The 144,179-nt window shown below is 41.1% G+C and overlaps 1 protein-coding gene across 3 annotated transcripts; it reads left to right on the top strand.

The window, feature by feature from the left end:
- The first annotated feature begins 70,006 nt into the window (after positions 1-70,006).
- LOC131234351 (nucleobase-ascorbate transporter 12-like) lies at positions 70,007-138,117 on the top strand. 3 transcript variants are annotated; one of them, XM_058231167.1, is made up of 10 exons: positions 70,007-70,661; positions 70,784-70,881; positions 71,482-71,652; positions 83,400-83,500; positions 97,201-97,336; positions 97,559-97,609; positions 97,970-98,257; positions 134,578-134,812; positions 135,861-136,147; positions 137,688-138,117. In XM_058231167.1, the coding sequence occupies exons 1-10, from the start codon at positions 70,169-70,171 to the stop codon at positions 137,907-137,909; spliced, it is 2,082 nt and encodes a 693-aa protein (XP_058087150.1). In that variant the 5' UTR covers positions 70,007-70,168; the 3' UTR covers positions 137,910-138,117. The 3 variants fall into 3 exon arrangements, with proteins under 3 accessions (XP_058087150.1, XP_058087152.1, XP_058087151.1); XM_058231169.1 differs by lacking the exon at positions 71,482-71,652; XM_058231168.1 differs by lacking the exon at positions 97,559-97,609.
- Positions 138,118-144,179: the final 6,062 nt, after the last annotated feature.

The following is a 144,179-nucleotide window of genomic DNA, read 5'->3' as shown; positions in this document are numbered from 1 at the left end:
CTTGAGATCATTTGAGTTTAGTAGAAAACATGGTTGTGAATCTACTGCACCATCCCGTTAAGGAATAAGATGAGAACACAGTACATAACGTTCCCCCCACCGAGAACATTGCGTGATTACCTACAACCAGCGAGGACGAGTATGCCTTCCCGCATGGTGTTTCCACACAATGCAGGAAATGTAGACTTTAAACCGGGAGTGATCCAACTACTTCTAAAGTTGTAACACCCTGTACTTTTCGGTACTCGGGTGTTACCATGAGGACCTAGCTTAGAGTAACACAAACTCAATTTGCCTGAACATTCACCTTCGCTCTAGCATGAATCGGTAGTTGGGGGTAATTTTCACCCATAGATCAAGCCATTCATCCGTCATTTTTCAAGATGGATCATCACACCACTTGATGGACCTACTTTTGGGGATTTAATCTCCTCGATGGATAAATTTAAACCATCCATTGTCAATGTATCATAAGATCCACCATTCATTGTGTACTTAACAACCTATGATCAAACCACACCTAAACCACACGATCCAGTTTAAGTTCGACCACTTGAAGAATGTGAACCAATATATCGAAGCATACATCACTAGTTTCGGGACCCAAATCAATAGATCCACTGATCATCGAGTCTAGGTGATTTGATTGGGTGAGTCAACTAATAAATTACACCATTGGAACATCTGCATATATATCTAACCAACAGATTTTAGTTAAACAATCCATAGGAACCTTTAGGGTCGGGTTTAGTCACATTTGATAGCAATCCGACCGTTAAATCATTCAAGATAACCACTTGGACATGTGAATGGGTAGATATGGTCCACCTAAGCCTTGAGATCTACCTCATCCTTCGGGTTGGTCCAAATTAGAGGTGATAAAATAAATGGAAGAAGTAGATTAGTTCAAATCACCAATGTTGGATCTAGGATGGGTAGATCCACCATCCATCTAATCTACAATTAATCTAACCCTCGAATAATACAGTTAAATCGCCCGATCAATAGGAGTGTAGTAGAGGATCATCTAAACTAGACTAGGAACCACTCAGAATGGAATTCAGGGTTGATCTGACCGTCAAATTAACGTAAATAAACGAAATAGCTCAAATTGATGGAGTATGGCCCACCTAAACTGTGGATCTGCTTAATCTTTGGTCAGGTGTCGTATTGTAATACCCTGAATTTTTACCAACTTGGAGATAGACGTCCTTAGGCACTGAGTCAATCATAAAACCTTATTAACTTCTTAGAACTCAATCCCAAAGTCTAAAATCGCTTTTTAACCCATTTCCTTCAAAATCTCACTTTTCACCACCTTATTCTTCAAATTTTTCTAAGTACTTTCATATTAAAAATAAATCCTAAAATTTAGGTGATGAAGAATAATACTTAAACTAAAATTTACTATAAATAGTAAATAAATAAATAAAATGAGTTTTTGACCATTAACCTTTTGGAATCTCACGAAATAAATAGGTTATTTGGATAGATCAGCTTCTCCTACCCGCATGTCAAATAAATCATTCCAGTTTGTAAAATACACACGTTTAAAATTCGGGTCGCAAAAGCACCATGAAATAGGACAGCGAATCGGCGATGACCTCGCCGTCCAGCGGGCTGGGCAGGCCACAGCGGGCCGGGTGGCCCGTTTCCTACCGTTTTCTACATTTTTTCCGTCCGACTTCAAAAAGTCATATCTCCCTCGTTATAGCTTCAATTTAGGTGATTAAAAATCCAGATTGAAGCTTGATAAGTCTAATTTCATATAAAAATAAGTGAAAATATATAATAAAATTGTGAATATAGTTAAATATAGGTTGTTGTGACAACTATCTAAAAATCATTAGTTTGGACAGCTGCTGCTTCTAGAATTTTTAGAATTTTTTTTACAATACGAAATCTAATGAAATTTGGTGGAGACGAAGTAAACTTGATGAAGAACTACTAAAAAAATAATTAAAATAATATACTAACTAAAAGTGCCAAAAGGGGCATAGAATTGCCTAGGACTTTATTTTGTCGTAATTAGGGCAGAATTTGGTTAAGTACCAAACTAAACAATTGATGGATTTGGCTTGAACCACTTTCTATACAAAATAAAAGAACCAAAACCATTAAAATCACTAACCCAACATTACTTAAAAACCTAGGGGCAATCTCAAAACTCAGTTGCTCATGAGAGCAATTGAAACTTCGTATCGGACCTGGACCGCAAGTCGAAAGTCCGATGACCACAAAAATATATGCTTATGACCGCATTACTGGGCTTGACAACCATCTCGAAAGTCAAATCGAGATAGTAACTAGAAACGAGCAACTTGAGCCCGGAGCGAAGTGTGTGAAAAACGAGAATATCCTTTGAACATGAACTCAGATTTAAGTAACTTGGGCCGTTCGCTTGTAGGCCAAATCTAAGGCTTCAGACCGTCAGAATCTGACCCAATTACACCCTCGAATCAAGGAAAATTTCCTACACAGGTCAGTGTACTTGTGGCCCTGATCGAGTGCCGACGACCATTGAACTAAAACTGGTCCGCCACGGTCGATCCACAGATCCGATCGAACAAAAAAAAACTTAACTGGACCTAGATCTAATGTCAAGGGACTTACTCCGGACTGTATGTAGAAAAGGGGCTTCCAGATGTGCTCCGTTGGACCGAAACAACCAACTTTTGGCTATAACCTAAGTATACCATGGCCCTGGGGCCATTCACATCAGTTCTGGGCCTATACAAAGGCCTTAAACCCTTTGTCTCCCTTCACATACGAATTTGCAAACCCCAGGAGAGAGAAGAGAGCAAAGAGAGAAGGAAAGAGAGAGAAAGTAGGAGACTGTTCCTAGGATCCTTCCCTACCACTCCACGTGCTTAACTGTAAGATCCGTGTCCTAGTCCATACCGTTTCGTTAGCTTCCGCGGTCCTTCCGGTCGAATTTCGGCAACCTTCGCACCGTATCTGACGTTTGCACGCGATCCTAAACCAGGTCCCGCATACCAAAGTCGGTTCAAGCCAAAACTTGTATCTTAGCGACCACGTCGTCGCCGCGATTCCAACGTCGCGACTCGCGCACCGAACCGATACTCAGGCCAGGAGATGTGGGCCAGCATTTGATTCAAAGAAATGCCACGCGTTGTGAATATCAAGAGAATCTCTATGATATATCCCATCAATCAATGTCAAGTACACACTATGCCCTAGGTACAAGCAACCCATCCCTACTTTTTTTAAAAGTCTATTATCTCTCTACCTCATCATTCCTCTTTTTCCAAATTTCAACCACAACCACACATCTTTTACAAAATTTTCAACCCAACCCATCACCCATCACACCTCACCCATCCATATTACTCCCATCATCTCACTCTCTCTCTCATTTCTCAAATCTCCCAAGCAACTCAAACCCTCACACGTCCAAGCATTCCCAAGTTTTTCCAAAAACATCAAGTGTGGCTCTCATCCACACCATCAAAATCTCATCAACCACCATAAAAAGAGAAGGCAAGGAGCATAAAAGGCTAAGGGAGCAAGGAAAGAGGCTAGTAAGGTGGGTGATTTACCGTTATTTTCGATTTTAGGGCCCACTTATTGGTGGGACCCATTTTGATGTATGTGATTTAATCAAGAGGGGCCCATAGTGGCGGGGTCCCTCTATTTCACTGTATATTTCTCTCTGTCTCTCTCTCTCTTTGTGATGGTGTGGATCCCACCAATATGTGTTATATTTACCCCGTCCATCTACATCAGACGATGTGGCCCACCCTATTGCGGGTGATGATTCACACCATCCACTGTTTGGATGGACCCAATACATCATTCTTTCTATATATTATATTTTATAATATATATATAATATAATATAATATGTATTGTATATATATAATATAAGATATATATTATATTTATATATATATGTAGGTGGGCCATGTGCATGTGGGACCCACCATGATGCATATTTATCCATGCCGTCCAGCATCCCTGGACGCTGGAGGGGCGAGGCTAGCATGAAGTATGTGCACTGGTAGGGTGTGTACTTCAAGCTACCAAAAAAAAGAAAAGTTGCTTTTAGGGTGGGCCGCTCATGTAGGCCCCACCTTGATGTAAGTATACAATCCAAGCCGTCCATCCTTCTCCTTAGATCATTTTAGGCGTTGAGCCAAATTTTGGGACCAATCTGATTCTCGAGCGGGCCATACCATAAGAAATAGTGGTGTTTACCATTGAAAACCACCTAGATCCTTTTTCTCACCAAAAACAGGCAGCATATTAGACTCTTTTAGTCGGTCTTGAGTCGTATGATCCAATGGTTGGAGCAGATTCGTCTGATGCGGGCCCCACCTATGAAAAACCACAGGAAAACAAAATTAAAAAAAACAAGGTGCAGCAGCTTACACTGCTGCTGCCTGCTATCAGAACGTCGCAGGCAACGTCTGTGCGCTGGCGGATGGGCAGTTTGGGCTCGCCCTCACGGCCCAGCCGTGGGCCCCACCATGATGTATGTCTATGATCCACACCGTCCATTTTGTGGGTCCCTTAGGGCCGAGGGCCATTCTAAAAAATCAACTGTATACGGCACTCAGGTGGGCCACACCATTTAAAATCATGTGAAGACATGCCAAAACATATAAAATCATTTGGTGGGGCCTACCTGAAATTTGGATGCGGCTGAAACTTGGTCTGAACCCTCAGCCAAGTGGGACACACATATTGGGTGGGCTGGATTTGTGAACCACATCAGGGTGGACTCCCTGTCCACGTGGCCCTATCAACAGGTTGGCTGGTAAAAAAAAATCAGCGTGGACCCCAGGTCCACGTGACCTCATGAATTGTTGGATGGTAGATAAACATCACCGTGGGCCCCCTTGTCCACATGACTGTATGAATAGTTTGGATGGCATGAACATCACAGTGGGCCCTACCTTGGTTCACGTGACCTTATGAATAGATTGGATTGCAAATAAATATTACAATGGGCCCAAGATCCAAGTGACCTTATGACAGTTTGGATGGTGCATAAACATTATGTTGGGCCCTAGGGTGGGTGGAAAATAAACATTATGTTGGGTCCTAGGCTGGGTGAAAAATAAACATTATATTGGGCCCTAGGTTGGGTGGAAAATATACATTATGGTGAGTCCTACTTAGAACCCACTCGTGTATGTATTGTAATCCACACCCTCCATTAGTGTGGGCTCCATCATGATGCATGTGTTTCATCCAAACCGTCCAACCATTTTGGAGATAATTTAAGGCCCATTATTGAGGCCCATCTTGATGTATTGGTGGTCCTTGTTGAGGCCCACCTTGATTTGTATAAGGCCCATATTATAAGGCCCATTGTGATGTATGCAAGGCCCATGTGACTAGGCCCATGTTGATGCATTTGTGGCCCGTCATTAAGGCCTACCTTGACATGTATATACAAGACCCATGTATGAGGCCCGTTTGATGTACTGGAGGCCCATGGGTCAAGGCCCTATAGGACATACATAAGGCCCATTGTAGTATGATTCCACCATGGTATATGTGTTGATTTTATAGCGGGCTACACCTTAGGAGCAATGATAGTTTGATGTCCACATTGTAAGGATGATGTTGGTTAAATGTCCGCATTGTCACTCTCTCCCTAAGGTCCATTAATAGGCCCATACCTGTAATGTGTAGGCCGTCTAGGCCCATCTTCATTTTGATCAGAACCCATCACCACATAACATGCTTAGTATAGATTCATGATTCATGATCATACGCATCATGTGTATGCCTGATGTGAGGATTGACAGATCATTGCACATGCCTTCGGGTAGATGGTTTATGGACTCCCTGATAGGCGGAGTTGCCCTACATGAGCGCGCGGTATGCGCAGGATTATTGCATGTCTAATGGTATGATTCATGCACTTGCATTCGTGTGATTGTGCTCATTGTATGCCCTAGTGACATCAGGGCCATAGCCTTTACAGACACATCGTGGGTGGCTGGATTGGATACCGAAAATGTTTGGTTCTAGCATACGGGCGCCATAGATGTCCCTGGGTGAAAATCTCTAAACCCGATGGTACCAGAGGATGACTCCAATGTCGAGACCGAGTGGATATATGAGCGCACGAGGGCCGAAGACCAGGAGGCCGCGTCTCCCACTGTGTCATGGTCGGTTGGAAAGGGGTGTGGCCTTACTCGCCTGAGGGTAGGGGGCAATACTAGGCTAAGTTTGACCAGCTCGCAAATGGGTCCGCTATCGACGTGCCGGATAGGTATTGGCAGACTATTGGCCAAGCGGATAGTGAGGTTTCTTACGCTCACTTGGACTGAAAATGCCCCGATCGGCTCCTTAGTTTGATTCGATGCCTATCGGGCTACTCGGGTTAAAATCTGATACAAACACCAGATTATAGACATTTTAAGGGCTAAGATAGGAAGATAAATCATCTAAACTCGTTAATGGACGGTCTAGAAGAGATTTTGGGTCGCTGTGTGTGATCAGGAGAGAGCACAGACTCGATCTCGGCGATCGTTTTCAGTAAACTTTCGCCGATAGAAGTAACAGAAACACATACACAAATTCTACACTAAACTCGCACCCTCCTACACTAAGGTGGCGACAGCGTGTGGTGTGTGACCATAACCCAGGTCCCGTTTAATCCAATTTATGCTCTGATACCAACTTGTAACGCCCTGAAATTGGGGGGTCGAGCATAACTCAGCTCCCGAGTTTCAAAACATCACTTATGTAACATATTTAATGATCGATGTATGTTGTCTGTATGAGTACATAAAACATGGAATAGATTAAGCCAAACTGTAAACATAATTCAGGGATAAGTGATAGACGCAAGCGGAAGACTTAAAGAAACATAAGTGTACATGTGCAAGTCCCTGAAATACGCATACATGCCAGGTCAAACTTACAAGTGTTGCTATCAAAATACAAGCATCAAATGACATTATCTATTCCAAAAGAAAACCTAGAATTCCCACACATCAGGACATGGCTCACAAGAACCCGCCTGAGAACTGCATAAAAGAAAAGGCGGCCTCATCATCCTGGAATTCCTGCTCTGCCTCAGGGGTCGCATCAACATCTGCATCTAAGACAGTCTGGTGGGTGTTTAAACACCATCCCAGAACGTGGGAGTGAGTGATCAACTCAATGGAACAATAAAGCAAAAGTTAACATGTTATCAATTCAATCAAGCAATAATGATAAAGCAGAACAAACAAATATGTCCTAATTACTCTTGTTAGTGCAAGGATGTATGTAGAATGATGCATGCCCTCGCCTTACTCCCTCGACGTCTTCATCTCACGTTACGCATGACATCCTCCCGCAGTGCCAACGACTTCCACGCACATGCAAATGCGGTGCATGAACATGATTACAAGTTGTTATTAGTCCTTTTCATACAGCAGGATTGGGAAGCCAAGGTACCTTCCTCATATCAATTTCCACATAGTGATCCATTCTAGGGTCGTCAATCGTAGGCCATCTCATACAATCATATGGTTTTAGGTCGTTGCAAAGGGCTCGTCACCAATCAATGCACGCCTATTATACCTTCATTACTACTCTAAGGCTCGTCGCCTTACTGTAGTGTTAAGGTATGCTCGAGGTCACTACAAAGGGCTCGTCACCAATCAATGTAGGCCGACAGCATGAATATAGTGTCTCATACCACCATAATCGGCTCACGAGTTTAGTTGCTCACTGGTCACTATAGGGAGGCTCGTCACCCCAGCGTAGGCCGACAGCTCAACCACGGTGTCCCATACCACCATGTCCGGCTCATGAGTCTTAGCGGATCAAGGTACAACGGTTAATAGGATTTCATCGGTAAGTTTAGTACCCTAGATTCAAATAATAGCGTCCATACATGGTGAACATACATCGGACAATCGGGTTACTTGACGAACTCGACTAGTACAAGCGCACGTTGGGTTGAACGACATGGAGTGCGCAAACACTCCGTGTGGCCAAACCACTGCCGACAACTCTAATACGACTCGGGTTCATCAAATCACGTCCTCCGTGGCGAAAGCAACCTCAGCCACGAACTCAAGGCCGATTACCGATTACCTGGACTATTTCATTGTCCCAAACACATTCCATTACAACAGATATTTATATCAATACTTAAAACAGTAATGGAACAACAATTCAATTCATACAGTATGTGGGCATTTGAAGCATATCAATTTAACATGGATTTCAATATAAGTAATACTTGAAGTTAAACAACAAAGAATGTAACTTGCATGTAGGAAATCATACAAACTATTAGGAGTGTTGAGAATCGCATCTCAACGCCCGCAATTAGGATAATATATTACACTTTAGACCATTCAGACATTTCTACAAACACTTAAACTACATAGGTCAACATACATGACGTATGTTGGAATACACACATTTGAACAATTCCTTTTACCAAGGAGTTGTCACACATACAATTAGCACAAGTACACGACAGATAATCATGGCAAGTACATGTTCATATTTTATACGTATACGGTACTTCCTACATACACATAGAATACACAAATCTCAAAGTAACACATACGTATCAGGAACGCAAGATAAACATAGCATTTGGCATGTGAAATTTCATCCATAACAAGAATAAACCATTAGCTGGCATTGAAAGCCTTGAAAACCATAACCTATATGAATATAGTCCGCACCTTAAACCAGAAATAGTGCACCGAACTGATTAAGACGATATGTCTTCGTCAATGGCGACAAGATAACCTAAGGCAAGAATAGAAATGAGCTACAACAACACATAGACTATTCTAAACTCTAAAACAGAATAGGGTTAGGTTAACTTACCCAAGGATGAACTTAAAATCGCCGGACTAACGATTCAAAAGTGATGGTTTAAGGATGTAGAGTAACAGGAAAGAATCTCAAATGATTCACCAACTTCTCTCTCACTTTCTCTCTCTCTTTCTTAGCTAGGGTTAGAAAATTCGTATGGAAAAGAGAGTGAGGGTTTTAAGGTCTTTATATAGGCCTAACATTGATGAAAATAGCCCCAGGGCCAAGGTATACTTAGGTTATAACCAAATCAGGCCTCTCTCGATCCAACGAAGCACTTCCGGTGGTCCTTTCTCCACGTGCTGTCGGACTTAAGCTCATTGACCATGGATCTAGGTCAGGCTGAGTTTTCGTACCGATCGGATTTACAGATCAGCCGTGGCGGACCACACTCAATTCAATGGTCACCGAAACTCAATTAGATCCATAAGCACTATGACATGCCTGGGCTATCTTCCCTGATCCGAGGGTGAAATTGGGTCAGAATCCAACGGTCAGATTGCTTAAAAATCGTCGCGCAAGCGACACGACTCAGATTTCATAAAGTCATATTTAATTCCTCACCGTTCTCACACTCTTCACTCCGGACTCAATTAAATCGATCAGGACATCATCTGGACTTAATTTTTGTGGTGATGGTCAAGTCTAACATGGTGACCATAACTGTCTAAGATTATCGCTATCGGACGTTCGACGCGCGATCCAGGTCTGATCTAAAGCTTCTAAAAATTCTCAAGAGTAACTGAATTTAGCGTTGAATCCCAGATTTCAGAGTAACATAGCGCTAACAATTCTACAGGTTTTGAGTCCTGCAGATCAAATTTAAAGTGATTGATGCTAATTTCACAAGCAATTGAGTTTAGCACTAATTAACCCACAAATAGCTTCTAAGGAAAATAGAGATAGCACTCGGGTCTTAGCACGATATTTTTCGGGTCATTACACTGCCCGTTAACCTATTTTGTCCAACTTCATTATGTACTAATAATATATAGATTATCTTATGGTATTAAACTGGACATGATTAAAGAGGGTAAGTTAAGACCGTAGCAAAAGTTCCTTCTTGGGTAGAATTAGGCATCCTGCCACAAACTCACACCCGTCCCTAGAATCAACCATAATACCCATCATTTTAGCTCATTTCTGTAACCATAGGTACCAATGCCATAGCACACATCATCGATGGGAGGAAGACCAATGTATTGGGAGATCGTATCCCATTTCATGTCAAGGATAGGTCCTAAATTACACCTTGTTCCGACATACGGATCGGGACATAGATCCTTGAGCCTTGAGGGTGAAAATAATTTTTAAGGGGGGTAAAACATTATGAGCCCAATCTAGTTAAGTCAGTTTATACATCCATTGGATCAAAGTGGGGCAACGGAAGCGTGGTGGGCCCCTGCGCCACTGGCCAAGGATCGAAGGAAATTGATCCAGGTTGTGCGTAGGGATAGGTCACTAAATAGGATCTGAATCTTCCTTGGAATGTTAATAATGAAATCATTGAAGGAAAGTAATTAGGGTTCAAGTGTTAAACTATTCATATTAAAGAATAGGCCTAACAATGGGTACGAGCTGAATTACAATAGTCGAGGTCAGCGTATCCACATATGTGCTCATTGAATATTAACTTAATAGGAGCCTTAGCCAATTTTAGGGTGAAAAAGTTTTAAGGGAGGTAGATTAAAATGAGCCAAACTAGTATAGATAGTGTACACTCTACCACGCATATAAACTTGAAATTAATAAAATTTAAGCAAATGAAATAATAAAATATTTACTTATTAACCTTAGCCAATTTCGAGGACGAAATTATTTTTTAAGGGGGGTAAATTGTAACACCTCGAATTTTTGCCAACTTAGAGATAGACGTCCTTAGGCACTGGGTCGATCATAACACCTTATTAACTTCTCAGAACTCAATCCCAAAGTCTAAAATCACTTTTTAACCCATTTCCTTCAAAATCTCACCTTTCACCAACTTATTCTTCAAAATTTTTTAAGTACTTTCATATTAGGCACAAACCCTAAAGTTTAGGTGACGAAGAACAATACTTAAACTAAAATTTACTATAAATAGTAAATAAATAAATAAAATAGTTTTTTGACCATTAATCTTTTGGAATCTCACGAAATAAATAGGCTATTTGGATAGATTAACATCTCCTACCCTGAAAACATATATTGCATGTCAAATAACTCATTCCGGTTTACAAAATACACACGTTTTAAATATCGAGTGACAAAACCACCACCAAATAGGACAGCGAGTCGGCAATGACCTCGCCGTCCAGCGGGCCGGGAGGGCCACAACAGGCCGAGCGGCCCTTTTCCTACCATTTTTTGTAGTTTTTTCATCCGACTTTGAAAAGTCATATCTCCCTTGTTATAGCTCTGATTTAAATGATTCAAAAGCCAGATTGAATCTTGATAAGTCTAGTTTCATATAAAAATAAGTAAAAAATATAATATTTTTTTTAATATAGTTAAATATAGGTTGTTGTGACAACTGTCTGAAAATCATTAGTTTGGACAACTGCTACTTCTAGAATTTTCAGAATTTTTTCTACAATATGAAATCTAATGAAATTTGGTGAAGACGAAGTAAACTTGATGAAGAACTACTAGAAAAAATAATTAAAATAATATACTAACTAAAAGTGCTAAAAGGGGCAGAGAACTGCCCTAGGACCTTATTCTGTCGTAATTAGGGCAAAATTTGGTTAAGTACTAAACTAAACAATCGATAGATTTGGCTTGAACCACTTTCTATACAAACTAAAAGACTTAAAACCATTAAAATCATTAACCCAACATTATTTAAAAACCTAGGGGCAATCTCAAAACCCAGTTGCTCACGGGAGCACATTGAAACTTCGTATCGGACCTGGACTGCGCGTCGAAAGTCCGATGACCACGAAAATATACGCTTATGACCACATTACTGGGCTTGAAAACTACCTTGAAAGTCAAATCCAGATAGTATCCAGAAACGAGCAACTTCAGCCCGGAGCAAAGTGTGTGAGAAATGCAAATATGCTTTGAACATGAACTCAGATTTACGTAATTTGGGCCGTTCGCTTGCGGGCTAAATTTAAGGCTTCAGACTGTCAGAATCTGACTCAATTACACCCTCAGATCAGGAAAAATTTCTTACACATGTCAGTGTACTTGTGGCCCTGATCGAGTGCCGACAACCGTTGAACTGAAACTGGTTCACCACGGTCGATCCACAGATCCGATAGGACCAAAAAAAACTTAACTAAATCTAGATCCAATATCAAGGGACTTACTCCAGACCGTACGTAGAAAATGGGCCTCCAGATGTGCTTCGTTGGACTAAAACAACTAACTTTTGGCTATAACTTAAGTATACCATGGCCTTGGGGCCATTCCCATCAGTTCTGGGCCTATATAAGGGCCTTAAACCCTCTCGCTCCCTTCACATATGAATTTGCAAACCCTAGGAGAGAGAAGAGAGCAAAGAGAGAAGGAAAGAGAGAGAAAGTGGGAGACTGTTCCTGGGATCCTTCCCTACCACTCCATGTGCTTAACCACCGCTTCTGTATCGCTATACCGGCCATTCCGATTCCATTTTTGAGTAAAAAATCCTAACCTTAATATGTTTTAGGGATTCAAATAGAATAAATGGTGAAATAACTAACCTATTTCATGCTATAGGTTGCCGTTGTGCCCTAGGCGAGGACTTAATGCTTAAACTGAGTTCGTTACGAGTTTACCGGCGAAAGGTGCGGACTATAAATGTTTAGGTTATGGTTTTCAAGGCCTTCAATATCAGTTAATGATTTATGACTGACTTGATTGCTTTCACATATGCTTAGATTCAATGTTTCCCGCATATTACATATGTATGTAACCTATGTTGATTTTAATGCATTCCAAGTGTTCGATATAATGTTTGAATGAATATGTAATTATGATTTGTGCTTGCCATGAATATTAGTTGCTAATGCATGATCGTGGGACACATGGCAACTCCTTTGTGAAAGGATTCGCTATTATATGTATTTTTTAACTAACTTATTACATGTATGTAATATGTGTAGTCTAAGTGTTTGATAAAATGCTTGAGTGAGAAAATGCTTGATGTAATGTATTTGATGAGGGCGTTGAGATAGGATTCTAAATCCCCTTATCTATAGTTACGGTTTCCTTTATGTAATCTATCTTGCTACTACGTGATTTATGTATGGAATGCCTATGTATGTTAACATGTGTACTACGTGTTTGTTGAAATGCTTAAATGAGATGGATACTGAAATTGGTTGTCACATGCTGTCTTTGACTATCACATGTGAATGCCATTGCTTGAAGTGTGATTAGGGCTACGATGTAGTCCAGGCAATCGGTAATGGTTCACGGTCAGTAGCTGAACTGTTTTAGCCATGACGGATGTGTTCGATGAATCCGAGTCGTACGTCGTTTGACCACAGTGGTTAGGCCATGCGGAATGCTTATGCACTCCATGTCGGTTAAGTCTACGTACGCTCGTACTAGTCGAGCTTGTCAAGTAATCCGATTGGCCCAATCTATGTTCACCATGTATGGACGCTACTGTTTAAATCTAAGGTACTAAACTCACCAGTGAAAAGCCCGTTTAACCTTGGTACCTTGATCCGCTAAGACTCGTGAGCCGGGCATGGTAGTATGGGACATCGTAGTCGAGTTGTCGGCTTACGCTGGGGAGACGAGCCTCCCCGTAGTGTCCAGTGAGCAACCCAAACTCGTGAGCCGAATACAGTGGTATGGGACACTATTTGAGCTGTCGGCCTATGATCAGGTGACGAGCCCGTAGTGACATCGAGTATATACTAGAAGTACGTTAAGGCGACGAGCCTTTCCATAGTAACCTAAAGTATAAGCTAGGCTCGCGCTGATGGTGACGAGCCTCTCCGTAGTGACCTAGAACTGCTATCATATGTGATTAATTAGGATTGACGACCCTAGATGAATCATTGTTTGGGTAAATGATATAAAGGGAGGTGCCTTAGCTTCCCAATCATGATGTATAAATATGCCTAATTAAAAACTTGGCTAATCACGCACATGCACCGCATTGCATGTGCCTTTGGTGTTGGAGTTGAGTACAGCGGGAGTATTGCACACCGTGATCGTGAGATGTTGTCGTAAGAGGGAGTGCAGGTGAGGGCATGCATCATTAACACATATCATCCTTGCATTAACTAGAGTACTTAGAAATACTTATTGTATTGCTTTATCATTACTGCTTGACTGAATTGATAACATGTTAACCTTTGCTTTATAGCTCCACTGAGTTGATCACTCACTCCCACGTTCTAGGACGGTGTTTAAACACTAACTAGACTCTGTTGTAGTTGCAGATGATGGCGATGCTTACGAAGCAGAGCCGGACTTCTACGCCGATGAGGAGTTCTCCTATATGCAGCTATCAGGTGGGTCCATGTAGACCGTGTTCTGATCGACGGGGTTACAGGGATGTTGTCTAGATGCCATTACACTTATCATTTTACATTTTTGGAGCACCCATGTATATTCATTTTGTCCATTTTGGGAGTATACATGTATATATTTAACCTGGTAACATGTTCACACTTTGGAGACTTACAACAGTTTATACATTTTATATAATTATCACAGTCTTCCGCTTGCGAAATTTAACTGTCTCTGAAGTATGATATGCTGTTTGGTATAATCCCACTCATGTTTAAGGCACTAATACAGACAACATTTAATCATCATTTTCTATGTTGCATAAGTGATGTGTTGGAACTCGGGAGTTGGGCTCCTGCTTGACCCCCGATTTTTAGAGCGTTACATACCTGGACCTATGAAATCTAATGATCGGGCTAGATTTTAAGTAAACATCTTGGTGGACCATTAATGATCGATGTTGAAGCGATCCAGCCATTCAAGCTCATTATCGTGTGCCCAATTGAGATATAAGATTGACAAACAATAGAAGTCTTTGACAAATTCCCTCTAAATTGAACTATAAACCTTTGTAACCGTTGATGACGACATTCATACATAATCTAACCGTCGGATTAATAAAACCTATAACTAAGGACCCCGAATCACAAAGTATGGTCCACTTGAGTTTTAGATCAACCCAAATTTTAGACTAATGACCTATTAGGCCCAATAGAGGCTAGTCAATGGAATGGATCCATCAAAAGGATCTTACTGGGCCCCACATCCATCGCATGTGCACAACATGTGCGTACGCTCGCGGTGCACCTAACCTCTAGCGCGGTCAAGCGAGCGCTGACCCGCACTCATCCGAAAAAGGGAAGTTTTCCCTGCTGTTCACTCCCCAAGTATAGGGTTGTGATGTAGTAATAAACTCGGTAAGACCGAGGTCGAATCCACAGGGACTGAAACTTGTACGTTGTCTGAAACCAAGTAGAACTAGAACTAGACTAAGATGTGATCTAAACCAAATAGAATTTAAGGAATAATTTGTGGAATGATTATCTAATAACTTAAGAAATTCAGAAGAAGAAACTAGGGATTCAGAGGATCCACTTGTAGAGATCAGGGAGAAATTATGCCTGCTTCAGAAATCATGGATTTTAACTAGACTTCCTTTGATATAGTTTTCAAGATGTGAAAGGTATATGAATTAGAATGGATTCCATCACCAAGCCATGCCCAGGAGACAAAGTAAACAACAGAATTAAATTAATAGCCAACCAACCAACAATGTATGAGGATCAGGAAGGGTACTGTCATCCTACCATGCCCATGGGACAATGATGAAAACATAAAAAGGAGAGGAACATGCTTAAAGGCATTGCAGACCCATTGCAATTTCACTCACAATAGACCATTAAAGACTAAAAACATTCCCTTAATAATCAAACTAAAATCAAATTCAGTTCATAAATTTAAATTAAATTAAAAGCATAGAATAGAATCTCCCATCTCGCTACAGGCTTCACCTCTTAGCCCTAGCTAAGAGGTTTAGCCCAACATGATTGGGCTTGATCTCTCAAATAAATAAATAAAAAATAAATAAAACATTCAAACTTTCAATGGCTAACCCTCTTCTTGCAATCATCCAAGCCCACAACCCTGCTCGTCCCCAGCCTCCAGCCACGTCTTCCTCCCCTTCTTTTCTCTTTCTCTCTCCCTGACATGCAGTAGCAACCAACCTCCCACGTGCCAGCAGAAAGCTAAGCTCTGCCTCTGTTCACGGCTGCCTCTTGAAGCTGTTTCCCTCCCTTTTTTCCAAAACTCCCTCGTCTCTTTAATAGTAGGACGGTCGGCGGGAGGAAGTCCTGGCTGGAGTCGGTTCCTTCCGTACGAGAGGCTGTGGAGCTTACGCAGAAGTTGGTGTTTTCGTGCGTGAGGTTACGCAGCACGGATTCAGAATTTTCTTGCGTGCAACGAGTAGGGGCGTAACATGGAGCTGATTGCATGATCTCCTCCAGTCGGCCTCCTTGAAGGTGATCAGTGGCCTTATACGGAAGGTTTGGTCGGCTAGGATCGTTGGACCGATCCTGGCCATGAGTGCAGAATGGCCCCGAATCGTCGAGTCTTGGACGCGCGCAACAGAGCTCTCCTCCTTACCGCTGTGTTGACGGTGGAGCTCATGATCGGGCTTTTCTGAGAAATCCAATCCGTCCATTGGACGCTTCACGAAAATTCATTCAGATATGGTCGGGTTTGGATCGTCTTTGCTACGGTCCACCTTGATTGATCCTGCGGCGATCAACAGACGTTCAGTCATGGCGAGCGCGATCTCCGATTTCCTCCCTGGCATAGGCTTCATGGTCTAAGGCAGTACGCTCGTCTGATTCCAGTGGACGGTCCAGATCGATCATGAACATCACGATCGTGGTCCACAGACTCCAACCGCGAGGCTCTGTTTGAGCGTTTCGCAGGGCGCGAAAATAGGAAAACGGAGATTTCCGTTTTTTACTTGGAATCGGTCTGTCAAAGGTCCCATGACCTCTTGAATTGGTTCGGTGCGCTGCTAGTGCACATGTGCACTTGCACATGTCGTTCAAGGCGGGACTCAGCGTGATGCTTGTGGAAGATCCGATTTGTCCATTCCTTTTCTCATCTCATTTAAGCTGTCTAGGTCCAGTTTGAAGAAAATCCAGATCTCAGGTGTGACCAAAATCAATGGTTTATGGGATGATCTAACCGTTGAGCCACTTCCACAAGGATCCCATGGATGAAAATCGACGTGTATGGTTAATTCATGATCATCAGGCCTCATATAAAGTTTGGAGCCAATCAGATGGTGGGAACCCCGTGATCTTGCATTATGGATGTCTTTCAGGCCTGTTTGAAGTGAGTGACTGGAATTTCTCTGATCTCTGGTGTGTAAATCCTCAATCTTGGTCCCATGGAGTCCCGTCCAATGCCTTGGTGATGCCAGAGCGTTAAATCCCTGCTTTTAGTATCATTTTCCATTCAAGCTCGTAAACACACCCTGCATTAAAAACATAATTAATTCAGGCCGTTAAGCAATATCATAATCGTAAATCCATGCAATCAATGGGGTCTAATATGCAATATTTAACCCTCAACACTTGCCTTTCCCGCCCGAGCCACTTTAAATATACATTGTCCGTTTGGAAATGCTATGGCCCACCATGATCAGCGACTTGGGTGATCTGATCCGTCCATCTTGTAGGGGACTTAAAGCCTACCAGAACCATGGTCAACCCACTCATTGGACCACACACATGCGCCCACAAACGCAGGTGCAAGAGGGCTGTGCGCAACCATATTTTCAAAAATGAAAAGATTCTGTTTTTCTTGTCTTTACACGCTGGCAATCCGCGTGAAGCTTGCTCCTGAGATCTCAGCCATCTAGTTGAGTGAATCTCAGCCCTCCCTTTTAGGGCTCTCTCAACTATAGCATGAGTTTTCAACTCTCGCCGCTGCCTCAACCGAAACCCAAACCTATTAAGAAAAACACTAATGGTTGTTTATTTAGTGAGTCCCACAAGTCCTTAGGGACTAATCCAGTCCTTCCAAACACTTGAGATCGGACAATGAACCGTCTGATGAAAAACTGTCATGGCGCGGCCCATCATCTTCCCCGTCCATTTGAAAAACCCACCACCTGTACGTTGGTCCCACTTGCTGATTTAGACCATCCTTTAGGTAGGCCAGGGCCCCAGAGATCTACCCATGGTGTCTGATAAGGGCCATGCAAACAGGATGGCGTGCATCATTCGAGATCTCTAACAGCTTAAAGCCGATAAACCGCAACTAATCTGGGGGATCAGTTGCATCTGAAAATTATTAAAGAGGGCTACAAATAGCCTCTTGTTAGGGTAACCCATTTTAAAAAAATAAAAGAAAAGAAAGAGAACTAAAGAGAGAGGGAGAGTTGCCGCAACCTGTTACTGTTGCACTCTCTGTGCCGCACCAGCTCGAGCTGCCGTTCCAGTCGGGGCTCCTCCCCTGTCCAGAGAGAAACAAGAAGAAGGTGGAGAGAATGTGAGCAGGGGGCAGGGAGAAAAATGAGAGAGAGAGGAGCCATTTTTCTTGTTGTCCAATTGTTGTGTCGTGCCGGGTTGCGGACTCAATCGAGCCGTAGTTCGAGTTAGGATTCTTCCCACCTAGAGAAAGTGAAAGAAGAACCAGAGAGAGAGTGTGAGGGAGTAGGTAGGGAGAGAGAAGAAGAAAGAAAATTGAGAGAGAGAGAGCTGTTGCAGGCCGCTGCCTCATTAGCTCAACTCACCAAGTCCGGGAGGATTTGTCTTAGCCCACTGCTAAGCGGTGTGAAGACTTAGAAGTCTACATAGTGTTAGGTTTATCATTTAGTTTGTGTCTATTGTGTGTGTGTGTGTGTGTAATGGAAGTTTACATGTGAGTCAAGGTTATTGTAATAACGCTTAAGATTTACATTGTATTCATTGAATTGTGAAAAACACTGTAACGCCCTGAAATTCGGGGGTCGAGCATAACTCGGCTCCCGAGTTCCAAAACATCACTTATGCAACATAATTAATGAATGATGTATGTTTACTGTATTAGCACATAAACATGGGATAGAAGCCAAAACGCAGATATGATTCAAGGATAAGTGAATAAAGCAAGCGGAAGACTTATAGTAAAATATGTGTACAAGTGTAAGTCCCCGAATTACATATACAACCGGATCGTGTAAAAGTGTTATTTATCAAAATTTATAAGTACAAGTTACATCATTTCGCCCAAAATAGTAATCCCATAGATCCGCGCAATGACCGAGGCTCGCTAGAACCCATCGGAAAACTACATATAAGAGAAAGCGGCCTCATCATCTCTGCCTCAGGAGCCGCATCCACATCTGCAACATCGGGGCCTAAGACAGTCTGGTGGGTGTGAAACACCGCCCAAACGTGGGAGTGAGTGATCAACCTAGTGGAACAATTGCAGCTGATGCTATCATCAATCAAAAAGCACATAAAGCAAGACAATTAAATAAATCCTAAGTACTCTTGTTAATGCGTATGAATGCAATATGATGCGTGCCCTCACGCGTACACCCTCGCCGTCTTCATCTTACGTTACGCATGACATCGCCTCAAAGTGCGCCACATCTACAAAGCACATGCAAATGCGGTGCATGGATATGATTACCAAGTTGTTATTAGTCCAATTCATACATCGATTGGGAAGCTAAGATACCTTCCTCATATCACATCCAAACAGTGATCCATACTAGGGTCGTCAATCCTGACATCTCATACGATCATATAGTTGAGGTCGTAGCAAAGGGCTGCCACCAATCAATGCACGCCTTTCATGCCCTTACTACCACATCGGCTCGTCACCTCCTTGCGGTATCCGGATGCTCGAGGTCACTACAAAGGGCTCGCACCAATCAATGTAAGCCGCAGGACGAATATAGTGTCCCATACCACCATAATCGGCTCACGAGTTTAGTTGCTCACGGTCACTACGGGAGGCTCGTCACCCCGCGTAGGCCGCCCGACCACGGTGTCCCATACCACCATGTCCGGCTCATGCGTCTTAGCGGATCAGGTACCATGGTTATTAGGATTTCACTGGTAAGTTCGGTACCCTAGATTCAAGCAGTAGCGTCCATACATGGTTAACATACATCAGACAATCGGGTTACTTGACGAACTCGACTAGCACGAGTGCACGTTGAATTGAACGACATAGAGTGCGTAAACACTCCGCATGGCCAAACCACTGCCGACAACTCTAATACGGCTCGGGTTCGTCTTATATGTCCTAAGTGGTGAAAGCAATCTCAACCACGAATATAGGGTCAATTACCGATTTCCTGGACTAAGGCATAGTCCCAAACATCCTATTACTAAAGATATTCATATGGAATGTAAAACGAATGGAACAATAACTCAAATCATGTTACATACACATCAGAATATCAACTAACATAAATGTAAGCATAGGAGATGCTTGAATTTAAATAACTTGGAATGTAAATGCATAAGGAAATCATGCGCATCCATAGGAGTATTGAGAATCACTTCTCAACGCCCACATTTAGTGTAATCAGTTACACTTAGGTCATTCATGCATTTCTACAAACACTTAGCAAACATGGAACAACATACATGACGCATGTTGAAATACATGCACTTAGACAATTCCTTTTATCAAGGAGTTGTCATACATGCATCTAGCATACATACATGACCAATAATCATGGCAAACAAAGTGCGTATTTTATACGTATACGGTACTTTATAAATACACTTAGAATACACAAATCTCAATATAGCACATGCATATCGAAAGCAATGTAAACATAACATTTGACATGTGAAATCTCATCCATAACAAGAATAAATCACTAACGGGATTGAAAGCCTTGAAAACCATAACCTATACACTTAAAGTCCGCACCTTAAGCGAGGAAAGAATAGCCGAACTGATTTAGGTTGTCTTCGTCAACGGCGCAAGAATACCCTAAAATAAGGATAGAAATGAGATACAACAACACCAAGTCTAATCTAAGCTCTAACACAAATTAGGGTTAGTTTAACTTACCCAAAAGAACTCAGAATCGTCAGAGGAACGATTCAAAGGAAAGGTTCAAAGGTGAAGAAGAACAAGGAAGAATCAAGATGATTCACCAACCAATCTCTCTCACTAACTCTCTCTTTTCCACTCTCTTCCAAGCTAGGGTTAGAGAAAATTCGTATGGAAATGAGAGCTAGGGTTTAAGGACTATATATAGGCCTTAAAATGATGGAAATAACCCGGGTCAAGGTATACTTAGGTAATAACCAAAGTACGCCTTTCTCGATCCAACGAAGCACTTGGTGGGCCTATAACCACGAAAGGCGGACTTAAGCTCAGACCATGGATCTAGGTCGGTGAGTATTTACAGATCAGTAGTGGCGGACCACACTCAATTCAACGGTCACAAAATCTCATCAAGTCCACAAGCACTAGGATATGCCGGGGCCAACTATCCTGATCAGAGGGTGTTGGGTCAGAATCCAACGGTCGATAGCTTAAAATCGTCGCGGAAGCGACTCAATTTCATAAAAGCTTATTAAATTCCAACCGTTCTCACACTCTTCACTCCGAACTCAATCAAATCGACCAAGATCCGATCGACTTGATTTTTGAGGTGAAGACCCCCCTAAGATCATCGCCATCGGACTTTCGACGCGGTCCAGTCCGATCCCGATCTTCCAAAAATTCCCCGAACAACCGGATTTAGCGATGGATCCCGATTTCGGAGTAACGTAGCGCTCACTAATCTACAAGTTTTGAGCTATGCGATACAATTTAAAGTGATTGATGCGAATTTCACAAGCAATCAAGTAAAGCGCTAATTACCCCAAAAACAACTACTTAAGGAAAGATTAGCAAAAATTTCCAAGGTCGTTACAATCTACCCCCTTAAAGAAAATTTCGTCCTCGAAATTCATACCTTCATATAAGCCTCGAGGATCAGAGGGTAGGTCCTCAGCTTCTGATTCCCAAGTAGCCTCTTCAACACCATGATGCGACCATAACACCTTCACGAGAGGGATAACCTTGCCGCAATACCGCTCCTTTCTATTCAGAATACGCGTCGGTCGCAGAACATAAGTGGCATCCTCACTTAACTGCACCTGCTCCCAACGATAATATGCGAAGGATCGGGAACGATTTCTTAAAATAGAAATGAAATACGTTATGCACCCCGCAAGAGGTGTGGGCAAAGCAAGGCGGTAGCTACCGCTCCCACTCGATCCGAACTTGAAATGGACCAATAAAGCTCGCCTTCCCTTCTTACCGAACCGCAAAACTCCCTTCATAGGAGAGACCTTGAGAAAAACATGTCTCCCACTACAAACTCAAGCGGTCGACGCCCCGTATCAGCATCTGTTAGAAGTCGACGCGAATGATGTCAACCTTCTCTAAAGTCACCGAACTCCGCGCCAAGCAAACTACGCTCACCAACGCCCAACAATGTGGTGCTCGCACGGCGACCATACAACGCCTCGAAGGGAGCCATGGATACTCGCCCGGAAACTATTATTATACGCGAACTCTGCATCCTGAAGACAATCCCAACAGTCTTTGAAATCCAAAACACAAGCTCGCAACATATCTTCCAGACTTGATTCACGCGCCCTCCGCCCATCCTTTTGGGATGAAAGCGGTCGAACTTGCCACACCCATCGCTTCTGGATACGAGTCCGAAGATAGATGTAAAACGCGTGTCTCTATAAGACACAATCTAACTCCATGCACACGCACTATCTCCTTGATATACAACCTAGCCAACTGGGAGTAAGTGACTCGATCGGTAAGAAATGCGCCGACTTCGTTAATCGATCGACGATCACCCAAATAGAGTCAAATCCCTTTCTCGTCCCCAACCCGAAATAAAATCCATAGAGATGAAATCCCACTTCCATTCCGCTATGGGCTGCAACAACCAGGAGGTCGGCGATGCTCGCCCTTGACCGGCACGTGAGACAACGAGAAACAAATTCAACTGGACCTTCATATTGTCCCACCAATAAGACCTCTTCATATCCCGATACATCTTCGTGCTACCTGGATGCATCGCAAGCTTAGAACTATGGGCTAACTCGAGAACCTCACGCCTCAAGTCGGATGTCGAACACATAACCGCCCGAAACGTAGGCCCCCATCGAACTAACACTCCTGGAGTTCCCATCCGTCCAACCCCCGGCCTCATCTTCACCAAAAGCTCATCATTTGCCTGAGCTGCGATGACGTCGATAAGGGGCCGTATACGAATGTGTGCGATAACCTCATACGGCTCAACCACCGTAAGCTTCGCTCAAAATCGCGCACGAACTCCAACATCTCCCACTCGGCTATTAGGGGAGCCGCAAACTCCAAAGCCTTCGCGACTCAACGCATCCGCCACAAGGTTCGCCTTACCGGATGGTAAGAAACATCGAACTTGAAGTCCTTCAATGTTTCCATCCATCCCGCCTCATATTCAAATCACGCCGGTGAAAATATACTTAAGGCTCTTGTGGTCGCAAAAGAGCTCGAACTCCTCACCATAAAGGTAATGTCTCCAAAGCTTTAATGCGAAGATGAAAGCTGCCATTCCAGTTCGTGCGTAGGGTAATTCTCTTCGTGTTTCCTTAACGCGAAGCATAAGCAATCACCCCTCCTTCCGCATAAGGACACAACCCAGACCACGCGAGAGGCGTCAGGATATATAATATACTTAACCCTTGCTCGCAATACTAGCACGGGCGGACGTCAACTTGTCCTTCCGCTCCGCCCTCTCATCCCAAGCAAACTTCAAATCCTTCCGTGTCACCTACGACAACGATCTGACAATCTTCGAGAAGTCCCGAATAAAGCTCGATAATATCCTGCAAGGCCAAGAAAACTCCTCACCTCGAAAATCGAACCAGGCGTCCTGCACTGCACCTACCTTGGCAAGGTCGACGGCTATACCTTCCTTGGACACCACATGTCCCGGGAACTTGACTTCCTCTTTCCGAAATCACACTTCTTGTGCGAAAAGGATGCTCCTAAGAGTACCCAAAACCGCTCTTAAGTGCTCCTCGTGCTCCGCAAAATAAATCAAGATGTCATCATAAATACAATGACGAATCAAAACAGGAATGCCGAAACACCCTGTTCATCGATCCATGAACATGGCTGTGAGTCGAAACGACATCACAAGGAACTCAAAAGGGTCCTAAAGCGGTCTTCCCGCCCCATCCTGGCGCGGATGATACCCATGCGATCAACCCGAAAAGTACCGTCCCCCTTCAACTGATCAAACAGATCATCAATCCCGGGCAAGGGTACTTATTCTTCACGATTACCAGTTCAACTGCGATAATCAATACACAATCGCAAGGAACCATCCTTCTTCTTCACAAAAAAAAGGGCTCCCCAAGGAGACACCTGGGCCGAATAAAACCCAATTCAAGCAAACCATCTATCTCTTCCTCAACTCCTCCATTTCACTTGAGGCATCCGATAGGTGGGTAAAGAAATGGGCGCCCCACGGCATAAGATCGATAGCAAAATCAATCTCACGCCGAGGAGGTAATCCAGAATCGACTCAAACACATCTTAAACTCCCAAACGGCGGACTAACCAACGCCGACTCGGCCGAACTCTCCAAAGAGAAGAATAAAAATCAATACGAATAGGGTAACTGCAGGGAAAGTAACAATCTCGCCCTCGGGTCCATGGATCATCACCGATCTCGCTTCACAATCAATCTCCCGCATCCTCGTGAGCCAATCCATACCCATAATAACATCGTAGTGATAAAGCGGTGCGACTAGCAAATCAACACGGATCGATCCACTTCCCGGATCGACCAAACAATCCATACAACGCTTGCCCAAAGGCAGAGGACATCCCCGTAGCGGTAGTAAGCGTCACTCGTATTGGAACAGATCTCAAACCCAAACGCCTAACCCGCATAAGAAATAAGAGAAGTATTGGACCCTAGACATGGGAATACCTTCAATATGCCCTGTCACCTCAAAGGACCTCGGCACCAAGTCAGCTTCTGCCGAAAGCGCATGAACACGAGCTCCCACGATTTTGGGAGGAACCATGGGCCGAGGTGGCTGGCCGGCGCAGGTCAAGGATGGATGAGGGCGATCGAAGAGGAGGAGGAGAAATAACCGAGGCATCGGACGGCTAACCCTCTGCGGTGGAGTAAAACCACCGGCTCGCATAGAAAAGCAGAAACGGTCCAAGTGCCCAACCTTCCCACAATAAGAACATCTAGATCAGCTCTCAAGCGGGCGGCGCTGAACGCCAAGGAGGAGAATCAACACGCGGCCTCTTGCCGGAAAGGTGCACCCTGGAAATCCGGTCGGGCCTAGGAGGCATCGGTGCTCGCGGGCGACCTGTCCTCGTCCTGCTTCGCTCGCAAGGACATGCTCACTAGCTCCGCATATGAAGAAATGCGCACGAAATCTTGATCGGATCTGTCCCCCCTCGAAAAACGCCGCATCCTCATCGGATCGCCCAGATCAAAGGAACATACCGCCCCAACTCAGTAACCGGTTCTCATACTGTCATCGACATCCCTCCCGGAGGCGAAGGAACTCACTCTCCTTCTCATGCCCTGATCAGGAAATACTTCTCGTGGAAGCGCGCCTCAAACGCCTGCCACGACCCCTCAAACGTCTGCCACGACCACACTGTCCCACCACAAACCGGCCTCCTTCTCAAACATGAAGGTGGCAAGCTCAACTGCTCGACCTCAGAAGCGGCCTCAAGATCTTAGAGATGCGGTCAATCCAATACTCGTCCTATGAGAACCCGCAAAGTAGGAGGTCTCAAGCGCGGGAATCGCTCGAATGTGCGCACTAACACTGGCACTGGCACTCCCGGATGGAGGCATAGGTGAAACAGTTGGAGTCTCCCCTACTGACTGAGCAAAGATGCCAGCCATGGAAGAGAGGAACTCCTGCTGGTGCTACTACTGAATCTGCTGCTGTTGCATCAACAACATCATTTGCTCAAACCTATTAGCAGGTGGAGCAGACGAAGGCGCACGACTCGTGACTGGAGGAGCCATAGGTGTCGACCCAACACCTGCCCGAGATGGACCCGCCTGCGGATCTGACTGGCAATCGCTTAAGGGAGGAACCCCAGCAAGCGACTCAATCAGAGAGAGACGGGCCGAAGGCTTCGAACCCTTAGGAGGCATCCCTACATTAAATCAAAGGATGCAACTTATCAGATTCTAAGTCACATAATCCATCCACACAACAACACAGCACAGCACAACTATCAAAATCGTCGCACAAGTAGTGCAGCAATACATGAATCACGACTAGGAAAGCATGAAAACAACAACATCTAACACTACAAACAACCACAACTACTACAACCACAACAACTACCACACTACAACAACTCCAACTACAAGCCAACAACGGCTACACCAAAAGAAACACCAAACAAAGCAAAGACGGCCGCGATACTCGTCGGAATCCGGAGATGGAGGCGGAGCACCCTTATCGCAAGCAACACAGATAGACTTAAAGTCCGGACATCTTCTTAACTTGTGCTTAACAAGCCTCGAAGATCCACCATCTCTGGCGTAAAGCGGCTTGCCCTTCTTCAAGCCGTGTAAGACGGGCATCTCTGCAACCGCTCGCGCTGCTCTGGCGCCACGGGAGGAGAGCTATCACTCGAATCCCGTGCCTCAATCTCTTCCTCGTCTTGCTCGCTTCTTCCTCGACTCGCACCACCTTGATAACTCTCATCATCACTCCCCCCTCACCCTCGAGGCAAGCCGACAACCAACCTCCATCGCCTTAAGGGTCCTCAAGTTGAGATAGCGAACAGACCGGCTTCTCGGCTCCAAGCCTATAGCCAAACTCATGTGCATCTTGCAAATGAGGCGGCCAAAGGGAAGAGACTCTGTCTAGTCGAACAGCGATGAGAATAATCTGGGGCGTACGTCGGCACACACAACTTCGCATCTGCCCCACCCGATATAGAAAATCACCATCGGCGCGACACTCCGCGGTTGCTCCACCGGGAATACATTGAACGTAAAGATGTGGTGAAGCAAACGGAAGTCGTCCGTCATGTGAGAAGCCAAAAGACTCCTATTCGGCTGCCATTCGACCAGACGACCACACAAGGATCGGGTGCGACGATCCCTCTCGCGCACACTATCCACATTCTTCTCGCTGGTATGCACTTCCCCAAGTGGCACCTTCAAAAGTCGGGATATCAAAGCAACATTGACAATTCCAACTCGACCGCTACCACAGGGAATCTTAAACTGCAGAGGATCCAGCGAAGGCTCATGTTGGCATAGAAGGCCCGAACAGTGCTAGCATTCGCGCGATACTCGCCTTCGAACAAGGGACCCCAACCAGCCCCTTCTAGGCGCTCCAACAAAAAGAACTCACCAAAGAGCCGCGGATCAACATGAGCCTCAAAAAGGACTCTACGCCCCTCATAGACTCCATGCGACAATTCGTCCTACTGACAGGAGCTCGAGGATCGAGGTCCCGCTTCGTCTGGAACTCGCGCGTGGCGGACGTGCTAGCGGCGACACCTCTCGGCCTCCGTGCACGGGTTGGGCGGCTCGGCCCGGCTTCATCCACGGGCGCTCTCTTCTTCCCCATCAAGGAAAGAAGGGAAGAAAAGGAAAAGATGGCCGTCACAATCTCAAAGAGGGCCATGAGAAATGAGAGAAAGAGAGAAATAGGAAGATGGTGAAGCTTCCACACACTATGAGCCAAAAAGGGAATGAAAGGGCTCAAATGAGAGGGAAAGATGGAGAAATTAGCAATGGAATGGAAGATTTGAGAATGGGGTGATGGGTTTGCACGAAAATGGAAGGAAGATGAAGATTTGGGAGATTGAGAGAGTTTGGAGAGGGTTTTAGAAAAGGAGAGCTTGGAAGAGGGTTTTGTGAAGGAAATAGATGAAAGGAAGGGTTTTAAAATGAAAACCGTGGAGGGGTGGGCCACACAAGCCTCATGGACGATCGGCCCGCGTCGGCCCGGCCCGCTGCCGAACCGGCGATGGCATCGCCGGCTCTGGACATATCGGCGATGCCTCGCCGATTTGGCGAGGTCCTCCGGGTCCTCCTTGGTCCAAATGATGTGGTCCCCCCCTGGGTCCCACAGAAAATGCCCCGATTGGCCCCTTGTTGAAGCCTATCGGGTCATTCTGACAGAAATCTGATGCAAACAGCGATTTCTGGGAGGTTTTAAAATGAATAATGGGAAGGTAGACCATCTACACTCATTAATAGAGGGTCTAGAACAGGTTTCGGGTCGCTGTGTGTGATCAGGTAAGGGTACAGACTCGATCCCAGCAAAGGTTTTCAGGAAACTTTCGCCGATAGAAACTACGGAGCACAAACACAAAGCGATGATAGACCCGCACCCAAGTACACTATAGTGGCGACAACGTGCGGTGTGTGACCATAACCCAGGTCCGGTTTAATCCAGATCATGCTCTGAACGTAACGCCCCGAAATTCGGGGTCGAGCATAACTCACTCCCGAGTTCCAAAACATCACTTATGCAACATAATTAATGAATGATGTATGTTTAGTATTAGCACATAAACATGGGATAGATTAAGCCAAAACGAGATATGATTCGGGGATAAGTGAATAAAGCAAGCGGAAGACTTATAGTAAAATATTTACAAGTTGAATTCCTGAATTACATATACAACCAGATCGTGTAAAAGTGTTATTTATCAAAATTTATAAGTACAAGTTACATCATTTGTTCCCAAAATAGTAATCCCATAGATCCCGCGCAGAGAGGCTCGCTGAACCCATCAAAACCGCATATAGGAGAAGCGGCCTCGCGCATCCGGCTCCTCGCCTCGGTCGCATCCACATCTGCAACATCGGGGCCTAAGAAAGAGTTGGGTGTTTAACACTGCCCCAAACGTGGGAGTGAGTGATCAACTGAGTGGAACAAAAGTATAGGTTAACATGTTATCGTTCAATCAAGCGTAATGATAAAGGACAATTAAATAAATCCTAAGTACTCTTGTTAATGCGTATGAATGCAATATGATGCGTGCCCTCACGCGTACACCCTCGGCGTCTTCATCTTACGTTACGCATGACATCGCCTCAAAGTGCGCCACATCTACAAAGCACATGCAAATGCGGTGCATGGATATGATTACCAAGTTGTTATTAGTCCAATTCATACACCAGGATTGGGAAGCTAAGATACCTTCCTCATATCACCATCCAAAAAGTGATCCATACTAGGGTCGTCAATCCTAGACATCTCATACGATCATATAGTTGAGGTCGTAGAAAGGGCTCGTCACCAATCAATGCACGCCTTTCATGCCCTTACTACCACAGATCGGCTCGTCACCTCCTTGCGGTATCCGGTATGCTCGAGGTCACTACAAAGGGCTCGTCACCAATCAATGTAGGCCGACAAAGACGAATATAGTGTCCCATACCACCATAATCGGCTCACGAGTTTAGTTGCTCACTTGGTCACTACGGGAGGCTCGTCACCCCAGCGTAGGCCGAGCTCGACCACGGTGTCCCATACCACCATGTCGGCTCATGAGTCTTAGCGGATCGGTACCATGGTTATTAGGATTTCATGGTAAGTTCGGTACCCTAGATTCAAGCATGGCGTCCATACATGGTTAACATACATGGACAATCGGGTTAGTTGACGAACTCGACTAGCACGAGCGCACGTTGAATTGAGCGACATAGAGTGCGCAAACACTCGCGTGGCCAAACCACTGCCGCCAACTCTAATACGGCTCGGGTTCGTCTAATACGTCCTACGTGGCGAAAGCAATCTCAACCACGAATATAGGGTCAATTACCGATTTCTTGGACTAAGGCATAGTCCCAAACATCTTACACTACTACAGATACTCATATGGAATGTAAAACAATAATGGAACAATAACTCCAAATCATGTTACATACACATCGAATAATATCAACTTAACATAAATGTAAGCATAGGAGATGCTTGAATTTAAATAACTTGGAATGTAAATGCATAAGGAAATCATGCGCATCCATAGGAGTATTGAGAATCACTTCTCAACGCCCACAATTAGTGTAATCCGTTACACTTAGATCATTCATGCATTTCTACAAACACTTAGCATACATGGAACAACATACATGACGCATGTTGAAATACATGCACTTAGACAATTCCTTTTATCAAGGAGTTGTCATACATGCATCTAGCATACATACATGACCAATAATCATGGCAAACATAAGTGCGTATTTTATACGTATACGGTACTTTATAAATACACTTAGAATACACAAATCTCAATATAGCACATGCATATCGGAAAGCAATGTAAACATAACATTTGACATGTGAAATCTCATCCATAACAAGAATAAATCACTAACGGGATTGAAAGCCTTGAAAACCATAACCTATACACTTAAAGTCCGCACCTTAAGCGAAGAATGAACCGAACTGATTTAGACGAGTTGTCTTCGTCAACGGCGCAAGAATACCCTAAAATAAGGATAGAAATGAGATACAACAACACCAAGTCTAATCTAAGCTCTAACACGGGTTAGGGTTAGGTTAACTTACCCCAAAAGAACTCAGAACCGTCAGGAGAACGATTCAAAGTGAAGGTTCAAAGGTGAAGAAGAACAAGGAAGAATCAAGATGATTCACCAACCAATCTCTCTCACTAACTCTCTCTTTTCCACTCTCTCCAAGCTAGGGTTAGAGAAAATTCGTATGGAAATGAGAGCTAGGGTTTAAGGACTATATATAGGCCTTAAAATGATGGAAATAACCCTATGGTCAAGGTATACTTAGGTAATAACCAAAGACGCCTTTCTCGATCCAACGAAGCACTTGGTGGGCCTATAACCACGAAAGGTCGGACTTAAGCTCAGACCATGGATCTAGGTCGTGAGTTATCGGATCTTCAGATCAGCAGTGGCGGACCACACTCAATTCAACGGTCCCGGAAACTCGATCAAGTCCACAAGCACTAGGATATGCCGGGGCCAAATCCTGATCGGAGGGTGAAATTGGGTCAGAATCCAACGGTGAGATAGCTTAAAATCGTCGCGCAAGCGACACGACTCAATTTCATAAAAGCTTATTAAATTCCAACCGTTCTCACACTCTTCACTCCGAACTCAATCAAATCGACCCGGAACATCAGATCGACTTGATTTTGAGGTGAAGACCAAGCCCAACTCGGTGACCGCAACCTAAGATCATCGCCATCGGACTTTCGAGCGCGGTCCAGGTCGATCCCGATCTTCCAAAAATTCCCCGAACAACCGGATTTAGCGATGGATCCCATTTCCGAGTAACGTAGCGCTCACTAATCTGCACGTTTAGAGCCATGCAGATACAATTTAAAGTGATTGATGCGAATTTCACAAGCAATCCAGTAAAGCGCTAATTACCCCAAAAACAACTACTTAAGGAAAGATTAGCACAAAAATTTCCAAGGTCGTTACAAGGACAAAGGAGAGGGAGAAGTGGCACAACTCTCTCGCTTCAGGACAAAACCGAGTCGACTTGGTTTAAACCGAGTTTGATTGGGTTGACTCAGGTGTGGGCTTAGTCCAGACCTAGCTAGAAGTGAAAGGAAGAAAAAGAGTAGAAGAGGGAGAAAGGAAGGAAGGGGAAGAAGAAGAGATGTAGGGAGAGGTGGTTGTCCACCACCAACGGCACCCAACCGAGTTGGCTCGGTTGATCTTAACTGAGTCGGGCGGATTTGTTGCCCCAGTGGGTCCACTCCAGCTCTATTTGAGTTTAGAAGTTACGGCACCTATCTGAGAATAGAAGGAAGAAGAGAATAGAGGAAGAGAGGAGCTTCATCCGAGTCTCAATCGAGTCGACTTGGTCGATTTTGACTGAGTTCGTGTCAGGTTACCGAGATAAACTATCAAGTTAAGGTAAATCAAAAACTCATTTACATTCGTTTGTTACTGAGTTGATTTGATGAGTTTCTACTTATTATATTGACCGTAAGAGCCAAGTACTAACCATTTTCCTTGATGTTTTGATTGGGTCATGGTCGCATGTTTATTTACTAGATTTAACTCTATCGGATTTCAGTCGTACTATCTAGCGGGCCATGCAACTAGATTGCTTGATCAAGGTGAGGACTCATCCTTTGAGCTTCCCACTTAATTTCATCAATTTGGACATAGATGATGATATGATTTCTCTCATTAAGTTATTTACCTCATTATGTGAATATGATAATTCCTTGCGCACCCAATTCCTTTTTTAGATATGAACATATCTCTTTAACTATGACAAGTATAAATGATCGATGATAACATGCTATCTTTAGTTATACATTGTTAATTAACTATATGTTTGTCGTATGCGATTAAGTAATGTATTGAATGAAACTTGTCATGAACCCACCATCTTGCGGTCCCTATTTACCTTACACGGCTTGGATCGCATACATGCCTTACACGGCTTAGATCGCATATTTGCCTTACACGGCTTGGATCACATATTTACCTTACACGGCTTGAATCGCATATTTACCTTACATGGCTTGGACCGTATATTTCCCCTCGTGGCTTTGATGGACTAATGGTGCCCTTTTGTGGCTTGTTGGTTGTATTCGCATATCTCGCGGTGTTCTGTCATATTGTGATTTTCGGGTGGAGCGGGAGTTCATTTATCGATTTCCTAGCCATCTTACGGTGTTCACATACGATCTAAGTTTCGGGTGGTATAGAGTTTACATGTTGGTTTTCTAGCCATCTTGCGGTGTTTAGTCGTATTGTGATTTTTGAGTGGAGCGGGTGTTTGCTTAGCGATTTCCTAACCATCTTGTGGTGTTCACGTACGATATAATTTTCGAGTTGTCTAGGGTTTGTATGTTGCTTGTCTCTTCATCTTATGGTGTTTAGTCGTACCGTGATTTCCGGGTGGAGCGGGTGTTTGCTTAGCGATTTTCTAGCCATCTTGTGGTGTTCACGTACAATATGATTTTCGAGTGAAGTAGACATTTGTATGTTGTTCTCTCTTCATCTTGCGGTGTTCAGTCGTATTGTGATTTCCGGGTAGAGCGGGTGTTCGCTTAGCGATTTCCTAGCCATCTTGTGGTGTATGATTTTCGGGTGAAGTAGAGGTTTAAAGCTTGGTATTCTAGTCATTTTATGGAGTTCGTAAGATTGATTATTTGACTATTTGGACACATCCCCTTTCATTGCGATTTCTATTACATTTTCTTAATGCTGAGATTATGTTGACTAACTTATTTCTGAATATATGATTATGATTTTGAATTGCATTGTTTAATATGTCTCATCTCATACATTACAATTTATGTTGGATTATGAATGATGAGTGCGTAATCTTAGAGGGTGCTCCTCACTGCGATAGCCATTGACGATATCAAACCATATCAGTTGATGCAGGTGTAGAGCAGATCGGGTAGCTGAGGAGCTAGACGGGGTCCCTGCGGCCCATATTGAGCTCCACTGTTAGATGATAGATTTTTGTTTTTAATTAATGAACTTTGCTATTTAAGGGTTGTATAAGTCCTGTATGGGCGCTACATTTAGATTTTTATTATGATTGGAATATTTTTATACAATGCATGGTTTACTCTAGCTACGTTTGCTGCTAACTCTGATTAATGATAAGCGATTCATATTTATACTAAATTTTATAGGCTAACACTCGGGTTTTTGGAGAATGAGTCATATACTCAGGTTCCAAAAACTGGGGCATTACAAAAGTTTCATGGATTTGATTATAGAAGTCCATATTTACATCTTAAAGAATTTGACGAGATCATAGAAACTCTACACTTCCAAAATGTGTCTGATGAGACCTTAAGATTAAAATTGTTTCCTTTTTCTCTAAAGGAGAAAGCCAATTCATAACTTCACTCCTTGAGACTAAGATCAATAGGGACATGGGTTGAGATGACCTGGGATTTCCTTAAAAAGTTCTTCCAAATTCATAAGACCAATACCCTGAGAAGGGCAATCATGAATTTATCTCAAAAAGAGGAAGAGACATTATTCCAATGCTGGGAGAGATTGAAGGATATTTTGAACTCTTACTCACATCATGGATACGAAATTTGGCGGGTCATAAGCTTTTTCTACGATTGACTAACTTTGCTCATACGCCAATTTGTAGAGATGATGTGCAATGGGGAATTCATGAATAAGGAAGCTGATGACGTGTGGGATTATTTTGATATGCTTCCTGAAAACACGCAGTTATAGGACACTTCGGCTAAGCCCACCAATTCCAGACTGACACAGTCGAGAGAGAAATGAGGAATCTACATCCTAAGGGAAAAGGATGATATGAATGTTAGGGTGGCTAATTGTAACGCTCCGTATTTTCAGGACCCGAGTATATGACTAGTTTCCCAAGAACCCGAGTGTTAACCTATAGAGAGCCAAATCCCATATATATATATATATATATATATATATATTTCTTTCCTTTTCAGATTGAGTAATTTAGCATAGGATGGACAAATCAACATAAAGGGACATTTACATTTACATTTAGGATATATAAGATGCTGCCCATAATGACTTATACAACCAATGTCTCCATATTAACAACTGCAAGAATTACATAATTTAATACAAGAGAAATATTAAAATGCATATAAACGAAAGTCGCAAGATCGCGCAGCTTCTTGAGATAGATATAGCCACGTATCCTTGTCAATCATAACGGCTCCTCATCAATCTGAACTTGAATATCATCTAAGCCACCTACACAACCTGTACAGTTATATATTTGATAGATGAGTAGCCAACTCAATGTGAATTCCCCTCGAGATTACACACCGCCACATTAGGTAAGCATAGTTATAAAAATACACAAAGCATACAAAACAATACATGATGCAGTCTTATTAAATGTATGGATGTATGAGTGCACATCGACTTGGGGATGCTCATCCAGTTGGCTTTTAGGCAAAGCCCGTGCAATATGGCCGGTCACCAGTGAGAGTTCGTAGTATATGCGTAGTGTCAAACTCACTAAGAGTAGGTCGATAGTCGATGGTCTAGTAGCTAGCGAAACGATACCCAACTAAATCCTATTAGGCACGTGCTACATTATCTAAAAATAATCCACCCGTCATCACCCGAATGTTATGTATGCATGATTAACCCAATCATCATTGATCTGTTTACAACCAGCAGGTTTAATAAGCTCAAAGGTCATTACGAGAAGTTCAGAACCCAGCGTATGCCGACAGATCAGGCATATTGTCCCATTCCACCATCCCTGGCTCATGAGGCTATCACCTTAGGATGTTTAATGGAACCCATCGACTAGTGGCCAATTATATTTAGTATATGGAGCTTGCCATCACATGGTTGCACAAAATAAAACTTCGAACCCATATAGGGAAAATACCAAAACAAACCACATAGAGCAAATATAAAAAACATGCGATAAAAGTCCATCTTCAAAAGCTCTTTAGACACGACAACCCCTAGATGGCAGGCCCCCATTAATATTCAATTTAAACCACCATCTAATAACCACTAAGCCGAAGGTCCATTACAGTCACAATCAACCAAGTTACATCCCAAGTATGGGTATACATTTATAAGTGGGGGTTTCCCACTGATATACCAGTTTAAGTTCTATAAGCAATCTACAAGTAATCCACAAGCATGAAATAAATACACAGGATAAATATTACGCATGTAATTTAACAATTCAATTCCAACAATTAAAACATGTGATTATAAAATGAAGATAGCAATTATTAATCGAAATCAAAATAAAAACTATTACTTAAGCTAATGAAAAAATGGAAAGCTCAAGGGGAAGAAATCATCACCTTATATTTTGAACCGCCCACATTGTTGCTAGGATGCCCTATGATTCAAGTCCTACCACGAACCGTAAGGTTGTATGGTTAGATCAAGGTTCTATAAACTATCTATGGTCAAGCTTATAACCTAAGGTTTGGGTCACTTAGGTTTAGGGTTTCACCCTAGAGCGTAGGTCTAGGCTTAAACTTTAGGGTTTGGACTCTAATTGGTGTGTTAGTTACCATTTAAACTTAATAGTTATAAGATAATTATTAGCGTTAGTGTTATACTTTATATTGGCTAACATATTAATAAAAATCATTATGATGATAACTAATATTATGATCAACTATTTATGATAATATTTAAGAGTGACAAAACAATACACTAGTATTTAGTAATGATATTATTTTATATGTAATAACTAATATCGGTATAGATAAGTTACTAATGGATATTCATTTCTAGTATTAAAATCCTAATGATGATAGGAATGGTAACCATGTTGATAGTATTAATAATTGTAAAATCGCCATTAATACTAGTGATGTAATTGTTATTAGCTAACATGACAACCTTAACCCTTGTGATGATAATAAATATTATGATATACTATCAATGACAATGTTTAGGAGTGGTAAGTAAAATAAAACTATTTACTAATTGTAATTTCATTTATAATAACTAGTTCTAGTATAAATTATCTGTTAATGGCTAATCACATATAATGTTAGCAATCCTAATAATAAGAGTGTAACTATGATATTAATACAATGAGGCATATCTAATCTAGAAGGAAAACATTGACTCATTGAGTCGACTTAGTTGATTTGGATTCGGTTGGAAAGGTTACCTGACGATGATGCATAGCACTAGGATCGGGACTGGGAGCCCCAATATCATCGATTTGCTGACTGAGTACAGTCACTGAATAGTATGAGATTCGAGTCAGCCTGACTTAGTAAGTGGACTCGGTTTGAACCTGAGTTGACTCGATCTCCTCCCTCCACCTCCTTCTCTCTTTTCTCTCTTCTCCTTGCCCCTTCCTATGGACCAGACGGGGACTGGACTTGACCCAAACCTAGCTGGTTTGGCTCGAACTCGAAGGGTTGACTTGATATTGAACCGAGCAACAAGCAACCTGATTCTCTTCCTTTCTGTTTCTTCTTTCCTTTCTTCCTTCTCCTCTCTTTCTTTCTTTCTTTCCTCTGCTTCTCTTTTATCTTTCTCCACTACGCTGTCCAATAACTCGCGACCCACCGAGTCGCTTAGAAACCCAGTGCGACAGCATGCTGCCCGCAAGGTGAAACGACGCTTCTCTCTCTCTATTTCTTTCCTCTCCTCATTCTCCTCCTCTTTCTTCACGAAGCCGGAGCTACTAGTCGGTCCCTCCGCAACTCACCCCGAGTTCGAGCTAACTCAAACAGTCCTGACGTATGAGGGCATCAAGTCCGCCCGACGCTCCCTCTAACTTCTCCTCCCGTAGTTTCTCTCTCTCTCTCTGTATCCTTATCTCTTCAGGCTCTTAGTGAGAATCCCGAGAGAATATGGTCCAATTTATAGCCCTAGGTAGAGCAGTACACAAGCAAAGTTAGCTCGGTAACTTGCTCGACTCGACTCAAAAAAGCTCGACTCGACTTGGCTCAAAATGAGTTCGAGCCGAGTACGAGCTGATTTTTGGTGCTCAAATTGAGTTCGAGCAGAGCACGAGCTTGACCCTGCTCAACTCGGCTCGACTCGAATAGTACTCAAAATCGACTCGACTCGGTACAGGTTCCAGGGTATATATACCCTTCTAATTTCCAAAGCAAAAAGCCCTAAGCCCTAACCCCATCGCCCATCCCTCCCAGCGCCCATTAAAAAAAAAACCCAACCTTTCAAAAATAAAAACTCTCACCCTCTCTCAGCCATCCCATCGGCCATCCGGCCCATCCCAGCGCTAGTTCGGCATTCCCCTATCTTCGGCCATCCCAGCGCTCATTCCCCTCTCTCTCATCGGCCGTCCCAGCCGCTCGATCGCCCTGTTGAGTTATCCCTCTTCTTCCCTCACCTGTCTGGCGACCTTTCTAGTGGCCACAAAGACCGTCTGATGCTCCCTCTTCTTCTTCTCTCTCTCTCTCTCTCTCTCTCTATCTCGCGCGCGCGCTCAAATTGCCCTGTCTAGTGCTGGTCATCCTTGCAACTCGTCCCCGCCCTGCCCGGTAAGTACCTTTGATTCCTAGTTGTTCTAAAAATCATTTTGACTCGACTCGAAAACTCTGCTCGAACTTGGCTCGAACTTGTATGAGCCGAGCACGAGCTGCTGTTCTGAGCTCAAAGGCCAAGACGAGCTGAGCATGAGTTAGGTAATACTCGGCTCAACTTGACTCGTGTACAGCTTTAGCCTTAGGGTTCGCTTGCACCGTTACAATGAACGGTCACGATTAGTGCGGCATCACTCATGTCCTCTTCTCTGTTTCTTTCGTGAGTGGGTCCTATTTGCTACGAGGGATGGATTTCTACCACTGAGGGACACCGAAAGGACTCCTTTGATCAAGAAATGGGCCCCATTTCATTGGGGTGGGTCCTTTGGCTAGACAGGGAAGATGCAGTGGTCGTCAATGGCGGATTGCCATCAATGGTCTCATCTGGTGATCGAAGCCATCTGGACGGGTCGGATGGGACCACTGATCCTTGCAAGGCCCACTTATCCCATTGGTAAACATGGTCCGATAACATCTCACGAGAAACTCGGTCGCTATCCACTTCTCGTGGGAGAGGAGTCTCGCTCATATATAGTCGTGACCGCCCTAACAGGGACCACTGAGATGAGTTCACGATGGTTGAAGAGGGGTCTGGATTTGCGCCAGTGAGGATTTCCCAAAAGGGGAATGTCACCCGTGTCGTTCTCTCCTCTTAGACAATGTCCGCCCTTTTTTTGGCATTGAAGGAGATGCTGAGATGTGCTCCTTGTGAACGGTTGGGATGGGAGAATGAGGCGGACACGGATTACTGACATGGCAACACAAGAAGTTTCCATTTTTGGAAACTGCCGCACCTACCTGTACTCAAGCCCGCATTTGTGTGCATGCACCGATGCATGAATGTGTATGGATAACATAGATCTGGTCGGACGGGGATGCCCTACCATATGAACAGTTTGGATTGCCTTAAGGTGGCCCACCTTGATCACAATAGGTGAATCTTGTAGAGTTTGGAAACACGCACGCTAAGCCACTTACACCTGTTAATGAGCAATCACATGTGTACATGGATTTGCAAGAGTGATATAGTTCTGATTGGTTTTGGCGCCCCAACCCGATGGACGGCTCGGATCATGAAGGTGGGCCATGGATTTAGACGATTTTGCGTTGTCCATTCGAATTTTGCCGAAGGCCGGAATCTCGGATGAGAATTCTTCAGTTACTAACGCTCGGGTCAAATAACATTTGACCGAGCTGACGGTCCGATGTACGTCTGGTGCAACAATACTAGTGTGCACACCACTCCTATGTGGGGTCCACTGAGATGTTTAGATGAAATCCACCCCGTTCATTCGATCCCACTACTCCTAACAGGTCATCATACAAACTTCTAGCCGATCCAGCGGCTAGACGGGCCATAAACTTGGACTTTCGTCTTTAAATTGTAAGTTTTCATCGATCTGCTGGCCAAATTGCGTTCAATCTGATCATCCATGGTTGTAAGGGTCATAGGGCCTACCTAGATAAGTTTCCACGGTTGAAGTGGTGACCTGATAGCCTAGGTCTGATGATTAGGTGGCAGGACCTTAAATGTTGCGTTACGTTAATCTAGCGGCCAGATTCATCAATTTTGACTATTAGTGGTTCCAGAATTTCTGGGTTAGGTGGTCACTTAGTGAATATCGTCTAATGATATGCTATAAGCCTAATGGACAGATTAGATTAATTTCAAAATGATCGTTGATGATTTCCAAGATTCTCACCCTAGCTTAGGTGAAATCATCAATAGGTTTAGTGATCAAGTGGCCTAAAATAGTTTTCTCTAACGATGTGGTGGTCCATCTCGAATAATAATGGATGGACTGCTTAGTATATAAGTGGGGATTTCATTCAGCGGTTGGATGTTTTCAAGTTTAATCATTGCTGAAAAAGGTTCCTTGGGCATGCTTTAAGTGAAGTCCTGATAGTCGAGTAGTGTGTCCTAAGTGTTTTAGGCCCTGGTGAATGGTGAATCTTACAACCTAAGGTTGACGATAACCTAATGGCTAACTTATTCAATTAAATGACTATTCGTCCCATCAAAGTCGTGGGTCTAATGTGCGATGATTAATCCAATGTTTCTCTGATGTTGTAGCAGTTCATCTTGAAAATTATTGGGTGAAGATTATATTAAATGGTTGGACTGATGAATAATTTAAGTAGACGAGCTGACCTTGATGTTGATTGCATGGTTGGCCTTGTTGTATGGTTATGATGGAGATTTATTTGTATTAATTTAGGGCCAAACTTGATTTAAGGTATTTCAGGTGCGATATCACGCACCTCGATTGCGAGTCGGACGATCATTAATGGTAAAATCTCCCACTGAGAAGTCAAGGGCTGTTCAAGGGCAGGTTGAGCTCGGATGAGATGGTTACGATGGGCGAATTGTGGGTAAGTAAGCGATGTATGGATTATGGTTTTTGTGTTGTTACATGTGTTTTGTGCTAAATTTAATTTAAGGGGTAACACCCGAGTACTGAAAAGTATGAGGTGTTACACTAATCTTGTAAGAAAAGTTGAGGCCATGTAACTGAAGAAAGTAGAGACAGTCAAAATCGAGGAGACCGTTGATGTTGTTTATGGAATTTATGCTAGTAACATACACTTGACGCATGAATGTCTTACACTTCCTGCGTTTCAAGAGTTGTTAGATGAGCAATCTAATGCCATGAACAATTGTCAATGACCATTCAGTGGTCCCATCTCAAACATGTATAATTCTAGTTGGCGGAACCACCCAAATCTTAGTTGGAGGAACGACCAAACCGCTAATCATAAAGGGGTTCTTCCACCAATTGTCATTCAGAGAAGAGCCCAAGAGGATCTGTTTCAAAAGCATGTGGAAAGTCAAGAGCTAATCAATCAGACTACTTTACAAGCATTCCAAGACCTTAACAAGTCCATTCAAAGATTTGAGTCACATATAGTTAGGGAGAAAGGGGTTTTTCCAACCTAACCTCTACCTAACCCTAATCCACAATGCGAGATAAGTGACCCAAGCTCTTTGAATCAGCATGTGGATCAAGCTAAACCATTACCACTCTTAGAAGTGGAAAGACAATTGATAAAAACATTCTAACGAGGGCTGAATCTAAGAGGAATGATGGGCTTAATGATGCTTCACGTGAGAAAGAAACGGAAACACAATACAAATCGGTTGCTTTGTTCCCTCAATGGTTGATTTCACCAAAACCTTTCGCTAACACACATGATATTTTGGAGGTGCTTAAACAGGTGAAAATCGATATTCCTCTTTTGGATTTCATTAAACAAATGCTGTCATATGCCAGGTTCTTGAAAGATATCTATGAACGGCTAAGAGACGGTAAAACATTTAAAAGAAAATTTTTCTGACTGAAAAAGTTAGTGCCATCATCAAGCAAGATGTGCCACAAAAATACAAAGATCCTGATAGCCTAACCATCTCTTGTATGATTGGTGACCACAGGATTGAGCACGCACTACTTAACTTGAGAGTAAGTGTAAATTTGATTCCTTATTCGGCTTACGAATAACTTAGATTTGGTGAATTAAAACCCACCAGGACTACTCTTTAACTTGCTGATGGTTTGATTCGTATACCGAGAGGAATGATTGAGGACGTGTTAGTCCAAGTCGATAAATTGTACTATCTAATAGATTTTATTGTGTTGGACACTCAGCCCGTCATCGATGTAAGCACTCAAATTCCCATCATCCTAGGCCGACCATTCCTACCCACATCAAATGCAATCATCAATTGTAGGAATGAGATTATGAAACTAAATTTTGAGAACATGACGGTAGAGATTAACATCTTTAACATGTTCAGACAACCCGAGGATTTTGATTATACCCACAAAGTAAACATGATTGACTCATTCGTAAAAGATAGAGCACTTATGACTCCATACTATGACACATTAGAGACTTGCATGGCCCACTCCCTTGATTTAAATGATGACATGATTAGGGAGATGGATGCCTTACTCAATACGACGCTGGTACTTGGAATTAACCGGTGGAGACTGGAATTCGAAAAACTGCCACACACTAACATTATCCCTCTATCGTCTAGTCTTAAGGCATCGAGGCTTGACCTAAAATCATTACCTGCTGATCTTAAATATGCTTACTTAGGTCAAGATGAGACATATCTGATGGCGATTTCTTCCCAATTGGATAGGAAACAAGAGAGTATGCTCATTTATACTATACTGGAATACAAAGGAGCCCTTGGATGGACGATTGCAGACCTCAAAGGAATAGATCATTTAATTTGTACTCATCGCATTCAACTTAAAGACAATGCAAAAACTTCTAGACAACCACAACGCTGGTTAAATCTAAACATAAAAGAAGTGGTTAAAACTGAGGTGCTTAAGCTATTAGATGTGGGTATTATATACCCTATATCTGATAGCCAATGGGTGAGTCCAATTCAGGTGATTCCCAAGAAGTCTAGAATCACCATCGTAGCCAATGTGGATAGTGAACTTTTGCCAACCAAAGTTACTACTGGGTGGAGAATGTGCATTGACTACAAAAAGTTGAATAATGTTAATAGGAAAGATCACTTCCCTTTGCCCTTTGTTGATCAAATTTTAAAAAGGTTTGCTTGTCATTCATATTGCTATTTTTTGGACGGATATTCGGGCTACAATCAGATAGAGATAGACCGTAAAGATCAAGAGAAGACAACATTTACATGTCCCTTTAACACTTTCGCATATCAAAGGATGCCATTCGGATTATGTAATGCCCCCGCTATATTCTAGCAATGTATGTTGAGTATTTTCTTGGACATGGTGACACTAATTTTAGAGGTCTTCATGGGCGACTTCTCTGTCTTTGGTTCTTCCTTCATTGAATGCCTTGAACATCATAAATTGGTGTAGAAGAGTGCGAACAAAAGAACCTTGTGTTAAAGTGGGAGAAGTGTCATTTTATAGTTCGAAAGAGAATAATCCTTGGACACATTATATCATCTAATGGAATCAAGGTAGACAAGGTGAAAATTGATTTGATCTCTAACCTACCTCCACCTAAAAGCATACGTGACGGGGGATCCTTTCTAGGACACGCCAGCTTTTATCGAAGATTCATAAAGGACTTTATTCACCTCCTCGTCCTTTATGTATTATTATTCAAAAGGAAACTACATTCAAGAGGAGTGAAGAATGCTAAAAATCTTTCACCAAGCTTAAAGGCATGTTAAATAGCACTCCTATCATGTAATTACCCGATTGGAGCATTCTTTTTGAAATTATGTGAGACACGAGCGATTATGCTATTGGGGAGGTATTAGACCAAAGAAAGGAGAAGAAGCCCTATGTCATCTACTATGTAAGTAGAACTTTAAATTATGCCCAAGTAAACTACTCTACTATGGAGAACAAACTCATAGCATAATGTTTGCTTTAAATGAGTTTATATCCTACTTGATAGATCCAAGATCATCATTTATACCCACAATGTGGTGCTAAAATACCTTCTTTCTAAGAATGATATTAAGCCTCGCTTGTTACGATGGATCCTTATACTTCAGGAATTCGATATTGACATACGAGACAAGAAGAGAGTAGAAAACATAGTGGTTGGCCATCTCTCGAGGCTTATCTTATCAAATTCCGTTGAGACGTGTAACAGCTGAAAATTTTCAATACCCGAGTATTGAAAGTTCTTGAGTGTTACCATAAAATTTAATTTAGTATATATATATATATATATATATATATATGTATGTATGTCAACAATTTCGCCTATCCTAACCTTACATCTATTCTCCAACATGAATCTGACTATTAAGAATGATCTTCATCCATAGATCAAGTCATTTGACCGTTAATTTTAAGATAAGATCATCATATGTCCAAGTATTTCCACATGTCCATCATAACTAACCGTTTAGCTAGCTATCCACCGATAGGTAAAGATATCTGACTATCCACTTTGAGTTTGGACCACCTGATTATAGTAAACTAACTGCTTGATATATGCATTCGCTCGTGCACATATCAAATCAAGATTCTGATCCGTTCACCTTATTCACTACCTATGAATATGTTTAGCCCACAATTAAAACTACAATATGAGAAAGTTACACATGTGAATAAGTCACTTGAACATAACAGTATACATGTTTTGCTTCTTAATCACTCCAAAAACCCACTTGTGATCATCCAGTTACAAAACTGACCGTATACCCACTTACATACATAATCAGAGTACTAACCATCAAGTTTTTCTATTTTTAATATGTCATCTGGCCATCCATTATGTTGGTTGATATATGTACATTCCCTTAATTAATTTGGTGAATAATTCTTTATTCATAATGATTTAGATATAAGTTCTTTTGTAAGAATTACTTAGAAACATGCTTATAACCAAGAAAATCATATACCCCATCCCCATTTGACGACCTTGACACACTGGACGAATTAGATTTAAAGAAAGATCGCTAGAAAAGGTTAAATTCGAGAAACCCAATACAAGTGGGATGTGAAACACACCCCCTCTCACACGCCCACTCCTTTACAAAAGGAGGAGTGTGTCCCCTTCTCCTCTCACACGCCCATGATCCTATGTTCAAGAAAGAGAAAGAGAAAGAGAAAGAGAAAGGAAAGGAAAATCAAAAGGGAAAGAGAGACAGAGAGAGGTAAAGGGAAAGAGAGAAAGAGAAATAGAAAGCCTAGTCACCCATTATCCTCTTTCTCAACACATGTGGTGTTTCCCTCTTGTTCAAGCGATGTTATGATTCATATATAAACTTTCCTACATCGAGATCTACCTAGGGTTTAGATTTAAAATAAGGTGAGAGATTACTGTAAAGCTTACGCTAATTTGAGTTGACATGATTTATCTTATTTTTGCATACATTCATATTACTGTGTTTTTCCATGAATTAATTGGTTTGCCATTATCAATTATTTATCATTTTGGGAATATGGTTAAGGTATGATTTTAATTATGCGTGATTTTTATGAATTTATGTGGGGTGATGGATATAAGCCTTGCCCTTTACCAATTTTGAGAGCGACGCGTGCTTCCACTCTATATTGAGTTGGCCTTTTGCTTCTTTCCCCTTATTCTTGTTGAATTAGTCTATTTGTTATTCTTCTCTTTTATTGAGATAACTTAATGCTACTTTTCTCATTTATTAGGTTAGCCTTATGTTACCTCCCTTTATGGCCTGGGCATGTGTCTTGAAATTCCAAAACCCTCATGGTTCGACTTATTTCTATATTGATGCAAGTAATATGTTATAAGCCTCATATATATTATCGTGAACGTAATACATTTCGGATGGCGGCCCTCTTGGTTGGCACGTAATCCCGTGGGTTGGTGAGTGGTGCACAATTGATGTAAGTAAATCGCCATGCATGTTACATTACTTCTCGGGATTGGATATCGCAAATAGTTGTTCCATGAAAACATCGTGTCATGTAAATTCTCAAATCTGATTGTTGTGTCGCCTTGAGATGTTTGCATAAATCTACATTAACGTTGGACACGCCGACAAATCTCCGTAGTATAGGATGTGGGGCGAGTTGGGTTTTCTATAAATTATATTACACATTATGATGATCACTAATATGATGGACCATACATACTTTGTTAGGCATGCATTCATATATGCATTGGTTGAACATACTAATACTACTCATAATGGTGGAGTACGAGGCATATTAGAACCCTCACATTATTCCTATTAAGCTCTTGAATTATTGTTAATCTTAAAGGATAACCATCACTATAAGTAGGGCATTGACCATTTCCAACTATACAGATATTGCAGGTGAATTACAGATTGATGATACGACCGATAATTATTCTATAGAAGATTATTTTTTGAAAAAAAGAAGAACGATAACACCACAAATTATTTTATTTATTTTCCACTGTAAACTTTGACAATGTAATTAGCTCCTATTGAGAGGGCATTAAAGAATTATTTATATACTTTTTATTCTAATGGAATAATAAATATGGTCGATTTTATTCTCATGAATGGTTACCTTCGTGAATGTAATTGGATGCGATTTATCTAATAAAAAAAAAGAAAAAAAATAAGGTGCGATTTTAAAGCATCCAATTGTTATATTATTAACACCCGGAATTCTCGGGTACGAGTATGTACTCGGGCTGCCAAAATTCGGGATGTTATAAGACGACACTGATCAATGACATGTTTCCTAATGAACAACTCTTTAAGGTCACCCAATTACCTTGGTTTGTTAACATTGTGAATTATCTTACCACAGGTATCACGCCTATTCATTAGACTACGCAAGATAAAAGGAAATTCTACACCGATGTGCGCAAATTCTTTTGTGATGATTTGTATTTATTTAAATATTACCCAGATTAAATCATTAGAAGATGTTTCCCTGACAATGAACAACATACTGTCATCTCCTTTTGTCATTCTCAAGCTTGTGTTGGTCACTTCTCGGCTAAGAAGACTATGGCTAAAATTCTGCAATATGGCTTTTATTGGCCCGCTACGTTCAAAGATTCATATGAATTTTGTAAAGCGTGTGAGCATTGTAAAAAATTAGAGGATTGTCCTATAGGAATATAATGCCACTGAACTCCATTCTCATTATCAAAGCATTTGATTGTTGGGGCATCAATTTCATGGAACCATTCCCCCAATCTTTCAGAAATCTCTATATTTTGCTTGTGGTAGACCATGTCACCAAATGGGTTGAGGCGATTCCATGCCGGAATAATGACCATCACAAGGTCATTAAGTTCTTTAAAGAAAACATCATATCCCAGTTCAGAACTCCTCGAGTCATCATAAGTGATGGGAGGTCTCACTTTTGCAACAAGTCATTCGAAACCTTAATGAAGAAGTACAACATTTAGCATAAAGTGAGTACCCCATATCACTCTCAGATAAGTGGCCAAGCCGAAATTTCAAATAGGGTGATCAAATAAATTTTGGAGAAAACGGTTAGCCCCAATCGTAAGGATTGGTCAATTTTATTGACTAATGCCTTATGGGCTTACCATATGCCTTACAAATCCCCTATTGGAATGTCTCCATTTAGACTTGTTTATGGGAAGGCTTGCCACTTGCCTGTGGAGCTATAGCATAAGGCCTACTGGGCCATAACGAGTTTCAATTTTAATCTGGACAGACATGGCTCGCTACGCAAGTTACAAATGAACGAACTTGAAGAAATACGGAACGATGATTATGAGAATTCGAGAATACACAAGGACAGGATGAAGGTGTTCCATTACCAGAACATTCTTTGCAAATCATTCATGCCAAATCAAAAAGTCCTCTTATATAATTTTCTCTTTCACCTTTTTTTCGGTAAGTTGAGATCTCGATGGACCAGCCCATTCACAATTAAAACGGCCTATCGTCACGGGGCTACCAAGATTGAAAATTCGATTAATGGTAACATCTTCAAAGTGAACGGTCATCACCTTAAACCATTCATTTAGAATTTTGATTAAGAGGATATATCCATCCCTCTGATTGATCCTGTCTATCAGGATTGATGTTCTAGTCTGATGGAGGTCCATTAGATTTATTGCTTTCTTAGGATTAGGTTAGTTTGTTTTAGTTTGTTTTTATTTTGTACAAATCCCTTTAGATGATGAAAACTTCAAACCATTTCATTCTTCTTCCACAAGTATTATCTTTCTAACTCATTCCTCTTTTATTTTTGTTGTCTCATGTTGATCTGATTGCATATATCTTTTACATTAAGGATAATGTAGATTTAAAGTTAGGGGTGAGATTAAGTAGATTTAATCAGTATTTTCTTAATCTTGAGCATGAGCTTAAAATTTTTAAAAATTTTCAAAATTTTCAGTTTCAAAACTCTTTTTAAAGATAGTTAGTAGTAAATATGAATAATTTTTTAGTATTAGGAGAAGGTATAAAAGACTTTTGAAAATTTGGAGTTTAATTAAGTAATAGACTTTTGAATGAGTGCCTTCAATGAATTAATTAATAGAAAGTTTAAACATCAATTGAGTCTAGTCCACAATTCACACTTGATTTATATTCTGTAAAGATAACCTGAAATTCTTATTTTAGCTCGATAATTACTTAAAAGTGAGTAGGAACCAAGTCTGAAGATCCTTATCAACCTTAAAATTGCGAAAAGAAAAAGAAAATCAACTAGAAAACAATTGAACATGGCTATGTACGTAATTGAATGAGAAATCAAAGAAAAAATAAGAAAAAGAATGTTAAAGCCATTAATGAAATATTTGAAAGCTGGAATAATAAGTGAAAATGAGATAGGTTCGGAATCAGGTACTTGTGTTGATCTGTCCACTTTGAAGGTAATAAGCATGGCTAACGTTATGAAAAGAAACTTAACTTATATAGAATATAAGTAAGAGTCACGAAGCACACCGGAAACTTGATGTTTAGATGATTTTTACTAAGAAATTGATGAAGAAGAACTTGGTTTAAAAAGACCACTACTAACATTGGATTTTAGGTTGATGAAATTTTATCATATGCCTTTGAATTCTACTTACATTTATAGGATTGACCGGGATACTATTTTCTCAAAAAATTTTGAATTTTAAATGCTTGCAACTTTAATTCTTCGCATGCTTTGCTCGAGACTAGCAAAATGCTAGTTGGGGGTGTGTTGAGCGTGAAATATTACATATTTCCCCCCTTATCATACCTTGATTTTGTTAACATGAATGTGTTTAATTAATCTAACTACACATGTTTTCTCTTACGAGGTAATTTTGAGAGCCGAGAATAAAAGGATGCCCGAAGCATGGATTTGATGCTCAAAGAAATACTCAAGTGAAGATTGGATCTATGGAGGTTAAGATTGAAGAATTCAAGAGTCTAAGATCCAAGGAAACTAAGTGAAGAAGGAAGAAAACTGAAAAAATCAAAGTGTAAAAATCGGAAGTGCTAAAATCGGCAATTTGATGCCATTGACAGCACCTTCGATGCCATCGAAGTAAGCATTTGATGCCATCAAAGGTGTCTTGATCCCATCGCAAAAATCAGAAAAATTTGATTTGCTTACTGGACATATTTGGGACCTCTTTGATGTCATCGAATGAGGGTTCGATCCCATCGAAGAAGTGCTCAATGTCATCAAAGCTAGTTCGATTACATCTTAAAAATCACGAATTTCTAGATTTAGTTGTTAGACAATTTGGAGCATTATTTGATCCCATCGAAGCAAAGTTCGATGCTATCGAAGGACTGCAATCACATCGAAGAATTACACAGATTCAAAAGATCGTTGTTGACTGTTTCCCAATTCAACTCAGATCCTTCGATGGGACTTTGATGCCATTGAAGTTGTGATACTACATAAATTGAGGCAATTTTAAAGTCAGTTCGATCAAAGCATATATAAAGGGATGTTTAGAGTTCTTCTAGGCACGAATTAGGGTGGGAGTAAAGCAAGGAGTTGTAGTGCTTTAAGGAGTCATTCATCTTCTTTAATCCTCCAGTTCTAGTTATTTTTTATATTTTTCTTTAAAAGTTATAGTTCAATAATGCCTTTGCTTGGCTAATTTCTTAGCTAGGGCTAAGAGGTGAAGTTTGTAGTTTGTTTTGAAGTTTATTATACCTTGATTCAAGTTATTTGGTTTATATGATTGAACAATTCATGGTTTTTGTTTGAATAAAGAAGTATTTTCAGTTTACTTTGATCCATTATCGACTCCGAGCATATTAGATGCTTAGGAAGGTTATGAATATATTCTTACATGTTTTTAATTGTGTGATTTATAAAATCCATTGATCTATCATTGACTCAGTGCATGATAGATGCTTTAAATTCCCTGCGATCATTACGTTGATGCTTTATGAGGGAACCAAATCAATGAAAGTTCGAAATCTATTTTGATGTATAAATTATGTTTCAACCGCTCTATTATCCAACTGGATAGATTAGGACTTCGATTTTAGTTAAAGTATATTGATTGGATCAAGTAGAATGACATTAAGATGGCTAGAAGTGGATCTTTAACGCTCTAATACTATACTCTTGATAGTTTCAATTCACAATTACTCTTCACAACAATTTTTGTGTTTAGATTAGTCTCCAGTTCTAATTCTAAAGTAGTTCAGAAATCGTACAAATAGCAAATCCATGTGGGTACGATGTTGGTTTAACCGAGTTATTACTACATCGCAACTTGGGGTTAACAAATGATGCATGATCCGATGGACTGGATCATTCTCAAAAAGTCCAAAAATATTTCCTAATAACCATGATTAAATTGCAGGGAATCAATGATCAGACTAAAAAATGATCTGACCACTAGATTGCAGGGAATCAATGATTAAGACAATTTTCACTTGTTGTGACCCACTTGAGTTTTGGATATGCCTGATCTCTTACCAAAAGTCCTAATCGGATGCATAAAATTTGGTGAGTGGAGTGGATTTCACTAGACATCACGTGGACCCCACCTTTTATGATGTGTACACACAGCGCAAACACACCCGCAGAGCATTGACAAAAAAATAGGGTCAAATTTGGTTTGACCCAAGCCTGCTCGGAAAAGAGAGGAGATTTTGACCATACTAGCCTTGTTGTAAGGTCCAATTCCCTAAAGGGATTCAACATTCAAATATTCCAAGGGTGGCCTTCTAACAAGCTTTGGAAAAATTTTCGCACCAAAATGCCCTTGTCCTTAGATCGGTAGTTGTACGATTTAGAATGAGGAAGAAGTTATGTGTTATTTCAATCCCGAGAAAGTGACATGGAGGGAAGCTTTTTTTAGCGTAGGCAAGCCTAACTCGTGGGACCCACATTGATGTATGTTTATAATCCATGCTGCCCATCCTTTTTGTCGTGTCATTTTGGGGTCAGGGCCCAAATATCAGCATAATCCAGAGCTCATGTGGGCCATATAATAGAAAATAATGGTGGCAATGGCACCCACTATTGAAACTTTTCAGGCTCACTGTGATATTTGTTATAAGTGGACACCGCCCAAGTCAGGACTTTTTGGGCCCGCGACGATCTGACCGACAAGGTGGATGGAACAAATCACCCCATTGTGGGCCTTAGGGTATAGTACCAATGGATATCCTTTCATTTGGTAGTAAAGGAAGTGAACATGTGACAACCACAACCCTTATAACATGACAAGCACGACCCATATAACATAACAACTACGACCCAAGACAACCACGACCCATATAACATGACAACTACAACCCATGAGAACCATGACCCATATAACATGACAACTACAACCCATGACAACCACGACCCATATAACATGACAACCACAACCCATATAACATGACAACCATGACCTCGACCCTTACTACATTATAACCACAACCTTAATATATAGCCTTTGATCCATTTTTGGTAGTGTAGATAATGAACAAGTAACAATCCGTCTATTGGATTTATAATTTAATTTAACTTCATGGGCCAAAAAATAGTTATATCCAAAAATTTTATGGCCCCCAAAAGGTTTTCAATTTATATGGGTCGAGGTTGTCGTGGTTGTCATGTGTTAAGGGTAGGGGTTGTGATGTGTCAAGGGTCGAGATTGTTACTTGTTTACTGCCTACATTACCAAATATGGATAAAAAGCTACGGATTAAGGTTGTGGTTATAATGTAATAAGGGTCGAGGTCGTAGTTGTCATGTTATATGGGTCGTGACTATAATGTGGCAAGGGTCGAGGTTGTCATGATATAGGGGTCATTGTTGCCATGTTATATGGGTCGTGGTTGTCACATGTTCACTTCCTTTACTACCAATTGAAAGGCTAGCCATTGGTACCATAGCTTAAGGCCCACAACAGGGTGATCCGTTCCATCCACCTTATCGTCTAGCTCGTCGGGGGCCCAAAAAGTCCTGACTTGGGCAATGTCCACTTCTAACAAACATAACAATGAGCCTAAAAAGTTTCAACAATGGGTGCCACTATCACCATTATTTTCTATTATGTGGCCCATACGAGCTTTAAATCAGGTTGATATTTAGGCCCTAGCCCTAAAATGACAAGGCAAAAGGATGGGCGGCGTGGATTATATACATCATCAATGTGGGCCCCACGAGTTGGGTCTTGCTCATGTGGGGTCCACATTGATGCATGTGTATAATCCACCATGCTGCCCATCCTTTTCGATGTGTTATTTTAGGGCTAGACCCTAAATATTATCCTGATCTAGATCTCTTGTGGGCCACATTTTAGAAAATAATTGGGACAGTGGCACCCACTGTTGAAACTTTCCAGGCTCACTGTAATGTTTGTTAGAAGTGGACACTGCCCAAGTCAGGACTTTTTAGCCCACGGCGAGCTGCGAGCTAACCGACAAGGTGGATGGAACATATTACCTTATTGTGGGCCTTAGGCTATGGTATTAATGGCTAGCCTTTCATTTGGTAGTAAAGGAAGTGAACATGTGACAACTATGACCCAATTAATATGACAACCATGACCCATATAACATGACAACTATGACCCATGACAACCATGACCTATATAACATAACAACCACGACCCATATAACATGACAACCTCGACCCTTGCCACATTACAACCACAACCCATATAACATGACAACCACAACCCATATAACATGACAACTATGACCTCGACCCTTACTATATTACAACCACGACCTTAATCCGTAGCTTTTGATCCATTTTTGGTAGTGTAGGCAGTGAACAAGTAACAATCTCGACCCTTAACACATCACAACCTCGACCCTTAACAAATCACAACCCCTACCCTTAACACACGATAACCATGACAACCCCGAACCATATAAATTGAAAACCTACCATTGAAAACCTTTTGGGGGCCATAAAGTTTTTAGATATAACTCTTTTTTGGCCCATGAAGTTAAATTAAATTCTAAATCCAATGGACAGATTGTTACTTGTTCATTGCCTACACTACCAAAAATGGATCAAAGGCTACAGATTAAGGTTGTGGTTGTCATGTTATATGGGTCGTGGTTGTCATGGGTAATTATCATGTTATATGGGTCGAGGTTGTCATATTATATGGGTTGTGGTTGTCATGGGTCGTAGTTGTCATATTATATAGGTCGTGGTTGTTATGTTATATGGGTCGTGGTTGTAATGTGGTAAGGGTCAAGGTTGTCATAATATATTGGTCGTGGTTGTCACATGTTCACTTCCTTTACTACCAAATGAAAGGCTAGCCATTGGTATCATAGCCTAAGGCCCACAATGGGGTGATCCGTTCCATCCACCTTGTTGGTCAGCTTGCCGCAGGCTCAAAAAGTCCTGACTTAGGTAGTGTCCACTTATAACAAACATCACGGTGAGCTTGAGAAGTTTCAACAATGTGTGCCACTGTCACCATTATTTTCTATTATGTGGCCCACACGAGCTCTGGATCAAGCTTATATTTGTGCCCTAGCCCTGAAATGACACGGTAAAAAGGATAGGCAGCATGGATCATACATATACATCAATGTGAGCCCCATGAGTTGGGCCTTGCCCATGCTCAAAAAGACTTCCGTCCACGTCACTTTCTCGGGATTGAAATAACACGTAACTTTTTCCGCACTTTAAACCGTACAACTATTGATCCAAGGACAATAACATTTTGGTTCAATTTTTTTTTTCAAAGCTTATTAGAAGGCCACCCTCAGAATATTTGAAATGTTGAATCCCTTTAGGAAATTTGACCATATAACAAGGCTAGTACAGTCAAAATCCCAAAAGAGAGATACTCTCTCTTTCCATCTGAACCGGTTTAAATCGGGCAGTTATTGCATGTTCATCATGTGGCCCACCATAGCATCCAACCGGATGATCTGAACTATCCATCATACTTCGAGTGACGATCCAACCAAATCCTAGCCCCTCCCGTATGTTGCATGTACACGATCCCAGTCCAAGCAGGGAGTGTGTGCGGTGCATTTCCGAAAAAGAAAACCATCTAGCGGCCAGCTTGAAGATTTGTGTGTGAGGACTCCTTTAAATCCTAGCCACCCATCTTTAACAAATCTTAGCCCTACATTTTAGGGTTTTGCAATAAGGAAAGAGAGCAACACGAAAATCATCTTTCCGTTTCAGTTTTGTGATGAAATCTCCACCATTCGTTAGCTTTAAGAGCTTCTCCATAGCAAATATTGATCATCCAAACTAGGGCGGCAAGAAGGTTATCTGCACCTGGTTCAGAATCTCGCGAGAAACTAGATGGTGCTCGAGTTGTTGTGCGTAATTGAAAGACTCGAAACCCACTGAGTTTCTCTCATCACACTCCATTAGGTGGGTCCCACAATGATTCATGGACCAATCTAGACCATCCATGTGTCTTAGATTGGGGGATGACCCACTCAATTAAAATCCATTATGGCCGATTGGGTCATTTTCCTTAACTGGCTGGAAAACCCATTGTCCTTAGGTAGGTCCCATCTTCTAATCAAAGTCATCCATCCAGTGGCCCATATCACTAGATGACCATCTACAATGATAGATTTCAACCATGCAAGCTAGTTTAATCACATCTGAACCGAGATGTGTGTATCGTTGTGTTTCGTCCGATGATTATTTTAGCCTGATCATAACTAATCAAAAGATTAGTTAGTTGTGAATCCTCTAAAAGATATTAGGGAAACCTATAAAAGCCATCTCTTAGGGCATCTCTTTCTGGAAATGGTAAGTTAGAACGAGAGGGGAGAGAGCATCGTCTTATGCCGCACTACATTGAGTTGGGTTGAGTCATGATTTGAGTTAGTGTAACCGAACCGAGTACATACTCTGTAGGAGCCAGAGAGAAAGAATAGAGAAGCAGGAAGATTGAGAACTGAGGGAGGACTCGCTGCTAGAGTGTTTCTGACGCCTTCAGATTTGCCGCCGAGTCGGGACTGAGTTCGGTCTGGGTCATCGGGTTGGGTTGCTGGTTGAGCTAAGAAGAAAGAACAGGTAGAAGGAAGGAGAGAGAGAGAGAGAGAGAGAGAGAGAGAGAGTTCAGGTCGAGTCATTTGAGTTGAGCTAGGCTTAGGTATGGTCTGGGTTTTTCCAGGGAGAGTGAGAGAAAGTAAGAAGAGGAAGCAAAAAGTTAGGAGAAAAGGATGAAGGAGATCAGAGGGTGTTGGGGATTGCTGTCGAGTTCGAGTCAACTCACTGGGCGATTTGGTTGTTATAATTCTAGCGAGTTGTTGTCATTTTATTGTCGGTTTATTGAGTTAGGAAAGAGGAGGAAGGGAAAAAATGAAGGAAAGAAATAAGTAGAAGAATATAGAGAGAGGGGAGGTGTGTCCGAGTCATGATCGAGTTGACTTGGTTGTTTTCAGCTGAGTTCTGCCAAGTTCAGTTGAGTTCAAACAAGTCAACTAAGTCGTGATTCTAGCTGAGTTTGTATCTAGTAGAAGGATTAAGAGAGAGAAGAGAGAAGAAAAGAGAGAGAAGGAGAGAATAAGAAAGAAGGAGCTTGATTGCTACCAAGTCGAGTTGACTCGACAAGGTCAACTCAGTTAAGAGAAGTCGAGTCCGAGTTTGGTTGATTCCGCTCCCTGTTGGATGTCCCAATGATGAATGTGAAGGAAGAGAGAGAGGAAGAAGAAAGGAAAGAGGAAGTAGGAGAGTTGAGGTTTGAGTCGACCTAATGGGTCAACCCACTGAGTCCTATCTTAAGTTAGGCCATTCCTAGGAGATTTTCGATTTGGTGTGTCACACCCCAAACTCGGAAACCGGGCTCACAAAATTTTCGATCGCCGAATCCGGCGCCAACAGCCTCCGTAGAACCCCATTCTCGGCTCCCGGTACTTATTTACCAGGTTCCGATACAAGGGGGATTTCTAATATCAATTTGATTCGTAATGAGTATAACCATAAGCATAACCCATGAACATAACTACAAGAACACCATCACAAAATCCACTATGATCAAAACTTTGAGTACAATGCGTATGAAAGGGAAATACAAGATAATGATAATAATAGAAACTCCAAAAGCTCGACTGCACGCTCCAACTCTAACGAGGCTACGGCTGCGTCCTGGCGTCACCTGCACGCACTGATCGTGTATAAGCTTATAGAAAGCTTAGATGGTGGTGTACGTGTGTGCGCAATATAAGCGTACTCAGAATGCAAGGTCAGAGTAATGCAGAATCATGATGATGAGTACATGAATGCAATCAGCCGTACCAAGGCTATGCGGTGCAAGATATGAATGCTATTGGCCATAACACGGCTATGCGATGCGAGATACAACTCAAGCATGCCAATCCTCATCATATATCAATACAGTTCTCATTCTAGATAATCACCAGGGTTTAGTATACTCCAAATGGCACTGCCGCTCTCCTAGCCACACAGTTCAAGTGAGCGTAAGAAACCTCACTATCCACCTGGCCAATAGTCTGTCAATACCTATCTGGCACGTCGATAGCGGACCCATTCACGAGCTGGTCAAACTCAGCCTAGTATTATTCCTTACTCTTGGGCAAATAAGGCCACACCCCTTTCCAACCAACTACGACACAGTGAGAGATGCGGCCTCCTGGTATTCGGCCCTCGTGCACTCATATATCCACTCGATCTTGATGTTGGAGTTATTGTCTAGTACCATCGGATTTAGAGATTTTTACCCAGGGACATCTATGGCGCCCCGATGCTTAGTAACAATATTTTCGGTATCCGATCCTGCCATGTACGATGTGTCTGTGGAGGTCATAACCCTGATGTAGCTAGGGCATATAGTAATCATGTCATACAAATGTGAAGTGCATGAATCACACTACTAGTCATGCAAGAATCCTGTGCATACCGCGCGCTCATGAAAGGCAACTCCACCTATCTGGGAGCCCATAAACAATCTGCCCGAAGGCATATGCTATGACCGGTCACTCCTCATATCAAGCATACATATGATGCGTATGAGCATGAATCATGGATCTAAACTAAACAATTTATGTGGTGTTGAGTTATGTTCATAACGAAGATGGGCTTAGACGGCCTACACACTACAAGTATGTGCCTATTAATGGGCCTTAGGGAGAGTGACAATGCGGACATTTAACCAACATTATCCTTACAATATGGACGTCAAACCATCATTGCTCCCAAGGCATAACCCGCTATAAAGGTCAACACATAAACCATAGTGGAATCACGTTATAATAGGCCTCATGTACATCCCATTGAGCCTCGACCCATGGGCCTCCAATACATCAAATGGGCCTCTTGTACATGAGTCTTGTATATATCAAGATGGGCCCCAACGGATGAGCCACAACTACATCAAAATGGGCCTAATCACATGTGCCTCATATATATTAAGGTGGGCCCACAACAACAAGCCTTATACAAATCAAGGTGGGCCTCAACAATGGGCCATATCTATGGTAAGTGGGCCACATCACTTAGGCCACATGTATATCAAATGGGCCGCACCCAAATGTAAGTGGTGGTAAGGATTTCCACCATTTAAAATTCCCAAGGGTTTAATGGTGGACGTTTAAACCCACTGATTCCTATAATGTGGTCCACCTGATCCTAGATCTGTCTCATTTTTAGTCTCGAGCCTTAAAATTTTAATTCAAAAAAATGGTTGGATGGTTTAGATGCAATACGTGCATCATAGTGGATCCCATAGGGATGGGAATGATGGATGGCATATATGAGGTACATACCTCATGGTGGGGCCCACACTAATGGAAGGTGTGGATCACAATACATACTGTTTATATGACATCCAAACTGTGGGGCCCACCATAATGTTTACTTTCCATCTGACCCATGGATAAGGTCACTCAGACCTGGGGGCCCACCGTACTGTTTATATGACATCCAAACTGTTGATAAGGTCAGTCAGACCTGGGGCCCACCGTGCTGTTTATATGACATCCAAACTGTTCATAAGGTCGGTGGAACTGGGGCCCACCGTGCCTGGTTCTTTGCTAGCCAGACACCTGTCAACCAACCATCCAGTAACTAGAAGTTCTTTCGCAAGCCAAGCTAATATGCCTTGATCCGCCCTGAGGAGAATCCGAGTGAAAGCAGCAACCAGAGTGATAAATGAGATGGTTCCTCATGGTATAATAGAAGCTGGTGGGAAACTAACTCAACAATCCTTTCTGAAGGACTTCTGTGACCCACCCATACCATAAGGTAAGGGTCAGTCATCCATTCGTACTATGATCAGTTATGGAAGGAAACAAGGGAGTTGGCTGATAAAGATGGACAGTCACGATCGCGTAATATCAATTTCGAGGCCTCGTCATCGAAAGCGGCTTCCAATTGCTCGGAAATTCTCAGCTATATGGGGGGCTTGGATGGTGAGCAAAAACAATTGATCAAGAAGTTGGTCTCGAAAGGTGTCAGCAGGTGCACGGAGCCGGAGCCCGGCATGTTCGCCCGCTGGGCCGAGTGTTCGCCCACTTTAGAGTCTTCACCTTTAGATAACAAAAAGTGTCCGCCCCATCAGTTATTAGGTCGCCAAACTACGACGAGAGTTTCGCCTTTATTTGCCATCCAAATTGTTCATAAGGTCACGTGGACCAGGGGCCCACCGTAATGTTTATTTTCCACCCAACCGGTTGATGAGGTCACGTGGACCTGGGTTGAGGAGGAAAAATAAATTTCATATTGATCTAAAACTCCTGGCCCCAAAAAGGGTTTCAATGGTAGACGTTCAATCTTCACTGTTCTATGTGATGTGGGCCACCTGAGCATCACATGCGGCTGATTTTTGGGAGGGGACCACTGTTAGAAGGGACCCAACAAATGTATGGTGTTGATCATCAACACACATCAGGGTGGGGCCCATGGTTGGGGCCGTGGGTCCCTGCCTCCACCGTTATATGCAGCGTTAGCTGCTCTTTTTTTTGTTTTAACATATTTTTTGGGTTTTTCCTAGTTGGGGCCCACATCAGGGAAATTCGCCCCATCCATTGGTCTTTTTGGGTTCACTACAAACCCGTCAAGTCCAATATTGGATGGGTTTTGATGTATGGAAATATCGGGGTATATTTTAACGGTAGAAACATTGTTTTCTATACTATGGTCCCCCCTGATGATCAGATTACCCTCATTTTTCGGCTCAACGCCTAAAATGGGCTGAGAAATGGAATGGACGGCGTGGATTATGTGTATACATCAAGGTGGGGCCCTCATGAGCGGACCACCCCAAATTTATTTATTTATTTTTATTTTAGCCTATCAGTACACGCCCATGCCAGTACACGCACTCCATGTTAGCCTACCTTCACGTCCAGAATCCAGGGACGCTAGACGGCATGAATATAACATAAGCATCATGGTGGGTCCCACATGTACGTGGCCCACCTGTTTGGATCACCTAATACTTATGTTTTTCCTTCCGTCCGGGCCCACTAATAGGCTAGATGGTGTAGATCCAACACATCCAAATGACGGGTCCCACATGAAGGTAAATGGATTAAAAATATATACTCCATGGTGGGACACACACACCCCTTTATCACCATCACCATTCAAAGAGAGAGAGAGAGAGAGAGAGAGAGAGACGGTGATAGAGAGACCCGGCCACTATGGGCCCCTCATGGATACATCACATACATCAAAATGGGTCCCATCAATAAATGGGCCCTCAAATCATGAAATCAACGGTAGAAACTCAAAGATCACCCACCTCTAGGCCTTTTCCTTGCTCCCTTAGGCTCCTAAGCTCCTTGCCTTCATCTTTGATGGAGGTTGATGGGGTTTCGATGGTGGGAATGATGGATGAGAGGGTGGGCCACACTTGGCTTTGGAGAGAATGTTTGGACGTATGAAGTTTTGGGGTTGCTTGGGAGATTTGAGAAATGAGAGAGAGAGAGAGAAGGAAGTAATAGATTAAAGGGATGGGATGATGTAAGGAAGGGTATGGGTTTATTTGAAAATTTGTAAAAGAGGTATGGTTGTAGTTGAAATTTTGTAAAGGGGAATGGTGAGGGGAGAGAGAGAGAGAGTTGACTTATGGGAAAGGAGGGATGGGTTGTTGTACTTAGGGGTATGGAGTGACTTGACTTGTACTTGACATGAGTGATTGATTGATTGATGGGACATGTTATAGAGATTCTTTCGGAATTCGTACGCGTGGCGTTTTCCTCGAAATGAACATGGGCCCACATCTTCTAGCCTGGGTATCAGTTCGTGCGTGAGTCACGGCGTTGGAACCACGGCGACGACGCGGTCACTAAGATACAAGTTTCGGTTCAAACTAACTTCGGTATGCGGGACCTGGTTTAGGATCTCGCGTAAACATCGGATACAGGTCGAGGATTGCTGGAATTCGACCGAAAGGACCATGGAAGCCAACGGAATGGTACGAACTACGACACGGGTCTTACATGGTGGCTGTGTTTTGGGGTCGAGTTTGGTTCAACCATGAAACATTGTAGCCAAGCTTACACCGTGCTTAATCCAGGTCGACACCGGGTTTGACCAAGTCACGAACCAAGTCAGATTCAAGTCTAATTAGGGTTGAATCAAGGACTCGATCCTAAAGTGCATACACGCATACTTACAACGATAAGCAGCAATCTGATACGAAAGGCGAGGTTCCCCTTTAAGCCTTCCACTTAAGTTCATTAATTTTGTTGTAGATGATGTTATAATTCCTTGTATGTAGTACCTCTTAAGTTACTTGATTAATCTACTTGTCTCCCTACACAAATATGCTAATTTGTTGCACTATTAACTCTCGAATTGAATATTGACATGTCTCTTTAATTCTAGTAAGCATGAATGATTTGATTGCTACATGTTATCTCAAGTTTAAAATTAATTAATCAATTAAATGTTTACCACTTGTAATTACTTGATGATATTTTGGAGGTCATCGAACTATTGGACAATTTTGTCTAATGGATTAAATGGAATTTGTTGTGAACTTACCATCTTGTGGATTAGTTGCGCCTATATAGCTTTTGGGGATATTACATTTTACCACATCCTTTAATGAACTATTTGCCCTATGTGGATTTGATTGAATATTACCCTATGTGGCATTGATGAAATATTTACCATTTTGCGGCTTTGATTGTTTATATATAAACTTGCTGATTTTTGGGTCATTATGCAGAGTTCTTTATGATTTTCGAGTGAAGCTAGAGTTCACGTGTTGATTTTCTATTTATCTTGTATAGTTTTATATGATTTTCTGCTGAAGTTGGAGTTCATTTATTGATTTTCTAATCACCTTGCGGAGTTCCATATGATTCCTGGGTGAAGCTGACGTTCACTTGTTGATTTTCTAGTCATATTACGAAGTTCAAATACAACATGATTTCCAGGTGAGATAGAATGTCACATGTTGATTATTTATTTATCTTGATATGTTCACTTGTATTGTGACTTCTGCCATTTTTTCTCAGTGGTGGAATTATGTTGGTTGGCTATATTATTATGTATATGATCATGAGTTAAATTTTTATTGTTGACTGTATCTCTTTTTGTGTCTTGCAAACTAGATTATGAATGTTAGGTGTGTAATCTTAGAAGGTATTTCCCACTGCGATAGCCATTGACGTTGTTAAAATATATCAATTAGTGCAAGTGTAGAGTGAGCCGATGTCGTTCACCTGGTTGCTGGAAAGAAGTGGGTAGTTGGGGAGCTAGACTAGGTCCTAGTGGAGCATACCGAGCTTCATCATTACTTGATAGATTTCCATTTTAGATCAGTGCACTTTTAATATTTGGGTTGTATGATTCTTGTATGAGCACTAAATCTGGATTTTTGTTATGAATGGAAAACTTTTACTCAATACACGGTTTAATCCACTAGTAATTGCTACTAAATCTGAATGTTGACAAGATTATTTAAATTTAGACTTTAAATTTTAAAGTTAACACTCGGGATTTCGGAAAACAAGTAGTATACTTGAGTTTCAAAAATCAGGGTGTTACAAGTTCTCTCATTTTCCCTTAAAAAAACTCAAAAAAAAAAACTATGGAAATAACATTGTTTCGTGACATGGGGTCTAATTAACTTCATTGGTTAATGTCTGTGGGGCCTACTGTGAGCTTTGCGACTCATCTATCTATTTTGTGATATAATGCTAGGGCATGGTGTAAGACCCTAACCCAAGTGTGCACGCCATTCCTTTAGGTCTCGCGGTCATACCGTTCGAATCCTGGTGACCCACGACCTACGGATAGTATTTGCAGTCATCCTTAAGTCCGGTCACGTTGACCCGACTCGGATCGACTCGAAACCTATGCCATTGCATCCGCATCGGCGACGCAGTTCCAACGCCACGTCCCGTGCGTGAAACCGACGTGTACATCGCAAGTTATGGGCTATACTCAATATGAACCATTGATGTGGATAGTGGACCCCACCTTAGCTCCACACATTTTCCCATGTGGTGTGGTGATGTCATGCCTATGCCTAGGGTTTCTAGAAAGCCTACAACCCTATAGCTAGAGCCTACCATACCCTATGAGCTTTAGTTGTATCTCCCTAGCTAATGATTCATTTCTCTATCCTAGGTGAGAGAGACAATCATTACATTGCTTTTCTAGCTATAGCTCCCTAAACCCTCTCTTTCCCTCTCATTTCTCTCTTACTCTCTCTTTTCTCCTCTTGCTAGCAAGCCCTCCAATGTCCCCACCCCTTCATATTTTCCAACCATTTCTCTCCCAAGTACCCTCCAATCCAACCTTCCTTAACCCATCTCACCCTTAGAATCATCTTCCTTGGAGCTTGTAGATGTTGGTGGTGTAGCTTTGGAGTTTGATCTCTAAGGTGGGTTGCATGTAGTTTCAAATTTTAGATTTTCTTGTATCTTAGTTGTTCTTAATCCTTCCTTTCATGTTGGAGCTTGTGGGGCCCATCAAGTGATGGTGGCGGCCCCAAGACTCCATGGATGTGGCTCATAACTCACCCTACATTTGCATGCATGTTTCATGCAAGGAGCCATTCTCTATAGACCCCTTCATAGCTTCTTCTTTATTTAATAAGGGATCTTTGGGTCATCTAGACCCTTGATCCTTGGTGGAGATTGCATCTCCACCATAAATCTCCAGTAGAAATCCTATGATCATGTAGATCTTATATATCTTGTGATAGTGGAATGTGTATGCATGTGTGATGAGGGGAAGGGCCTCAATATGACAGAGACCCTTCCCTTGTGGCCGAACCTTTATTTTTTTCTTTGTTGATAACCTTCGGATCATGGGTGTCTGGCCCACCTTGTGGACCAAAAATATCTAGACCGTCCATGGAGGGTGAATGTCCATGGCAGTCCACCCTTGGACGTGTGGCCCCAAAAATGTACCTATAAGGGGCACATGCAAAGGGGTTTAGATGATGGTAAGGGTTTGGATGTTTATGGGGCCCTCTTGGGTGGTTCATACTATAATTTTCTTGGATTAAATCTCCTTTTAAATAGTGTTTATATTTATTTATTTTTAGTTATATGATGATGTCCAGAACTGTCTGAATAGATTTTTGGGTCATCTTGAGGCTAGATTTTTAGACTTTTTGTGGGGTGTTTATTTCATGTAATACATGTTTCTTGAAGGTATGGACCCCACCTATAAGCATGTCAAATTTCAGCCTTAACTGATCTCATTTGGGCCTCCAAAAGAGTGGGCCAATATAGGTGCACTGCCAGATTTTTTGCTGTACAGTCCAACAACACAAAATATTTCCACCTTATGGACTCCCTCTTATTGTATACACAATGAGGGACCTTAGCCCTCAATTTTCAGAATTAGAGGCCCTGGACCCACTCCAATGGAGTGCCCAAATTTAGGACAACAACATGCATTGCAAAAATTTCTTCCATACCTTGCTGTCCTCTTTGTGTTTGCAGCATATGTTGGGCCCTAGCCTACTGGACTTGTGCATGATTTTTGGGGCCCAACTCTGATGTATCTGGAGGCCCATTGGGCTATGTTTGTAAGGCCAACTAGCTGGACGAGCAAGCCTTATTGGACGTCCAACTGGTGGACGTCCAGCATGGCTGGCCGTCTAACGTTCTGGCCCACCATGATGTATGTTTCGTCCACGCCGTCCCCCATTTTTTGAGTGGCCCACGTGGAGGTTGGGTCCACCCTTGGTGGACATCCCTTGTGGGGCCCACCATAGGGACGTGTGGAGCCCACCTTGTTGAATGTATGTGACCCGGGCCATCTAGGCCTTAGACCGCCCAGGCCTTGGGACGCCCAGGCCTTTGGGCCATTGCTGGGCCTGCAGTTCAGCAGTAGACCCACCTGTTTTGTGTGCCACCCCTTTTTCTTCATTTGGTGGGCCCCCTGTAAATATTGCTGGCCCTTATAATAATGATTTCCACATATTATAACAAGTTTCTGGGCTTCAGTAGGCCCAAGTGGTTGGGTGGACTGAAAATCCTGCAAGGGCCCCAAATGAACATTGTTTTGACTGAAATTGCATTAGATGTAGGGCCCATCATATTGAGAAATCTGGGGTACATGATGCACACTTATATCTAGAATTTTCTTGGGCTTAATTAATGCATAGTTGGGCTACCTTTTGATGGTTTTTTGTGGACCCAACTATAAACCAGATTTTGGGACTTCCTAGTGGGCCCCAGAGTGGGCTGGAACGTCCCAGCTTGGCCCAACCATATGTCGGGTTAACTTCCGCCATTTTGATGGACTTATGAGCTGAGATAAGGGTGGTATTGGGCCCTTGGTTGCCCACTTAAATTGCTAGTTATTGGGCTGATGTAGTGGGGCCCATTTCACCGAACTTAGACTTATTTTCGGGCCATGTTTTATGCTCATGGGCTGCCCATTAAGTTCAACTAAATGCATGAGTCCTATGGCCATTAGGACTTGGGCCTTGGGCCTTAAATCCCCTCTTTGGGCCCATGTTGTTGAAGATAGTATTGGACCATTTTTCTTATGCCTTTATGTGGGGCTTATGTATGTGGTTTGGATGTGGGCCTTAGGCCTTGTAGCTATATGGATTATGGTTGGTTATGCCTTTTGGGAAATTGTGGTTAAATGTCCCCATTATGGACCCCACTAGGCCCGTTTATATCTAAGTGTGGTTGAATGCCCACCTTAGACTCTTGTTAGGCCTATCTTTATATTTTTAGGCCCATAGCTTTTATACTTAGTCTCGTGGGCTACCCTAGATAAATGGGCCCCCACTAGAGGTTATATATTCCTTATGAGAGATTCTATAAGTGCCTAGACCCTGCTTGGTTAGGTAGGGAGTACATCTTCCCATTCACCTCATTGGCACCCTTATTCATCTTCATTGCCCACTCCCATACGCATCACATGCATGCTTGGTTGAGGTATGATTGACCATGATTGTGCCATTGTGTAGGACGTGTTGGTATCTCCCCGAGAGATGGAGTTTCCCCTCTTGAGCACAATCGATGCTTAGGATTGATACATGGGTGATTGTGTGATTCACGTAACTGTCATTGTATAACATGTGGATATTCGCCCTTGCTCCATCAGGGTCGTAGCCTCCATAGATATATTGTGGATGGTCATGTGTGGACACCAAAAATATTACTTGAGCATTTGGGGCGTATAGGATGTCTCTAGGTGAAAGCCCTTAAGCCTTCATGGTACCGAGGAGACGCCTTAACGCCAAGACCGAGTGGAAATCATGAGCGCCCGAGTGCCTTATACCGTTAGGCCGCGACTCCCACTGTTGTGAGGTCGGTTGAGATGGAGTTTGGCCTTACCCACCTGAGTGAGGGGGCATAGCTATGCTGAGTCTGACCAGCTCGTAAATGAGTCTGCTACCGTCGAACCTCGCTGGTGATTAATTGTCCACAGGTGGGTAGTGAGGTCTCCTACGTTCGTTTGACTGTGCGGGTCTTGGAGAGCGATAGTCATCCTGCAGTGTACTTGACCCTGGTGGATTCCTTATGATGGAATTGTACTTGATGTGTGGATTGGATATGAGGATTGACATTACTTCGCATTGCATTGCCATCGGCTGTATAAGCCTTATATTGCATCGCCTTGGTATGGCGCCCAATACTCATGAATTGCATTGCATAGCCCTGGGTATGGCTTACTGCATTCATAGCTTAGCCCCGGTACGGCTAGTATCATTCATGTTTTCTTCTGGATTCTCCCCTATCTTCTTCTGAGCACCATTGTCACATACCTTCATCGCCCTCTGAGCTTTCTATAAGCTTATGCACGATTGATGCGTGCAGGAGATCCTAGGTTGGCGTAGTAGCGGTGGGGCATTGGATTGGCGTGAGCTGAGGACTGGTTGTAGACCTTTCTTTCCTCATTTTGATATTATGTATTTCCCTTTGAACCTCATGTAACTATAAAGTTTTAATTCTTAGTGGATTTTGTAATGTGTTTCTTGTGGTTATGTTTCTGAGATTTACTTGCTATGATCTTGAGTATGCTCGATTGAATCAGATTTACGATATAGAAATCCTCCTTATAGGATCCCAGGATCGGAACCTATCTCAGGAGCCGAGAATGGGGTACTATGGAGGCTGTTGCGGCCGGAATTGCCTATCAGGTTCCTTGTGAGTCCGATCACCAAGTCCGGGGCGTGACTCATAGGCCAAAAATCAACAAAATTTAATCCTAAGGTGGACCACAACTTGAGAAACCCTATGGGAATGGACTTTTTTGGATAAGGCTGAAATTTATATCATATTCCTCTGGCGACACGTGCGACTTTATGAACAGTCCGGATACGAGTGTAATGGATTAAAGGGAGGTTTCAATGATGGACATTTTATCAGCTGGGGGCCATATGAAATGACGGGTGCCTACAACTGCCTTTAAGATGTTGGGAAATGTGAATGGGCATTTTTGTCCAAAAAACCTTCGAAAATTGTCTAACGTCTTAAATAAAAAATTCAGAAGGCAGCTCAATCATCCAAGTAAACCTTGGTAATCAATTTAAAAAAAACATTAAAATGAACTACATTCATCAACAACATTGGTGATGTAACTCACTCCATTCCTATATAAAAAGAACTTCATGTAAACGCTTATGACTTGCTCAAGTTTTGTCATTTCAACGAATCATTGGGTCAACTCTAGATTCACAAAAACTCACTAGAGTCTTGTTTTGATTTTAATCCTTTGAGTCTACACCAAAATTGATTAAATTGATAGGGTTTTGTAACCAACGTGACTTGGAATTCCCAATCAACTCACCAACGTTATATGAGGCAGTGACCTAGGGGTCCTTTGGCACCCAATTTTTTTTTTTTTTTTAAATTATTATTATTATTATTTTTTGGGGGTTTGGATCAGAGCGTATTTCAAATTTAGGGGATTACAAATTCTCACATTTGGTAGGATGGATTAGAGGGTATTTCAAATTTAGGGGATTACAAATCCTCACATTTGTTAAGTTTTGCATTCCCTCCTTTTTGCTTGGATTTCTAATCCTCTCATTCTTTTTCTCAATTTGAAGGTAGGATAGTCACGGGGTACCATATGTCTCACTAATCCACTAATCTATTGTACACATGGGCACTGATGATATATATCTCAAAACAATCATGTCTGCATTACTAAAATTACTTTAATAATAAAATGATTTGAGCAATCCAAACATTACCCATGTAAATCAACAGTTAAAAATTGGTTAGCTGCTTGGTTGTGATCCTATGCTTGTGACCCATTTGAGGCTTAAAATTTCATCATGTTTTGTCAAAGTATTCAACGAGCTTATTACAATAATTGTGTTAAACATTATATTAATATACTAATTAGGAATATAAAAGTTGATTTAGTAATTAAATTCAAACCTATGTAAATATGCTACATAATTTAAGTCCATAGTTACTTTTGGACTGCAGGAATTTCCAATTTAGAGTGTTAAACACAATTGAAGAATTTCCAATAAGGTATTCCGAATCCATGGTAATCCAAATCCACGGTAATCCAAATCCACAGTGGCAAACCAGGCCACCTGGTGCATCTCATGATTGTTCTACGGATGTAGCCCTTTGTTAAAAGGTAGGTATGCCGCGTGCGTTACGCGGCTATGGTTCCCATTGTCAACACCATGAGGTAAGCAGAACATATCTCGAGACGTTGAGTTGTATGATATACGGGCAGCCTGTGAGGCTTAACATGCATTACTGAAAAATTATATACTTAGCATGCATTATCACAAACTAAATTTGTTAAATTGTGTAACCCACTGCCTTTTAAGTCCCAGTCCCTTTTTGAACAATCCCACCCGCTAAATGATATTTGTTGAAATAGTATTATTGGATATTTTCATTTTTAACCGTCCAATAAATATGGATCTAACTAATTGTCGTAACGATACATCTGCACTTTCAAATATATTTTGAACTATTGAATTTGACTTTTAAGTCATGCATGCGGTGTGCAAATTATTTTTAAGTACTTGCTTACCAACTTTCCCACTCTACCCGAGCATCAACGTTTTCTTCTTTGGAGCATCAAATTCTCTGGAGCTGATTAGGTGAGTCCTCTCTTGCCAAAGAGGGTGCGACCCTTGTTGTGGGGCCTAACCTTCTGTATGTTTTTTTTTTTTTTTTATCTACACTATTTATCTGTTTTTCCAAATTATTTTAGAACACCATCTTAAAAAATAACCAGATTTAATTACAAGGCGGACAATACCATGAAAATTAGTGGTGATTGATCATTAATGGGCCATAGATCATTAATGGGCCATAAAAGTTTTGGATTAAGATGTTATATATATATTCTCTTCACCAGTGTTTGAGTGAACTTATTAAAAAGTTGGATGGCAAATAGACACTAAGGAAGCATTAAGGTGTGCTCTAAGACATTTTTAGCAGTAGATTGTTCAGTAAGGAAACTTCAATAACCACTGTTTCCTATAATATAATACACCTAGTAATGTATCTGCTTCATTTTTTAGATAACATCATAAAATGATCAAAAGAAAGACCGGCGGAATGGATATATAATACATACATAAAAGTGGCCCCATGGTAAGGATAACACCGGCTTGCGTGAGGCCGAGTCTCACCTAATCCGCTCCGGAGGAATGGATGCTTTCGATAAGAAAACTTTAACAGGCAGGTAGAGTGTGAAAGATGATAAGCAAGTACTTATAAATATCTTACTCATGGCATACACGGCATAGAAGTCAAATTGAACTGTACCAAAAAGCACAGATGTATCGTCAATCGAGAATAACGACTAGTTGGATTATGCGACGGTTAAAAATGAAAAAAATCCAACAGTACTGTTCCAACAAACATCATCAAAGAGATTATTAATGGTAGGCTGGTCAATCACCACTGTTTCTGTGGTATAGTCCTCCTGATCTGCTTTATTTTTGGGAAAATTTCCTAAAATAATCTGAAAAAACGGATGGGCGGCGTGGATATAAAATACATACATCAAGGTGGGCCCCACAGTAAGGGCCGCGCGGTCATGGGTGAGTCCCCGGTCTCACCTAATCCACTCCCCAAATCCTCAAGCCTCATAGGAAAAAGAAAAACCAAGAAGAAGACCTGAAACGTATCATCAAACGCCGAGCATAAACGTGCATGCAAATGGCAACGTCTCATATGGGTACTACATCCGTACCGTTAATGGTGGTCACGGCTATTGCTATTCTCTAGACCTAAAACAAGCTCGTCCGTTCATAAGGTGGGAACGACGTATATTAAGAAACGGATGGTTTATAAAAATAACAACCAACGGTCTAAATTCATCGTACATTTGTTGTCCATCCTACTAATTTTCCATCCTTACTTGTTAGAATGGAATACAAGCCCTAGATAAACCATATTACGAACTAACGTTACAGATCCAAGACACGCAGTCCAATTGGGCGCGTGTGGGGAGTATGCGCTATGCGCTTGAAGATTGGAGAAATCGGGACATGCATTGCTCGTCACCAGAGTCTTGTCTCCCAAACAAACGCATGTAGTAGTGCTACTGTCACTCTCGAGTTCGTTTTACCTATATCGCGACTGAGAGTTTTCATAATATGTCGCCCCTTGGGGCCTACAAGAAGAGATTTTCAGATGATCATAACCGTTCATCATCTATATAGTTTCATCAATGAGATATTGTATGATATTAAAACTTCAAAAATCGATCACGATAATGTATTTCTGGAGCTGAATTTCAACATCGAAAGTGGTCCTTTCAATGTTTTAATTTAATCTATACGAAATGATGGAAGGTATCTCAAATTCAAGTAGTTTTTATTCCTTTTGCCCTTTGATTATAGCATGTACAACATCTATGGTTCCAATCATAGGAATATTTTAGCATGTGGGCTCCAGTGGGGGCGACACATAATGGCCGTTATCAATTGCGACATACGCGAAATGAACTCGCCTTCTTCTCTCGCATTGCATCATCCGAATACTCCGCGGCGAAACGGATTTTCCTCACTCTCTCTCTCTCTCTCTCTCTCTTCCAAAAACCTCTCCAAAACCCTAACCAGAGCTGAGATCTACTCTCATTCCTCACATCTATTTAATGCTTCTTTAAAACTGGTCCCTTTCCCCTCCAAAATGTCCAGCTCTGACGCTCCAAAGCAGCGCCCCCGACCTGGCCCCTGGCCGCCGGCGCCACCCGCCGACCCTCCGCCTTCAATGCCGCCAGCGTCGTGGGCGAAGAGGACCGGCTTCAGGCCCCACCTCTCCGGCGAGACGACCGCCGGAGATTCAGGCCGGATTGTCGCCACCGTGAAGCCGAAGGAGCCGGAACTCCCCCCGGATCTGGAATCGGGTCGCCCAGCAAACGGAGTCAGCTCGGAGAAGGAAAGAATGCCGGCGCAGCAGCCGTTGGATAGAGATCAAGCAGTGACGGTGAAGAAGAAGAGGGAGTCGGATGGAGGCGCTCCTGGAATGAACGGTCCGGTCCGGTCCGATCCCACTCCATTACAACCAAAGCCTAGCCAGGATGCAGAGGTTGTTGATATGTTGCCGCATTCGCATGATGATGAAGGGTTCACGGCCCGACACTCTCATATGAAGTATGAACTCAGAGATACTCCTGGCCTTGGTAAGCTTTTGGAATCAATCAATTAAATTAACTAATTCTGGAACAGATTGATTGCTTTGTTGGAAAAAATATCACTTTTTATGGTGTTTGGTTTATGATTTTATTAATTTGTGAATTTTCAGTTTCGATCGGATTATTTGGATTCCAGCATTACATTTCGATGTTTGGATCTTTGATTCTGATTCCGCTTGTTATAGTTCCGGCAATGGGCGGCACTCCTGTGAGCATTTCTCTTATGTATATTGATATTTTCAATTGAATTTTGGGTTGGTAATAGGATTTCACTCTAACTTTTAGTGCAAAGTCCTTTGCATTGGCAGCGGATCCCACCTTTGTACATCATGGACTGTTGGATTGTTAAGCGTGCTATGGATGGCATTGCCCCATTTCCTTCTCTCCACCCTGATTGTGTTATCCCAGTTTGCGAGTTCAAGAGCCTGCAAAATGGATGATTAGATCAAACATCCATGAATTTTCAGATCCAACAATCCATGTTGCTGGCCCGTTGCCAGACAGCTGAATCATCCTATTGGGGTGATGGGGTGGGGGGTTATTGCAACCCATAATGGACCTCACCTGATTCCATCGCCCTCCTGCATGACAGGTCGGGCACACCATCCAGTTAAGGATTTCGCATCAGTCCCTGGTAATTTGTAATAGAAGTTTGGAGTTTTCAACAAAAAAGATGTGTACCTCAAAGGTGGGGATCGTGAGGTCTGTTATTCCATGCAAAGGATTAGTCTGGAGTTGTATCACAGGATCGTTCACTGATAGTTTGAGGTAGAAATTTTGATGTTGGAGCTAATAGGTGGAATGACAGGAGGATACTGCCAAGGTGGTGTCGACCGTGCTATTTGTATCGGGGTTGACGACGCTCTTGCACACGCTTTTTGGATCCAGGTTGCCATTGATACAGGGCCCATCATATGTGTATCTGGCTCCTGCACTGGCACTAATACATTCGCCTGAGTTCCTAACATTGAATGGGAATGTAGGTGTCTTGTCTCCCATCTTGCTGTTTCAGTTTTATGATCCGTTTATGTATATTTCTTTTCATGTGATCATGTTACTGTATATATATATATATTTTGTGTGTGTGTGTGCATGTGCGTGTGTTGTGGCATGCTTTGAGTGCATATATTCAATTTAATGCCAAAAGCATCCTATCCTATGTACCATGTTATTAGAATTCTGTAGGATTTATCTGTTTTGCTGTTATGTGCCATTTAGGGCGGATACATTACTGTTAATTTCGTTAGTTTTTTGTCCTTCTGTTGGAAGAGTAAGCAGTTATATGTCTTTGTTGAAAACAATTGACTTGTAAGATCCAGTGCTTTCAGCATCTGACATGAGGTTAGTCATTGTGATATGTTTGTCACGTCTAGATATTGGATGATGGAAATTATAAAATCCTTAGATATTTTTGAGCTGATCTTTGTGCCTTTAAATGCAAAGGGTAATTTGTGGAGGTGTTTGGGTTAGCAAAATTTATGTCATAGCATAAACCACATGTCTACACAATCGAGATTTGATGAAAAATAATAAATTAAGCATTTTGTCAAACAATCACACAAATGCTTATCTGTGTTTTGTCTTCTGGGAGGTTGCTAATTTGGCAAGGATGGTTTTCTTCTTCTTCTTCTTCTTCTTCTTCTTTTCGTTTGTTTGGATATGGAGGGGCATCAAGTCCCTTGCAATTCAAACCATTGAGTGACTCAGAAGGGGGACATGGAGGGACAACAAGTCCCGCGCAGTTCAAGCTATCGAGGACTCAGAAGAAAATAGAAGAGTGGGAAAGGCGTCTTACCTAGAGAAGGGATTCCTCTCCCTAAGCTGTTATGGTAAGTTAGAACTTAAGTCTGGAGACTATGAGGAGATGAATTAATGAGTCTGAGCATCTTGCCTGGAGAAGGGATTCCTCTTCCTAAGCTATCATTGTAAGTTGGGACTAATTTTGGAGACTAGGAGGAGATGAATCAATGAGTCTGAGCATCTTACCTGGAAAAGGAATTCCTTTGCTTAAAGCTGTCTTGGTGAGTTGGGACTTAACTCTGGAGACTAGGAGGAGATGAGTTAATTAGTTTGAAAGAAGGGTAAAAAGTCCATGAGAGATCCCTTTTAGTCCATTCTCCAATGACATCTGCAGTCTTCAAGGCTAGAATAACAGATTGTGGTACTGCCCACTCTACCCATTACAATGTAGCCTGCAGGCATATCGCCATATTTGTGATCTTCATTAAATGGTTGAATCCTAGAGCATGCCACGTCTGCCCCCCCTTTGGGTAGTAAAACATGGTTTACCATGTTGAAAGGGTGAAGAACCTATTCAGGAAATAAGATTCCACATTATGGAGTGGGAACCTTAACTGTTTGGATTCAGTGAAATGGTGGGAAAGGAAACAGGGTTTCTCGAGAAACTATCTTTTTGTTGTTTGTAAACACCAAAATCATAGGAAAGGAAAGAAAATTCAATTTCTCACGCGGCTAACATTGCCCTTTTATTTTCTCACCTAGACATCTGAGAAATTACATTTCCTTTCCTACGATTTCTCGATAGCCAATTAGGTGCTGCATGCCTCACCCAAGACGGTGTGGCCCTTACCATGGGCCCACCTTGATGCATGTATCCTAGATCCATGCTGTCCATCCATTTTTCCAAATCATTTTAGTACATGAACCCAAAAATGAAGTAGATCCAAATCTCAGGTGGACCATACTATAAGAAACAATGGTGATTGAATGCCCCATGATTGAAACTTCCTAGGGTCCACTGTAATGTTTACTTTCCATCTGAATTGTTGATAACGTCACACAATCTTGGATGAAGATAGAAAAAAATATCACCATGATCCAAAACTTTTATGGCCCGCAGGAAGTTTTTAATGATTAGTCACCACTGTTTCTTATGGTATGGTCCACTTGAGATTTTGATCTGTTTCATGTTCGGGATCATGCCCTAAAATGATCTGAAAAAACAAATGGACGACATGGATATAGAATAACATCAAGGTGGGCCCCACGGTAAAGTCCTCACCATCTCGAGTGAGGCCATTGTGGTAGCTAATCCTTCCATGTTTTCTAGGAATTCGATTCATCAGTGAGTCCTTTGTATGCACGTGGTGTAGGTGGGAGCTATAAAATGGGCCATCATGATGTATGTGTTTTATCCATGCCGTTCATCCATTTTTTCAGCTCATTTTAGGGTATGATCCGAAAAATGAGGCAGATCAAAATCTCAAGTGGACCACACATAGTAAACAATGGTGATTAAATACCCACCACTAAAAACTTCTATGGGGCCACAAAAGTTTGAATTAAGCTGATATTTGTGTTTTCCCTTTGTAAAGGTCTGTGAGTGAATCAACAAGTTGGATGGCAACTACACATTATGGTGGGCCCTAGAAAGTTTTTAATGGTGGTCGTTCAACCACCTTTGTTTCCCATAGCATGGTCCACCTCATATTTGGATATGCTTCATTTTTTTGCTAATGCCCTAAAATGAGTTGGCAAAATGGATGGACGGCTGGATAAAACACGTGCATCATGGTTGGGCCCATAGATATTTTCCACTACCAAGGTGGAATGGAAGGATCACTATCGTATCCGACTTAAATAGGGAGCGGATCACCATGTTCTCTATGTCAAATCCACTTCTTACATCAGCATCATTCCACCACGTTCTCTATGTCAAATCCACCCCGTACATTAGGATCGTCCCTCAATGTTAGGCACTAGGACAAAAAATCAGCCTGATGCACAACTTAAGTGGGCCTATCCACAAGAATCTATGTGGAGTTGTGGACAGGATGGACATATGTTTGTATGTGGATACCAAATATTCCATCTAAGCCGTTGATCAAGTGCCCTTAGGGTGAGGCTCACATTGCTTCCTAAATCTTTAAGACTTGAAATTGCAACAAGAGAATTTCTCAAGAAAAATTTATTTTTTCAAACGTATGATATGAAAATAAACCTCAATTTTCTCAAAAAAATGTTGTTGAAAAACAAACATGAGAAATAATATTTCCTTTCCCGTACTTTCTTGGAAATAAGGTTTCTCGAGAAATACAATTTCCTTTCCCACCCTTTCTATAAATCCAAACAGACCCTTAGATGTTTCCATGGGATACCACTACGTGGGCATTTTAGTTGGTGCATAACTATGCCGGGGAAAGATGGAAAGGAGTTGTAAACACATGGCATTGTGACATGGTTTGGTGCATATATATACAAAAGCCCAAAGGGGTTTTAGAGCCTCAAACATGGAAAATACCCAAGTCCACTTGAGGCACCGAGAGCTACCAAAAACCGAGACCTTGACCATGTGGAAAGAAGGCCATGACTATCGCTGTAGTGATGGGGGCTGAGCGGCAGCTGATTGAGTGGGAAAGAAATGAAGAGGGCAAGAAAAGAAGGTTTAGTGTTGGGATCGGGTTTTCTTGTGGTTTACGAGAGAGGGATCTTTCTTTTTGGATGGAAGAGACTAAGATTTTGAGTATAAACTTAAAGAAAGAGATTGGGGAAGTAGAGATAGAAAGGAAGGAAAGGGGAATAAAATGATATGCGAGAATGCAATTAGTAGGTGTCATTACTAGAGATTGACATATTGTGAATGATACAAGGGGAAGAAGAGAGATGGGTTAGAGGACCCGCTCTAATAGCATGAAAAACCTCCAAGGAATATAAGTGATTTTTTTGATTGAATAAAGATGACTGAATACACAAATTTAGTACCAGAGAAGCTTTTAGAAATCTTCTCAAACTCATCTAGAGATATTATAAAGATCTTCTCAAGCCTATCTAAAAAATTCACTACCAAAAAAACTTGTAGAATTACAGATTACAAGAATACCCTCATAGTACATATTAGAAGAATGCCCTCGTAATACACATCATCCCTTAGTGTCAACCACGTGGTTGAAATCACAACCATTGTCATTTACAAGCCATCATGGAAGCGGTGCAAGGTCAAAGACCTCTGTGATCTTCTCTCCACGTGGCAAGTGGCAACAGGCTGCAGCTTGCTATACGTAAGTATTCATTAAATATTTTGAAAGAGTTGGGTGCATCCCTAATCTCCCTTATTTGTAAAAAGAGGGTGCATCTTGTCTTTTACATTTTAAACCAATCACCTTGATCGGCGACGCTTACAAGATATTGGCAAAAGTATGACTTTCAAGACTCCAATGTGTATTGGGATCGGTTTTCTCACTCTCACAAGGGGTGTTTGTGAAGGGGCAACATGTTTTGGACCTTGTTCTAATAGCTCACGAGGTTTTGGACCTTGGAGAGAAGGGGATTTCGATGCGGAAATCGAGATCGGAGAGCGTATGGTACCAAAAACCCAATTGGTGAGTTTTTGCTATTTTAAACAGTTTTCTCTTGTTTAAATTGTTTGGAATTTGTGGAATGATATCCAAGATTTTGCGTGTTTTGTATGCTGAATCATGGATTTAAACCTTCGATTTTCAAATTTGGGGAAAAGGGGGAATTTGGAGAATTCCAATATCACCCATTTAACTTGCACTTAGTGTGGAAAAATCATGTGAGAGTTCTTGGAGGTTTACCTACGGATTGATGGAACTTTTTGGAATTTTTAAAAAGAGTATATATATATATATATTTTAAAACTTAAAAATATCAAAATTTAATTATTTAAAAAAAATTAGAGAAACTAATTTAATATTGTTTTTAAATAATTGCACTGTATGCAGATATGGTTTTCGAGTGCATTGGTTGTGTTTTCATGTCTTCTAAGATTTAAACTATATGAATTGATTTTGAATATGGTTGCGTCACCTCTGTCAGATAATTCATACTTTAAGACCCTATATAAAGGAAACCTATCATGTGTACTTGTTTTTTGTTTTGTTTTGTTTTGTTTTTTGTTTTTTTGGTGATTTTTGAGTTCTAAGTGTGTACTAATGTCTTTTTTAACATCCTTTGAAGTCTCATTGAAAAATCCAACCATTTTCCCAATGTTTCCAAAAACGGTATTACGCTACGCGATGTATGTGATATTTCCCATGTGATTGCGGATATGTTTTCGATACCAAAAACACTGGTTGAGAGACTCACATGAGCCGACAATGGATCCACTACTTTCTTAGGAATTCATTCGTTTGTGGCTTAGATCGTGGTGATCAGATGTTCATTAAGTGGTTTTTTTGTCGGGCCTAACACTAAAATACTTTTAAAATGTTTTAAAAATATTTTCTATCGTTAAACTTTTGTTTTAATTGTTAAAATGGTTTTGATTGCATGAGGGTTCACCACTTAATTTGCATGGGCATTAGGTCTATGGTGGATGGCCATGATAGTGGAGGGATCAGATTAGATATGAGTGCATGGGATAAGGCAATATCATAGATTTCCAATGCAGTGGGGTATATGGAAGACTATATGGTGGTAGAGTACCATAACTAGTGTCTTCTTGAAACTCTAATTCCTCCTTATATATGAATCTTATCCTAGAGGCTGAGAAGCCCTAAAAAGAAGCCTTGGATGTTCCCTCCCCCTGGTTGTCACCTGCACACACACACACGCACAGAGAGAGAGAGAGAGAGAGAGAGAGATTCTCATCTTGTTCCTTCCTCCATTACATTCAGTGTTTTCAGTATCACACCCTTGGGATATAGAAACATATCAGGTATCGCATGTAAAATATCGCGTAATTTATCACGTTTTTGGGAAACATTGGGAAATTGGTTGAATTTTGCAATGAAATTTCAAGGGATGTTGGAAAAGACATTATCATACACTTAGAACTCAGAAGATCTAAAACAAAAGTGCACATAGTAAGTTACCTTTGTATAGGACCTAAGCTATGCACTGTTTGATAGAAGTGATACAATTATATTCAAAATTAGCTCATATATAATTTATGGATCATAGAAGACATGTATGAAAGTCAAAAAATCGGAGGCCAAAATCTATGATTGAGCTTACAAAACATGCAAAGTCATGGATTATGAACTTCATTCCATTGATTTCAATTGGATTTAAATAAGAAAAAATATGTTCAAATTTGAAAAAAATGCATCGATTTCGTTTCTGGTATTGCACCTTCTCCGATTTTGATTTCCACACCCAATTCCCATTTTCTCTCCAAATAATTGAAAGCGAGTGGTCAAAATCACCTTAGGTAGGTAACCGAAGTAAAAAGTTTGACAAAAAAATGATTTTTTGAGAATTTTCTAAAATTTTGCGAAGAGGGTTGAGGATGGTATCAATGATACAAAAGAGTTTATAATTGCTGTATTTTCAAAATATCGCAATGTATATTGTGGGAAATATCGCATCGCGGGATACAGGGAAGAAAATGAATTTAAGCTCGGTTTCGTATTGCTCACATGTGATATCGATAATTTTGATTGATATTATCGATATTGAAATCATTGGTTACATCACATGTTCCATATGTGTGGGGTCCACTGTGTGGATGGATTTTGCATTTCCCTTGGCCCTACTCCAAAGGTTAATAGTTCATCGACAACGTTGATAAGGTAAATCCTAGCCATTGGACTTATTTTTGTTTTTAGAAACTTGATTATCTGAATGGGATTCATAGGGTTATAAAATAAAAATTTGGATTTTTCAAAACATTTATTTTTATGTTGCATTTCAAAAATCCTAGCATTGTAAAGAAAGACAATTAAGACATATGCCTTACGAATCCCTGATGGGCAAAAAGCTTACGAATCCCCGATGTGCAAAAAAGCTCAACAACAAAATTGATAAGGCATTTGGGATGAGATACTTAGGATGGATAGAGGATTACTATGCCTAGTGTTTGAGTTTTCGGTATCGCTACAAGTTTCGTTGGCTGGAGATGAGGAAACAATATTGTTATGGTCGATAATATTGTCGATAATCAAAAATATCGTTGATAATTGAAAATGCGGGGAGAACGGGGAACCATAGGGAAAGCAATGGAATTTTTCAATGAAACTTCAAGAGATGCCTAAATATACATTTTTTCATATTTGGGAATAAAAAGATTACAAAAAGAATGCATCCATAATAAGTTTCCATCCATCCAACCATCCTTCCAATCATTTCATCCATCCATCCATCCAACTGTCCAATCCATCCATCCATCCATCCATTCCATTGAACCCACCCACCCATCCATCCATCCAACCATCCATCCATCTAACCCGCCCACCTATCCATCCATCCAACCTTCTAACACATCCATCCATCCAACCTCTTAATCCATCCATCAATCCATCCCTTAATCCATCCAATCCATCCATCCTCCCATCCATGTCATCTACCCATCAATCCAACCATTCACAACATAATCCATACAAATAGATTTTTTAATTGTGGTTTTTTTTTTTTTTTTTTTGGTTATAGATATCATTAATTTATTTTTCAAAAATATTTTGAAATAAATCCAAAAGTTAAAAATAATTAATTTAATCATTTTTTTTCCTTTAAATGGCCCCAATGGATCCTAATGGGTGACTTTAGGTCAGCACATCCTCATCATATAATTAAATGGGCCTCAATGGGCCCCATCTAAAGAAAGAAATGAATAATTGATTATATCCCAAAAGCATATTTATTTTTATTTTTAAAAATATATAAAAAGAAATTTTATAAGTAGACACTAAGAAATTGTGCACATGGCACACAAGTAGTCAAATTAAACATCCAAAGTCCAAACTCCAAACTATGGTACCTAGTGTAGTTATATCATAAATCCAAACTGAAGTATCAGATTGGCGGACACCTATTGGACAATTAATATAAAAGAAATCCAATGGTCCTATTATCATAAACAAGCATCCACAAATCAGAGGCTATGGTTATTTGATCAATGTCCTTTGGATTGTGAGTTGGCTAGAGAGGGTTGCTCACGTGTACAATTGAAATTAATACATTTTACATGTGACTAGGATGCGGATTGCCTGCGAAAGCACAGGCAATTGATACATTTTGAGGCTATGATTGTTCAATCAATGTCTTCGGATTGTGAGTTGGCTAGAGAGGGTTGCTCACGTGTACAATTGAAATTAATACATTTTACATGTGATGTGTCACATGTACAATTTATGAGTGCTTGCGCATCAAGCATGATTTTCCACAATGTGATTAGCTAGGATGCGGATTGCATATGAAAGCACAGGAAGCTAGGTGGGGTCCACTATGATGTTTATGAGAAATCCACCTCTACCCTCCGTTTTTCCAGATCATATTGAACGTCCATCGTTGAAACATTCACAGGGCCACAAAAGTTTTTAATCAAGTTAATATTAGTGTTTTTAGTTCATCCCAGTAGGAGTGGCCTTGTGAATGGTTTGGATGGCATATAAGCATCGCAGTGGAGCCCAGGGAGGTTTTAACGGTAGGCCTTTCCCTACCCATGTCTTCTTGTCATGCAACCCACTTGAGTTTTGGATTTGCCTCAGTTTTTGGGCCCATTTCCTAAAGATGATGTGGCAAGACAGATGGATAGGGTGGATTTCTGACAAACATCATGGTGGGCCCCACGGCCTCAAACTAGCTTCTCGTTGCAGGAAGTTCCTGTAGCAGGCTTTATGTGGCCCCTTGAACTAGCGATGTGGGTGCAACCTAGCCGTGGGGTCCCCACCTCAATGTACGTGTTGTATATCTATGCCGTCCATTCATTTTGCTAGCTCATTTTAGGGCATGGGTTGAAAAATGAAGCATATCCAAATCTCAGGTGGACCATTGACCACACAACGAGAAACAATAGTCATTGACCATTAAAAACTTTTTGTGGGCCATAAAGGTTTTGGATCAAGCTGATGTTTGTGTTTCCCCTTCATCTAGGTCTATGTGACCTTATGAACAACTTAGATGGCAAATAAACATTACGGTGGACTCGTGGATGTTTAGTGACCATTGTTTCTTACAGTGTGATCCACATGAGATCCGAATTTGCTTCTTTTTTCAACCCATGCCCTAAAATGACATGCAAAACAAATGGACAGCCTAGATATACAATGCATGCATTGAGGTGGGCCCACAGAGTCACACACATGACGCATTACATGATTCGAAAGTCGCAACTTAAGTTGCGTCTGGAAGGCGTAAATAAAAGGGAAAGTGGAAACGAACCCTGAATTTTTTTTTTTCTTCAAACCCTAAAACGATGTTCATAAGCATCTTCTCTAGGGAAACTCAAAATTCAGAGATTCTTTCCTGCAAAGTAGCCATTGGGGGAATTTTCGACAGATAATCCCATCAAGATTACTATCCACTACTCACCGAAATCTCATAAATCCCTGAAATTAAAGATTATTTTATTTTATTTTTTATTTTTCATTTTACGTTATTTCATTCTTTTGAAGACCAGCCCTGTAGATCCTTGATCCAACCACCGAATGCTCTACCGAAACTCTTTGCAAGGTGCCCAAAATGACTTTCTATTATTATTATTTTTTAATTTTCCAGTATTTATGCTGGGTCCTCACTCGATTTTTTCACCGATAATCGACAAAAATATCGGCGAAATCTCGCAAAAGAGAAACGGTATTTGTGGTTAATGGTTTCATTGAGCCGGCAACAAAGAAATTATCAGTGATAATTCGATAATTTCGCCGACAACTTAAACACTAACTATGCCAAATGATTCATAAGTGATGTAGCTAATCAAAGAGGAGTCGACCCTCAAGAGATTACAAGATCTGGTCTTAGCACCGATAGCTTAGATGAAGATTGGAATAATAATGCCATGACTATGGCATTCTGGGTGGGCCAATGATCTGATTGTTAAGGTCACTCTGTGTCCCTTTCTTTCTTCAAATTTCCATTCTTCGTGAGTCCAGGCTGTAATCTATTGTTCTATTGAGGCTGGTGGATGGGACTTGTCAATGGTAAGGACTTCAAATTCATTGACACGTAGTCCGTGTTTTCGGACCTGAAGCATTGAGGATTGGCGATCTTAAATATCTCTTGTGTGTTTCTCTTCGTGAAACATCTCTTTGGATATGTGTCCATGTGTGCATAGGTAAGTGAATTTATGTCAGGTGACACTTGGACCACCATTTACTTCTGAATTGGACTCTAGTGAGTCCAAATAAGAGACCTAGACTTGATGTAGGGTCCTTATACCTGGGAGATGATGAAGTGGAGCTGGAAGAACTGGGATATGGTAGAGCCAGCTGCTCTTTGCAGCACACATGGGAAGGCCACTTATTATTAGGTACCATCAATCTGATCAGTGACCTTCGAATTAATCGCAGAAAAAAAGTGGTAAACATTGAAATATTCAATATAGGAAAGTGAAGAAACCAATAGACTGGGTTGTCTAAAGGTGTGATTTTAACAACACCATTCATGACAGGATCCATTCGATGGACAACCCCGACTCATACATCAGCCTGCCATGTGTTGTGGAGAAATGTCTCCACCAGGTAATGGTTCTTCCATCTCTGCCATATCATCTCACATCAAGGATACATTATATGAAGTGAAACCATCCCTATTTAACAATGTGGCTCTTTTATATTGAAAATCCAATCCCCACACCGATTGGAATTGTTGAAGGAAAGGCTTTGAAACGACCCCTATTTAACCATATGGCTCGTTTATATTGAAAATCCAATCCCTCCACCGGTTGGAGTTGTTGAAGGAAAGCCTTCTAAACAAAGTGTCACAAGTCACTATCACATGTGTGAACCTTGTGGGCCCACCCGAATAATCCACTACTTGTAAGTCTGACAACCATTTAAATACCAAAACAAACTACCGAAGCTTATGTTATGGCCCCTTAGACATGTGGTGCTCAACGGATAGACCGAACAATCTAGCAATGTGATCAACGCCAACCTTTTGGCTGCACCACCCATATAGCATAGTTATCTTTAAAATTTTCCCTTTAGTTTCATTGGTGTGTGCCATTCACACAACACTCTAGAGGCACATCTCTACTTAATCCATGCAGCTCTATTTCTATTGGAAATATACGTAATAAAATATGTCACTTTGAGGAATCCGTTGGGTGTTGATTTTAACTAAAGCCTTGCCTCTGTAACTACTACTGGAGTTTGATTCCAAATATTACTACTGAAGTTGCATCCACCTCGTATTTGTTTTCTTCAACTAGCACCACATCATTTGCGACATAGACCGAAAGACCTTGTCTTGATTACTAGCAGATAATGCATTGTTGATAATTGAAAAATAGAGGAACTAATAGTTCCATCAGCTGAATGCTGAGCCTAATTAAGTTGGTTTTAAATATTACTACTGAAGTTGCATCCACCTCGTATTTGTTTTCTTCAACTAGCACCACATCATTTGCGACATAGACCGAAAGACCTTGTCTTGATTACTAGCAGATAATGCATTGTTGATAATTGAAAAATAGAGGAAGTAATAGTTCCATCAGCTGGATGCTGAGCCTAATTAAGTTGGTTTTAAATAAACCAATTAGAATGACTTACTGTGAGCAATTTCACATGAGCATTTGATTTTGTATGCTTATTCCTGCAAATTCTGATTGCAAATATAAAACATTTTGTGTTTTAGTTATTTAGTATACTTCTTATCTTGCTACTTAAATATACTTATTAACTGAGGCTATGGTCCTTGATAGTGTGTAATGGTGGAACAGGATTCGTGTAGCTGACCACAAATTAAGCTGGGATAAGGCTTAGATGATGATGATCGTGCTGTTCAATATTATTTTAATAAATGCTGTTCTCTTATTTGCTTCTTTGTGAGTGGCAATAATGACTCCCTATTCGTAGTTTATTGCAGAATTTTAAGTACATCATGAAGGAGCTACAGGGGGCCATAATTATTTCTTCTGCCTTTCAAGCAATTATTGGGTATAGTGGGCTGATGGCAATCCTTCTGAGGTATGCTTCTTAACGGTCATTGGTCTGTGGTTGAACTTATGATGTTACTCTTTCATCACAAGTGTATTATATTTAATTTTGCTAGTGAGTTCAGTAGATTTTGGGAGCATCATGTAGAGATGAATGCCTGTGAGCTATGAACTCACCTGTGGTTGTTGTTGCCAAAGGGGCTGTAGCTGTCACCTGACCATGTTGTATTCAAATTCATTAAGGGGTCATTTGGCTACCTAGAGTTTAAAAGGGCCTAAAGTTTCCAGGAATCAAAATCTCTGAGAAAGAGAGTCTGTTTTTCATGTTTGGGTTCGAGAAAAAATTGACAGGAATTCTACTGTGCAGGTACTAATTATAAAAAAAAGTTCTAAAAAAAAGTGACTGGTGGGAAGCAATCCCTTTCCTTGAAATTTGTAAGCCTGCCTGGTGACGAATCAAAAACGACACAATAGCTGGAGTCAGTTTCCAACAAAAATCGTTTCTAAGCATTTCCAGGGTCCCAAAGGTAGGAATTTACCCCCACTTAACGGATTCCATTTCCAGATGGGTACTTTTCCAGGGAGCCATATGACCCCTATAGGATTTTGATGGAGCACATGATAATAGCTCCAAACATATCTGGACTAAAATTTTCGTCCACAAAAAAAAAAAAAAAGGAAAGAAAAAGAAAGCCTGGACTAAGAGCAATTCAACTGAATGGCAATTCTGTAATTTTGTTAATGTTTTTTGTCTTTTCATTGTGTTTGACTCTGGCCTTTTCATTTTTATAAGAATGCCATTAAAAGTTTAGACAGCCTTTCATCTACCAAAAAGCAAATTCTCCTCACAGTTTTCTTCTCTCATTATCCTCCACATTTTCTCCGATGTCAACAACTTCAGCATGTTGCATTTGGAGCTGCTGATGGGAGAATCCCTGACACGTGCCCTCTTGAATGAGGAGGTAGTTGAACTCTCAACATGTGAATTCGGCCAACAGAATGGACTGGAGACTGACGGCTTTCAACCTTTGAGCTTTTGAGACGTATGAGTGTCGAGGAGGTGATCATGGTGCTCTTGTGGCCCGTGATTGATTGCCACATGTAGTACCTGAATAATGATTGATGTTGAGGGTGGTGTGGATTGTGATGTTGAGGTAGAGAAAATAGGGATTGGCCTTATTGAGGGAATGGGATGTTAGAAGAGTATAAAGTAGGTTGTAAGAAGGATGGCGTATATTGGTGTTAATAATAGTAAAATGGGGTTGTGAAGGTGGAAGAAGGAGATGAGGGTATTTGTGGGTAAAATGAGATGAGCGAGGTGAACATGGCAAGGTATTCAATAATGGTAATGGTGTGTAATGGCCAGCCTTATGGCTGTTCAGATATGGGCCATAATAGACATAACGATGCTACAACGATCTTAGTTTTTCTATAGGAAGAAAATGTATGTGCCTCACATCAGACCATTTCAAGCCTGTATCTGCCCGTTATGGGCCTTTAATGGCCGTTATAGGGCCATTATGGGCCCTTTTTGTCATTTTTAAATGGGCGTTACAACCTTGTTTGAGATAAAATGTATTTCTATGATTTGGAGAGAATGTTTTAACGTTTCCATTAGTTGTTGGATGTTAGGCATCTCATATTGCGTTGGTTGGCATCATGGGTATGGCCACGAGACACTATGGTGTTAGATAGCTGATTAGCCAGTGAGGCGTGAGAAAGTCAATATCCAATGGAAGGGGAGTTCACGGTCCTCTTATTACATCAGGGAATTATTGCTTCCATTGGAGAATTACCGAGTGTTCAGACTCTAATTATAGACCATGCGAATGGCTACATGCCGTGCACCCAAAGAAAATTGTGTCGAGTGACTTTCATTAATGTCTAAGAGTTTTTACATTCCGGGCTATGGTCTGACACATGCCCTTAATTACATTTCTGGGGAAAACCCTCAAGCAAGGCAGGTGTTCTGCTGCATGGCACATTGCATTTATTGGTCGTTGGTTCTTTATATTTAGAGTATTCGGAACTAGGAGACTCGCGATAGCTTAGCATACACGAGTAATTGCCCTGACAATACCGTAGGTGCGCACATGGCAAAGATGGGCAAAAAATGACTCTCTAGCTCCCATCATTGGGTGATGAGACCCTTTGCGCTAGGCACCGACTCTAGAGGGGTTCGCGCCTAGTCTAGAGACATGGATGTGTGAGTGGTTCATTGTGGGCTGTTTATGTCGTTAGCACGTTTATAGGCTAAAGGAGTACTTCATGCTTGCATGTGGATTTTGTTGATGGGTTTGCACCTAGGCACAAAGATCGATTCAATAGTGCATGACGTCGGAGCTTGTATTTGGGAGGCCCTAGCTCATGGCGCAAGGCCATTTCTTTCGCTGGAATTCTTAGCGCATGGCGCAGGGTCCTTCCAATAAAGGGGGGGAAATGTAGAGGCAAGTGAGGCCCACCATAGGAACATCTGCGCCTAAAGTTCCAAGAGTCCAAGTCCTCATTCGTTTGTGTACTTGTCTTTATGTGTTTACCTCTTCTGTACACATTCATGTCTTGAAATGAGTGTTGGAGGTATTTTTAGGCCAGTGAACTTGATTTTTCTGGCTCCTTGAGGCAAGGGCCTTTCCACTTGGGCGCAATTGTCTCTGTGCTTGTGGAGAGCCTCTTGTTGGTTTTCTGCTTCCTCGTCGCGCGATATGATGATGTTATCATTCAATGCAGAACTACTGAAGCAGGGCTGTTGTGGCGAAATTATGCCATTGGATGCGTGGGTTCTTTTTGGCTAGGTACCAAGATACAAATGTCAACAAACCCTGTATCGCATAACGACTACCACCATTGTTGTATATCATGGAACATGGGAGGAAGTTGCTTCTCAGTGGAAGAAGTGCAAAATTTTTTCCTCCTTTTTAATGGCACATATTTAATACAAAAGCTAAAGCCAAATTTTGGAAAAGTATACAAACCATTATGTATAATTATGGACTTGCGATTTAAGAGGTGGTAATTTTGGTCCTAGATTTGTCGTGGATGTTTTATCTTATTCTCTGTTGATCGTAAGACAAAAAGAGCCTTCACTGTCTTTTTAGCACATGTTTGAGGAACAAAGATGACATTTGGTAGATTTTGGCTTGCAAATGGAAGTGTCTACCTAAGTTAAAGTGAGTCCAACGATTAAATCATAGACATCTACTTGTGAAGCGTGTAGAGAGTTTGGCCATTATTTGTGGTGTTGGACAGATTAAATAGATAAAAAACAAGAGATTTCTATTAAAAGAATGGTGCAGCACTCCTAGATTAGAGCTCCTAGGTGCACAAGTTACTACATGGCTTACATACTCCACTCACAAAACTAGATGACGTGAGCCCCTTTATGGAGATAAGGAGTTACAACCCACTCTCCCACATGTATCTGATCATGTGGGACTAAACTTACAAGACAATAAACATAAAACATGGCATACTAAAAAGTTGAGTTGGTACTCTTAACACACCCCTCAAACTCAACAGTGTGGTATTCAAGATCTTCAATTGCAACTTGTGTTTGGATTGAGCTTTTGATAATCATTCAATCTTCTTTTCGAATAGTAGGCCGCCCAAATTCGATAACTGTCGAGCGATCAAATTGTAATTCACATACAAAATCCTCTCAATGGCACAAGTGCAATACTGGACATTGAGTGAGTGAGCTATAGTCGTGATGGTTGAAGGACTACACCCACAACAACATTGTGAAGACATAAGCGTAACACTCTACAGGTGAGTGAACTACATGACAACAATCACAAAGGCCTCAAAAAGGAATAAATGATCAATGGAAAAGGAAAACTTTAGTCCAGGTTGAAATCTTCTATCTCATGTTGGGTCGAGCATTATGTCAATCAATATCCATGGCTTAGCTTTCTACTCTCCAACTTCAACACAGCCCCTGATCCAAGTCACTTGGGCAATGATCCACCACAAAGATGGGCATCCCCAACAATGATGATGACCATTCTTACAATGACAATGAGCTTCTACCAATGGCAGCGACTTGAGGATTGATCAAGATGAGAATGGAAGTTGCAAAATAAAAAATAGGATGCTGAAGAGGCAGTTGATCATGAAGGTATTTCCGGTGGCCCCATAAATAGATTGGTTGGAAGTGGATGAAGAATAACAAAATGAAAAGATAAAATTAACTAGATCTCATCCGCTACGATACCATGTTAAACAAACTAAACAAAGAGAAAAAAACAAGAGATCTTTATTGAAGGAAGGGCCAGGGTACTCTTATTGGATTAGAGCTCCTTGGTGCACAAGGTACTACATTGCCACACACTCCACTAACAAGTCTAGATGCCTCTCTAACATGGATCCGATGTCTGGCTAAACTCACAAGACCATCAACATAAAAAGCTACATAATACTCTCAATTAGTGGTAATAGGAGTTTGCTACATCAATGGAGCAACTTTGGGGCATGGAAATGGTATAATGACTTATAGTTGTACGAAGCGTGAAACGAATTGGCAATATAATTGGGTGCGGAGCGGGAAAACGTTTGTTTAAAATGTTAGTAAGTATAAAGGCTAGGAAGCAGGAGCAAGAGCAGAAGTGTGAATTCAAAGCATCATTTGAAGCGGGAGTGGCTCCAGTTAGAAGCATCCTGCAACCTAGTTAGAAGGATCCTGCAACTAAAGAATGACTTAGTAGCATGTCCAGTTCTAGATAAGTGGGAACTAGCAAGGTGTTACTCTTCGGGGTCGTTTGGCATCTTGTATTTCGTATGAATTGGAATCTAAATCATAATATTGTTAGCACTATGTAAATGGAAAACGGTGGAATAAAAAATGTGTTTGGCAGATGTAGTGAAACCACACCATTTTTAAAGTAGGCGTCAAATGAATTCTATGAATTCTCACATGGCCCCATTGTGATGTTTATGTGGAATCCACACCAATCACCAGGTGTGTCACCCCCTGTTAGGCCCATGGCCTAAAATTTAGCCACATTTGTGATTCCAGTGGACCACACATTGGAAGCAATTTGCGTCACCCCATGTTAGGCCCATGGCCTAAAATTCAGCCATATTCATGATTCCGGTGGATCACACAACTGGAAACAGTGTACAAGGCAACACTCACCCTTGATGCTGTTTCCCTTCATATCGCTTGGCTGAATTACTTTTGGGCTTGATCTTTTGTCCCTAAGCATAAATTTAGTTTGACATCTAATGGTTGGATGGTTCATATAATCATTACAGCGGGCCTTGAGAAAAAATCAAGGGTGGACGTCTCTTCTCCATCTGTTTCCTTTGGTTTGGCCCACTTGAATCACATTTCAACCTAATTTTTTGGTTGTAGACCTAATTTGGGATGACACATCTAATGGTCGGGGTGGATTTTTCATAAACATCTCAGTGAGTCATGTAAAATCAAGGGTGGGTGCCCCTCTCCCAATCGTTTCCCTTCGTATGGCCCACCTGAATCATGGACCGGGTTGATTTTTGGGCCGTATGGCTAAAATGGGGTGACACACCTGGTAATCGTGGTGGATTTCACTTAAATATCACAGTGGGGCCCACTAATTCTTGAAGTGGATTTTGGGTGATTTTCATGTAGAAGCTGATTGACATCAACCATGTCCAGAGCTGAAAAATTCTCACATGTGGCCCGTTGTGATGTTTATGTGAAATCCACCCCGACCACTGGGTGCATCACACCATGTTAGGCCAAGGACCCAAAATTTAACCTCATCTGTGATTCAGGTGGACTACATTGGAAACAGTATACAGGGTAATACTCACCCTCCAAATTATTTCCCTTCATGTGGCCCTCTGATGGAGACATCTTGCGCACACGTACACCCCCCTACGCACGTACGCAAGGAGCTGGAGAGCCCTACCATCGATCTGAATCGATGACGACATCCATGGAGGGCCTCCTAGTTAGAAGACCGTGTTTTGGTTCCTTAGAGTGGACCCGATCATCATGTGGATCCCATCATTGGATCTCATGATCGTGGCCCACTACTCTAGATGATCTAGTACTTTGAGTTTTGCTTATTATTGTTATTAGGAATATTATGGGCGGTTTAGATTGTTTTGATTAGTTGTTATTTTTGTTACTTCGTCTCTAAGTAATAGTGCGCGCACATGGCGCGACTTTTAGGGTATAGGGTTTTCTTATAAATAGGCAACCCCTTGTAGGTTTTTTCTCATTGAAGATTATTAATAAAATTACGCGTTTTCCTGCTTCTCTAATTCTTTGAGCTGTGGAAATTTAATTGGGTGCGAAATCCTCCCTTCTTCGAAGAGCTAACTACCATGGTGCGAAGCCACACCAATCCCAAATTGCCTCTATCGTTTACCCTTTATATTCATCATCTCCTACAGCCATCCCATCCCCAAATCAATCCCTTTTGGCAGCCAATCCTCTTTCTACAGTAGATTTGCAGAATCAGGTCTTGTAGGAGGGCTGAAACTTCGGTGGAGCACCGTGTACAAACCAGACATCTGATCGGCGTGAAACTTGGCGTGAAGGTGGATCTCCCTTGGCCGACCAACACCTAGCTGGCTGATTTCAAATTCGTGGGCCCCACACACGTGCGGGCAGGATCCCACGCATGTGCGTCAGGCCTGGGCCGCTGTCCATATGTGTGGATCATCTTGGGTTCGCTTCTTTCTTCTATCTCACTCCTCTCTCACCTTATTTCCCTAACCATAACCCTAGATAATCCTAAATCCCAAGTTCTATTCTACTTTTGTAAACCTTAGGCTTTCTCGATTTGAAACATGTGAATCCCTTGGATTGGGAAATAATCCTTTGCATGTGTGGATGATTCTACTCTCCTTTGAGCATTGTTTGGTCTATAATTTTTAATTGATCTAGCCCTAACATGTATAGGCTTGAACCCTCGTAGATTCCCCTTGTTGAATGTTTGATCTTATGTGGGATGTAGAATTATTGTGATTGTTTCTAAATTAGTATGATCTAAAGCTTGAAATTTTGTATATCATATTTAATTTTCATGTCTTGCATCACCCTCTTGAATCGTGGATGGGCTCGATTTTGGTCTTGAGGCTTAAATTTTAGCTTGGCATCTAACGGTTGGAGTGGATTTCATATAGCTATTACGGTGGGCCTTGAAAAAATCAAGGTTTGACGTCCCTCTACCAATTGTTTCCCTTCGTATGCCCATTGGAATCTCGAATTGGGCTTATTTTTGGGCCCTACTACTAAAATGGGGTGACTCACTTGGTGATCAGGGTGGATTTCTCTTAAACATGACAGCGGGGCCCAATAATTCTTGAAGTTGATTTCGGGTGATTTTCATGGAGAAGTTGACGGACGTCAACCACATGCAGTGTTAAAAGATTCTCATACTGGCCCACCATGATGTTTATGTGAAATCCACCCCTACCACCAATGTGTGTCACACCATGTTAGGCTTAGGACCCAAAATTTAACCCTATTTGTGATTCAGGTGTACCACATGATTGGAAACAGTACATGGGGCAACACTCACCCTCCAAATTGTTACCCTTTGTGTGACCCACCTGAATCACAAATGGGCCTGATTTTTGGTCACTAGGCCTAAATTTTAGCTTGGCATCTAGCAGTTGGAGTGGATTTTAGATAATTATTACAATGGGCTCTGAAAAAAAAAAATCAAGGGTGGGCATCCCTTTGCCAATTGTTTCTCTTGTTATGGCCCACCTAAATCAAGCAATGGGTTGATTTTTGGGTGACAGACTTGGTGGTCGAGGTGGATTTCACATAAACATCACTGTGGGGCCCACCCGAGCCCTCGCCTCCAACTGTCTGATTTCTGATTGTTGGTGGAATCCATGGTAATTGGTGTTGAATTCATGCATCGATGCAGAGATTTCAAAACGACTGAATTGTTGGTAAATGGAATCCATTGCCACTGCCATACATGTTGCCCAATGCAAAAACTTTTTGCGATTTACAGTGATTGCCACCAAATCTATGTTGCCAAAGGATCCCTTAAGGCTAAGGGTGGCAATGGCCACCATCTTGATGCGCCTTGACCTAGCTTTGGACCAAACTTGCACCTGTTAGTTTGGCTTGTGGGCATGGCATCCATAAGCTCAATCAAGTTTTGGGCTATGCTCGGGCTCAAGTCATTTTAACCTGAGTCGGCAAGGCTTGGTCAGGTCTGACCTGTCTTCATATGTACCTGTATACTACAAATTTGCCATTCTAATCCTTGATTAGGTTACCCATGCATATAGAATGTAGACCATAATTTTCATTCTCTAAGTGTCTATTTCAATTGTGCACGTGTGGCCCCCTTGATCATTGGTTTGATTAGGGACATTCAAGTGGGAAATAGGGATTTTATTAATTTTCAGGTTGGGCAGGGCTGGACCCGGGTCGGGCCCTGGCATTTTTTTTTTTTTTTTCTCTTTCTGGCTCAAGGCCTGGGGCTTTAAGTGTCGGGCTGGGGCGTGCTTAGTTTGTAATTGTGATGGTGCAGAGGTATCTTCATGTCTTGGTGTAAACTGCAAAATTATTTGTCTGTTGGAGCAGAACTATAGGGTCATGCGTTTGATATCATAGCTTGATGGTAATTGGTATTTGCTTAACATTTCGGCCTTAGTTCAAGCTAAATTTATCTATTTAAAAAAAAAAAAAAAAAACTGAGGGTCATTTGGTATAATATAGAGTTTCTTTCACATTGACTATTATCTGCTAGCTGTGTATGTAACAAGAACATCACTTCTTTTTTGAATTTGTGCCTAGTCAATAGTTACCAACCTAGATAAGCATGTTGGATGCTGCATATGGGGCATATAAAAAATTGAACTTTTCTCTTTAATTTCTATTATCTTTTATTGTTAGGATACGTGTATACATACAAACAAATGTCTTTTAGGCTCTTGCTGTGTGTGGGTCATAACATGGTGGTGGTGTTGGCAAAAAGGGAAAGGTTTTGTGGTTTCTTGTTCTTATGGCATGGCATCTCTTTGGGCCATTTGGGGGGAAGGGAACACTCGGTGCTTCCGCAATTGTCGGGGGTCGCTAAGCAAAGTTGTTAGGAGAATTAAGATAGATATAGTTGGGTGGGCGTCTAGCTTAATCCTGTGGATGCTTGGAATTTTTTTTGGCTTTGCCTGATGGGGACATCCCGCGCACACGTGCACGCATGTCGGGCCCCCTATGCATGTACGCCAGAAAGAGGGTCCCACCGTTGATCTGGATCGATGACGACGTCTAGGGAGGATCTTCTAGTTAGAAGACGAAGTTTTGGTTCAAGAGAGTGGACCCGATAGCCAAGAAAAGCCCATCATGGATCTCATGATCGTGGCCCACTAGTTGGATTAAGTTCATACTGTAAGTTTTGCTTATTTATATTATTTAGAACACATGAACGCTTTGGATTTGTTTGATTGGTTTTTATTTTAGTTTACTTCATCACCAAGTAATAGGTTGCGCCCATGGCGCGAGTTTTGGGGTATAGGGTTTTCTTATAAATAGGTACCCCTTGTAGTTCTTTTAATTCAATGAAGATTAATAAAAAATTGCTGCGTTTTCTTGCTCCTTTCCGAGTTACGAAAACCTAATTGGGTGCGAAGCCCTCCCTTCTTCGAATGGCTAACTACCGTGGTGTGAAGCCACATCTATCCCGATTCGCCCCCACCTTCTTCCATCCATATTTCTCCTCCTACAAGCATTCCATCTACAAATCCATCAATAATTGCAGCCGTTTTTCTCTCTACAACAGATTTCCAAAATCTGGCCCTACAGGAGGGTTGAAACTTCGGTGGAGCACCACGCACAAACCGTGCATCAGATCGAGCTGAGATTTGGGGGTTTTGGAGTCCATCCTTGGCCGACCAGGGCCAAGATGACCTTTTTTTGAATAGTGGGTCCTACACACGTGTGGCCGTGATCACACGCACGTGCATCTGGGCCATTGTTGCTGTCCGCGCGTGGGAACTGTCTTCCGGTTCAGGTTTCCTTCTTATTTTACCCTCTAATACCAGTTTCTCATAAACCCTAACCCTATATTGCATTATCCTTAATTTATTTGCCCCTTTTCTCACCCTAGGGTTCCTTGAATTGAAATTGATGAATCCCTTGGATTTGGGACTAATTTCTGTGCATGTGTGGATGATTACTGCTTATCTTTGAGCATCGTTTGGTTTATAATTTTAACAGATCCAGCCCTAACATGTGTAGGCTTGGACCCGCATAGATTCCCCTTAATTGAATGGTTTGGACTTTCATGTGAGATATGGAATTTGTGTAATTGTTTCTGAACTAACGTGATCTTGAACTAACGTTATCTTAAGCCTGAAATCTCGCACATCATATTTGAATTTCATGTCCTGCATCATTGCCAGCTTGTAATTCTTTACATTCCCTTTTTGGGGGTGGCTTCTTAATAAAAATTCTGTTACCTTAAAAAAAGTATTCGACCATCAAAGGCCAGTGTGTTTGACACCTTGTATATGTGCTAAACACTGACACAAGTGCTTCCGTTTAAGTTACAAGTTTAGAGTTGCTTTTGTTACCTCCATTGCCATTGCCAGAACATTGGAAACATCAAGTATTTATTATTATTATCTTTTTAATGTGATATATTTACGTAACATACCATGACACCAAGGGTTGTTGGGTGATAAATTGAGGTTGCAAAATATGACCAGATGCAAAAGAAGAAGAAGAAGAAGAAGAAGAAGAAGAAAAAAGAAAAAAAAAGAAAAAAAAAAGGAAAAAAGAAAAAGAAAAGAAAAAGTGATAATATTGTAATTTGTTGAGTTTGGTCGTATTTTGTGATATCTTGAATGATCTCCCATCAGTTTCAATATTAGACTCATTTCTATCCCCATTTAAGAATGCTATCTTTATATCCATCTAAAGCAACGCAAATTTTAAGTCAACTGCAATGTTTTATCCCATATGGTAAGTCAACCATTATCTAGGTTTTGTTTTTCAAGATGGAATTGGTGCCTTCCACTATGGCTTGCTTCCATAGATCTTTATCTTTGGACTTCATCACATTTGGGTATGACGTCTTTGATACTTTCTGATACTTTTTGTTGAGAAAGTGTACAACTGTACAAGTCTCTATGTATTATGGTGACTTTCTAATCCTTGAATGCCTTTTAAATTTGTCTTGAATTGGAGATTTTGACCTCTCTGCAGATATGCTTGCTGCTTTCATTGAACTCAAGATTTTCGTGATCTCTTTCCATAATGAGACTTTTTGGTTCATGTTCCAGGAATTTAGCATCCTTGCTAGTAGCCATAGATCTTGGCTTTTCAGGATCTTGGAATCTGTGTCCCTTAGTACCAAGTTCATAACTCAAGAAGACGTAGTTCATTGTTTTGACCCTGCGCTTGTCTTTTAAACCAAGAAGATCTAAGACATGGGCTGTATATACCAAATCATTCAGAAAAGTCAAATTTGGTTTCCTCCCAACCAAATTTCATAAGGGTTTACCGTTGATGACTTTCATGGTATCCTGTTCAATGTACATCAAGCAGTTTCTATAGCTTTCACTATAGAGAGTGAGAAGCACTAGATTCTTTGAGCATGCACTGAATGGTCTACAATAGTGTTCTGCCATAAATTTTTCGGAGTATGAGGGTTAGCTGTGTTGTGCAGGATCCTGTGTTCTTTTAGTAATGAGTCAAACTCTTTTGATAGGTTCTGCTCCCCTATCGCTCTTTATTGCTTGGATCATCGCATCCAACTTATCCGCAACTTCACTTTTGTACCCTGAATTTTGTGAAGGCCTTGGACTTCTGTTTCCTCAGAGTAAACATATAACAACATATAGAATAGTCATCAGTGAAAGTTATGTAGTATTCGTGAACCCCAATTTCACTGGTTTTCTTTTGCCACTTATCCCCATTGACAATTTCTAGTAACTTAGTTTGTTTTTCTCCTCCTATCAAAAGGAAACTTTGTCATTTTTCTTTCGATGCAGAGTCCACATGGAGTACTTCTATCACACCCACTTGTTGCTGCTTTATTTTGTCACATATATCATTATGGATAACTTCTAGTAACTTAGTGGATTATTCTGCTTTATTTTGTCACATATATCATTATGGATAACTTCTAGTAAGTGGATTATTCTCCTCTATCAACAAGAGACGTTCTTTTTCCTTTGATGCAAATTTGACATTTGAGTACTCGTATCATTTTCTACCTTTGGGAACATAACTATCTACAAATAATCCTTCGATTCTATTATTACTCACATGATCCGATGTCTATGCCTCTCCACAGACAAGGCAACATAAGGAGATGTGATTTCCTTCTTCGAATTCAGCTTAGACATGTTTAATAATTGTTGAGAGAAAATTCTAGATATTGCAAAATATGATCTGATGTGACAAATCACACTATGATAGTATTGCAGTTTGTCACATTTGGTCATATTTTGCAGTATCTTGTATTATCTCCCAACGATTTTGTCGAATTGCTTGGAGAAAGAAGAAACAAAAAAAAGAGAGAGAGAGAGAGAGAGAGGAGAGGAGGAGAGGAAAAAAAGGATAAGGGTTGGATGTCCCCACCTCTCTTACTTATATTCACTCAAGTAAAAAAAGAAAAGAAGAAGGAGAAGAAGCCGAAAACACCTCTTGTTATAGTGACATAAGTACATGTAAGGTGTGTACAATAATACCAAATAAGGCATGTCTAGCTTATCAACAACTCCACTTTCTGTATGCCAATAAATTATGTTTTGTTTGATTCTGCACTAGAATATTAACTCTTAAGATTCAAATTTCTCCATATGCCTCTGAAGGTTGCTTGATTATATCACAGCCACCAAATTTATTGGTGATAAAGAAAGGACAGTGATGCAGGACAATTAACAACTTGCTCTAAAAGCTCGAACTGATAGAACATGGCGAATTAATCCCTTTATCTCATAGCCTAGGCCCCAAATCCATGGGTTAGGTCCTCGGCAGAACCCTCTTCGTGAGCTTCGTGAGCCCCAAATCCATGGGTTCCGCCGTACATGAGCCACCCGCCTCACACGGGCCCCAAATCCATGAGTTATGCGGGCCACCCATTGTGAGTGCACTCCCGCATCCCATAGGCCATCCCACTCGAGCCCGGTGTGAAAATGCCCCCGCATCAATCACCCCCAGTGAGGAGTCTCGAACACGAGACCTCCTGTTCTGATACCAGTTTGATGTAGGACAATTAACCACTTGCTCTAAAAGCTCAAACTGATAGAACATGACGAATTAATCCCTTTATTTCATAGCCCAGGCCCCAAATCCATGGGTTATGCAGGCCACCCACCCCGAGTGTGCGCTTGTATCCCACAGGCCACCCCACTCAAGCCCGGTGTGAAAATGCCCCTGCGTTAGACAACAAATCCATATATCCATTATCTTGTAAAGAGATCTCTGCATCACCCATGCAATCCCGTATAACCAGCTAAACTTGCACACCACTGGGTGCAAGAATAGGCATCGGAGCAGAACAGGCTCTGTTGTCTTCCTCTGGCATCACCAAGCACAGTGCCCACCTGTTTCTCAATTGATGTCTCTGTTATGTAGATTATTACCTTTTAGAATTTTTTCAAGCAATGTCATCCAACAGAAGGTAGAGACTCAAAAGGGTTGAATGTTTAGGAATGTCTTGATTACCATGACATTTGCTCCAAAGTTCTACTGTACAGACTTCTGGAGTCTATGCTTGGCATGCCCTGCACTCATAATTTTGCAATCGATGTTTCTTGTTTCAGGTTGATCAATCCAGTGGTCGTCGCCCCGACCATTGCTGCCATTGGACTTTCCTTTTTCAGTTATGGTTTTCCACAAGTGGGTACCTGCCTGGAGATTGGTGTAGTGCAGATATTGCTGGTCATTATTTTTTCGCTTGTGAGTATGGAGTAGCTTGGCTCCGATGGTTGTGTTGCTACGTTTGTATTTATGTCATATGATCTTCATAATTATTTTTTATTGCTGCTGGTTTTGCGCCTTCGTTTTTCCACATTGTTAATGTTCACAATTGTATTCCAAATATCTTGTGTACTGCTCTGCTTCCTTCTTTATTATTATTATTATTATTTTATTTTTTAATTTAAAAATATTTCACTGCAGTATCTTCGCAAGATATCTGTATTTGGTCATCGTATATTCCTTATCTATGCGGTAAGTCAATAATATGGAACCACAATGTTTCTTATTCTGTTTAGCACCTGCACATTTCTATTAAAATTGCAAAGGCTACTTGTGTGAGTGGGATTGTGAATCCTCGTATCCCCACATGCCAGTGTACTGAGAAATCTGTGCTGTTCATCAGATGGCCCCACCGTGTATGTTTGTGAAATGAAAACCTTGTCCAGTCATCAGGAGGGCCACATTGGCATATTTGGGAGAGTTGGATTCCTCATGAGTGGCCTTTGCTTTTCTCATTTCCATTACATGTTTGATGTGGTATTGCATGAATACAGCAATGTATGGTAAAGGCACTAACTGTTGATTAATTGCCATGTTGTGGCATAATAACAGGTTCCATTGGCTCTGGGAATCACATGGGCCATTGCTTTTCTTCTTACAGAAGCTGGAGTCTATAGCTACAAAGGTTGTGATGTAAATGTACCTTCGTCAAATATTATATCTGATGCCTGTAGAAAGCATTTTTCAAGGATGAAACACTGCCGTGTTGATACCTCTCATGCATTAAAATCTTCCCCATGGTTTAGATTTCCATATCCGTTACAATGGGGCACACCTGTCTTTGAGTGGAAGATGGCACTTGTGATGTGTTCAGTATCCATAATCGCGTCAGTTGATTCGGTGAGTTTACACCATTAGCTTGATTTAAGTTTTACTGTTTTTGGAGTTTTTTTTTTTTCCTTATTTGATGGGTGAGGCGGTTTTTTTTTTTTTTTTTCGTGAACATTTTATGCCATTTGAATCAGTTCGTGAACATTTTATGCCATTTGAATCAGTAGTCCTAACTGTTTGTTGTTTCCACATGCTATGTTACCAACTGCAACATTCTTTTATACTGTTAATACCGATAAAGAAATCATTCTTCTATACCCTTCCAGCTTTTAATGTAGGCAATCCAATTGCATGACTTTTGGGGATTTGGGTTTTATTTTTAAAAGGGATTTGCAATTTATATTTTAGGATTTGTTTCTTTACCCTGGTTCTATTATTCAAATGGGTTGAGAGATCTATTGGGATGTTTGTGTAGTTTTGTGTAGAAAGGTAGTGTGATGAAAGAAAGAGGGGAGAGGAGAATGAAATTGAAAGGGGAGTAATGGAGATAGTGTTTGGACCCCCCTCATATGATTTAAGTGATAAAAAATCAAAGTGAAAAGACTGCTCTGCACTTGTTACAATGTATTTTATACAACTTATGTTCACCAAGTAACATCAATTGATGAGCTACATGACCAAACACATAAAAACAAGATGGGCCGATAGTTGTATGGCCCTTACTACCACTGCCCAGGTGTCATCACTAACCTTCCCCCTCAAGATGGAGCATATAATCATCCAGGTCTAGCTTGTCCTGAATGCATGAGCTTTACTTCTTCCAAGAGCTTTGGTGAAAATGTCTACAACTTGATCCTGAGATCTGATGTATGCTAGAAATATCTCTTTAGAGGATGCCACACGAGCAAAATAAGAATCCACTTTAATGTGCTTGGTCCTCTCATGGAAGACCAGGTGACTAGCAATATATGAAGCGAGCTGATTATCACAATGTGAGGAATGGGACTAACTGAAAAAAACCAATCTCATGAAATAACGTTTTCAGCCATATCTGCTTACAAGTCGTATGGGCCATAGCTCTCTACTCAGCCTCTGCACTTGATCTCCCCACCACGTTCTACTTCTTGCTCTTCTAACTCACCACATCACTACCAGCATATGCACAATATCCTGTTGTTGTGTGTTTATCAACAGGAGCACTAGTCCAACATGCATCTGACAACCCTTCAACATGAATGTGCCCATATGTCTTGTAAGTTATACCAAGGCCAGGGGATCCTTCAAATATGGTAGTATATGAGTAATTGCATGTTCTAGGGGCGGGCCTTTAATGGATTGACTTGTAACACATAGAGCAAATGTTATGTCAGGATGGGTGATTGTGAGATATATAAGCTTGCTAACCTGTCTTTGATACTTGCATGGATCATCAAACAAGTTTCCTTGATCCACAATGAGCTTTTGGTTAGGGTCCATAAGATTGTCAATAGGTTTGATCCCAACAATACCAATCTATGATAGTAAATCTATGATATACTTTGCTAGGAAAGATCATGCTTAGACAGTTTGACTAGGTCGCTTCAATCCCCACAAAATACCGTAGCTTGCTCAAGTCCTTGGTCTGGAAACGAGGCTTTAGAAACATTTTGAGGTGGTTTATGCCACTGTTATAACTGGTTGTAATCATGATGGCGTTGACATACACAACTAGTACAATCATACATGCACCCTTACATTTCTTAACAAAAACTGAGTAATTGGCTTGGCTTCGTGCTAGCCCAAACTCTAGCACCACTCAGCTAAATTTCTTGAACCATGCTCGAGGAGACTACTTCAACCCATGAACTGAATTTTAAGCCTGCAAACCTTATTTGATTTCCCCTAAGCAACATATGCTGGAGGTTGCTCCATGTACACCTGATGCAAATCTCCATTTGAGAATGTTTTTTTAACATTTAACTGATATAGAGGCCAGTTCAAATTTGCAACAATAGAGAATAACTTGAATGTAGTTTAATTTAGCCACTTGTAAAAAAGTTTCAGAATAATCCATCCCAAATGTTTTTGTGAACCCTTTTGTTATAAGACAAGCCTTTAACTGGTCAATGGAACCTTCTAGAAGATATTTAATAGTGTAAACCCATTTGCACCCTGCAGCTTGCTTATCAGCGGGCAATGATGTTAATGCCCACGTCCCAATAGAGTGTTAGGCTTGCGTCTTGTCATCCATAGCTTGCTTCCAACCACTATCAGACGGGGATTCTTGAAAGGAATGGGGAGTAGAAATAGATGATAGGGAACACACAAGTTGTTGGCAGGAAGGAGGTAGTTGTTTTTGGCAAGCAAACTTTGAGATCGGATGAGGAATGCAAGAATAGGCACCTTTAGTCACAACAATTGGTAGATCATTAGAGGCAGTAGGGGGCAATGGATCTGTGGATGTGGAGGACAATGACTGAGAAGCATGAGGGATGGGTGGTGCAACACCAACCTTTTTCCTTCAAGTTTATACCTGAAGTGGCTGAGTGGTCTATGGATCACTAGAGAGTGATAGCTCTGGAATAGGTAAAACAACTTGAGGTGGTATGGCCATGTCCACGGACTTCTAATGCGTAGATGGAAAGAATTGAGTTGATTCAAAGAAAGTAAAATCTGAACACCACAAACTGTTTATGGAGTGAGAGACTAACACTAGTGCCCTTGTTGAGACTTAGATATCCCAGACATACATTTCAAATAGTGAGGATCTACCTTTAACACTTAGACTTGAGTCCAAAATGATAAACAAAACATGCATGCCTGAAAACCTTTGTAGGTAGAGAATAAAGGACACCCATAGGGCGTGGCAACGGTTGCCGAAGAGGAATGCAACATTAATAGTTTTCTTCTCCGGCGTTGTGGTTTTCTTCTTCGGCATTATTGCCGGAGACTTTAAGGCCGATTGTTATGGAGAGGCGCTCGTCATCAACGTCGGATCAGCCTACACGAGATAGAGGAGGGATAGATCTGGAAAGTTGTAACGAGGAATAGCAGGGTCAACTGATCAGAGATACAGAAAGGTAAGGATGCAACCTTATACCCAACCCTGTTCGTAAGAGATTTTCCGGAAGGATGGGCTCCGGTAAACTTTGCAAGGGTGTTTGGACGGGTAGGGTCCATGATGGATGTGGTGATGCCGAGACACAAGTCTACCGGAGCTTACAGGGGCTTCGCACTAGTCAGGATGAGTACGATCGATGAACTCTATAGGGCAATTCAGATGTTGAATGGCGAAGGGTTCGGAGGTGTAAAGCTGAAGGTACAAAAGGCAAAATTTGGACTAGAGTTCAAACACTCTAACAGAGATGGCTTTGCACAAACGCAAACAAGATCGAAGTTCATCTCCCCCTCTTGGCGAGGCCGGCATAGTGTGTTAGTTAACAGTGGTAGACATTCATTTAAGGATGCTCTTCTGAGCTCGAAAGAGGCTGGCTCGCGACCTTAATCGAACAGAGAAGTTTTGGGTCATCTCTCAAGAGCGGGGACAAAAAAGGAGGAAATGAGGATAGGGGTAGATAAGTGGATCTGCATTAGCATAGACTCTGTGGAGAGATCCAAACAGGCCCTGCAGGAGTCAGTGGTTGCAACCACGATCCCAGGAGCCTCGATTTCTCAAGTGAGACTTTGGTTGGATGATTGTTGTAGATTACTGCCAGAATCTTACAACATTAAACCGATAGGGTACAATGAGCTATGGATGCAACTGACCCTTGGGGCTAATCTAGATGCTTTGATCATGGTGGTAACTATTCACAAAGGCGGTCTGATATTCAAGATTCAGAGGTGGGAGGAGTTCTCATTGTTCGGGATGGAAGATGCATGGATTCTAATATGGTCAGTACCACTCGAGTTATGGAATGAAGCTTTCTTTCAAGACGCAGTCTCTCGTGTGGGCCAGCTGATACAAATAGACCTGAAAACAATAACTGGGGAGGAGATGGGAGTGATTAGGGCCATGGTCAGGCGGCGGAAGGGAGATGCAATGCCCCGTTTCGTCTAGGTCTTGGTCGATGACAGAAAGTTCTATTTGCCAGTTCAAAGGGAAGCTACAGACGACCCTATCCCTCGATGGGGAGATCTATGGAGGGCAAAGGTTTCTTCACATCTGTTGGTGAGAGCAGGGGAAGCCATGGACAAGGCTGATGGGGCACTGTCTGCATCCTCCTCTAGAGTACCAAATTTTTTTGCAGAAACGTGTTGAGTGCTAGCGGGAGTCGGTTGGTAGCTGGATCGTGTGACACACACGTGTCCAGCAGGACACGCGTCCAATCTCGATACAAACATTGATTGAGAGTCGACATGATCATTATGAGCCTGTCTCATCGGTGCAGGCTTCGGGCGAGAGAGTCGAAGTGTTTCCTACACGTGGCAGCCTCGGGCTACGATGCCAGGCTTTGGGCGAGAGAGTCAAGGCGAGTCCCACAAGCGACAGCTTTGGGCGAGGGTGTCAGCTTTGAGCGAGAGCAGCGACACGATCTCGACACGTGGCAGCATAGCAATGTACGACGATTCCGAACGGGAGGCTTAGAAGAGCGTTTCAACTTCGGGTACTCCTATCCTTCCCCTATCGGAGACCCCGAAGCACACGAGCCTGCCAGCACTTCTGCAACATCTCCTGACCACTTAAGATCTCTCTTCTGATTGTCGATTTCCAACCCTCGTAACTTTGGAATTTTCATCTATTCTTGAGCACAGCGAGGCTCACTCGTCAAATCTCCACCGTTCTTTCGACCCGTGGTTGATATGGAGATCATCCCCACACGTGTTAGGTAGGCCCTCAAGTGCGAACATATTATCTAACCATTGGGATGTGCTTTCCCTCGATCGAAGGCGATTCTTCCCCTCTATTGTTAGAGGGTGAAGAATGCAGTGATTTCGACAACGATATTATTTCCTGGACATCCGAGAACGCAGCCTCTCCAAAATCCCTGTCGTCACAGCCTATGTCATCTATAGATCTGATGACAAATCTCATGTTAGTAGAGTTCTTTCAGGAAGGTATGAACAAAGGAGTCATACAAGCGGAATCTCTACAGGTCAGGGTGGGTACATCATATGAAGAGCAGGCAGGTGAACTTAGGGACAGAATGAAAAAAGCAAATCAGAGGGCTAAGTTGATCAAAAAATTCAAAAGAAGAAATGGATAAGGGACACCATGGGTCATGTTGGTAGATTAATAGGAGTCTCTTTCGGTGATCATCTAGAAGACTAAGTTTTGTTCCACTGCATCGAGGAACGTGGCCGATCGTTGTAGCGTACGAGATCTACCAGGAAACCCCCTTTAAGGTGCAACAACAATAAGGAATTACTTAGCCTCATGCAAAGCCCCTCTCTATTTCTCCGTCCGATCACACAGGCGGGACTCAAGTCCTACGAGGAAGATCAGTTCCTAAATGAAAGTCTTCAATTGGAATATTAGAGGAGCGGGATCAAAGCAAAAGCGAAGATTAATCAAGGACATCTGCGGTAGAAGTAAAGTAGAGGTGATTTGTCTGCAGGAAACTAAGGCGGCTAATTTTAGTGACAAGCTGATGAGCTTACTCTGGAGTGCAAAAGATGTAAGGTGGACAACTTTGGATGCAATTGGCAGTTCTGATGGTATTCTGGTCGCATGGAAATCCTCCCTAAGGTCTCTTATTGATAGTTGGAACGGTTTTTTTTTTTTTTCGGTTATCCTGAAAGATGTTTCATCTGATTTTTCTTGTCTCATCACTTTAGTTTAGGGTCCCAACCAGTAAGCTAGTAGATTCGAGTTTTGGGAGGAATTGAACTCTTCCAGGCAGAGGTTTACAGGGCCATGGTGTATAGGAGGAGACTTCAATATCACGCGCTACGCCTTTAAAAGGTCTCAAGGAGGTGGGGCTTTTGCTGGTATGCGTCGCTTTTCAACATGGATTGAAGATAAGGAATTGGTGGATCTCCCTCTGCTTGGTGCAAGATTTACTTGGTCAAATGGGACGGATAATCCAATCATGTCAAGGTTGGACAGATTTTTGCTTTCGCTAGACTGGCTGGAAACGTTTCCGCTTGTTTCGCAGTCCATCCTCCCAAATCCTGTGTCGGATCACAACCCTCTTATTGTTAGACAGGCTGCAACATACCTTGTATAGTTAGCATACCTTATATAGTTGGTTTTCCCATAGGTAGACGATTCTGATTTTATTTCCTTGTATAGATGCTGTAATCTCTATATATTCAACCCCTTTGGGTTGTCTCAAATACACAAAAGCTTTCAGCTCCTCTCAGTTTACATGGTATCAGAGCCTCACTGATCTAAATCCGGCACCACCCACCCCTGCGTCGTCCGGCCACCCCTGCTGCGTCGTCCGATCATCCCTCTGCTCGTCCAGCACCATCTGCTGCTCGTCCGACCGTCCCCTGTTGAAGATCCGACCACCCCTGCGCGTCCGGCCACCCCTGCTGCGTCGTCCGGGCACCCCTGCGTCGTCCGGTCACCCCTGCTGCGTCGTCCGACCGTCCCCTGTTGAAGATCCGACCACCCCCTGCCCGTTCGACCACCCGTCCGACCACCCCTGCTCGTCCAGCGTCGCCCCTCTGATCGTCCAACGTCGCCCGGTCACTCGTTCTCTTCGAGTTCCAGCAACCTCTGCTCGTCCAGATCTGTTGCTCCTCTGCTCAACCATATCTGTTGCTCCTCTGCTCATCCAGATCTGTTCCAGCAACCTCTGCTCATCCAGATCTGTTGCTTGTCCAGAGCTGTTGCTCCCATCCAGACCTATTGCTGTTGCTGTTCCTATTTCGCCAAGATCCTATTCAGCCAAGATCCAGATACTGCTACGCGTTGGATATCTCCTACTGTACGGTACACCTAAAACATTCTTCTGCTGCAACCCTTTGCGTGCTTTATATTAATTCCGCTCAATGGACAAGAACTCATCACGTACAGAGGCCCCAAGGTGTAGTTTTGATGGTACCAACTATTCACTATGGGCCATCCATTTTCAGAACTTCCTGAAGGGTCGTGGTTTGTGGGGACTAATTGATGGATCTGTTACTATTCCCACTTCCACGGATGCCGATAAATTGGCTGATTGGGAAATGAATAATGGACGGATTATTACCTGGATTCTCGATTCGGTCGATCGATCCATTGCTGTTGGCCTCACACCTCATCGCACGGCTAAGGCAATGTGGGACCATCTTCAGACAATTTATCAACAAAGTAATGCGGCTCGGTCATATCGTCTGGAACAAGATCTCGTTAATCTTACTCAGGGTGATGACGGTATTCAATCATTTTATTCTAAAATTGTCACAATTTGGACTGAGATGGCAATGATGGATCCAATATTTCCTAATGACTTTAGGATTTTCCAAACTATGCGCGAAAGTGCGCAAGTTCGCCAATTTCTTATGAAACTGCGTCCGGAATTCGAGCATTGTCGAGCTGCTCTCTTGAACCGTAGCCCTACTCCTTCATTGAATTCGGTTATTAATGACCTATTGGCTGAGGAACAACGACTGAAAGTTCTATCACTTCCTTCCTCGACTTCGGGATCATCTGATATGGTGCTTGCTGTGTCCACCACTGCACCAACACGTGGCTCCTCTTCTTTAGCTTGTCGTGGCTGCAACAAGGTGGGTCATGTTGTCGCTCAATGCAAAGAATGGTGCGCTTATTGTCGACGAACTGGTCATGGTATTCAAGACTGCCGTACACGTGCATATGCATCTTCTTCCGTCCGTGGACGTGGTGGTCGTGGTCGTGGCCGTGGTCGTGCTCTTTCTGCTACTGCTGCCACTATTTCTTCCGAGCCGACTGTTACTGATTCTACATCTACTGTTTCTGCTGAAGGTCTTTCATCTCCGTTGACTCCTGCGATGCTCCAACAAATCGTTCAGGCCCTTTCTGCGGCCGGTATGTCAGGTATATCCCCATCTTCTACATGGTTCTTCGATTCGAGTGCTTCCAATCATATGACCGGTGTTGTATCCCATTTTCGTGACATTCGTCCCTACACCGTAATCAGGCTATTTCTACTGCGGATGGCACTAGACTCCCTATTCAGTCTGTTGGATCATTGACTTTCTCTCTTTCTGCTCATCGCCAGTTCACCCTTCGTGATGTGTTTCACGTCCCTAACCTCTCCAATTTAATTTCAGTTGGTCAACTCACATCAAATAACTGTTTAGTCATATTTCTTCCCAACTGTTGTTTTGTGCAGGATCTGGTGACGGGGAAGGTACTTAGGAGGGGTAGGCGGCATGGTCGTCTGTACGTGCTGGATTTTGATCCATCTGTCACTCCGGCTCATTGTTTCTTTTCTCCTTCTTCATCAGATATTTCTTCGGCAAATAAATTGTGGAAACTATGGCACTTTCGCCTGGGTCATCCACATTCCGATCGGTTACTTCAGTTAATTTCGTCTGGCATGTTAGGGAATATTTCTCTTAATAAAAATGATTTGGATTATTCTTGTTCTTCCTGTTGTCTTTCAAAAAGTAAGTGTGTTCCATTTTCCCTAAGTACTACAAAATCATCTTCTATGTTTGAACTTGTGCATACGGATGTCTGGGGTCCTTCACCAATCATGTCTCTCTCTGGGTTACGATATTATGTTATATTCATTGATTATTTCACACGCTACACTTGGATTTACTTTCTGCAATCGAAGTCACAGGTTTTTGAAAAATTCAAGTTATTTCACTGTATGGTGAAGACTTAATTTCGGGTTTCAGTTCAAACTCTCCGCTCTGACTCAGGGGGGGAATATCTCTCAACTGATTTTCGTACATTTCTTTAAGGGCATGGAATTATTCATCAAACCACCTGTTCTGATACTCCACAACAGAACGGGGTGGCTGAAAGAAAAAATCGTCATATTGTTGAAACTGCCAACACCCTGATGACAGCTATGAGTGTTCCCCGTTCTTTCTGGGCTGAAGCAATGCTACATTCCGTTTACTTGATTAACCGGATGCCAACCAAAGTTCTGAACAGTAAATCTCCTTACTCTGTTCTCACTGGCTTACCTCTTGCATATTCCACATTTCGTGTTTTTGGTTGTATCTGTTATGTTCACCTGACTTCACGTGAACGTAACAAACTATCTCCCAAATCAGTCAAATGTATGTACTTGGGATTTGGGGAGACTCAGAAGGGTTTTCGATGTTACGATCCGGTTTCTCGTCGTGTTCGGGTTTCACGACATGTTGTTTTTCTTGAGCACATTGCTTTTCATTCATCTCTTCCTCCTCCGCACACTCCCAACTCTCCTGGTCTAACTGCCTTTCCAGAAATTCCGTTTGCCTCAAGTACTCTTCCTCGTCCGTTGCAGGTTTACTCACGTCGACCACGTACAGATCCACCACCTATTACCTACTGTACCCGTTGCTGATCCCGAACTTTCATCGATCCGTCGTTCCGCTCGTGAACATCGAGCGCCTGATCGGTTGATATGCTCTATGTCTGCCATGAATGCTACTCTGGATACCGTTTCTATTCCTACTTCATACTCTCAGGCAGCCTCTCATGATTGTTGGAAGAAGGCTATGGCAGAAGAACTTGCAGCATTGGAAGATAATCATATGTGGGACATTGTCACTCGACCTGCTGACCAACAGCTAATTGGTAGCAAATGGATTTATTCGGTCAAACTCAAGTCTGATGGATCATTGGATCGATACAAGGCTCGACTTGTCGCTCAGGGATACAAACAGGAATACGGAATTGATTATGATGAGACTTTCGCTCCCGTGGCCAAAATGAAAACTGTTCGTACTCTTCTGGCTATATCTTCTATTCGCTCATGGCCACTCGCTCAGATTGATGTGAAAAATGCCTTTCTTCATGGAGATCTTCAAGAAACCGTGTATTTGAAACCTCCTCCTGGCTCCTTAATCCCTGACAATAAAGTATGTCGCCTAAAGAAAGCCTTGTACGACCTCAAACAGGCACCTTGGGCATGGTTCCAACGCTTTCACGATGTTGTTACCAGTGCTGGCTTTACTCAAAGTAGTCATGATCCATCCTTATTTTTGCGCACCACTGCTCGTGGAATTGTCATTGTTCTCGTGTATGTTGATAACCTACTTCTGACTGGTAGCGATGCTACTTGCATCTCGACTTTAAAGGAAGTTCTGCAATCCTCCTTTAAAATGAAAGACCTCGGCCATCTCACATACTTTCTTGGGCTTGAAATTTCACGTTCTAAACGTGGGATCCTGGTCAGACAATGTAAATATACCAAGGATCTTCTCGCCTTGGCATCATTGACGAATCAGAAGATAGTTCAGACTCTCTTACAACTTAACGTTCAATATGGCCGTGATGATGGTGATTTACTTGCACAGCCCGACTTATCCCGCCGTTTGGTTGGAAGTTTGGTTTACTTAACTATGACTCGTCCTGATATTGTCTATGCTGTCCAAGTCATCAGTCAGTTTGTTTCTGCTCCTCGGATTCTTCATATGACTGCGGTGTTGCGCATCCTGCGGTACCTACGTGGAACTCTAGATCGATCACTGTTCTTCTCCTCCACGGTGACTCTGGACCTTCGTGCTTATTCGGATGAGGGCGGGTTGCGCTCTCACACGAAGATCTACCACTGGCTAATGTGTTTTTCACGGCACTTCTCTCTTCTCTTGGAAGTTTAAGAAGTAGGTCACTGTTTCCCAATCAAGCACAGAAACCGAGTATCGAGTGATGTCCGTTGCGTGTAGTGAGCTTGTTTGGTTACGTGGACTTCTTTCCGACTTGGGCATTCCTGTGCAGAATCCTACTCCACTCCATGTTGATAATCTCAGTGCCATTCAGATTGCCTCTAACCCGGTTTTTCATGAACGGACGAAGCATATTGAAGTTGACTGTCACTTTATCCGTGAGAAATTTCAGTCTGGGCTCATTTCTCTACCATATGTTGCATCCCATGATCAAATTGCAGACATTTTTACCAAGTCCCTAACTTCTGCACGTCACTCATTTCTCGTTGGCAAACTATTACTTGTCGATGACCCGCATTAGTTTGAGGGGGGATGTTAGACAGGCTGCAACATACCTTGTATAGCTAGCATACCTTATATAGTTGGTTTTCCCATAGGTAGATGATTCTGATTTTATTTCCTTCCTTGTATAGATGCTGTAATCTCTATATATTCAACCCCTTTGGGTTGTCTCAAATACACAAAAGCTTTCAGCTCCTCTCAGTGTACATTTATTCTGGCAATGGATGATCAGAATTGGGGCCCAAAACCATTCAGATTTAATATTTCATGGCTGAAGATAGAAGGATTTCATTAGAAAATAACAGATTGGTGGAAAGGCTTTAGAGTAGAAGGTTATGCTGGTTTTAAACTCTGCAGTAAATTGAGGTTGCTAAAAGGTAAGCTAAAGACTTGGAAAATTTTAGAGCTCCATAAAAGAGAAGAGGAAACTGATTCCATTCTAAGGGATCTTCAGGCGATTGATCGCGAAGTGCGAGATGGTGCGTCATTAGCAGATATCGGCACCAAAAGAATAGAATTAATTCAAAAATACTCGACAAGGGTCTCGGAAGACAAAATATCGTGGAGACAGAATTCTCGTTCCAAGTGGATTTGTGAAGGAGATAAGAATACTACAATTTTCCATTCTATAGCTTGTGCGCGTGCCAGAGTCAATAAAATAAGCAGTATAGTGGTGGAGGGGGTTTGACTAGAAGATAAGGATTTTATATCGGAAGAGGTCGTTTGATATTTCAGTGATTTGCTTCGGCGAGAAGAATGGAACAGGCCGAAGTTGGATTGTCATCACGTAGAAAAATTATCCAAAGACGATGCTGGTGCTATTGAATCCCCTTTCACGCTGGATGAGGTGAAAGGGGCGGTGATGTAGCGCTTATTCCTAAGATTCCGGGAGTGGATTCATTGAAGGATTTTCGGCCAATTAGCTTATTTGGCGGGCTGTAGAAAATTTTGGCAAAGGTCTTGGCATCTCGGTTAAAAGGTGTGATTGGTGCTCTCATCTCAGATAATCAAAGTGCTTTTATTCCGGGGTGATAGATAGTGGATAGTGCGCTTATTGCCCTAGAATGCTTGGACTCTAGCCACAGAGCCAAATCTAAGGGAATTATATGTAAGCTGGACATTGAAAAGGCGTATGATCATGTTGATTGGGGATTTCTTCAGTATATGCTCATGCAGATGGGTTTTCGAGACACATGGAGAAGATGGATAGGTGAATGTGTGGGATCGGCCTTTTTTTTTTTTTTTTTCTGTTCTTATTAATGGATCTTGTAAAAGTTTCTTCAAAAGCTCAAGAGGCTTACTTCAAGGAGATCCCTCTGTCTCCTTTCCTTTTCCTAATAGTTGGGGAGGCCCTTTCTAGTATGTTGAGTAAGGGTCAAACTGAAGGCGTGTTTAGAGGGCTGAGAGTGGAAGGGATGGCGAACCTGATTTCTCATATTCCGTTTGCGGATGACACTCTTTTGTTTTGTGAGGCAGATCAGGCCAAAGTGAGTAATTTGCAGACTATTGTCAGGTGTTTTGAAGCAGTTTTGGGTTTGAGAGTTAATATGGCTAAGTCAAAATTATTTAGGATTAATATGGAGGAAGAAGAAATCAAGAATTATGCAGATTTCTTTCGGTGCTCGGCGGGCCATCTCCCAACTTTCTTTGTCGGCTTGCCTTTATGCATAGGAAAGCCTCTAAAGTCCCTTTGGGATAAGGTTATTGAAAGATTTGGAGTGTATCTAGCTAGATGGAAGTGTAGATATCTATCCTTGGGTGGCCGGTTAACTCTCATCAAGGCAGCGTTATCGAATCTTCCCCTCTATTTCATGTCTTTGTTTAAATGTCCGACATCGATTTTGGCAACTTTAGAAAAACTTAGACGGGATTTCTTGTGGCATGGAAATGAAGAGAAGAAAAAAATTTCATTTGGTTAGTTGGAAGGAGGTGTGTAAACATATTGATAAAGGAGGGGCATGTATAAAAGACCTCAAAATCATGAATCGGGCTCTTCTAGGCAAATGGACGTGGAGACTTGGTACTGAAAGCGGTGCTCTTTGGAACAATCTAGTCAAAAGTAAATATGGTGTTTCGGAAGGGGAATGGTGGACAAAGGACTCCTCTAATTATAAAGCTTCGGCCCTTTGGAAAGGAATTCTATCGATGAAAGAGGAGGTTTTAAAAGGTATTCATATTGCAATTGGTAATGGTATTTGCACTCGTTTCTGGGAGGATATCTGGTTGGGAGATGAGCCCCTTAGAATTGCATTCCCTCATATTTATAGTCTTGCCGCTAATAAGGTCATCTCAGTGGAGGGGTGCTATTCAGTTATTGGGGGAGTAGTGGTGTGGAACCCGTAGTGTAGAAGAAATCTTCGAGATTGGGAGATTGAAGAATTCGTAGCAATTCTGAACCGTATCCAAAACAGCAATTTGGATCTTCTTAGCGCTGATAGGCTTTTTGGGCATTCTGAAAAAACAGGGCTATTTTCAGTTAAATCGTTATACAGTATCCTTTCCAACTATCTATCGTCAGTGGAAGATGAATCGTTTGATCATGTTTGGAAGCTTCAAGTCCCCCCTAAGATAGCAGCATTCGGTTGGTTGGTGTGTAAAAAGAAGATGCTCACGGTGGACAACCTGAGAAAAAAGGGGAATGTGTCTCACAAACATCTGTGTATGTTGTATGGCTGATGAAGAAACGGTGGATCATCTTTTATCCAGTGTTCTTTCTCCTATCAGATTTGGAATTACATCCTATCCTAGTTTAATATATCCTGGGCCTCTCCATGCTCAACCCGCAATGCTTTTCAAGCTTGGAATGGCTTTAGGTGTGGAAAGCAAAGATCTATAGTTTGGAGAATCTCTCTTGGCAGTATGGTGGGCAGTGTGGGAAGAAAGAAACGGTAGATGTTTTAATGGAATCTCCAATTCGGTTGAGTGTATCGTGCATAGGGTGATTTTTTTCATAGCGGAATGGAGCTCTTCCGTTGTAAAGCTACAGAGTTGTAATTTGTCTATTTTGGGCTCTTGTTGATATGCTTTCTTGCTTTTTTCTAATAAAGTTATCGTTATCTCTCAAAAAATAAAAATAAAAATTGAAGTGGAACTTTTCCCTTTAACACAAAAGATGGCAGACGAGTACTGAGAAAGCATGCAATTAGTATAGCATCTACGAAAAATACTTTGGTATATTCATCTTAAATAAATGAGCATGGGTTATTTCAACTAAATGCCTATGCTTGCGTTCAGCCACACAGTTTGTTGTGGAGTGTGACTACAAGATGATTGATGTAAGTTTCCATGCTTTTGTAAATACAATTGAAAATCATTTGAAATATTCACGCTATTATCTAAACGCAGAATTTGGATGTTTGCTTTGAATTGATTTCTAATCTTAGCAAGAAATAATTGAAACATGGAACACACTTATGCTCTCTTAATAAATATAGCCAACTGGTTCTAGAAAAATCATGCACAGGTGAGGGACGACTTGTGACCTTGACAGGGCCAATTCAGAATGAACTAATAAAAAAGGACCATACGGACATAACTCCATGTGGGGTGGAAAAGACATGAAATGGCCCACACATAGACTTCGCAATCAAAATCGAATATGGATGGCCTGTACCTTTATTTCTTTTGGTCTTTTAGCCCAATAACATGAACACCATTGTTCCGATGCGAACATGGCTGGAAGACCCTTCTTTTGCTTGTACATACTTCGGGGGTAAGGCACGATGTTGCAAAGCGTTTCATTGCTAGTCGTAGAAGCTCATTATTATTCATGAAGCCTTTCATCATGCTTAGTGCAATTCCATGCCCATAAATGAACTTAGTCATTGTCCTTGCCTTTTCAGGCGTTTTAGAATACATTTTCATTTTTCCGATATCTTCAAACATTAGATTTATGCAGTGTGCAACACATGGAATACAATATATATTTTTCCTCTTATCCATCAACTTCTTTGCATCACTCACATAGCTTGAATGGTTATCTGTGACAAGCCCGAACCACATTTTATTCCCCGATCTCTTCCACAGTCTCATCAAGGTATTTAAATAGTAAATTTCCATCTGTTATTAGATCAGAACCATCAATTGCCTTGTAAAACATTGTTCTGGCCAGAGTATCGATAAAAAAGTTGATGATGCTTTTATTCTTTCCATCCCCGTCCAATCATCATAATTGAATATCCAAGAGTTTTCAAAGAATCTGTGTATCATTTCATAAAATTATCAATATTGACAACCTCCTTTAGGATCCATGTCCTTATCTCACGCATGGATGGTGGCGTTAATCTCGGCCCAAACTTTCCAACTGCCTCACACAATGCCGAAAGCATGGGTTATTACACAGGTTGAACGACAAAGCATTTCCAAAAAAAAAAAAAAAAAACCACATTCCGATTACCCTAAATTCTTCCTCTCTTCCTTCTTCGACTGTGAATTTGATGAGGTTTGATGTTGTTCATTGCTAACAAACTGATAGGAACCCTTTCTCTTATCGTTGGTTGGTTACTAGAAGATCAACTATCAAGTTCGCTGCCAACAAATACATCATTACCCACACTGACACTATCACTAGCAAAATCGGAACAATATATTGATCCCCCTCTCCTTATATCTTGGAAAACTCATTTTTATTTTTATTTTTTCCCATCATGATATTCTTTCAAAGCCTTTTTACACTCCTTGGCTTCTTCTGTCACTTTTGGGCATGACTTTATCATTGCTTTTAAAAAAGTTATTGTGGGTTTCAGCCAAGTAATGTTTTAGGCGAGTCACGCGCATGCCCCCTATACACCTTTGGCCACAAAATTTACAGTACACATAATTTTTATGATATTGTTGGAGTGGATTATCAGCCACATATTTCCAAGAAAAATCTGTCTATTTTTCTGCAGACATCTCTCTTTAGTTCACTAAAGAAAAAGCACAAGTCACAAACTCACAAATTAGTAAGTCACAAGGAGCAACACTAAAATGTAAAAAAAAAAAACCACCACCGTAGAGTGGTGGCCCACATGATGGACTGTAAAACAACGGGTCATGGAAAACAATGCACAGGCAGCCATTCAAAAGCCATAGTGGTCCCCACATGGGCCACACAATAGAAAACAAATCACTGCCAGCCATGCCCACTACAATGGGCTCCATGTGGGCTACATCATAGAAAACAATGCATAAACCCTCCCACACACACCTCAGTGGGCCCCATGTGGGCTACACCATAGAAAACAACACAACCCCCATGCACACACCATAGTGAGCCCCAGATGGAACACACCTTAGAAACAATGCATAGCTACCCATACAAACACCACCTAAAAAATAAAAAAATTGCATAGCAACCCCTATCCTACAAATATTGTATGGTAATTGGCATCCTAAAATGAAAAAAATAAATAAATCCCAAAATAACTAATAAATCTTCATTCTAAATGAAAAGGAACTCACTAAGGGGCAAGAGCTTACCTCTTGCAGGCTCAAGAAGAGATTCAATCAATCAAATATTTGAAAATTGTAGCTTTGAATCCGTATGGATGCAGAAAGGGGGAAATCTGATTTTCTCATTCGTTTAAGCTCGAATGCGCTTGAAAATACAACAAATGGACCTTCTTGCAAGCTCCAATTATCGGCCGAAATCTCCCCGTCAATGATCTTGTGGATCAAAGAAGTGGAGGGCTTGTGTTGCATGCTAGGGTTCGAAAGAGGGGTTTTCGAAAACCCTGTTTCGAGCCTCTTTTCTTTAACATAAGTTTTTAGTTTCTTTATGGTACGAGTTCAACACTAATTTTAACAAAGAAACACCACTGTTTTAAGTTCAACACTAATTTGTGCTATATGAGTATGCTACCTAGCAGGGCTATGTAGTGTACGCTACTGCTATGCTATGAACACTAGTCGATACGATGTATCTTCTATGTAAAGTTGATATGGACAAGGTGTATGATCACGTTGATTGGGATTTTCTCTTATATTCACTTGAAAGGAATGGGGTTTGGTAGAAGATGGGTGAATTGGATGGAAGAATGTACAAGCTCCTTTGTTATTCTTGATCTTGTTTAATGGATCTCTTCTAGGCCTTTTCCCTAGTTTAAGAAGGTTGCGACAAGGGGATCCCTCATCTCCTCTTTTGTTCACGATTATGGCCAAAAGCTGAAGCTTGTTGATGTCGAAGGCATAGGGTAGGGAATTCTTATGGGCTTTAAGGTGGGAAATCTGGAGTTGTTGATTACTCCTGTAATTTGCAAATGATACATCTATTTTGTGTGAAGCCTCCTATCATCAACTTTCAATTGTTAAATGTTTACTAAGATGTTTTGAAGCAATATCTTGGTTGAGGGTTAAATTGTAGAAAAGTCCATTGCCAAAATTGGAATGTATGAGGAGGTGGTGATGAAGCCGATGGCTGATACATTGCGGTCTAATTTAATGTGTCTTCCTATGAAGTACCTTGTGCTCCCAATTGGGGAAATGCACATGTCAAAGCATTTTGGGACCCGATTATTGAAAGACTTGAGAAGAGATTGGCTAATTGGAAAAAAAAAACTGTACCTATCAATGGGCAAGAGACATGGTTTTGAGTATCGCTATCAGGGATTGTATCGGCTTGGCAAAAAAATAATACGATATGGGTATTGCGTATCGGTAAGGGCCTCTATCATACCATATTGGCCCATGTCAGTCATTTTTTAAGCCAAATAATAAAGGAAAATATTAGGAAAATATGAGGAAAATATGAGGAAAACCATAGATTCAAGAATCTTTCTGTCTTTTATTTATTTATTTATTTTTATTTTTTATTGTATTTTGGACATGCATAAAATGGTGTATCAAAGAATAAAGGAAAATATTAGGAAAAAATGAGGAAAACCATATATTCAAGAATCTGTCTTATATATATATATATATATATATTTGTATTTTGGACATGTATATAATGGTATATCATTCCATTCTTTGGTAAGATTGTTGTTTGTCTGTTTTGACCTATTGAAAGTCAGCCAAATGGGCCCTAAATGAATACAAATCAGGCATGATTTGGTGAATTAGGGGCCATTATATTGAAATACAACAAAAAGAAGATGAAAAACATAAGGTTTACACTTCATTTTGATTTTTCCCATAGTGGTCCACTTCGCTTCGATTTGTCGAATCCCATTCAAATAATTTATTTTGATTCCAAAGTAGATAAAAATTTAGCCTAAAATGGCTTTCTAAGCTTCCTTCATGGTTTAAATGAAAAGGAAGATGAAGCATGAGTGAAATTTTGAAAAATAAAATAAAATTTCAAAATCAGGTTTTTATGGGCCTATCTTTCTGTGTTAGTCTATATCGGACCTGTATTGATACTGATATGCCCTGTATTGGCTGATACAACTTGATATGGGCCACTATGGCCTTTAAAAAAATAAAAAAATAAAAAATCAAGTTTAGGCTAATTCTGTCCCATATCGCATATTGTATCAGGCCGATATGAATACGATACGTGCTGTATTGGCTGGGATGATATCGATATCGGAAACTATGGCGAGTAAATCATGTTAATTAAGTTTGCCCCTATGAACCTCTGTCACGCCCCAAACTCGAGAATCGGGCTCACAAAATCCCCTGCCTCCGATTCTGGTGCTGATAGCCTTCGTAGTACCCCATTCTCGGATCTCTGCTCCCATACGCCATGTTCCGATCCTGAGATCCTGTAAGGAAGATTTTCAGGGCGAATTTTTTTTTTTTTTTTTTGTAAAGGATCATAATCACAAGTATACCCCGGTCACAAAACATCATCACCACATATCCACTAATAAAATCTTTAAGTAGCTAGAAAGGGACATATAAGATATAATCAGAACTTAAAAGATCAGGCTCATGCTCCGGGCTCAATGCTGCAGATACGCCCTAACATCACTTGCAGCATAAACAAATGCACATAAGCTTCCTGTGAAGCTCAACAGAGTACTTGTGTGTGCACAATGTATATGACAATAATACAGATATCAGAGTATGCGGAAGATGATGGATGGCTAAGCTGCCGAGTCCATGAATGCCGTTAGATATACCAAGGTTATGCAATGCAAGGCCTACATGGCCAAGTGTCATATGCTAGAAATGCAACACAAACATAATGAGTCCACATATTAGAACAGTTTGTCACTGGAAACATCATCGATGCTTAGTATACTCCAACACTGGCTGCCACCCCATAGCGCACATGACCAAGTGAGTGGAAGATACCTCACTATCCGCCTCATTAATGGTATGCCAATGCCCACCCGGCTCGCTAATAGCAGACCAATTTACGAGCCGGTCAGACTCAACGTAGCTTACAACCCTCTACCCTCGGGCGGATAAGGTCACACTCCTTTTCAACTGACCATGACACAGTGGGAGACGCGGCCTACTGGTGGCACTTGGGCGTTTATGTTATTCACTTGATCTCGACGTTAAAGCATCCTACTGGTACCACAAGGGTTTATGGACTTTCACCCAAGGACATCCATAGCACCTTAATGCTAGAACAAATATTTCCGGTATCCAATCCGGCCATTTACAATATGCTTGTGGAGGCCACAACACTGATGTCGCTAGGGTGTAAACGTGATCGTGTCATACAGAATGCATGAGTCATACTGTCGAAGTCATGCACCAAACCCGCGCATATTGCGCGATCATGTGGGGCAAACCTATCTCATATGGGGTCCCCTAACTATCTCAAGCCGAAAGGCGTATGCTATGATCAACTGTCATCCACAACAGGCATACAAATGATTCGTATGGGCATATAAATGGGCATGATATCCGTTATGCTAGACATGTTATCAGTGTGTCCTATCAGGCTAAATATACCACCATGTTATCAGACATATCATGAGATAATCATCCCTAATTGTCACTCATATACAGAGAGTGGGAACCGAACGACAATCCCCACTAGAAATATAGAAGTCTATTTGGTGTGGCCTACATTAGACTAACATTAGCTCCTCATGTAGCTTGGAAGGCATGGATAAAATACATATACCAAGGCGGGGTCCACTGGGAGTGTCCCGGATGGACACCCACATGTACAACATGTGTGCTACACTGCCACTAGGCTACCAATCTATTTGGGCACATGGTCCACTGATGATGTCCCAAAGCAATCAAATTATCAACGACATCAGTATAATTACTTTAATAGGATGATCTGCATCGTCCGATCATTACTAACGTAAACCGACAGTTATAGATCGATGGTTAGTCATTAGGATGTGTTCCTGTGCTTGTGGCCGATCTGAGTCTTAGGATTTCATCATTTCAGTGAAAGTATATGCCTCAATGGATTTAATACAACCACAGTGTCAACATTAAATACATACACTAATTAAAAAGATTAAAATTGATTTAATAATTAAATTCAAACCCTTGTAAACATATTATGCATATTACATTAGGATTATAGGGATTTAAATCCAGGGTGCCAAACATAGCCAAGGGATTCCAGAAATCTAGGAATCCCAAGTCCAAGAGAGCCCCAAATCCATGGGATCCCAAAACCACGGATTCCCAAGTCCAAGAAATCCCAAATCCAAAGGGTTTCTACCCACAGTTCATTGTGGTGCTGCCCACCTAAGATCTGGATCGGCCTGATTTTTGGGCCCATGGCCTAACATGATTTGGTAAAACGGATGAACAAAACGTATGACACAAACATCTTGGTGGGTCCCACGAGTGGGGCCCAAGTGTTGCCAAAATGGGCAGCACTCCATGCCCCTTTTTCCTTTTGGTGCGGTCCGCCTGAGATTTGGATCCACTTGATTTTTGGGCCATGGCCTAACATTATCTAGAAAAATGGATGAACGGAGTGGATAAGTCACATACATCATGGCGTGTCCCACAAGTGGGCCCCAAACCACGCCCCTGGCTGTTGGCATCAGATTTGGCGGCCGGGGATTTTGTGGGCTTTGTTCCCAAGTTTGGGGCATGACAAAAGTTGGTATCAGAGCATACTTGGATATATCTGCGAATTACACCACGTATCTACTAATGGTCTTAGATTAGCTACCCTTCACTACATGATTGTTGTGAATTTAGAATCATTATAATCACAATCTTAGAAATTTAGAAATACACCCTAGGTTTCCATTGCAACTTAGTCTAAATTAGCATTCCCATTTTACAACTTAGAAACTTTGAACATAGTACACTAGCAAGTGTACCTTGTGTAAGGTTTGGTTGTTGAGAAATTTTGAGGAAGAAAATTTCTGTTTGGAGGGGAGAGCTGTAAGATCCGTACCCTATTTAACCCTCTATACACTTCGTTTCCAGTGCCAGCATGTTCCTGGCGGACCAGAGTTGTACCCTAGCAACCGTGTGGGCGCTACGATTCCAACGCCGCATGGCACGGCCCATTGCGATTCCTAAATTATAAGTTGTAGTTTTGGGCACAATTCGAGGTAGGCCACATAACGCACGCAGGCCCCACTTGCACAAATCCCAAGGTTGTCCAATCAATCCATCAATCAAGCCATCAATCAAGCTGTCCATCACTCATGTTTGTCTTTTCCCCCCTAGTCGAGCATGCCCATGCCTTGCTCATGCAACTCTTGCCCTTACCCATACTTACCCATCTTTCTTTCCTTCTTTTTCTCCCCATTTTACTCCTCCATCTTCTTCTTATTGCCTCCTTATCCTAAAAGTTATACCACAAAATTCCCTAATTCCCTCTCATTTTTACTATTTTTCTAGCAAGAGTAGAGAGAGATTAAGAGAGAAAAAGATTAGAGAGAATTAGGTAGAGATTAAGAGAAACGAAAGAAAGATTAGGAGATGGTTTAAGAGAAAAGAGAGAGCTTGAGAGAGAATTAGGAGTGATGAAGAGGGTAAGAGAGAGACAAGAGAAGAGAGATTAGAGGAGATTAGGGGTGGAGAGGAGCTTTGTGGATCATCTGATTGTCGATCTGAGCTGATCCAACTGTTGATCCTCCCAAGCACTCACAATGAAGGATGAACGGTTGGATCAGCTTAGATCGGCGATCAGACGGTCCACCAAGCTCCTCTCCACACCCATAATCTCTTTTAATCTCTCTTTTCAATTCTCTTTTGAAAGCGCCTTGGTTTGTCAATTAGCGTGAGTGTTGAGTCAGCAAGTCAAGTGAGCCCCATAGGAAGATCATTCAAGCGTCTGACTCAATTGGATGTGTACTTCGAACTCATCAAAGGTAGACTTAGCCTCACATCCCATGTCCCAAAACACTCGGGTATATAAAACCCTTAAAAGTGGATAGAACAACATAGGGTTTAAAGTATGAAAACTATTTTGCAAATCAGGAAAATCTCTTAGTTTTCAGCTTTTGGCAATATATCGAGATCACTTCGATGCGATCGGACACCAGTTATTGATGTCCTCAAAATGCAATCGATATCATCGAATTGAGGACCTCGTGTGTCCAGCAACCAACTTGATTTCTGGACAAAATTATCGATGAATCGATGAAACAATCGATATCATTGACATTCGAATTCCAAGATCATCGAGACTGCTCGATATAATCGAATTCTGGTCAGTTTGTGTCTAGTAAGCTGTTAAGGCAAATCATGTATTTGTCGATGACTCAAAGGGAGTCTCGATATCCTCAGAACTCAAACAACGATGATATCGATGGACCTTCGATGTTATCGAATTCGGACCAAACTGTCCAGCAAGCTTTTAGGAAAATCCTCTTTAAATGATTCGAGGAATCGACTCCCTCGATAATATCGATATTCAAATATCGATCATATCTAATCTAGGTTGATATCATCGAATTCGGACAATGGAATATCCAACGTGCTTTTAGGAAAATCTTCTATAAAAGATCGATGAATCGAACTAGGTATTGATATCATCGACATTTGAAAACCGATTACATTGTGGGAGGATCGATAATATCGAAGCCAGTTGTCTCATATTTAGCTGGCTCTCATGTTTTCATTGTCGAAGAATCGAACCGTGGTTCGATGAAATCGGAGTTCGAAATCCGATGACATCGAAGCATGTTCGATATGATCGAGCTGTGTATAAGAGATTCAACTGTGACTGTCAGTAGAGTTCATATCATCGATCTGTCCCTTATGTCTCAAAAGTATACGTTTGATGATATCGAAGATGGCTCGATGATATCGAACTCTGTCAAAAATCTGACTATTTTATTACCGTTGGATCTCTTTGCCTATTTAAGGAGAGCTTGCTATTAGTTGCAGTATTGAGAAAAATAGAGAGAGCTTTGAGAGAGTAACCCACATCACCTACCCTAAGCCCTTTTTCTCAAGGGAGTTCATTCCTCAATCCACCCTCATCATTGATATTCAATAGAGTGGATTGGTGAATGAACTTCCGCATTCAAGGATCTTCCAGCTACCGCCTTAATGGCAGATCATTGAGCCGGGATCCCTTGAATGCTTAAGATCTTGGAATTACTCACTCTCTTCAATAATTATCATTTAATAAAGAGTAATTACCAACATAACCTTGACCCAACCCATCGCCATACATTGGAGCATCATCAGTGTTGCGGATCAAGGGAGCTGAAGATTCTTCGTCATCAAAGGAGGAGATCTTCATCAACGTGCTTAATGAGGCTCATTTACTTATCTGTAAGTCATTAAAGTCCAGAGACCCTGCTGATCATTCCTTTGTGTAGGATTGGGTCACAAGTGATTCTCACCCCTTTCAAGTCCTTATAGGAGGCCTTCGATGGGAGAGTACGTGTGGGTGTTGTGTGTTGACCCTTGCTCTTGTAGAGCATAAACTTAGGTCCTTAGTGTAGGTCCTTGGCTTGTGTGACCTAAAACTTAAGTGCTGTGTGTTGACCTTTGCTCTTGTAGAGCGTAAACTTAGGTCCTTAGTATAGGTCCTTGGCTTGTGTGGCCTAAAACTTAGTTGCTGTGTGTTGACCTTTGCTCTTGTGTAGGGCATAAACTCTAGGTTCCTTGTGTAGATCCTTGGCCTGTGTGGCCTAAAATCCCAAGTTCCTTGTGTGGATCCTTTGTTCGTGTGTAGAGCATAAAACCCGGTTGCTGTGTGTTGACCCTTGCTCCTGTGTGGGGCATAAACTTGTGTCTCGTGGAGACATGCCTAGGTTCCTTGTGTAGGTCCTAGAGTCGAGGTTGTGAAGGTTAGAGGTGAACCTGATTTAAAACCTCCTTTAGTGAGATTTGGTACACTCAAGGGTTGAGTGCATCCGCCGGAAGTGGAGTAGGCGCATAGCCGAACCACTATAAACGACTGTGTTTGGGATTGATATTTTTGCCTTACTATTTGTGTTTACTTTAAATGTTCTCATAAAGCATGCTCACATGATTATTTAGAACTGATAAGAATCACATCTCTCACACACACACAGTCGTATCATTCGCTCATCATAGACTAAGCTAGCATACTGTTTAAATACTGGATTGTCTTATGATTGGATCCTCTATTTGGCTTTGAAGCCATTAGAGTTAAACTGGGGTCATCTTGATAGAAGTTTGTTAAATCAGGATTATGTCAATAGGATTTTAAATCATCATAAAATTTTTATAAAGTCCTATTCACCCTCCTCTAGGACACTTTGACATATTCCCACTTCTACTAAAACAGTCTTTACTGCAATTTCATCTTTCTCTTACCCTCTTGATCCCTCCTAATTCTCTCTCAATCTCTCTCTTTTCTCTTAAACCATCTCCTAATCTTTCTTTCTTTCTTTTCTTTCTTAATCTCACCCTAATTCTCTTTAATCTTTTTCTTCCTCTTAATCTCTCTCTATTCTTGCTAGAAAAATGGTAGAAATGAGAGGGGGTCAGGGGATTTTGTGGTAGAACTTTTAGGCTATGGAGGGAATAAGAAGATGGAGGGGTAAAATGGGGAGAAAAAGAAGGAAATAATGATGGCTAAGTATGGGTAAGGGCATGGGTTGCATGAGCAAGACATGGGCTTGTTTGACTAGTGAGGAGAGAGAGAGAGAGACATGAGTGATGGATGACTTGATTGATTGATTGGACAACCATGGGATTTGTGCAAGTGGGGCTCGGGGGCGTTGTGCGACCTACCTCGGATTGTACCCAAAACTGCAACTTATAATTTAGGGATCGCAATGGGGCATGCCGTTCGGCGTTAGAATCGTAGCGCCCGCGCGGTTGCTAGGGTACAACTCTCGGGTGCTGTCGTACTAAATAGGGTCGCAATCAAAGCTCGTCGATACGGTCCGCCGGGAACATGCCTGCATTGGAAATGAAGCGTATAGAGCGTTAAATAGGGTACGGGTTATACAACCTCCCTATTTATTACTTATTTAAAATGCCCGTGAGCATTGTTAATAGAAAATAGAAAATTCAACTAGATTTTTGGTGGGAAGGAAGAGATGATGGGCATAAATTCCATTTCGTAAATTTGGGAAGTAGCACATAGGCTGAAGGAGGAAGGTCGGTCGGTTGGGGTTGGGTAGAATGAGAGAAAAAATTGGTCTCTAGTAGGGAAATGGTGAAGTTTTGGAGAAGAGATGGAGGCTTTATGGAGGGAGGTGATAGGTTGCAAATATTGGTTCTCAGACGCGGGGAGATGGGTTTTTGGGCATATATTTGGAAGGGAAGGTTGTAACGTGTGGAAGGCCATTGATTTAATTGGTAGGGGTTATAGGGCGAATGATCACTGTATTACAAGCATAGTGGGGCATCTGCTTAAGGCACACGGTTCATGGTGGGTAGAGGCAATCGCATTCGGTTCTTGAAAGATGTATGGATTGGCGATCATAGTCTGCAAATGGCTTTTCCAACCTCGTTCTCTATTGTTGTAAGCAAAGTGAGGCCTTTTTCAACAAGTTGTATGAAATGGTGGGGGGTTCAATAATTTGGAATGTTAAGCTTAGAAATAACTTGAGAGATGATGAGATGAGGGGCTTCATTGCCATTTTGGAGGTTGCAAAGGAAAAATTGATCCTTAAAGTGAGGACCGGAGGGTTTGGAAGTGGTCTTCAGGGGGAGTGACTTCATCTAAATTAGTTATGTCTAAGCTATGTGTATCCGGTGGAGGCATCCATTCCTGTGCTTGCATATGTAATGTTCCCATTCCTTCTAGAGTGCAGGCATTTGTATGGATAACCTCAACGAGTAAGATTTCAGTCACTGCTGATAATTTGAGAAAGCTGCATATTGCAGATATAACTTTCCTATATCTTCTAACATTAAATCAATACAATGTGCCGCCTATGGTGCCCAAAATAAACGTTGCCTCTTCTCTATAAGTTGGTGACCGACAATTGCATAATTAGCTCTGTCGTCCGTAATAACTGGGACAACATATTCCTCTCTTACTTCAACTACATAATCTAACAATTTAAATAAATAATCAGCCGTGTGGGAATGGGCCGATGAATCCACGGACTTTAAAAACATTGTCCCAGTTGGGCAATTTATAAGGAAGTTTATCAATGTCCGACTGGATCTATCGGTCCATCCATCGGCTAGTAACGAACAACCATATATTTTCGAACTTTCTTTGTATTCGGGGATAATTTTTCTAGTAGACTCCAACTCCTTTTTTAGGCAACTCACCCGTAATTCATGACAGGAAGGGGGTTTCAAAACAGGTCCAAATTTTCCAATAGCTTCCACCATTATTTTAAAACTCTTCATCTTCACTGTGTTAAAAGCTATACCATCTTGATACAACCACTTTGCAACGTACTGAATCATGGTTTTTCTATCCTTCTTCTTATATCGATTTTCTAAAGTGGTTTGGGCAGGTTCTTTGCCCTTACCCCTTTGGCCGACCACATATTCTGGATGTGGTCTACATCACCTATCCATAGGCCCATGCCCCACGGGCCCTTTTGGCTACTGATCTAGATCACCTTGTGGATGTAGGTGGTGTAGATTCATCCAAATCTACTATATTGATGTCCTCATAAGCTTCTCTCTCTATAAATTCTTCTTGTATAACCGTTGTGTCATGTCTTTTGCGAGCATGTTTGTCCATGCACTATGATTTCCCTACAGATCTCTAGAGTAACATTAGGACATGCTCGTGCATTTGCTCCCAATCTGTGCACAAGGTGTTGTTTATGCTGTCCAATACCACCAGGACTTATGAATCCGCATAGATCACACACTACTTGGGACTTTTCACCGGCACTTCGATAGTGCCTGTATTTCTTACCTGGCTTATTTCTTCGACTTCAAAGTAGAATATTGGGAAGAAGACATGATGACACTATGTAGTAGGGTAGATTAGAGTAGTGACCATAGTGTGCTAGTGTACGAGTCTAAGTACTAAATTAAGTGGTAAGTAGTACATACTACTAGGTATTAGTATAGTAACTACTAAGCAGTGACAACTAAGTAGTAACTACTAAATACTAGCGAGAGAGAGAGAGAGAGAGAGAGAGAGAGAGAGAGAGAGAGAGAGAGAGAGAGTCTTGAAAGTTCAAACAAACAAGAATGAATCTAGAGAGTAGAAACAAATAAGAAACTAGACAGTAGAAACAAACAAGAAACTAGAAACTTAAGCAAACAAGAAACTAAAAACTTGAAAAATGAAACTAGAAACTAAAAACTTGAAACTAGAACTTAAAATTAGAAACTACAAACTAGAAAGTAGAAACTACCTACAATTACAAATTTACAATTTAGAAATTATAATGAAACAAAATAAAAGACTTTATTTATTTATTTATTTTTTTGAAAGATCATTGAAATTTCATTCAAAGGAAAAAAGAGAAACAAAAGGAAAGGGAGAAAACAAAAACGAAAGCAACAACAAAAAAAAAACAGAAAACGGTCCGCTGAGAAGTCGGACCTTACGACGCCGATAAAAAGAGAAAATCAGACTCTTTGAACCTATCGTCAGACGCTGCCCACTCTACAAGCATGCGTTTGGCATTTGAGCTAATCTTGTTCACCGGATTTGAATGGTTGTCTTGACTCGTTGAGTCTTGAGTGTGATTGCCACTTGATACTTGACTTGGCTATTGAGTTGTTGAGTCTTGAGTCTTGACTCTTGATAGATGATAATTCTAATGAAAGAAATCAATAATAGATTACACAAGTTAGAATAGAGATTAGAAATTTAAAAATTAGAATAAGAGAAGAAATGAACAATAGATTAGAATAAGAGAATAGATTAGAGAAGAGAGAAAGAGATAAGAGTGAATAGTACAGTGATTCTTCTTGTCTTGCTTCTTGATCTTGAATTTTTTATTCTTGCCTTCAAGTGAAAATAGTAAAGCTATGAAAAATTATGAAAGAGATTAAGAGAGAATGCAGGGCTTATAGGCAAAACTTCCAAAAAAAAAGAAGAAGCTCAAATGGTCAGATTTCTGACCATTGGAGTGTATGTGATTGCATATGCCATTATGCGATCACATATCGCTTTATGCGATATGCGATCACATACCATCCAGATAGCATATGCGATTATGCGATCGCATAATTGCTTATGCGACCGCATATGGCCACATTGGATGTGAACACTAGCAAACACCGGATACCATATGGAGATCTATACACAAAGGAAAGGGAGATTACCACAAAGGTATATGGGAATTCTAGTGAAATGTAGTTAGAGCGATCGGATAGAGAAGAAATATTTATGAAGAGAAAATGGATCAGATGGCTCTAACACCTGTGTAAAAAGGTAACAAGGGAAGAGAAATATGGAAGAAGAGAGAGATAATGAAAGAGGTAATCTTGGTTCTTTCGAGATTGGATTTGTTTCAAGAGATGAGCAAGGTGCAAATTCTCATTTTCAATAGTCTTGGGGTATGGTTCCTCAAATAGGGTGGAATTGTTGGCCATTAAATTAGGGGAGAAAATCTTTTCCACTTGGGGGGCTGGTTGTCAATGGCAAAAGGGTACTTTCGTAATGTGATTGCCTGGGCTTTCGGAAAATGTGATTCCCTATGAAATCTATCCTATGTTTGACAACCCAAGAATGCATTTTACATACCCACTTTTACTGTTGACTCCCTTGCAAATGACCGGGAGTTTCTCTTTGTATAGGGGACGCCTATCCAGTGCCTCGATGGATCTTGTTTCTTTTCACCCATTGAGCCATTTAAATAATATCTTTGGTTATCAATTAAAAGAATCAACTTATTCTTCAAGAAAAAAAATAATCAACTTGGTTAGTTGGGCCCAGGGTGTGCCGAATCGGTTACGTATCGACCGTAACGGTGCGAACCGTTACCCGTTTCGGGGCCGTATCGGCCGATACGATTTTTTGTACCCGTATCGGCCGATACGGGCCCGTTACGGGGTGTAACGGCCGTAACGGGCCCGTAACGGTAACTTTTTTTTTTTTTTTTCATTTTTAGCTCATTTTTTGCTGTTTTTTTGAAACCTCTTGCTTCCAAACTGTTTTTCACTCATTTTACTACTAATTTCGACCAACCTTAGCTAGGTATTTGAGATAAAAACACATTATATCACAGATTTTTTTGAATCAAAGCTCGGTGGGCCATTTTTCAGAAATTCGTCAAAAATAGGTATTTATACTTTTTTAAATATGTTTTGCTGTTTTAATCATGTCATATGATGTGTTAATCATAGTACAACATGTTAATGTACATTTTACAGATTTGGGGTGCCATTTAATAATTTTTTAATATTTTTTTCTATTTACGCATGAATTTTGGCCCCTTTTTTTAAAATTCGAAAAATCAATTTTTAATGGTTGTTTTGCTGTTTTAATCATGCCATTTGATGTGTTAATCATAGTAGAACATGTTAATGTGCATTTTACAGATTTGGGGTGCCATTTTATATTTTTTAATATTTTTTTCTATTTACGCATTTATTTTGGCCCTTTTTTTGAAAATTCGAAAAATCATTTTTTAATGATTCTTTTGCTGTTTTAATGACATCATATGATGTGTTAATCCTAGTAGAACATGTTAATGTGCATTTTACAGATTTGGGGTGCCATTTTATATATTTTTTATATTTTTTTCTATTTACGCATTTATTTTGGCCCTTTTTTTGAAAATTCGAAAAATCATTTTTTAATGATTCTTTTGCTGTTTTAATGATGCCATATGATGTGTTAATCATAGTAGAACATGTTAATATGCATTTTACAGATTTGGGGTGCCATTTTATATTTTTTTATATTTTTTCTATTTACGCATTTATTTCGGCCATTTTTTTGAAAATTCAAAAAATCATTTTTAATGATTCTTTTGCTGTTTTAATGATGTCATATGATGTGTTAATCATAGTAGAACATGTTAATGTGCAATTTACATATTTGGGGTGCCATTTTATATTTTTTTATATTTTTTCTATTTACGCATTTATTTCGGCCATTTTTTTGAAAATTCAAAAAATCATTTTTAATGATTCTTTTGCTGTTTTAATGATGTCATATGATGTGTTAATCATAGTAGAACATGTTAATGTGCATTTTACATATTTGGGGTGCCATTTTATATTTTTTTATATATTTTTTTCTATTTACGCATGAATTTTGGCCCTCAAAAATAATTGCAAACACCTAAATGTAAGATATTTTCATATTACATTCATTCTAATATATCTATCATTGATAGTAGATAGTTAGAAAATTAAATATATGAATTTTGTAGTCAAATTCAGGTTATCTGGTTCATAAATTCATCAGATAGTCCGATACAACTTCTCACCAAAGAGTGGACCGTTACACCACCATAAACATGTTCCAATTTATAAATGAATGCATATTTGGAATGCTTAGAATATTTCGGATTTAATCCATATTTTTTCATATTTTTTTGACAAAAAAAAAATTTTGCACCGTTACGGGCCGTTACGCCCCCGTATCACCGTTACGCCCCCGTATCCGTATCGGTTTTGGAGGTCACCGTTACGCCAACCGATACCGATACGGGACACCTTGGTTGGGCCCCTTGTTAATATAATGTGCCTTGGAAAGCCAATGTTTTATGTATGATCTCGATTCTTCATTAACAGAATGTTTTGTTTTTACCTCAATTAATTGTGTTTGTGGAGCTAATGGAACTTGTGGATATTCTTATGGGTTAAAGGAGAGGGTTTCCTCTCTGTCCAAGGGAAAGATGAGTATGGACACTACGACCACTGGCCAAGGGAGAGTTGTGGTTTATGGATACCAGTACCCTAAACTTCTTGACCATTATAGTGAGAGTGGACCATCCATGAAACGGTTCGGTGATGACACGAGCAATTTTTGTCAACTCAGGTCTATACTCAAGCTCTATAAGATATTAAGTAAGAAAGGGTGACAGATTTAATTTTAGGGCGGATCAATGCTATGTTAATGTTCCCTTTGCCAGCAAGTTTGGTCTGCTTTTCCAGATTGCAAATCAAGGTGGTGAAGTTAAGAATTTCTTCAACAGCATTCAGATAAAGTGGCACGGTTTCCTCTTCCTTAGAAGGAATTTGCAAGATGATGAGATGCTTATGTTGAGCTAGCTGTTGGTATTGCTTGAAGACATTGACTTCCCTCTCAGGTGAAGACAACATGATTTGGAAGGGAATCAGACGGGGTTTCTTCAGTGCGATCCTGCTATGAATCCTTGGTGTCAAAAGATGTGTCTGCATCCTCTGCTTTCTCTTGTATTTGGATAGCCTAAGTCTTGCTAAAATCAATGGCTTTGTCTAGAAAGTGGTCGCTGATAAAATCCTCATGTTGGGCCATCTCAAAAATAGGGGTTATGCTCCCCAACCAGTGTGCTTTGTACCATTGGGACGAAGGAATGGTAGGCACTGCGGTTCTGCTTGGATTGTTTGGGCTGCATTGTCTGATGAGTTCAGCATTCAATAGGTACTGCCCAGATTGGTGGAGGGGCTGATTGCCGGTTGGGTTAACAAGCCTTTTCTCCTTTAGGTGCACAATTATGGAAAATGGCCCCTCAAGCTATCCTCTTCTCATTATGGCTCGAGTGTAATTTTTGAGGCATGGTTTGCAATGCTTTGAGAGTATTTGAAAAAGTGTGTATGATGATCATAGACTGGTGCAAAGCAGACAATATATTGAAAGGAATATCAAAATAAATGATTAGATCGAAATGGAAAGAAATAAGCAAATTTGGTGTTGGCTTCTAAAAAATGAGTTAGAGATGGTCTCCTCCTCTAGATGGTTCATTTATGCTGAATTTTGACGGGAGATCCATTGATAATTTCGGCTGATAGGGATCGGGGGCGCTATTGGGAATCACAAAGGCAATCGCATTGTAAATTATTCCAGTCCTCAGGCACCACTTCTAGTTTGAGGTGTTAATGCTTCAGGGGATAATGATAGCAGTTGACCTTGGCCTCTCTCCCATGATCATTGAGGGCGATTTGGCCAACACTGTTAATTGGGGATCTTTGGAGTGCGTGGTACAGGAAGTTGTGAATACCACGGATGAAATTCAAGATATTTACTCAGGTTTAATTGTCGGATTCTCTTATATTTGTTGTTAGGCTAATCAAGAAGCATATGTTTTGGCTAAATCGGGAGTTACAAGGGATCCTCTTCTTATTTCTGATAGGAGCCATCCCAATGGGATTATATTTTCATTTTTCTCTGAGCATTGGTTTGTTAGTTTGGCCTATTTAGCCCCAATACTTTTCCTCTTTCCTTTTCCTTTTAATAAAGATTGAAGTTATCTATAAAAAATAATGATAAAATTCATAGTATTTTAAGCATTGTTTATGTGTATATGACCCAACAGGCCTTTTTATAGTGTTCAACTCCCTAGAGGCTTCTAGAAAGAAGCTTATAAAAGATTCATTAATTAATCTCTTATCAGTTCGCAGTGTTTGAAATATCGGCATTGCTACTAGTTTCGTTGGTTGGGGATAAAGAAACAATATCGATATCATTGATAATTGGAAATGTAGGGAAACATTGGGCAAACATGGGGAAAAGAGTGGAATTTTTCAGTGAAACTTCAAGAGATGCTAAAATACACATATTTTGCACATTTATGAATAAAAAAATTACAAAAAGAATGCATACATAATAAGTTTCCATTTAATGGGGGCCTAAAAGCATGTGCTATTGTAAGAAATTAGTCTAATCATCCAACCATCCCATCAGTCTATCCAACCATCCCATCCAACCTTCCATTCAAACATCTATCGATATTTCAGAATATCGACAACATACGATATTTTGCTGAGAAATTGTCGACAACTGAAAAGAAATGAAAGATTGTGGTTTCAATATCACCCATGTTGTGATAACGATAATATTGTGATGTTATCGATATTATTGTCGACAATTGAACATTGCACACAACTATGTGCCCATAAAAAATTTTGAAATGGCATTTGTTTTAATAAATAGATTTTTAGTAATATCAATACATTGGTTATATTATTCAAATATCTTTGATACACTACCAACACAAGCGACACCTGAAATTTACATAGTTGAAAATATCAGCAATACATTGGTCATTCCGATACGTAGGTAATACCAGTGTTCGAGTTGTCGGTATCGCTACAAGTTTCGCTTGCCGGAGATAAAGATATTATATCGTTATCGCCGCTAATATCACTAATAACCAGAAATACAAGGAAAAATGAAGAAACATGGGGGAAATGGTGGAATTTTTCAGTAAAATTTTAGGACATGCCTAAATACACATATTTGTATATTTAGGAATAAAAAAAATTACAAAAATTACAAAAAGAATGTATTAAATGATAAGTTTTCATTTAATAGGACCCAAAAAGTATGCGATGTTGTAAGAAATAATAACTAAAATGAATTTATATAATACAAATGCAACTATCATACAATAATTAAGATATGTAAAAGTAAATGAACTCACAAAGCACACCTTTTTTGCCATCCATCATCCCTATATGGAGTGATGAGGTGGCTTGTAGTCATCATCTGAATCTTGACCATAGGGCCCACCTCGATGTATGCATTGTATATCCGTGCCGTCCATTTATTTTGCTGGCTTATTTTAGGGTGTGGTCCCAAAATTGAAGTAGATACAAATTTCGGGTGGACCACACCATAGGAAATAATGGTTAATGACCATTAAAAACCTTTTGTGGGCCACAAATTTTGGATCAAGCTGATATTTGTGTGTGTGTGTGTGTGTGTGTGTGTGTGTGTATCCTTTCATTTAGGTTGTTTGACCTTATCAACAGGTTAGATGGTAAAAAAATAGTACTGTGGACCCTAAGAAAATTTTAATGGTGGGCGTTCAACAACCACTGTTTCCTGTAGTGTGGTCCACCTATAATTTATATCTTCTTAATTTTTTAGACCATGCCCTAAAATAATATGGTAGAACATATGGACGACATGGATATACAATGCACGAGTAGAAGTGGGCCCTACAGTTAGAGTCGCACCCAAGTCATTGGTTCCGGGGTCACCCAAGTCATGTTCCAACGAGGATTTGGTGCAAACTCATACAAGACGGCGCAACCCTTAGTGTGGGGACTACCTTGATGTATGTCTTTTATATCCACGCCGTACATCCAAAATTTAAGATTATTTTAGGGCATGACCCCAAAAAATGAAGTAGATCCAATTCTCAGGTGGACCCTACCTTAGGAAAAAGTGGTGATTGTCCATTAATGGGCCACAAAAGTTTTGAATCAAGCTGATATTTGTTTTTTGTTTTTTTTTCCTTCATCCATGGTCCTGTGACCTTATCAACATGTTGGATGTCAAATAAACATTACAGAAACATTATGGTGGGCCCAAGGAAGCTTTTAATGGCAGTGCGTTCAATCACCACGGTTTCCTAAGTATGGTCCACCTGAGTTTTGGATCTGCTTCATTTTTAGGCTCATGCCTTAAAAATGATATGACAAAACAGATGGATAGTGTGAATTTAGAATAAATACGTCAAGGTATGTCCCACGACAAGGGCCTCACCTTCTTGGGTGAAGCCGGGGTTGCACCCCACTCCCCCAAAATTGGGGCACGACTTCAGTGGATCCACGTGATGGAAGCAAGAACTTTCGGCGACCGAAAGCTAGCTGCAGCCACGGTGAAGTTCGTGAGAAATCTACTCCGTTCATCAGTTTTACCAGATCATGTTAGGAAATGGGCCAAAAAATGAAGCAAATCCAAAACTCAAGTGGGCCGAATGACTGGAAACAATGAGAATTGAACTTCCACCGTTGAAACATTCGTGGGCCATAGAAGTTTTGGATTAGGTTCATAATTTTGTGCTTTCAATTTATCCCATTAGGAATGACCTTATGGATGGTATGAATGGCATATAAATATCACAGTGGATCCTAGGGAGGTTTCAACGGTAAGCATTTCCCTACCCGTTGTTTCCTATCGTGGGCCCCACTTAGAGTATTGGAGCTACCTCATTTTTTGGATCATGTACTAACATGATGTGAAAAAATGGATGAATGGGGTGGATTTCTCAAAAACATCACGGTAGGCCCCGCCTAGCTTCCCACAGTCAGAAGTTCCTTCAAAGGGTTCTGCACACAATCAAAGTGAGGACGCATCCAGTGTTATCAGTCGAAAATATTGGCAATACTTAGCGATACATTGCTGATATCTGGAATTTCTTATACTACCGATGTTATCGATATTGCTACCGGTGTTATTAGTATCGCTGAGTTGTCGATGCAGATAATATCGGGGATACTTCGAACAATGTCAGTTCCCATATAAGGTTTCCTAAAATAATCCAATTACATTCATTTCCATTGCAAGTAAAGAAAATGAACCCAAATCAAAGAAGGAAACTTAACTAAAGAGTTCATTTCTAGAGAGTGCCATATTTACATTTTACGGTCATATCAATTTTATATTGTTGTTCTGTACAGTCTGAGCAAACCCTCTAAAAGTGGCTGTGTGGTTGGTATATAGGGCTGGTAAGGCTATATGGTTGGATTAATGGGCCTCACAGTCCAACCGGTCATCAATCAAAGCCATCTGATTGGATCTGTCTCCCATAGTCCAATTGGACCCATTCAGTTGTTCCCAATATGTCATCTAATCCCATCAACAATCAGATCAATCGAGACCCTTGATGTGGTCCATGTCTTCAGTATGGATACTTGACAGGCCTGAAACTCAATTGTGAATGGTTGGATGGCCCTGATCTCACACCTGGACTATTGAATGGGCCTGATTTGGTCTTGATCTGCAATTTGAATTCTTATGGGCCTGGTCACACTTGGCTCGGGAGCAATTCATGCCCTTATCAAATGATTGGCTGTCCTGGTTCCATCAGTTACCTCTCCTGGCTCTAAAATGCTGATCATGAGGCTAAATTTCAAATATAGTGTAATCATAAAACTCCAGAAAGTGTTGAAGTTCGCAATTTCATCTTGAGGAGATTGCGTTTGGTTACAGATTGTTATATGAGGCTACACCTTTAAGCGCTTGGAAGTTTGGAAAATGAGATGTTTTGATTTATCTTGTGCTGGCCTCTTGTTATAATGGTTGGGGTTTCTTGCTGTAGGTTGGATCATATCATGCCTCCTCTTTGTTGGTGGCATCCAGACCTCCAACTCCTGGAGTTCTCAGCCGTGGCATTGGTTTGGAAGGCATTTCGAGTGTCCTTGCCGGTCTTTGGGGCACAGGAACTGGATCTACAACCCTTACTGAGAATATTCACACCATTGCTGTGACCAAAATGGGTAGCCGGAGAGCAGTTGAGATTGGCGCTTGCATTTTGATTCTCTTGTCTCTTATAGGTAAGTGCATTTTCTGCTTTTGGATGCTGCATTGTGTAGTTTGGACACTGTTCACAATAACACGTGGACATGGACTGTGGCAGTCCTATGTGGCAACCTGTTTATGTTGTTGTTATAACGCATGAGGATGTGGGCCCACCTAATGGATGTGGATGTGGGCTGTCCCACTGTATGGCCGGCCTAGCTTTTTTCTCTTTTATATTTAGTATTTATGTTGGATTAGGACTTGTTTGGAATATGAACATAATTAGTTAGGGTATTTTTATACTTTTTGGTTTTTTATTATTAATATAAAAGGGAAGAGTTGGGATGTCCAACCCAAACTTTTTTTTTTTCCCCCCTCTTTTCTTCTTCTCTTCTTCTCTCTTTTATAATTAACAATATTGAAAGGCATTCAAATAACCACTTGCTCTAAAAGCTTGAGCCGTTAGAGGATGGTGTATCAATGTATATCAAGGGACTTTAACATCTACAAAGTGGGGTTTACTTGATACAAGAGGTGGCAGATTGTGGAGAGGTGTGCATGCTGCATGGATCTAGGAAAGCTCGATATGTTATTTATAGAAATGTTGTTGTTTCACATATCTAACTAATATTATTAATATATCCAGATAGTTAGGCATGCCCTAAAATTACATTAGTACAAAAAGTTGAAAATGCTGACACAAATAATGATTTCGTCTCCTAATATGCATGTCAACATGTGTCGGCCTTTCTAGAGCCCAGGCAAAAGAGGATGATGATGTGTATCAGCATGCATTGGAATGTTTGACAGGCATGCCCAACATTTCTTTCTGTAAAATGGTGATGATGATGACACTGATTATGATTGGTATATCTAATGGTGTGACACATCTGATGGGCATGTCTAACATGCCATTTCTTTGTCAAAAGAGTGTCATTTTTGTACTTGGCCATTGAACGGAACTTGTATGAAGAGAATGCAGAAAATCATTCTTCTAAAATTAAATTCCCTGTTGCTTTTTTCCTATCTCTTTTCCTGTTTTCTAGTCTTTGTATGCAACTTAGTATGCTTCTTTGTTCACAGGTAAAGTTGGGGGCTTTCTTGCTTCAATTCCTAATGTCATGGTCTCTGCTCTCCTTTGCTTTATGTGGGCAATGCTCGCGGCACTGGGTTTGTCAAACCTACGTTACAGTGAAGCAGGGAGCTCCAGAAATATCATCATAGTTGGGCTCTCCTTGTTTTTGTCCTTATCAATACCTGCCTATTTCCAGCAATACAGGGTTATTCCCAACACCAACTCATCCGTGCCGAGTTATTTTCAGCCGTACATAGTTGCGTCGCATGGTCCTTTCCGCAGCAAATATGGCGGGGTATGCATCTCTTTACATTCTCTATGTTTCTCCATTTGAAAGTTGGCTCATCTGCTTTTTAAGTTGGTTAGCTGTGAGATCTTGAGGTTGAAAAGGGAAAAGGAGAAAGGAATGACCATGTAAGCAGTTGCTCTGTGAGAGGAATTATTGAGTCCTGAGAGGCTGAAGACGGAAATGCGTATTTTACTGAGGTGCAGGATACCATACATGAAAGACCCGTAGTTTGGTGGTTCAATTGGGCCCACCATCGATGGTGGATGCTCCCCAAATTTCCCACTAACCTGTAGATAAGTGTGGCCTACAAATAGTACAGCAATGGTTCACATTCAATCTAAAATGGGCCTAGGATCTTGGGCATCCCACATCAATAGTTGGGCCAATCAGATCAGTGGTCTGTATTGGCCTCAAATGTTCTGAATCCTTTGCCTCAGCACACTACATTTCTTGAAGCTCAAGACTGAATAGTTTATGATTGGAATTCCATGGAATGACTACTTGAAAGAAATATTCTTTCTGCATCATGCATTCATGGAATTCAGGCAAGAGGGGATTCTCTATGGATGTTACATGGATATGCATCCCTGACCGCCCATTCATGGATATCATTATATACATGGTTCACACATAGTCATAAGTACACGATTCATTATTGAACTTCACATAGACCCACCAACATGCTATTGTGCTAATACATATATGTAACATGCGCAGCTACATTTCTGGAGGCTGCATTTTTGCGTTTCTACTGTATGCATGCATTTGCTAATATTGCATTATTATGTAGTACCAATAAGACTAGTTGACATGGATGTATGCACAGAGTAGCATGCCATTTCTGGTATGTGCTACATGGATACCCAGACAGCTACATCTGTGAAGACAACACACTGCTTATGTTTTGAGTAAACATGCATTTCAGCAATGATTTGGATGGAGATGGCTATGTATTTGGCAGGATGCTTATTGCTCTGTAAATTTACAATATTCGAGCCATAATGGGGGTTTTTCTCTTAGGCCAGAAACCCTATTGTAGGCCTCACCCTGATTGATTTTTATCTAGTGGGCCTCTTCATTTATTGTAGACTACCCAAAATATTCCGTCAGATGTCTTGGCCATATGATGGGCTGATTGTTTCACCTTTGAATATAGACAGTCAGTTGACCTGCCCATTTACAGGCGGATTCCATTAGGATAGCTCAGGCTGAGGAGATTTTTCATGGCATGGCTTTTTAACCATAAGAGGGGCCCATGGGGTCCCTGCTCATGGCTCGGTGGTAGACTCACAAGAGTTTCAACACTGAGGTCATGGGTTGAAGTACCCATTATGGTGTTTGTGGGTGTGAGTGTGTGCATTAAAAAAAAATAAAATAAAAGGGGGGGCCCATGGGATGAGAGGTCTAGATCTTGAAAAGGTGGGCCTTACCTGTACCATTTATTGATCCAACCAAAATGCTGTTTGCTCCAACATCATGTAGTTCTGGTACTGCTTATCATTGTTGGATTTGAGCTGTTGATGCTGTGACCTGGCTTCTATCGCAGCTGAACTATGTCTTGAACACATTACTTTCATTTCACATGGTCATTGCTTTTCTTGTGGCCGTGATCCTCGACAACACTGTTCCCGGAAGCCAGCAAGAACGAGGAGTTTACGTCTGGTCTGAACCAGAGGCTGCAAGGAGAGAGCCCAGCGTTGCCAAAGACTACGAGTTGCCCTTCCGAGTTGGGCGGGCCTTAAGATGGGTGAAATGGGTTGGTCTGTGAGCTAAGTTCCACCGAACATACATCATCATCATTTTGTTACGTTTCATAGACGGTCCGCCCACAGAGCCATCATTGGTGTTGTAATTCTAATCACAGATTCATGGACGGTCCGCCCACAGAATCATTGTTGGTGTTGTAATTCTAATCATAGACAATGTATGTTGTACCGAGTCATAGCAAATGAGTGACCCCAGATGGGTCTTTTTTCTTTCTCACGTGCTTATGATTGCTAAGGTGGGCATTCATGTTGTTCCACTGTCCTTTGGTGGAGCAATAGCTCAATGCCTGGAAAGATCTGCCGTGTTGTAATGTTAGATCAAAACTGATGTAGCACCAAGTGCAGAACATGTCCCAATGGTTTGGGCGGGCCATCATGGTCACGGTTCTTGGTTCTCATCTGTCCCGTTGATGAGGGGTTGACATTATAGGGAAATGAGCTATTGTTTTTGTACAGTAATTACGAGTAGAAAGCATGGTCTTTTTGAGAAATGTACTCTTTTGAGTCTCATTTTCCAAATTTCAGTTAAAATAGTCTGTTGTGCCGCATTTAAGCCACAATTCAGTCCGCTTACTGATGCTACCTGCCACCATGTGAGCCTTCTACGGGCGTGACAAGCTATCACTTATGGTTTGGTTCTGGAAATAAGCTGGCCCAAAAATCAGGCCCATCTAGTCATAAGGTTTACCACAACATTAAGCTTGGCTTATTTATTTATTAATTAATTATATTTTCCTTCTAGCTGTACATTTGTTTCGAGAACTATGGTTTACCAGATGAGTAGAAGGACATATGATTCTGGGGCCTGCATCTATGTGTGGGACCCAGGGATGGCTTGCTTCACGCGTGGTGGTTGAAATGGCAACACGCACAGAAGGGATCATTGATCGATACCGATATACTACACAACTTTCACGATGAGTGGACCTGATTGTCAACAGCCAAACCAACAAAATAAAAAAAGGGTGGCCTGCAATAACCACCACCAAGGAAACATGGTCCACCTCTCTAATCTAACTGTCTAGATTATCTTCTAGGGGTGGCAGAGATGGGCTACTTTGCATGTGGCAACTCAATTGGAATTGAGGCGTCTCTGGCTCTAAAATATTTCAGGTGGGGTCCAAATCCCACAAGTGGCTGCCAAAGAATGTGGGCCTCTCATGGTCCGTTTTTTCCAATGCCCGCCTTTCCACATTGGACAATGTGTATCGACACTGCTCTACATTTGTTTTTGTTTTGTTTTGTTTTGTTTTGTTTTTTTTTTTTTTTTCAAATTTCTTTTGGCTTGAATGCTGCCTTTCGCAACAAAGCTTTAGGTAAGAAACCATGAGTGATGGAACATATTGTTACAAAGTTAAGCGTTGGATGTGGTCGAAAGTCATGGGAATGTATCGGAATGGATTGAGCTAAGGTATGACACGTATGTGATTATCCCGTCTGATCTATGTAATTGTTACATATGAGCGTACGAGCTGCCATGGGCAACGTTGCACCATTTGGTCACTCATCCAACTATTACAAATTAAATATATGTAAATCGATCCACTCCGTCCAAGCTATGGGGCCCTTGAAGATGGAGGATATCCTGAAGGTTGGTGGGCAAATCAGATGGTTTTAGTAAAGGGTGTACAGTTGTAGTCAAAAGAAAAGAAAAGGAACCATGTAGAGATGTAAAGGTTAAAGGAAGGGTGTGTAGCTGTGGTCAAAAGAAAAGAAAAGGAACCATGCAGAGATGTGGAGATGAATGATGATATTTTTGAGGTGAAAAACTAATTAACTATCGTGGATCTTCTTATTACACGAGATGATTCGGTGTTATTCAACATGTCCGATTACACCACTACCAAAGGTTTGCAGGACAGGTTATGGAACTTGCATGAACAAAACCTACGTTAAACACGATTTTTCTCTAAGGCAACTATACAACCTTAGGATTAAGGGTCTTCTTTCCTAGAACACTTGAATGGGTTTAATAACTGGATTAACATGATGACTGTGATTGATATGAAAATTAATAGTAAGGAAAAAATTGGCTATTATATTTTGTTTGATGCTAGATTTGTGGGATGGTTTGACTGTGAATCTCATCTATATGGTCTAGATATCAACATGAAATTAGTTGTGCCTACATTGCTTAATAAAAAATCTTATAGAAGGTACTTGAGAGATTTGGTGATGAAATGATAGTTAGAGAAAGATGTATTAAAAGAGGTACCGATGAGAGAAATTAGATGTGATCTAAGTTGAAAGGCTAGAAACAGGAAAATGTTGAAATTGTAGAAAGAAAAGCCACTTGTATAAAAATTATAAATTCAAGAATACAAATAAGGAACATTCAAAACTTGATTCACATAATCAAGTACTAAATTCAAAATGTTTCTAAGGAAACCTACTTGAAACGGATGATTCATCTGGTGATGGAAAAATGTTGTTAATGATTCCATGAGGGAATTTGAATTATCAATGAATTGTAGATTCAAGTGCTACATTTCACATGACACCCCTAAAATGACTGGTTTTATATATATCGATTGTGTGGTGGCAATACAGTTTACATGAGTGATGATAACATAAGTAAAATTGTAAAAATTAAAGATGTCAAAATAGTTATGTTTGATGGTATGCACGTATAGTTTCAGGCGTATGGCACCTGTTGAACCGATGGGGGGTCTTCTGTTGTTGAGAAAATTTGATGAAGATTGCTGTAAATTTCTGGCAAAAAAGATTGATTGAAGATTGTAAAGAGAGTGATGGAAGTTGAGAATGGAAAGTTAATGGGTGGTTTAAATTCGTTGATCAGATATATTGTTGTTAATAATTGAACCCAAGAGTTGATAACCACAAGTGCAAGACTGCAAAGTAGTAATAACTCGGTGAGACTGAGGTTGAATCCTTAGGAAATGGTGAATACAACCTAGAACTAATTTAAAGGTAGTGAGTTGCTTGGGTTTTCAATCCAGCGAAGTAGAAAATTGTTTTAAAACAATAAATAAAAGACTAAGTATTTAGGAATTCACTTATAGAAATCACAATATCTCATTCACTGATTTAATGCTTATAACGCAATTGAAATCGAAGTCCTATCCTATTTAATCAGAAGATAATTCTATTAAACCAATCATCAACACTAATAAGAATATAAATATGATTGAATGATTCTCTCATGAAACACTCGAATCTTAATCGTAGGGAATCAAAAGCGTCTAAAGCACCTTTAGGTGACAATAAATCAATCGATTATACATATTAAATCATTTTCCAATTTAGGCTAAACGATTGTTAAACCCAAGCATTTATTGTACTTTGAATGCATTACAAATCCAGAAATAAACAACTCAAAGACTTCAAAGTAAAATCCAAATCTATTTCAATCTACTATCATCATTCAAACCAATATTATTGAATTAAATAAACTAAATATTGTAATTAACTGAGACTAGCCTAGCATGACTAGTATCATAGAATAAAAATAAAAGAAAAACTAAAACGATAAACTAAAATTGCGAGATCGAAGAAGGACGGCTCTATAGAAGCTCTGTCACCCCTAGATCTCTTTTCCAAGCCTTAAATCGTACTTTGAAAAGCCTAAAATATCCATTTAAATAGAGAATACTCACACTGACTTGGAACCAACTTCAGAATTTTGCACTTTTGTTACGCTTTAGTACCACCAATTGTAGCATTCGGTCACATCGAATATCACTTCGGTTGCACCAAAGTAGTTTATTGTTTGTAGCCGAATTTCCTCTAATTTCTTCTGAAGTTTCTATCTCTTTCAAGTCACATCAAACCTTCCTTCGGTGGCACTGGACCTTACTTCGGTCAGACCTTACTGTCTAACCAAATTAACTCTGAAAATCACAATTTCTCGATGGACTTGGAGCACTCAATGGTTGTTGATATGCATAATCACCTATATAATAATCATGCATCGTCCTAATCGGCGGAGCATCATATACCTCATTCTCATCATAAATAGGTCAATTCTTAATCATAGTTCTAATTAATTTATACGACATAGGGTGTTTCCTAACATAGTGATTTGACAACACTTCAACTAATATCCTGTCTCTTAGAAGTTGTTTAGAGTTATCTTGTGTCCACTCAAGCATGAATATGATAACACCTTGATTTCTGCTTATACTCCTAGAAGAAAGGAAAATAAATAAATAAATACAAATCTAAAATGAAAGTTAAAAGGATAGTACCTGAGATGAAGAACTAGGTTAGAAAAATCTACAAAATAGAAAACAGATGATGTTAGTAAATTCAGAAAATCTGAAATAGAACAAACCCTAAAAAAAAAAATAAAAATCTAAAATTCAAAACTTAAAAACAAAACACTAGGTTAGAAAAAATTAAAAAAACAACTCTAACCTACGATGAAAATTAATCTTAAAAAAAAACAAAACCCTAAACCTAACGTGTTCAATGACACTATTCGGCAATGACGCCAAAAACTTATTAGGTAATCCGAAGTGTAGGACTGTGAAGTAACATATTCTCGTTGAGACCAAGATCGAACCACGTGGAATGTGATAACACAACCGGAACTAGTATAATATTTAAGAAATCTAGTAAATAAGATAGGAGTAAAAGCTGAAATTGTGGTGAAGACCGCTTTAGTCAAAGTGGGAATATGTCAATATGTCTTAGAGGGGGGCAAATAGGGCTTTTTAAGTTTTATGGTTTATTTAAAATCCTATTACACTAATCCTAACAGCAGACACATATTAGGCTTACTCAAAAGTAACTCTACTAGCTTCCAAGCTTGGTAGAGGGTTCAATCACAAACTATTTAAGATGTAAACAATATTCAAACTAGTTTATGATGGATATGACTGTGTAAGTGTGTGAGGTGTGATCACATATATTTAGATATGAAAATATTAAAGCAAATCACACAGACAAAAGAGTAGCAATCTCAAACACAGTCATTTTTATAGTGGTTCGACTACTTGTCTACTCCACTCTCGATAATCGCACTCAACCTTTGAGTGTACTAGATTTCACTAAGGTGGTTTCACAGCGGTTCACCTCAAGCCTAAGGTTTTAAATTAGGTTCACCTTCAACCTTTACAACCTACACTGAGGTTGACTGTTTATCCTCTCACAAGTAAGGGTTAACATGACGCACCCACTTTTAGGCACACTGGCCAAGGATCTTCCACAAGACCCTGAGGTTTCCCTTGGTTCACCTCTAACCTAAGGTTTTAGATAGGTTAACCTTCAACCAGATGTTTATGCTCTCCATAGAGCAAGGGTCCACACAACGCACCCACCACGTACACTCCCACCGGAGGCCTCCTAGAGGACTTGCAAGGGTGAGAAACACCTTAGACCCAATCCTACAAAAGAATGATCACAAGTGTCCTCTAGACTCTAGTTACTTACAAATAAGTGGATGAGTCCCATTTAGCGTATTGACGAAGATCTCCTCCTTGTTGATGAAGAATCTTCGACTTCCTTGATCCGCAACATAAATGATGTACCAATACGAGGCTTTGGGTTGGGTCAAGGTTAAGACGGAATCCTACTCTATAAAATGTTTTCTTATAAGGAAGATATAGTGATTCCGGTCATGCATTCAAGACATCCCAACTCAATGATTGGCCATTAAGGTAGTAGCTGGAGGATTTTTGAATGCGAAAGTTCATTCCCCAATCTACTCTATTGAATATCAATGATGAGGGTGGATTAGAGGATGAACTTCCTTGAGAGAAAGGGCTTTGGGTATATGATATAAGGTAAAACACTCAAAAGCACTCTCTTCTTTCTCTCTCCCAGCATCAATAGACAAGCTCTCTTTATATAGGCAAAAGGTTTCAACGGATATAAAACGGTCACATTTGTTGTGACAGAGTTCGATATCATCGAGCAGGGTCGATATCATCGAGCGTATAGTCTCGATAGCATCGACTGGCCACTCGATGACAGAAACTCAAATGTCATACGCTTTTGAAACCAATTGCCAGCTGGTCGAGGGAATCGAGACTCGTATTGATTTCATTGGATTTCAAACTCCGATTTTATCGATGCAAGGTTCAATTCCTCAACATTTGAAAAATGAGAGAGACTTGCTTTGAAATATTTCAGGTTTACAAGAATGATCGAGGGACCATCGAAATCATCAGAATTTGAATGTCGATGATATCGATAGAGTGTCGATGCATTGATAAATCCAGAGGATTTTCGTTTAAGCTTGCTGAACAGTTTTCATCCCTGTTCGATGCCATCGAAACTGTACCGATATCATCGATATTTGAATATCG

This window comes from Magnolia sinica, chromosome 19, assembly GCF_029962835.1.
Source record: "Magnolia sinica isolate HGM2019 chromosome 19, MsV1, whole genome shotgun sequence".
NCBI lineage: Eukaryota > Viridiplantae > Streptophyta > Magnoliopsida > Magnoliales > Magnoliaceae > Magnolia > Magnolia sinica.
This window is presented reverse-complemented; position numbering and strand designations above follow the sequence as displayed.

Excerpts from the sequence above, each read along its gene's own strand:
- LOC131234351 (XM_058231167.1), top strand. The coding sequence starts at position 70,169 with ATGTCCAGCTCTGACGCTCCAAAGCAGCGCCCCCGACCTGGCCCCTGG. Across the intron at positions 70,662-70,783 it reads CAGAGATACTCCTGGCCTTG|TTTCGATCGGATTATTTGGA; the intron begins GTAAGCTTTTGG and ends GTGAATTTTCAG. Across the intron at positions 97,610-97,969 it reads GTATATTCCTTATCTATGCG|GTTCCATTGGCTCTGGGAAT; the intron begins GTAAGTCAATAA and ends GCATAATAACAG.